Here is a 144,179-nt window from a genome sequence, read left to right on the forward strand (position 1 = left end):
GGACTGAGAGAGACAGGCTTAACCCAGGACACATGAAAAACGGGATGAATGCGCATGGACGGAGGAAGCTTAAGACTCACCGCCGTGGGACTGAGCACCTTCTGGATCTCGAAAGGACAGACGAACCGGGGGTTAAGCTTCTTGGCCGTGGATCGAAGCGGAAGATCCTTGGAGGACAACCATACCCTCTGCCCAGGTGCGTCTATATTAATCCCAGCCAAAGAGTGCAAGATCGCTTCCGCATTCTTCGCCATACGCCAGTACGGTAATGCGCATTTCCTTTTCCTTCACCCAGGTGCTCGCCGCACATGCGCATGAGGTCGCCGCTTGGTTCGACGCGAGACCCCCATTCAACACTAATCACAGATGCCAGAACGTGCCATATTAAACGCTGGTCAATCACATTAATACTATATGCTATTGCTATTGCTATATATTGCTATTGCTATATGCTATTAATACTAATACGGTATATATATACACGCGACGCGTTAAACGCTGGTCAATCACATTAATACTATATGCTATTGCTATTGCTATATATTGCTATTGCTATATACTATTAATACTAATACGGTATACACACCCTCAAGACCCCTACGCTCTGCATCTTCTGGCCGCCTCAGACCTACTCCTATCCAAGCTCCGGGAGGGTCATCAAAGAGAAGTCGCCTATTCTCAGTCCTTGCCCCACAATGGTGGAATGAACTACCCACCCCAGTTAGGACAGCCGAAACACGTCCAATCTTTCGCCGTCGACTAAAGACGCACTTCTTCAACCATTATCTGAATAAAAAAAAAAGAAAAAAAAAAAAAAAAAAAAATCTAACCCTAACTAACCATACTGTCATGCACTTGTCCTAATAAACTAACCTACACTGTAGCACTCAACACTTTGATGAACATTGTTACTCAGCTGATAGAGTTGTGCCCTTCCTGATGGCTTGTCGTACAGAACTTGTAAGTCGCTTTGGATAAAAGCGTCAGCTAAATGACTAAATGTAAATGTAAATGTATATATATACACGCGATGGACGCAGCAGGCGATCACTGCTACTGTTATTCAGCCACGCCAGCCGCCGCGCCGCAGCCGTGCAAGAGGTACATGATTGATTGATTGATTGTGTAGTGACTGTACATAATTCACACAGAACTGTTGTTGGGAATAGTAGTTCCCCCCGGACGATATTGTGTGTAGCACTTCCTGCCTCGAGCATTCATTCTACCTATCGATTCGACTACGTTGACATTGTTGTTATGCTGCTGTTGAATAAAGGAATTAGGTTCAACTTCGATACATCATTCTACCTATCGATTCGACTACGTTGACATTGTTGTTATGCTGCTGTTGAATAAAGGAATTAGGTTCAACTTCGATACACCACCTCCGACTCCTTTATCCCAACTACTGAGCTAACATGAAGCTAACTACTGAGCTAACATGAAGCTAACTGCTGAGCTAACATGGAGCTAACTACTGAGCTAACATGAGCTAACTGCTGAGCTAACATGGAGCTAACATGAAGCTAACTACTGAGCTAACATGAGCTAACTGCTGAGCTAACATGAGCTAACTGCTGAGCTAACATGGAGCTAACATGCAGCTAACTGAGCTAACTAAGAGGTACGCGATTGATTGATTGACATGTATTCCATAATATGTAAAGTACATGTGGTCCTCGTTTGGATAATATGTAAAGTACAGTTGACAGCTGCGTTGTGTTAACGTTGCAATGTACAGGGAAAACGTTATGGCGTTGCGAGTGAATCGCGTCGCGTTAATATACATGTATTCCATTTCGGCGTCTGAGCGGGGGAAAAGAAAATGCGCATTTGGAGAGCGTTACCGGGGCCAATCGGGGCAAAATGCGGAAGCGCTCTTGCACTCTTCGGCTGGGATTAATATAGACGCTGCCCAGGTTAGTACGTCGGCGCAGGGATCCGGCGTCGGTTAGCTCCCCGACTGGCGCGCTCCGATGCCCGGAGCAGCGCAGTCCTGGTGATCTCCCAGACTTGACGACACCGGTCGAGATGCTCCTGCACGGAGGGAACTGCCACTTCCGACTCCTGTGCAGGGAAAAGAGGGGGTTGGTAGCCCAGGGATACCTCGAATGGCGAGAGGCCGGTGGCGGAACTGACCAGGGAGTTGATGGCGTACTCGACCCAGGGGAGGAACCGGCTCCAGGAAGCAGGTCTCTTGGCGGCAACACAACGCAGAGCAGACTCCACGCTCTGGTTCATCCTCTCTGTTTGTCCGTTAGTCTGTGGATGGTAACCAGACGAGAGACTAACAGTTGCCCCCAATCCCTTGCAAAAGGCCCGCCATACCTGGGAAGTGAACTGGGGACCCCGGTCCGAGACGACGTCCTGGGGGAAACCATGGAGGCGGAACACGTGGCCTGTCAGGAGGTCCGCTGTCTCGGAAGCTGAGGGGAGCTTGGGAAGGGCCACGAGGTGGACCCCTTGCTGAACCAGTCCACCACAGTCAGAAGGACTGTGTTTCCCTGGGACGGTGGAAGACCCGTGACGAAGTCCAACGCCACATGGGACCAAGGGCGGCTCGGAATGGGAAGTGGCTGTAATAGACCGGGGGGTGCCTGGTGGGAGGCCTTGCTGCGGGCGCAGACCGTGCAGGCTAGAAAAAACTCCTTGACGTCGTTCCTCATGGTGGGCCACCAGAATCGACGAGCCAGGAAGGAGAAAGTGCGGTGAACGCCGGGGTGGCAGGCAAACCGGCTGGTATGGCCCCATTGGAGAACCCGGGACCGGACTGAGTCGGGGACGAAGAGGCGACGAACAGGTACGTTGCTGGGAGCGGGATGGAAACGTAGGGCACGCCTGACCACGGTTTCGATGCCCAAGGTGACCACTCCCACCACCCTGCCCTCTGGGAGGATGGGAGTCGGATCCTCAGTGGTTGGAGCCCCCTTGGAGTGTAACCGGGACAGGGAGTCGGCCTTCATGTTGCGGGACCCAGGGCGAAAAGTCAGCGAGAAGTCGAACCGACTGAGGAAGCTGGCCCACCTTGCCTGCCGGCCGTTGAGGCGCTTGGATGCACGGACGTACGTCAAGTTCTTATGGTCCGTCCAAATGGTGAACGGTTCCTCGGCCCCCTCCAGCCAATGACGCCACTCCTCCAAGACAGCCACTACCGCCAGCAGCTCCCGATTGCCAATGTCATAGTTCCTCTCGGCAGGAAGGAAACGACGAGAGTAGAAAACGCACGGATGGACCTTCTGGTCCGTCGCCGACCGCTGAGACAAGATAGCCCCTAGTCCAGTATCCGAGGCGTCCACCTCCACAATAAACTGCCTCTTGGGGTCTGGGTGGAGCAAGACCGGGGCGGTGGTGAACCTCTTCTTGAGGGAACGAAACGCAGCGCAGGCTGCTGGAGACCAGTCAAACGGCAGGGAGGGAGATGTCAGCCTGGTAAGTGGTTCCGCCACTTGGCTGTAGTTCCGGATGAACCTCCGGTAAAAGTTTGCGAACCCGAGGAAGCTCTGTAGCTCCTTCCGAGAGGTGGGTTCCGGCCACTCCTCCACGGCCCGGATCTTGCGAGGGTCGGCTCGGGTCAGGCCGCTCTCCACGATGAAGCCTAGGTAATCGACGGAGTCGGAGTGGAAACAGCACTTCTCTGCCTTAACGAAGAGCCGGTTGTGGAGGAGGCGCTCCAGTACTCGGTGGACATGCTGAACGTGTTCCTCGAGAGTCTTGGAGAAGATGAGGATGTCGTCCAGGTATACCACCACAAACTCCTCGAGCATGTCACGGAGGACGTCGTTCATGAGCGCCTGGAATACCGCCGGAGCGTTGGTGAGGCCGAACGGCATCACCAGATACTCGTAATGACCCCTGGGAGTCTTGAAGGCGGTCTTCCATTCATCGCCCTCTCGGATACGGACCAGATGGTAGGCACTCCGGAGGTCCAGTTTGGTGAAGACGGTAGCCTGGGTGAGGGGCTCGAAGGTGGAGTTCATGAGAGGAAGAGGATACTTGTTCTTAATGGTGATCTCGTTGAGTTGGCGATAGTCAATGCAGGGCCGAAGGTCTCCATCCTTCTTCCCAACAAAGAAGAAACCGGCCGCCACCGGGGAGGAAGAGGGCCGAATGAGGCCTGCTGCCAAGGACTCAGAGATGTCCATCGCTGCCTTCTCAGGGACGGTCAGACTGTAGAGGCGGCTGTCGGGAAGGGGGGCCCCTGAGCGGAAGTCGATGGCACAGTCGTAAGGCCGGTGAGGCGGAAGGGCCTGAGCCCGGGACTTGCTGAAAACCTCCCAGAGGTCGTGGTACTCGGGGGGAATAGTTGAGGTCCGAGGGCGGCACACAAGGGGAACTCCGGGGCGAAGGACTGGACGCTGCCTGAAGACACTGGGCATGACAGGAGGAGCTCCACCCCATGATGGTGCCGGAGGACCAGGCGATGTGGGGCTCATGCAGTGCGAGCCAGGGCCGACCCAGGACTACTGGGACAAGTGGGGATCTGGTAATAAAGAACTGGAGCCTCTCAACGTGGTTACCAGCAATGGTGAGGAGGACAGGACAGGAGCGTTGAGTGATGTCAGCCAGGCGGTGCTGATCCAGTGCGAAAACCTCCAAGGGCCTCTCGAGGTCCTCAAGTGGAATGTTGGCCTGGGTGGCAAACTCAACGTCCAGGAAACTCTCATCAGCACCAGAGTCAATGAGTGCACCCACCGTTGCCCGCTGGTCCGCCCAGGCTAGGGTGACGCTCGTCAGACGGTTAGGTGGTGCACGGGTGTGGGAACAGGAACGGCTCACCAGGATCTCCCGGGGTCCCGGCGAGCCTGGTCTTTTGGCCGGGTAGGGCAATTGGAGATACGGTGTCCATCCCGGCCGCAGTAGAGACAAAGGCCGGACCTGAGCCTGGACTCCCGTTCGGCCGGGCTAAGGAGGGTTGCATGGGTTTCTCCTTGGTCACAGCTCGGGAGGGAAAATGGCCACCAGTCGCCGAGGGGGCAGGACGGTCAGCAGAACCGTCACGAGTACGGGGGGTCTGGGGAACCTCTGGGGGTCCCAGTCGTGCTCTCTCACGCCTTCTCTTCCGGAGGCGTCCGTCGATGCGAATGGCAAGGCTGATTAGGCCCTCGAGAGAATCGGGCTCCTCTCGGGTCGCGAGCTGGTCCCTTACAGCATCGTTGAGCCCCTTCAGGAAGGTGAGATGAAGCGCCCGATCATTCCAACCGCTCTCGGTTGCGGCTAGTCTGAACTCCAGCGCGTAGTCGGTGACACTGCCACTGCCCTGCCGGAAGGTGCCCAACCAAGCTCCCGGGTCCTGGCCACGAGCTGGGTGGTGGAAAACCCTTCGGAGCTCTGCCACGAAGTCTGGGTATGAGAAACAAAAATCAGCCCTCATAGACCAGGAAGCAGTGACCCACTGTGCTGCTCGGCCTGTGAGCAGGTTAGTCATGCAAGCTACTCGGGCTCCCTCTGACGTAAATCGGCTGGGTTGATGAATGAAAACCAACTCACATTGCATGATGAACTTGGCACACTCCTCGAAGTTACCGTCAAACAAACGTGGGTTGGAGAGACGGGGCTCCCGAGGTGCGAGGTCGGGAGGTGCGGGGTCTGTCGCGGCGGCGGGTGGTGATCTGGCTGGAACTCCTGGCACAGGTGGGGTTAAAAGCAGGGTGTTAAATGCTGCACTGAGAACCTGTAGCTGGTGCAGAATATCAGCCTGCTGATTACCCTGGGTAGTCTGCTGGGTGGCCAGAGTGTCAAGAGAATCCAGAATAGGCTGGACCTGGGCCCGGAGGTCCTGCACAGCAGCCGCAGCACCCAACTGTTGGGTGTGGTCGTTGGTCAACTGGATCTGGACCGCCAACGCTGCCCTAACTCTGTCTGTGTCGGCTGGGGTCGACATGGTCGGGTCGTAATGTTATGGTTTGTAAACAACCCCAACAGCACGGCACAGACAGGTAGTTCAGAGTTAGCCAAAAACCAGGGCGTATTTATTTCCAAAAAAGAGAAGAGCAAAAACAACAAAAAGCACAAGGGGAGAATGTTCTTGGGCTGAGTAGGCTCTGCGGCTCTGCAGCTCGGCTCAGAGCAGAGACGGCACTGTGGCGTTGCGCCTCTGACTCTGCGGCTCTGCAGCAAGGCGCAATTGCGCAAAGCGGTCAACGAGGCACAGATCTAACGGATGGCAGAGAGGAGCAAACAGCGGCGACTTCCAAAGACGTCCTGGAGAACAGACAAGGAACAACACGGGAGCAGCTAGTGGTAAGCCAAAATGACCCGACACAGAACGTTCAGAACCCCAGAGTATATAAGGGCTCCACCGAGCTGATTTGAAACTCACTTCAGGTGCGGGAAGGTAATTGGTACCTGGAAGCGTGCGGTATTGGACCAATCCTCACAACTCTTGTGTTTATAAGTACTCATGCTTAGGCAGTGGCAGACCGTCAGACGCTCTGTTGAATGACAAGTGATTGATGATGATTGACGTTGGTTTACGTGATGACGATTTGACCCAAAATACATTTGGATTCACTTTATTTTTTTTATATATATGTTTTAATGTTAAATGTGAGTGTGAAAATAGCAGCACAAGTTCAACTCATATTATAGGCTACAATGGTTTATTATACACCTAATATGACCACAAACGTCAGTGCATTCAGTGGTGGGGCCCGCCGGGATATCTCGGGGGCGGAGCCTGCTGCCTCGCGACGGGCCCGGGCCCCCCATTTGGTCCCGACCGCCGCGGGCCCGGGGAGCCCCGCCCCTACAGCCCCCCCTGAAGCTCCGCCCCTGCCACCACAGCATAATGAATCGGGGGTCCCGAAAACTATTCAATGCGATCGGGTAGAGCCCTCGGTCCAGGCTACTCGAAAACTCTGCCCGGATGAATTTCATCGACACACAGTCTCAAAGGGAGTGCAACATCGGCCACATACCACCAGGCGGCGGTATTGGACTTTTGCGATCTCAGACTCATTCCATATGGTTACACAGGCTCCCTGGATGGATAACGATTGGAAATAGCGAATAAAAGAAATAACGATCAAATAACGTATACGTGGTTGGCGTTCAACGATTGGCGGACAAACACGTATTAAATCGTTGTTGGCGGCCATTGAGTTAAAGGAACACGCCAACTTTTTTGGAAATTAGCTTATTTGCCATCTAGTTGGACAAGCAGATACATACCCTTTTCTTCTCTGTGCATGCATTAGGCTTAGGAAACAGCCACACGTTAGCCTAGCTTAGCATCATTCACTGGAAGTAGGTGTACCAGTATTAAGAGATATAATTAGGGGCGCTCGAGTGGCACTACGGTGCAACACGGCCGACCCGGGTTCGACTCCTGGACCCGGTGGTCTTTGCTGAATGTCTTCCCCGGTCTATCTCCCATTCCTCCTCTCTCTCTCTCTCTCTCTCTCTCTCTCTACCGGACTGCCTGGTAGCAAAAATCAATAAAAACCTACAAAAACATAACTTGTGCGAAAGGACAAGTAACATTCAAAAAGAGATACAATTTGCATTTTTCCGATAAATTCTTATTTTCGGTAAATCTTAAAAACATTGGTAAAAATGAAAATATACACTTTGACTGCTGTTTTGATAGGGTTAAGGTCTTTACTCTTGGCTACATTTGAAAAAGAAACACAACATAACATCCAAGGGCCCACATGTGGACCCTCTTGAGGACGATTCGCTACGCGCCACTTTGCCGACCTCTATCGGCTCGGGTCTTTTAATACAATATATATAGAATTAAAGCCCTATTTGTTGCCTGTCGATTGCCATTTCAGGTGACAAAATCCGTTCAGCGGTTCTCGAATTACATGGCGATATGTGAGGCGTGCGCCAAATTATACAATGGCATGCAAATTTCTCTATTCTGATTGGCTGAAACAGTCAAGTTAGACGTTGTTTTTTATCATAACACACGCTCGTGATCCCAGAACCCGCCCACAACCGAATTACAATCACTCCGGCGTTCGAGTTTTTAGCAATGAAACCAAGATGGCGGACAATAATCTTTATGAATGGATGTATTGATAGCGTCATAACGACTCATTCAAAAACAATTCTGTCACGTGGAATGTGTTAGTTGCTTACACAATGTTGGATTATGTAATTGGTTGGTCATGAGTCATTGTGAAACAAAATATAAATCGTGCAAAGTGTGTTGTTAGATGCCATTCGTCAAAATGACACTCATTTCCCTTTTTTTTTTTTTTATCTTTTCCCCCCTCCTTTTTCCGATTTTTCTCCCATCCCACTGTTAGTCGTTATGCCAATTCCCAACCCCCTTCCTGGTTGTTGCGCACCCCCCCCTACTGTTGGTCCGGGAGGCCGGAGACTGTCACATGTTTTCCTCCGACACACGTGCAGCCAGCCGGCAGCCAGCCTGGCAGTGCAGATTCTCACCGGGAGAGTGTAACGTGTGGAAGGTCGCACTACCTCTCTCCAGATCCTACCCTCGCTGTGCAGGCGCCCCGACCGAACTGTAGGGGTCGCTGTCCACAACACCCAGGACCCACCCACGGCTTCCCTCCCCCTAACTCAGCCAAACGAGTTAGTATAGCGATCAGCCCAAGCCAAGGCAATGCTGACTCTCCGGGAGTCGAGACCGCAGCCTCTTGCATTGGTGACGAGCACAATCTCCGCTACGCCACCTGACCGCCCTCATTTCACTGTTAATACAATTTTAAATCAATCAATCAATCAAACCAATCACTTCACTGTTAGACGGCATGCTTTGAAGCCTTGTTGTTTCTAACTGGTTATGCTTTGGCCCTTTTTCGAAGTCGGTTATGCTTAGAGTTTATCTTTAGAGCAGGGCGATAGACCACCAGCCCTGATTCCAAACTCTAAGCATAACCGACTTCGAAAGAGGACCAAAGGCATAACCAGTTCGAAACAAGGCGGACATTAATAACATTTTCAATCAATCAATCAATCAATCCAATAACACACACTCACTTCATTCTTAAATGGCATGCTTTGAAACAGCGCACCTTCTATAGAAAGTAGGTTAAAAAAAAAAGGCAACTTCTCTCTTTTTTTTTTTACCTACTTTCTCTAGAAGCAGCTCGGAGGTGCAAAGTCCTTTTTTACCTACTTTTTCTGCGGATGGTTGTGAATAAATCTCCATTATGCTTCAATTAATGTGTGTTTATTGTATAGCAATAAGGTTGGATGAATTCGGCAATTGTATAAAGATGTAAGCACCGTCTATCTCTAATCACATTTTCAATCAATCAATCAATCAATCCAATAACAACCGCTCACTTCATTCTTAAATGGCATGCTTTGAAACAGCGCACCTCGGAGCTGATTCTACACACGGAGGCAACTTCTCTTCTTTTTTTTTGGAACTACTTTTTCTGCAGATGGTTGTCAATAAATCTTCAATTAATGTGTTTATTCTATAGCAGGGCTATTCAACTAAATTGTTCAGGGGGCCACATTGTCAGAAACCCAAGGGGCCAGGGGCCGGCCTGCCACGGCGCCTCCCCGTGCTATGAATATATGTACACTTGACACAACACGCAACCACATTTTCACAACTTTTATTTAACTACATTGCAAAAGTAGTATACTTTTCAAAAAAAGTGCTTCATTTATGTGCCACATCTGCAACATCTCCTGCAAAAAGTGCTTCATTTATGACTGTGCAACAACTGCAACATCTCCTCTTCAACATTTCAATATAAAAATAAAATAAGAAACGAACAAGTGCATGATGTGCATCTGAACATTCTAACATCAACACTTGAACAAAAAAACACATTTATAGTGCAGCTGAGCTTATGAAAAAGTGCTTCATGTCTGTGCAACAACAGCAAATCACAGCATCTTATTAGCACTTATTGTCCACTCTTAACTCTCAAACATCAGGGGGGTGGGGGGCAGACAGGCCTAGCCTACATACACACATCTAATGAGAGCGATTGCACTTCTTTGACTGGGCAATGGCAGAGAAAGAGGGTTCATAGGAAGTGAGGGCTACCCGCAAACAGTGATGCAAATGCTCATTTGTCAAGGAGGCACGGTTGCTTGTTTTAATGGCATTCATGTGAGAGAAACTGGATTCACATGTGTATGTTGAGCCAAACATTGTTAGCACAGATATTGCCAGCGTTTTCTATTTTGGGGAATGTCTTGACATGAATACACTTTATCCAAAATGTTGTGGTGGATTCATTCTCAAGTGCCTGCTTCAGAGCAGATGATGCTTGCATGTCAATTATTTCAAGTTGCAGGAGACCTTCATCAATGTGAAGTGATGCAAGGAACTCTTGTCCTTTTGTGGAAATAGCAGCGACATTGGCAAATGGGTTGCTCACAAAATGCATCAATTCTCTGGACATGTCAAATTCATCAAATCGACTTGCAAAGTTTTCCCTCAATTTATCATTAATTTAGTGACTTTTGGCTCAATTGTGCGTGTTAACGTTGACATGAAAAGAAAAAAGTAAAAAAAAAAAAAAAAAAAAAAATTAAATAAGATTTTTTTTTGTCATGTAATCTTTGGCGGGCCGGTCAGAATCATCCCGCGGGCCGGATCTGGCCCGCGGGCCGCCAGTTGAATAGCCCTGTTCTATAGCAATAAGGTTGGATGAATGCAGCCATTACACCACTTGTAGTCGTGTTTTATGAGAATTAGAGCATGCCTAGGGAGGTCTAACGACCCTTGGCTGCACCTCGGGCCTAACGACCACCCCTAGGCATGCTCTAATTCTCATAACACACTCCTGCGCGTGATGTAATGCTTAAGTACACATTAGCACCCCCGACTCCCGGGGCTCTAGCTCCGTCAATCATTTGGCAATCTCGAAGATCTTTGGACAGGGTTGTAGCCAATGAGTGTGGCTTTCCAATGATACCCCACGTGGGGATCTAATATGGTCTGTATTGATCGATTTATGATAAAAACAGTGGTGCATCAGTCAGCACATTAATTGGGGGACCTTACAGCTTAATTAAGATAATTAATATATATTACAAAAGCACAGTGTGAGTGCCGCCTATAGCCGCTGGTAGAATAGAGCTGGAACACTTGGCTAGTTTACTATGTTTCATACGTCTTACATTCTTCCAAAAACCAGCTCAATAGAAATCTACTTTGTATGTGGATTAGGTTTCAGTGAGCTTCAGTCTGCTTGTACAGACAGGAACTTGATCCCATTGACTTTGCATTAATCTGTGGCTAATTAGCCAGACCTAGTATAAGGAACAGTGGATTGAGCTGAGGAAGGACCAATAGACAATGTCACAGGTAAGTAGGAAATAGGGACAGAGTTCCACTTTGAGAACCACTGCTCGAGGGCAAACCACCTGGTGGACATGTCAAAGTCAACTTTATTGTCATTTCTCATAATGTGCAAGACATACAGAAAAATATAATTGTGTTCCCCCCTTCCCACGGTGTATATAAAAGATCTAATATAAACATAAAGTAACATATAGGACACAATGTACACACACAATATAGAGGACAATATACAATATAAACTTTCTAGTTACATAATGATTTAATCCAGAATTTAATAACTGTATATACTGTAGGCAGACATGAGTTAAGCTAGCTAAGAACAGCTAATGATCAGGAGATGACAGTGAGAGCAGTGAGATAAACGGTATGGATGGTAGTGGTTCTTCCCAAGGTGTCGTGGGCCAAACTCAACGAAACCCCAGTGAAGGGAGGTGCCCACTTGATAACCCTGGTGATATGCTGGCTGTCACTGCCCATCTATCAACGCGTTGGGTTGTGGTGGCCATTAGAGCCATGTGGTAGGGTATGTAGCTTCAGTGTTGTCAATACCTGGAGCCCACACCAAAGGGGCATGGGTCTGCCGTTTGGGGGCCATTATGGGCCACGTAATACATGTTATAGTAGTGTGTGGTTCTATTGTGTAGTATTTATAGGCATGTTAGACTTTCTCTTGCCAATAAGAGCAGGCTTCTTCACTGAGCACTTAACCTTATCATTAGGGCACAAGTATCTTGAGTTTTATTATTAATAGATGGAGAGACGGAGAGTGAAACCTATGGTCAGAATAGTCACCCCTCTTATAGTTTTTCACTGCACTAACTTGTAGTGAAGAAAATATTAGTGACATTAAAATATTCCTCATTTTGCTGAGGACTGTGTGACCCCACCCCCACACACACATGACCCCGCTCTGAGAACCACTAACGCATTGAAACAGTGTCACTGCTGTTGGATAACATGTGGGAAATGTTTTTTTGATTTTGATTTGATTGAAGTTTATTTCAAATATGCAACACACCAAACATCAAGAACAGATATAGCCTTAAGCCGTTCAAATAATAAATGTATATAAAGAAAAAATATAGAACAAAGAACAAACAAAAGTCAAATTGACATATTTGAAAAGCAGTGGGAAGAAGCATACTTATTTAATCCCACCCGTTTTTACTCATCAGACCATATTATATTATATTGACTAATTCACACATTACTAGACTTAAAACGATGACAAATACATCGATCAATGGTGTAAGAATAATGTCCAGGACCTTTTGATTTAACAAACCTGCTTTGTGTTTCTTCATGTCACCTTCAGGCATCAGAACATCCAGCAGTTCATGGCGATCAATCTCTACTCTAGTTCATCATCCTCCTTAGTCCGTTCAAATACTTAAAATATCTCTGCACCAGCTCCAGTCAGTCCATCCTTGATTGACACAATCTGCATTGCAGACAGCATAAACCTTGACATAATTTCTGTCATAGTGGGGTGTTTTTCATAATTTTATTTAAAATCTTTAAGCCATTAGCTATAGGGTAGGCCTACCATACAGATGTTTTTCATGATGAGTGCCAAATAAATGGTTGTATAGGCTACCAAAGAGCATGCAGACACAAATCAACATATTGTTAACAAAGAGAGATGGAAGCATAATGTATAATTCTTGTGTTCTTTATGTTATTTGGCGTGTTTTGTTTCATTATCTGTGTGACAATACGTGTGCGTGCGTGTGTGGGGGGGGGGGGCTGAATATTTTGTGGGTGAAACAGGCTCTCTAAAGTTTTGTCAGATGCTCTCTGGCTCCACCTGGTGGAGTTAATAAATTAATACACACTGTCGTGCTGTTGTCGCACCTCAGTCTTTCGACTGCTGTATTTGATGAGCAAAGCAGACTAGTGCACGACACTAGTGGTCTGCAAGGGCCTTGAAATGAAGCCCGTACCCAGCCCGAGCCCGTGAACTTCAGGCCCTGCCCGAAAATAAGCCCGACTGTAAATAATATTTTAGGCCCTAGCCCGCGTGAAAACCAGATTTTTTTTTATTATTTATTATTTTTTTTTTTAAATATTCGAAACACGGTTTTATATGAACTTAATAAATAAACAAAAACGAAAATGTTCAATAGGTCTACCTAAATAACAGATAGTGAAAACGAAAGAAACATTAATATATATATTATAACATATAGCCAAATTTTTTTTTTCTTTGTTTTAAATATTCTAAACACTGTTTATATATTAACACTTTGGGTGCCGGGAGCAGTCTTTAGACGTCTTTGCTGGCCATGCTAAAGTTGCCGGGGGACGCTGTACGTCGTCTTTATATCAATATTTCAAAAATCTGCGATCGGATTCATAATGTCCCTCCGCTGGCCTGAGATCCACCAGCAGGACCCACTGAGCTCTCTGGCGGTTCAGGAGCGCCATCTGGTGGCCGATCGGCGCAAGTGCTTAACAGGAAGCGCACTAGAGGTTTTGCTAGACGTCCGTATTGCTTCCGGCCACTCGGTACATGTCCCGTGACTCTAGCTCGTCACTCTACATAGCGATCGATTGCCAATAACTCGATAAACAACATGATTTGGACGTATATACCATTATACAAGCTGGAGATGGACCGGGTAATAATATATCCCATAATGATAAAATTTCTACTCGACGATGATCGCCCAACGGCGCGCGGAGACTGGGGTGAGTTTCAGCGTGTAACGTTACCGTCTTCGATAATAACTGATATTATCAACATTTGACCCACATTAGATGATTGGTATAACGCTGCCCACGGAATTATAAACGCCCCCTCGCCCATCCGGTCAACATCAGATGACGTGTAGTAACTTCTAGAAGTACGTCTAGTTGGAATTTTTTATATCGCGCTGATTGCCATCAAACTGTATTTCATCATCAATATAATGCATTTGGGGCTATATATCACGTTCTGGAGAAAGCTGCAGAAAGAGATGAAAACATACTTATACATTAGACCATACTTTACTATGAATATGTGAATGAAAAAGTTTAACGTTGCTACACAATGAACAATACATATAGGACTTTGAATGGGCCCTAATAATGGCAATGTAGCAATAGAATTTAAAAAGTTATAGCCCTGCAAAGAAGGGGACTTTCTCCATAGACAAATAGCGCTGGCAATCTATGGTATATCATTAATTTAACCTTAGGCAACCAAAGTGTTAACTTAATAAATAAACAAAAACGAAAATGTCCAATAGGTCTAACTAAATAACACATTATCATGCTGAAAACTAACAACCATTATATAGCCTTTTTTCGCAAATTCTATTTCCCAGCGCGAGTCAGCCTCGTAAAACTGGTAATTTGAAGGCTATATGGAATCTTCTTTGACACACACACACGACACAATAGCCTACTCAGTCACTGTACAAACAAACAGAAAACATAAATCAGATTTCGAGCAGAGCAACATTTATATAATGAAAGCGCAACAGAACAGGGCAGCAGCGACGTCACCCCAGACACCAGCAAATAATAATAATCAAACTCACCACTTCGCTGTGTTGATGTCAGCAAGGCGTTGAACAACGTTAACAACGTTAACATCCAAGAACAAATTAAAACATTCGCCAACTGGCTATATTCCAACTTCAACCTATGCCGCTTCGGTCTGGTTAATTTGTTCATCATCCACCTGAGCCGCGCGCTCCCCTCGAGTTATCATCCACCTGAGCCGCGCGCTCCCCTCGAGTTATCCCTGCAGGCTGCGGAGGGAGACATCCAAATGTTTCCAAAAATGCAACTTTCCCTTGACTATTTTATCTGTTAACCTATACATCATGACTCCTCAGACACGAGGCTTTCACGCTCTGATGACAGCACTACGTTACACGAAAATGAAACAGAAACTTAAGGTTATCCTATAACCCTAGTTATATGAGTATAGCGAGCGCAAAAAATAAATAAATAAAAAGACGCAATAAAAAAAAAAAAAATTTAAAGAGGGCACTGCCCGGCCCGGCCGAGCCCGGATTATTTATTTAAAAACAAAGCCCTACCCAGCCCGAACCCGTCGGGTCGGGTAGGGCCCCGTCGGGCTTGGGCAAGGTTGCAGTGCACTACACCACACCACACCAGAATAATGAGTACTGCTTACAGTCCATTTATTAAAAGAAAGAAAACTCTCTATTGCCAGCTTAAATTGAACAACCAAATGGTTTCTCTCCATTATGAGTTATCATATGTCTCTTCAGAATTCCCTTCATACTGAACCCTTTTCCACAAACTAAACAACTAAATGGTTTCTCTCCAGTATGAGTTCTCATGTGTGCTGTCAGACTTCCCTTCTCACTGAACCCTTTTCCACAAACTGAACAACTAAATGGTTTCTCTCCAGTATGAGCTCTCATGTGCGTCTTCAGACTTCCCTTCATAGTGAACCCTTTCCCACAAACTGAACAACTAAATGGTTTCTCTCCAGTATGAGTTCTCATGTGTATCTTCAGATTTGTTTTCTCACAGAACCCTTTCCCACAGACTGAACAACTAAATGGTTTCTCTCCAGTATGAGTTATCATGTGTGTTTTCAGACTTTTCTTCATCCTGAACCCTTTCCCGCAAATTGAACAACCAAATGGTTTCTCTCCATTATGAGTTATCATGTGTGTCTTCAGACTTTCTTTCAGACTGAACACTTTTCCACAAACTAAACAACTAAATAGTTTCTCTCCATTATGGGTTCTCATGTGTGTCTTCAGACTTTCTTTCAGAGTGAACACTTTTCCACAAACTAAACAACGAAATAGTTTCTCTCCATTATGAGTTACCATGTGTGTCTTCAGACTTTCTTTCAGATTGAACACTTTCCCACAAACTAAACAATTAAATGGGTTCTCTCCATTATGAGTTATCATGTGTCTCTTCAGATATTCCTTTGCAATGAATCCATTTCCACAAACTGAACAACTAAATGGTTTCTCTCCTGTATGAATTCTCATGTGTGTCTTCAGATCTACATTCCTAATGAATCCATTTCCACAAACTGAACAACCAAATGGTTTCTCCCCTGTATGAGTTCTCATGTGTGTTTTAATACTTTCCTTCGTACTGAACCCTTTTCCACAAACTGAACAACTAAATGGTTTCTCTCCAGTATGAGTTATCATGTGTATCTTCAGATAGTCCTTCGTACTGAACCCTTTTCCACAAACTGAACAACTAAATGGTTTCTCTCCTGTATGAGTTCTCATATGTCTCTTCAAACCACCCCTCTGACAGAAACCTTTCCCACAAACTGAACAGTTATAGGGTTGCTCTCCATTATGAGTCATCATATGTGTCTTCAGATTTGTTTTCTTACAGAACCCTTTCCCACAGACTGAACAACTAAATGGTTTCTCTCCAGTATGAGTTCTCATATGTGGCTTCAGATTTGTTTTCTTACAGAACCCTTTCCCACAGACTGAACAAGTAAATGGTTTCTCTCCTGTATGCGTTCTTGTGCGTGTCTTCAGATCTCCCTTGCTGAACCCAGGCCTGCTGTTAGACAAACTTTGTATTTTCTGTGTCATCTTTGGTCTCAGAGTCATCAAACCTGGTCCTCCACTCTCCTTCCAGTCATCACTATCATCAGTCTCAGTTCCAGAACAGTCATCATCCCTGTCTTCAGTCTCAGTTAGAGAACAGTCTGAAGAAAGGGGCTGGCTATCTCTAGTTGGTTCTAAATCACCAGCTGAATCTAGGTTACTGGCTAGTTCTGATACTCCACAGTCCTCTCCATCAGGCTCTGTTTTCATCTGTTCAGTTGAGGTGCTGGGTAAAGAGTAAGCTTCTCTGTTTCTCCGTCTTAGGGTTTGAAGAGGCTGGAAGGGCTGAGCGTTCTCTTGACCATCTTCACATTTCACTGGGTGTCCTGTGATCTTGGAGCCACCAGCTTCTTCCAGCCCTTGATGTAGTTCATCTTTAATCTGTAGGAGCTCTGGGTCCTGGGTTTGGCTGAGTTTTGAAGACAGAATATTCTCTCCACTGTTTTCATATTTCACAGGGTGTAAGGTCATCTTGGAGCCATCAGCCTCCTCTAGATCTTGAAATAGTTCCTCATTTTCCTCCTTAATCTGTAGGGACTCTGGGTCCTGGGTTTGGTTAAACCATGAGGACTGAGGTTTCTCATCATCATGCTCACATTTCACAGAGACAGGTTTGAATGTGAACTTTATGATATCAGCCTCCTCCAGACCTTGAAGCTCCTCTCCCTCCTGACTGCTCCAGAGTTCCTCCTGTTCCTCTTTAATCTGGAGGGGCTCTGACTCCTCCTGGCTCAGACTGGGGCTCCTCTCCTGCTGCTCAGGGGGAACCTCCTCTTCACAGATAAACACCTGTAAGGCAAGGGAGTCTAGAAAGAAGGGCATAAAATAATTTAAATGTAATTTGTTGTAACCATTGCTTTTGAAAGTAACAAGAGTACCCATTATCACTATCAGGCTGATACTAGCTACATTGAATGAATCTGTATCGACTACAGGTGGTCTGGTCCATTACCAGGTTGTCATAAAACATCCTCCTCCACCAACATCAGAGCAGTACATGGTCTAAAATACAGTGTTCCCAGCTTTCCCCCCAGAATGGATCCGATTCTGCTTGATGAGACTTTGACCAAAGGTTTGGAATTCCTATTACATAAGGCTATGAAGTAACAAGTATACACATGCACCTCCATTACTGTACATGTATGTACACACAACCACAGCTACAAAAAGGCAAGGGGGTCTAGAAAGGAAAAATAGATAAGAGGTAAGGAGACTAGTCCTAATCCACCTCTTTGACTCTGGACTAGGGGTGGAACGGTACGCATTCGAACCGTACACCGTTCAATACGACCTCCACGGTTCGGGGCATGTGTGTATTGTAGTGGGAAGGGGGGGGGGTGTATATTGACGAGGCTTGACAACAGAGGTTCAAAGATAACTTCACATTCATTGGCTGTTTGTTTATACAGTATATCGCTTCATGAATCAGGCTTCTCTAGGTTCCAACGCCATGTTACTGTTGTTGACAATGACTTCCTTGTGTGACGTCACTTCAAATATGGCTACCAAGATGCTCAAAACTCAAACATAATACATCACGGGGGGGGGGGGCGGGCTGTATCTCTCTTTACTACATGCAGTGGAAAACGAATAAAAGCGAGTCGAGTAGGTACCATGTCCATGCAGTGGAAAAGCGGCATAAGAGAATACTACTTAATAATGTTTCATGCAACTAAAAAGTAAATATTTAGTACACATGATGTAGTGGCCGCTTGTCGCTCCCCAATGAATAGACAAGCGTCCACGATGCACCCGCATTTACTTATCCTACTCAGTCCCAAAGTTGTGATGTTGAATGAATTGAATGTCCAAAGTTGCCGCCGGTTCGGTTTACAGGGTTTATTGTTGTCCAAAGGTAAATGATAGTGAATGAAGGGTTTAAACAGAACAGGGCCCCGTTCCCCGTACCTGGCTAACTGAGTTAGCCGGATAATTTTCAGCATAGCTTGACTTAAGCCAGACCTTTCCATTCCCAGACGCTCGATTGTCTAAATCACTATGACAACAGATCAAAAAGTTTGAACCTGGTCGAGGGCAGGGTTAAGTTCAGTTAGCTGGATGAACTATGGCCACGCCCCCGCAAAGAAATCCCAGCTCCCTTCCTGAAATATTTCTCACAGTCTAGATCCCATTATGCCATTCTGAATTATGTTTTTGTGCTTCGTTTGAAATGTAAGATAATAGGTCTGCAGTAACGCTGATAATAAATCATATTCAGCCTATGAATTTACTTTGTCCTATATAATGCACGTCATATTTATACGAATACGGCGCTCGCGAGTCGCGACAGTTATTTTAATAACGGACTAAACGGATCATTGCAAATGTGAATCCCGCTGGGATATTTTTAATGAATGAAACCTATCGGGTGTTTGGCTCTGATTAGTTTAATATTCTTCACGGTGTATTTGCTTAACGGAGCACCCGGATGCGTTTCATTCAAGCTGAAGCGTCTATGCGCGGATTGTGGATATGAATTATGAGGAATCTGAATCTGTGGAGTATTTAATTGTATCACTGTGACAGTGTCACACGTTATTGTGATATTGTAACTGGGATTAAAATATATGAGGAGATGCGCTGTTTGATGGATTTGATGACGTGACGTGACTTGATAAATTGAATGAGCCTTTGACGTTTTTGATGAATGAATTTGAGAAAATGCATTTATCTTTTCAAGCACTGTTATCTGATGATGAACATGAGGTGTCACTGGTATAAACCAAATGGTAATCAATTCAATGCATGTATGGATTAGGTCCGAAACAGATTAAAACATGATTAATAGTGTAACTGCAAGCCTCCCTCCAAGCCTCTCTTTGGAAACCATGTATTTATATAGTACATAATACCTAAGCACATACAGATATCCTCATGATATAATTCGTATCAATTAGATATACTATTTGGGCTTGTTTTTATCGTTATTCTGAAAGAGCTGAACTAATTATTTTCGCAAACAAGATCTCATTTGATTATTCATTCCATAAGCCTATACTTCCAGCAGGCACGCCCATTCTGCAATCTGTTAATAAAGTTTTAAATCAATCAATCAATCAATGCCGTTAGAAGATCAGGATTTCTGCTATCGACACTTGCTGTCTTTTCAGCTGAGGCGGGCGCGCGCAATTATCCTGAGTCTCAAGTCTGGTTCAAATGAACGAGACTGAATCCACCTTCGAGGAACAGGAAAATCCCGGATTCAAACATCGGGTTAATTGAATCTGGATAATGGGACTCTTGATCGACTTAGTTGAACCAGGTACGGGGAATAGGGCCCAGTTGTCAATTGCTCAGATCCAACAGTGAAACAGGTAGAAAATTGTATCCTAACACAGGTGCACAAGATTACAGTGATCACCTTGGCCATTTATAGGAGTGGGCTGTAATGGGTGGTGAGCCCTCTAGTGTCCAAACATAAATAAGACAGTCTAAAAACAGTGCATAGATCTAATATATAATATAATATATAGATAATAATAATACTAATAACAATAATAATCTATAACAAGAACACTCATTGGCCTTTACACCGGCCCCTAATTGTGCCTACACAATTACAAAACAAATAACATGGTCGGGTGAATGTTCATTATAGCCTGCAATCCTCAATAATAATCAATCATCTCAAATCATAGTTCTAAACACGAAGAAGCTTGACTGGGTCTCTGGTTTTCGCTTGTTGTCCCTGTGCATGGGAAGAATAAAATTAATTAGTAATTCGAATAACAGTCAAGGAAACTCAATGATAATATTCAAAGTGTTTTTTGTTTGTTTTTGTTTTAACAAACAGAGCCATATAGCTCTGATAGGCTGCCTATGTCCACTGGTTGTGAGACTCCATCGGGGTCATCAGGACTTTCTGCGGTAAGTGGGTCGGGAGGTTTCAGCCATTCTTCCCTGCAGGTTTCCTTTACGCCGTCGTCTTTTGTAGTTTCTCCTTTTGGAAACTGGCATATCCAAAAGTGTTTGGCCATCACCGGCCCCGGTAACACCATGGGCTTCCATGGGCTTCACTTGATAAGCTTGTTTAGGCAGTTGCTCCTCCACCGGCTCGTCATCTCCTCCAACACTCCCGTCCTCAGCAGGTCCTTGCAGAGCAGAGCCACGTCTCGGGAGATGCACCTCCATTGCTGCCGTCCCTCTCCTCCTCAGGACGGTGCCGCCCGGTCAGCCCTCCTGGACTGGCTGCGACTGTTGCTGTCCTGCTTCTGAGAGCTCTCGTTTTAAACACTGGAGGTTCAGTAGTGGCCCTGTTGTGTGCATCTTCCTTATGTGCATCTTCCTCCTCCTCTGCCTCACTCTCTGAGGAGCTGCAGCCGCACACATCATCTGGTTTCCCAGTACATTCCTCATCTGTGGAGTCATCTGATTCCTCTCTCTCATCATCCTCCTCATCCTCGTCTTCATCAGGTGCACATGTAGCAGAGTCAATGGTTGGTTTAGCTGGTGCCGTTTCAGGTTCTTCCTGCATTTCCTCTGCAGCACTCTCCCTCACAGCTGCCACACTGTACCTCTCCCTCTCAGCGTCTGACAGTGATTTCCTCTGTCACTGCTTCTTCCTCTCTGCCTTCGTCATCGGCGTCCTCCTCTTCATCACTGTCCTCTTCCTCACTGTCCTCCTCCTCATCATGTTGCCTTTGCAGTTTGTTTTCGTCTGCTGCGTCCTCCTCATCATTGACGTCATCGACACCGTCCTCCTCACCACCATCATCATCGACGCCGTCCTCTTCCTCACCATTGTCATCTGGTTCCTTCGGAGGAAGTCTCTGGGTAGGACTCAGCAGGTCACCCTCCACCATCCACTCCTTGGAGGGAACATGAGGCGCGCTCGCTTCGTCGTCCTCTTCTTCCTCATCATTGACGTCGCTCTTTATCATCCACTCCCTGGAGGGGACATAAATGGGGATCGACTCGTCATCGTCGTCCCCATCTTCATCGTCGTCCTCGCCTTTGGACTCCGACCCCAACTTTGGCTTAAAGGGGAGTTTAAGTATTTTGTACCTGCACTCCTTGGAGGTGAAATCATCACAGTGATTAATACACACATTTTCAGCATTATTAATATGATATTCATCTGCCAATTCCTTGCTGCGCCTTTCAGTCAAGATTTGATTATACCGTTGATTTTGTTCCTCTAAACTTGACAATGTTCTTATTTTTGCAGCTATGGCTTCGATGTTAGTTTGCAGCTCAAGCTCCTCTTGTAAGGCCCTTATACAGTAGCTGCTTGCTGCTTCTCGAGCTCTTGCCTTTTCTTTAAATAGGCAAAACGTGTCATCAGGCCTGCCTTTTCAGCTTTAGCCTTTCTAATCATAGAGGCTGTTTTACTACCTCCATGACTGGTTGGCCTCATCTTGGCTTCAGACATGTTATTTATGTAGGGCTATATGGAACTGGGAATTTATTTGCCACACGTCCGCGATGTCCAAGCAAACAATTTCATTTACATACGTCCAGACGGCATTAATTGCGATGGTTCAACCTAAAACGGCATCCAATCCGTTCCATTTAATACGGCTTCCATTCCGTTCCATAATCCACAATTAATTAGTCTGACGTAAGGATCCTCCTCCTGGCGTTCGCACGGAACCGCAACAATGTGACAAACTTTTCCATTTGCAATTACAGCATAGCGTCCAAACAATTCTATCTTCACGGAAGGCGTTTACAGCTCTTCACGCTATCCATTTCAATCTCAGGTAATCCAATAACAGAGGTTTCAAATCTTCTTACCTCTCTTTCATTTGTGAGGAAAGTTGTCCTATACTTTACTCACGTCCTTTTTTCGTGAGGAGTTTTCCAGCCGTGTACTCACTCAGCACACGTCCTTCTTCCATTAGGTAATTTTCTACTTTGTAGTGGCCGCTTGTCGCTCCCCAATGAATAGACAAGCGTCCACGATGCACCCGCATTTACTTATCCTACTCAGTCCCAAAGTTGTGATGTTGAATGAATTGAATGTCCAAAGTTGCCGCCGGTTCGGTTTACAGGGTTTATTGTTGTCCAAAGGTAAATGATAGTGAATGAAGGGTTTAAACAGAACAGTTGTCAATTGCTCAGATCCAACAGTGAAACAGCAGTGAAACAGGTAGATGGGAGGCCGAAGGTCTCTAGAGGCTTCCGTTAATGAAATGATTGATCTGGTTTTACAGAGTATATGTTATTGTAATATGAACTACATAATATACTATAATAACACATTTCCGTTTGTTGGCAACGGTTTTTGGGTCATATCTTTATGAAAATTAATGTGTTGATAAGATAAAAACTACCTACGTTTGTGAAAAGGGGCGTTGCTGCGGAACCAATCAAAACGCGTTACAACGTCAGGTGACTTGATTTCTCCCAATGACATTCCTCAAGCTCCGGAAACTAGGAAGTAAATTTGCGACTCGTCTGTTGACAACACTGGATTTAGCTCTGCATCGGTAAGCTCTCAATACTCATATACATTACTATTGAAATGCATTTTTACTTAACTTTACAGCATTATTCAAACGTGATAGGAAGTTATGAGTCATCAGCTGTTTATATGCAGTCCATTTTGACTTCCGATTACACATTGGAAAATGTTGTAGCCAGCTCACAGACTAACGTTACATTAGCATTTTAACTTTCTCAGATAGCAATCTAACATTACGTTAGTGTAAATCAAACAACTCTAACCCAATACTAATAATAGTAACTTGTTTCACATCTATTTATGACATACCAGATTTGTAAATACAGTACTGTTTGTCACAAGACGTTGTCACAACCGTTACATATGTAAAAAATATACTGTCTCATAAATATACTCTTCCAATATATAAATATACATATAAATATATTGTTTTAGATGCTGTTGTCACTATGAATTACAAATGGGGGGCCCTGATGTAAACAAGACAAACGTCTTTCTCTGGTCTGCATCCCCTTAACAATTGTGTGTATTGAGCTGTACTGTACTGTACCCATTCTGCAATCTGTTAATATGATGAATAACGTTATCTATTGTAGTAACAATGTTCCAAAATGTATTGATTGTTTTTCTGTTTCCCCAGATGCTCAACCCTGGACCACACAACAGATATATTCTAGGCCTAATTAACCCTAGCCTGAGGGATCTATAGTAATCAATCATGCAAGCTCAAAGATTGAGCTCTTGAGGTGACTGGCCCTGCTCTATATCAAGAACCATTATCAGAGTGGCAACTGCAGGACCTGTATTTCCCAAAACAATGAATATCATGATTGAATGAGAGGCCATGGTAAACAGCACAGTGAATAAACAATGTGCAGTCCCCTTATATATTGTTCTGGATAGAAGTGGGGCCAGGCTAATCTGCAAGAGCTCAACTTTTGAACAAGGATGGTCATCCTATCACATAAGCTGTCCGGGGACGACTCACACAGCTCTCTACTCTCTGGGCCCTGGACTGGACACCCCTCCACTGTACTAGTTACACATTACACACATACAAATGACAATAACACTATGTAACAACCATCAAATGCACTCACAGCACACACATCCACATGCACACACTCACTTTAAACAAACAACTGACTGCAGCACCCACTTTAGAACACCTAAACACACTTTATATTTATTGGCAAAGAATTTGCACTACAACCCATACCTCATTACACCTTACTGTAAATTGTACCTCATCCCATTTCTGCATTGTACTGTATAGTATATTGTATTGTAACTCAGTTACTTTTCTACTCTGCATTGTACATTGTATGTATATATTGAACACTTGTCTACGTACTTGACTTCTATTTTATACTTATCTATTTTTATCTAGCACAATCTCTGGAGCAAAACAGAAAGAAGCATTTTATATAAAAGTATTCTGTACTTCTGTATGACAACTAGGGATGTCCCAATCGCCTTTTTTTGCTGCCGATCCGATCCCGATCATGTGATTTTAAATATCTATCGATCCGATCGTTTCCGATCCGATCTTTCACATTAGTAATCAATTTTGACACATTTTTGTCAGGCTGAATGTAATAACAAAAGCCTCCACGCGCGCCCCTCTGTTGCCTATAGTCCGGGGCGCGAGCGCGCCAGCGCGGAGGCTTTTGTTATTACATTCAGCCTGAGAAATGTGCTTCTGCTTCATTATGAGAAATATTAAAAGTTTCAATATATGTTTGCACATTAGTATACATTCAGTGTTCGACTTACGTAATGGTCCATTCTGGTCTGAAACGCAGACGATAATCCTCAGTCACGGCAAATAATTGACGTTATCCTCCAGGTGAAAAGTTAGTCTGAAAACTTTGCCTCCAGCCTGTCCTCCTTGCAAACATTGCAACTGGCTTGACTTTCTATTTTAAAATGCTTAGTTCCAAACCTCTGACATTAAGTCTAGCTGCTCAAGTCAGTGGATATTAACCGTGTTTCGGGAGCGACGTGCTGTTGTTGTGGCAGAACACCGGTCTAAATTAAAGGGAATGTGTTTGTTGCAACGGTGTAAATTAAAGGGAAAGTGTTTGTTGTGGACAATTATTCTGCTCTGTGTGACAATAAATACATTAATGATGATATATTATATGTAATTTAAAACCAAAACTAAGGCCTCCGTATGAGTTTAAGACGTGGACATGGTCATGTTTGTTGAATAAAAATCTTTTTTTTTTGACTGCCGATTTTTATTATTATTTTTTCCCGATCCCCGATCCTCTGAAAAGCACGTGATCGACGCCGATCCCGATCACGTGATCGGATCGGGACATCCCTAATGACAACTAATAAAGAAACTTGAACATCAAAAAATCAACATTCTGTTCTCTATGCCAGGCTAGATCTGACCTTGACTCATGTTACAGGATTAATACACACTTTATACACAAATTGCATATAGCATTCTCTTTGGTAGCATTCATTCTGTGTTTATTGTGTCATACTGGGGAATAATATTAATATTATTATGTCCCATTGGGGACATAATTTTAAATTCTGAGCAATTCAATCGTTTTTTTATAGAGAGGACGTCTGACATTGATTGAAAACGGTTAACAGATTGCAGAATGGGTACAATACAGTACAGCTCAATACACACAATTGTTAAGGGGATGCAGACCAGAGAAAGACTTTCGTGAGAGACCAACAAAGTGAGGTATGTAATACATTTCGAATCAAATTGTGGTCGGTTAGATCTAACGTTAATATCACGTTATCCATCTAATGGATAGCAAGCTCACCTGACGTCAGTATGGCTTGCGAAATACAATCTTATAGTAAGAAACAAAACACAAGTTGAACATAGTTTTGAACGTTTTATTTAGAGCTGGGCATAGATTAATTTTTTTAATCTAGATTAATCTACCTGCAATCCTGGAATTGATCTAGATTAATCTAGATTAAAATGGCTAAAAAAAAAAAAAAAGTCTGCCAAATGCATTCAAAATGTGTGTACTACCCAAATAATGACCAGAGGAGGAGATTTATCCTCTCCTCTTCATCTGAGGAGTCACTAGCTGTTCTATCTCCTTGTTCAACAGCATGAACATGTCTCTTCTTTTTGTAATTTCCAGTGTTTCTTTTAAAACCAGATTTATCGTAATTTTCTGTGCCCTTCCTTTGATGCCATTAACATTGTTACACTGATATTGACAGCTCTGTCCAGTGTCAAATCACTCTCTGTCAGTAGTTTCTTCTGTGTACCTTCATTTCTTAATCCACACACAAACCTGTCTCTCAATGTGTCTTTTAGTGAATCTCTGAATTCACAATGCTGCTGACTGGTTGCTCACACACAGACTGCTGCAGAAGCAGGTTTCTCAACAAATGCAGTGCAAGCTCAGTGTAACGGTTCCATGAATGAAGAGAACACTGAACAGCTACTACAGTCTCAGGTCCACATCCAAGAGAACACTGAACAGCTACTACGACTACAGTCTCAGGTCCACCTCCAAGAGAACACTGAACAGCTACTACAGTCTCAGGTCCACATCCAAGAGAACACTGAGCTACTACAGTCTCAGGTCCACATCCAAGAGAACACTGAGCAGCTACTACAGTCTCAGGTCCACATCCAAGAGAACACTGAACAGCTACTGTCTCAGGTCCACATCCAAGAGAACACTAAACAGCTACTGTCTCAGGTCCACATCCAAGAGAACACTGAGCAGCTACTACAGTCTCAGGTCCACATCCAAGAGAACACTTAACAGCTACTGTCTCAGGTCCACATCCAAGAGAACACTGAACAGCTACTACAGTCTCAGGTCCACATCCAAGAGAACACTAAACAGCTACTGTCTCAGGTCCACATCCAAGAGAACACTGAGCAGCTACTACAGTCTCAGGTCCACATCCAAGAGAACACTTAACAGCTACTGTCTCAGGTCCACATCCAAGAGAACACTGAACAGCTACTACAGTCTCAGGTCCACATCCAAGAGAACACTGAACAGCTACAGTCTCAGGTCCACATCCAAGAGAACATTGAACAGCTACAGTCTCAGGTCCACATCCAAGAGAACACTGAACAGCTACTACAGTCTCAGGTCCACCTCCAAGAGAACACTGAACAGCTACTACAGTCGGAGTACAGCTCAATACACACAATTGTTAAGGAGATGCAGACCGGAGAAAGACGTTTGTCTTGTTTACATCAGGGTCTCCCATTTTCATTTGATATGGCTCCACATTGTCATCAAACGGTCCAATATTTCCAATAACCCAAGCCATTTCTGTTGTAAACACTCACGATAGTCCAGTCGATCCTTCCTTTAGTGTGTAAAGTGGATTTCCTCCTCTTGTAGATGTTTTCAAGTGCCGCCCGAGTAACGTGAGCTAACATGCTAACATCAGGGTCTCCCATTTTCATTACATATGGCTCCACATTGTCATCAAACGGTCCAATATTTCCAATAACCCAAGCCATTTCTGTTGTAAACACTCACGATAGTCCAGTCGATCCTTCCTTTAGTGTGTAAAGTGGATTTCCTCCTCTTGTAGATGTTTTCAAGTGCCGCCCGAGTAACGTGAGCTAACATGCTAACTCGCTAAGCTAACGTTAATAATGTAAACAAAGCTCTCAACGGACTTCTTCTTTCTTGCATTGTGGAGATTCAGACGTCCTCATCGCCGAATTGTGTTATATCCTGAGGACTTCTTAACCTCACCTGTATAACAATGATTACCGGACCACTAAAGTTACTTTAGTTTAACACATTATTCTGACTACAGCTCCGGTACATACGTGCAATCACTTCCGGGCACCACAGCTGTGAACTACGGCAAGTATTTAAGGACAATACAGACCCAACGTTGAGAAAAAGATTAACGGCGTCAATTATATTATCGCGCGATACTAGTCTCGCGTTAACGCAGCACGTTAACGCCGTTAATGGCCCAGCTCTAGTTTTATTACAATAGTATTTAGGTCGGACCGTCGGATAGATCGAACGTTAATATCACGTTAACCATCTAAAGCTCATCTGTGACGTCGTTACGTTTGAACGTTTTATTACAATAGTATTTACTGTCTCATGTTGTGTATAATCCAGCTAGCGTTCCAGTCAGATCCATTCTCCGTTGTTCTTGTTGACAATTTTGGGGTCCCGCAATCCCGTTTCTGTATCCTGATTGGTTTATCAGCTAGATGTCAAGAAGTCAAGTCAAGAGTTTTAATTGTCACGGCATACAGGTATACAATGAAATGCGGGTGGTCTTGCCCGCAACGATGTGCAATACAGTGGTACAACATATAATAGAATCAAAAAATGTAAAAAAAACAACATTGTGCAGTAAACAGGTAACAGGTAACATGGAGTGACATCTCGGTATCTGTACATAGTTATTTACAGAGCATATGGGACATGCTAGTTAGCTTTGGTAGTGCAATACACTGTTCCTGTTATTCTAATTTAAAGTGTCCTTTCCTTTGGTCATAAGTGTGCGTGTGTGCGACATGAGTGTGTGCCCGCTCATATTAAAGTGTTAAGTGGCTGCTCGTGTGTGAGTGTGCACAGCGTGCGTGTCGTGTGTGTGTTCATGTGTGCTTGTGTGTGGATAGTTCAATGTTCTGAGCACTCAATGTTCATTGTTCATGGCTCTGATGGCCTGGGGGAAGAAGCTGAGCCTAAGCCGCTCTGTCCTAGTAGCTGGGGTTCGCAGGCGTCTGCCTGACCTCAGCAGCTGAAACAGGCTGTTATTGGGGTGGTGAGGGTCTTTCATTATCCTGCAGGCTCTGGATTTGCACCTCTTGTTGTATAGAACCTGCAGGGGGGGTAGTGCAATACCCGTGGTACGCTCGGCTGAGCGCACCACTCTCTGTAGGGCCTTCTTGTCCTGTGCCGTGCTGTTTCCATACCAGGCAGTGATGTTTCCGGTCAGGATGCTCTCTACAGCTCCTGAGTAGAAGGACTGGAGTATCTTCCCCGATACTCTGAACTTCCTTAACTGTCTCAGGTGGTAGAGGCGCTGTTTCGCCTTCTTTACTACTGTGTCTATGTGTGTTGACCATGTCAGGTCCTCTGAGATGTGGACCCCCAGGTACTTAAAGCTGCTCACCCTGTCCACGGTAGCCCCGTTAATCATCAGTGGTGTGTGCGTCTCCTGCTGTCCTCTCCTATAATCCACGATCAGCTCCTTGGTTTTACCAATGTTCAGGAGCAGGCTGTTGTCCTGGCACCAGCGTTCCAGTACCTCAACCTCCTCCCGGTAGGCCTTCTCGTCGTTGTCCAAGATCAGCCCCACCACCACCGTGTCGTCTGCGAACTTCACTATGGAGTTGGAGCTGAACTTGGCCACACAGTCGTGTGTGTAGAGTGAGTACAGCAGGGGGCTTAGAACACAGCCCTGGGGGGACCCGATGCTCAGGGTGATGGTGTTGGAGGTCTGACCCCCCACCCTGACCGCCTGGGGTCTTTCACTCAGAAAGTCCAGTACCCAGGCGCTCAGGGCGGAGCTCAGACCCAGCTCGATCAGCTTGTCCACCAGTCTGGTGGGGACTATGGTGTTGAACGCTGAGCTGTAATCAATGAACAACAGTCTCACATAGCCCCCCTTCTGACGGTCAAGGTGGGAGAGGGTGCTGTGCAGTACCTGGGAGACCGCGTCGTCAGTGGACCTGTTTGTCCTGTATGCAAATTGCATAGGGTCCATATCACTGGGGAGGGAGGCACAAATGTGGTCCTTGACCAGCCTCTCAAAACATTTCATGACCACAGATGTGTCCAAAGATATGCATGAGCAAACATTTAATTTAAATGTAAGATTACGAACACCGATGACCAACAGACGGCTGGCCAACAAACGTATTTTGACTCAACATAATAACTAGATATCACACACAAATAATTGTGTAGTCTGCCAACATGGATCAATCAAGTTCACTTTAGACAGACTCGGCCTCCCATCTAAGGTAGAAAATTGTATCCTAACACAGGTGCACAAGATTACAGTGATCACCGTGGCCATTTATAGGAGTGGGCTGTAATGGGTGGTGAGCCCTCTAGTGTCCAAACATAAATAAGACAGTCTAAAAACAGTGCATAGATCTAATATATAATATAATATATAGATAATAATAATACTAATAATAACAATAATAATCTATGGCCTTTACACATGATTTATTTATTTATTTTAAACAGTGACACTTGACTTTTCCTTTTTGATAAGAAATCCAGCCATATTCCTTTGTATTCATTCATTCATTGTATTTCAAATACTGCACTTTAATTGCACTTTAATTTCAAGAGGAAAACGAATCTTTCCATTAAGAACTGACGATCAGGGAATTTAATCAACCATTGTTGACATTGTTTTTTTGTGTTTATTTTAAAGAAAGGAAAGTCTTATAATGTGGCCACAAAAATAGAAAGGTTTAATAATTTTGTTTGTTTGCACTAAGTTAATATTTTGACAAATGTAGCCTATATTTTTCAGTCAGTTCGGTCTTTGTGTGCCAAACATTATTTAAGGCAAACCGCTGTAAACATTATTTTTTTTTCTCAAATAAATGAGAAGCATGTTTAAAAAGAATTTACAACGTATATCGAACCAAACCGAAAACAGTGACCACAAAACCGTTATACGAACCGAACCGTGGGTTTTGTGAACCGTTCCACCCCTACAATTAGGGGTGCACCGATATATCGGCCGGGTATCGGTATCGGCCGATAAGTGCCTTGTTGACTGCTATCGGCCTATCGGCCGATAAGCTCAAGTGTGCCGATAGCAGTCGCTGATAAATAACCATCAATTTGTGTAGCGTCAAAAGGCAAAAGAAAAAAAGTTCACTCGCAACCTACCTGCACAACGCCCGCCGTCCCCCACACACACACACAAGCTACTGCATCAAAGTTACTACTTATGATTAACAAGGCATTCGTTTTGTGGCATTAACGTTATATAGTTAGTGTTACACGGACAATAACATCAGCATATTATTATTACCCATAGCAGCAAGGCATTACTCCGAGTCCGTTCATAGCTCAGTTCCATTCCGTTGCTCATTCCGTACCCAACTACCCCCACACACACACACACAAGCTACTGCATCAAAGTTACTACTAAATATTCAACATTCTCTTTTGAGACTCCGCTTCAGACTCTTATCATTTGGCACTAAAAGCTAAACATTGTCACCGATATGGCTGTCCGCAACATGTCATTAATTGTGTACGCGAGGTGGTCGCTCAGTGACAACGCTAGCATGAGCTACCGGGAGGCAGAAGACTAACGTTACTGGTGAAAATGTGATTTACGTTGGAATACTCCTTTGCCAACTTGCTGTACTTTGCTTGCAGGTCTGCAGCCATTATTGCTGGATTATGAATAGCCCCAACTTTAGCCAACGTAACGTTATGGCTAAACCTTTAACATTAGTTAACGCTAGCTTTCGGTTAGCTGTTCAATGCTAATAACACAACCAAGCGAACCCATCAGAGCTCCCCATCAACACCGCTCTGTCGGGAGGATGGCATTTAAGAAAGTATCTGCTGTTAAAATGACACAAACATTCGTTTTGTGGCATTAACGTTATATAGTTAGTTACACGTTCAATTACATCAGCATAGTATTATTTACCCGAAGATAGCAAGCAAGCCGTTCATAGCTCGGTTCCATTCCGTTGCTCATTCCGTACCAAACTACCCATTCTGCAATCTGTTAATAAAGTTTTCAACCAGACAAATGTATAGAAAGGCTTTGTTTTATTATAACATTTGTTGCAGTAAAATCATTGTGTCTCGTTTGGCCATCCTGTGGAGCGCGCTGGTCGGCGGGCACTGCCGGGCAGCTAACGTATTAGCTTGTTGTGGTTCTGAGTTTGACTCGCATTCTCGCAAACAGATCAATGGCGGCATGCCCCGAAGTAGAAAATGAATAAAGGTTTGCCGATTGGTGGTAAGAACAGCAGGAGGTGGGTGCTAGCGGTGTGGCGTAATTGGCCGAATCGACTGTCAATCAAAATGGTTCCATTGCATTGGTTGAAAGCTCTGGTTGAGAGAATAGTATCCCGCTGCAGGCCGCCAGAATGGTTCCATTGCATTGGTTGAAAGCTCTGGTTGAGAAAATAGTATCCCTCTGCAGGCCGCCAGACGATACTGGGAGAGGGATAGTGATACCATAAACATATTTCTTGATGTTTCCTTTTTTTAAGTAAGTAAAGAGGCCTACAAATTAGGGGTGGGAATCACCAGTTTAATCACGATACGATACGATATCGATTCTTTGGACAACGATACGATATTATCCGATATCACACAGTCTGCCACGATACGATACGATTCGATTCAGGTGCCTGCGATCGATATGAGACGATATTATGTGCCCATTTAATACAATCAGTAACATTTAAATCAACAACAAAAAAAGGCAATGGAAATATCATGACATTTTTATTTTTGAGCTCTTCCAGACATTTAAATGAAAAACAATATATTGTTTTTAATACAAATAGACCTCCTGTTCACTGTTTTTGGTTCATTTTTCTTTTTTTTCTCGATATTAATATCCTATTCACTGTCACAGAGCTGTATTTTGGCTGGAAAAGCATATTGGGAGTCCCAAGGTGCAGTACCGGCCAGATCCTGTTAGTGGGGCTATCCCCGAGAATGCACCCTCCCAGTCCCCACTTCTCTCTGCCTATGGCTCTGGGTTAGCTTGTTAGCTCACGCTAAAGTAACGTTATCTTCGATCTTTAACGCGACGTGGGCATAATGGAGTGACGAGGATTGCAAAGCAGGTTAGATGCATTGGACCCGTTGTGGAATAAAACAGCAGGGACATGTTTTGGGTCACAGAATAGGCACACTAGTCTTGCTCTAGAGACGCTACTGCTGTGTTGATGTTAAACAGAGTTTGAGTTTCACAACACTGGGCGCGGGGCGATGACGTCGCCGTCGCCGGATTTTCAAAATAAGAGTATCGCAATATGAATCGATCTTTTTATGTGGCATCGATCCTATTTGATTATTGATAATAGATCGATATATCGATCTGGATCGATGTATCGTCCCACCCCTACTACAAATACAAACATACACATACAAATATACAGTAGTTTCATAATAAAAAAAATAATAAAAGAAATTACAAATACTTATTTTTCAGTATCGGTATCGGCCGATTGTGTTAGTTGAACAATCGGTATCGGTATCGGTGGCCAATTTTCATATCGGTGCACCCCTACCTACAATACAAGCTTCTTTAAAAAAAATTACAGTTTGAGTGTTGAAGAACATATTTACTATAAAAGCGAACAGTTATAGTATCTCTAATAGTAACAATTATTTATTTGTTTAAAAAAGGCTGTTTATGAGACGAGTTTGTCCTCCTAGGTGAGGGGGCGGAGTTATTTTGCATGTGAAAGAAGGACAGCGAGTCAGAGTTTCCAGGGCCCGTACATACACATATGGCCTTTGTTGATAAACTTTCCATTGTATTTTAATGAACGAGGTATTGGACTTTGTTAATCGTGTCAATTTGACTGCCTCGACTCGGATGGTCTGTCACGTCTTTATGGGTATGTTTTTGACTAGTTGTTTATTTAGAATGTGTGTGGTACAGCCCTGTTGAACAGTGAAACGTGGACTTCCGGTTTGGCGAGGAGCAGGTGAGCTGCAGAACAGAGCTCCTGGTCCAAAATTCAAGAAAGGTAATAAAAAGTTATAAAATACGATAAAAAGTAACAACTCGAAGATAAAAGAACGATGACAAGACCCAGTGCACAAAACTCAAGGAGAAGTGAGAGAAGAATGACCCCTGACAAAGAAAATACAACGAAGGGAAAGGTACAACACGAGGGGATGACGCAGCATGTAAAACAAGCTAACATAACGTTAGACCACAGCGAGGCCTGGCTGGAGACGGAGCTACAAGCTAACATGGAAGCTAGTACGATGAATATGCAAGCAAGCATTCGGATCAGGCTAGAAGCAATGCAGAACACTAACGATGCTAACATGCAAACCAACACGCAGACTGGACTCGATGCAATACAGAATATTCAGAGGAGCATGTAGGCTAATTCAAAAGAAATAAAAACATTAGACAACAGCGAGGCTGGAGACGAAGCTACAAGCTAACACGATGAATATGCAAGCTAGCATTCGGATCAGGCTAGAAGCAATACAGAGTGCTAACGATGCTAACATGCAAACCAACACGCAGACTAGACTCGATGCAATACAGAATATTCAGAGGAGCATGGAGGCTAATTCAAAAGAAATAAAACAAATGGTCCCCAAAAGAGGGACAAAGAGACGCTGGATACAACCGGACCAACCAGGACTCGGGCACCAAGGTCAACCGGACCATCTGAGATGCAAGCACGGAGATCGCCCAGACCGGCCAAGATGCGAGCATTGAGGCCACACACACCAACCGGGATTCGAGCACCGAGATCAACCAGACCAGCCGGGATTCAAATAACGAGATCTCACACACCAAACAGGACTCGAGCACTAAGGTCACACACACCGATCAAGATTCAATACCATATTGAAATATTATTAGATAGTGAATGGATGTTATGATTCGAGACACACTGCAGATAACACACAGACCACTGGGAATACAGACAAGTAGATGGGAGGCCGAGTCTGTCTAAAGTGAACTTGATTGATCCATGTTGGCAGACTACACAATTCTTTGTGTGTGATATCTAGTTATTATGTTGAGTCAAAATACGTTTGTTGGCCAGCCGTCTGTTGGTCATCGGTGTTCGTAATCTTACATTTAAATTAAATGTTTGCTCATGCATATCTTTGGACACCTCTAGCTGATAAACCAATCAGGATACAGAAACGGGATTTCGGGGCCCCAAAATTGTCAACAAGAACAACGGAGAATGGATCTGACTGGAACGCTAGCTAACATGACAGTAAATACTATTGTAATAAAACGTTCAAAACTATGTTCAATTTGTGTATCGTTTTGTTACTATATAAGATTGTATTTCGCACTGGATTAACCATAACGACGTCACAGATGAGCTTTAGATGGTTAACGTGATATTAACGTTAGATCTATCCGAAGGTCCGACCTAAATACTAGTAATAAAACGTTCAAAACTATGTTCAACTTGTGTTTTGTTTCTTACTATAAGATTGTATTTCGCAAGCCATACCGACGTCAGGTGAGCTTGCTATCCATTAGATGGATAACGTGATATTAACGTTAGATCTAACCGACCACAATTTGATTCGAAATGTATTACATACCTCACTTTGTTGGTCTCTCACGAAAGTCTTTCTCTGGTCTGCATCCCCTTAACAATTGTGTGTATTGAGCTGTACTGTATTGTACCCATTCTGCAATCTGTTAATCGTTTTCAATCAATGTCAGACGTCCTCTCTATCAAAAAAACGATTGAATTGCTCAGAATTTAAAATTATGTCCCCAATAGGACATAATAATATTAATATTATTCCCCAGTATGACACAATAAACACAGAATAAATGCTACCAAAGAGAATGCTATATGCAATTTGTGTATAAAGTGTGTATTAATCCTGTAACATGAGTCAAGGTCAGATCTAGCCTGGCATAGAGAACAGAATGTTGATTTTTTTGATGTTCAAGTTTCTTTATTAGTTGTCATACAGAAGTACAGAATACTTTTATATAAAATGCTTCTTTCTGTTTTGCTCCAGAGATTGTGCTAGATAAAAATAGATAAGTATAAAATAGAAGTCAAGTACGTAGACAAGTGTTCAATATATACATACAATGTACAATGCAGAGTAGAAAAGTAACTGAGTTACAATACAATATACTATACAGTACAATGCAGAAATGGGATGAGGTACAATTTACAGTAAGGTGTAATGAGGTATGGGTTGTAGTGCAAATTCTTTGCCAATAAATATAAAGTGTGTTTAGGTGTTCTAAAGTGGGTGCTGCAGTCAGTTGTTTGTTTAAAGTGAGTGTGTGCGTGTGGATGTGTGTGCTGTGAGTGCATTTGATGGTTGTTACATAGTGTTATTGTCATTTGTATGTGTGTAATGTGTAACTAGTACAGTGGAGGGGTGTCCAGTCCAGGGCCCAGAGAGTAGAGAGCTGTGTGAGTCGTCCCCGGACAGCTTATGTGAGAGGATGACCATCCTTGTTCAAAAGTTGAGCTCTTGCAGATTAGCCTGGCCCCACTTCTATCCAGAACAATATATAAGGGGACTGCACATTGTTTATTCACTGTGCTGTTTACCATGGCCTCTCATTCAATCATGATATTCATTGTTTTGGGAAATACAGGTCCTGCAGTTGCCACTCTGATAATGGTTCTTGATATAGAGCAGGGCCAGTCACCTCAAGAGCTCAATCTTTGAGCTTGCATGATTGATTACTATAGAACCCTCAGGCTAGGGTTAATTAGGCCTAGAATATATATGTCGTGTGGTCCAGGGTTGAGCATCTGGGGAAACAGAAAAACAATCAATACATTTTGGAACATTGTTACTACAATAGATAACGTTATTCATCATATTAACACTTTGGGTGCCGGGAAACGCTTAAACACGTCATTCCCGGCCATGCTCAAATTGCCGAAGACGCTTTACAGCGTCTTTGATATCAATATTTCAAAAATCTGGGATCGGATTCATATGTCCCCTCCGCTGGCCTGAGATCCACCAGGAGGACCCACTGAGCTCTCTGGCGGTTCAGGAGCGCCATCTGGTGGCCGATCGGCACAATCACTTAACAGGAAGTGCCGTAGAGGTTGTGCTGGACGGCCGTATTACTTCCGGGCACTCGGTACATGTCCCGGGACTCTGGCTCGTCACACTACATAGCGATCGATTGCCAATAACTCGATAAACAACATGATTTGGACGTATATACCATTATACAAGCTGGAGATGGACCGGGTAAATCTACATCCCATAATGATACAATTTCTACTCTACGATGATCGCCCAACGGCGCGCGGAGACTGGGTGAGTTTTAGCGTGTAAAGTTACCGTCTTCGATACTAACTGCTATTATCAACATTTGACCCACATTAGATGATTGGTATAACGCTGCCCACAGAATTATAAACGCCCCCTAGCCCATCCGGTCAACATCAGATGACTTGTAGTAACTTCTAGAAGTACGTCTAGTTGGAATTTTTTATATCGCGCTGATTGCCATAAAACTGTATTGCATCATCAATATAATGTATTTGGGGCTATAGATCACGTTCTGGAGAAAGCTGCAGAAAGAGATGAAAACATACTTATACATTAGAACATACTTTACCATGAATATGTGAATGAAAAAGTTTAACGTTGCTACACAATGAACAATACATATAGGACTTTGAATGGGCCCTAATAATGGCAATGTAGCAATAGAATTTAAAAAGTTATAGCCCTGCAAAGAAGGGGACTTTCTCTATAGACAAATAGAGCCGGCAACCTACGGTTGATAATGAATTTAACCCATGGCAGCCAAAGTGTTAACAGATTGCAGAATGGGTACAGTACAGTACAGCTCAATACACACAATTGTTAAGGGGATGCAGACCAGAGAAAGACGTTTGTCTTGTTTACATCAGGGCCCCCCATTTGTAATTCATAGTGACAACAGCATCTAAAACAATATATTTATATGTATATTTATATATTGGAAGAGTATATTTATGAGACAGTATATTTTGTACATATGTAACAGTTGTGACAACGTCTTGTGACAAACAGTACTGTATTTACAAATCTGGTATGTCATAAATAGATGTAGCAGTACAACGTCACAGGCAACAACACAGACCGCTATACCAGTAACACACAGCAAAAATGTGAAACAAGTTACTATTATTAGTATTGGGTTAGAGTTGTTTGATTTACACTAACGTAATGTTAGATTGCTATCTGAGAAAGTTAAAATGCTAATGTAACGTTAGTCTGTGAGCTGGCTACAACATTTTCCAATGTGTAATCGGAAGTCAAAACGGACTGCATATAAACAGCTGATGACTCATAACTTCCTATCACGTTTGAATAATGCTTGAGGAATGTCATTGGGAGAAATCAAGTCACCTGACGTTGTAACGCGTTTTGATTGGTTCCGCAGCAACGCCCCTTTTCACAAACGTAGGTAGTTTTTATCTTATCAACACATTAATTTTCATAAAGATATGACCCAAAAACCGTTGCCAACAAACGGAAATGTGTTATTATAGTATATTATGTAGTTCATATTACAATAACATATACTCTGTAAAACCAGATCAATCATTTCATTAACGGAAGCCTCTAGAGACCTTCGGCCCACCGTCAAAAGGTAAATACATTAGTTGGGAAAATTGGGTCTTGATTCGGGACATATAATATAAATAACACATACTAGACTAAACTGACTAACACACATGACGCACAACTAAGACGACGGGGAACATGGGGAAACACATTCGGAGACCTGACCGGGAGCTCTGGAACTGTACTATCATATGAAAGATAAAAATTTAAATGAAATGTTGGACAATAATAGGGGCATTTGGAGAATCCCCATTGGGACCCCGTCGTTATAGGAGGGGCCCTCTCCAGGAGAGCCTTACCCCTCCAGCCCGCCAACGGGGGTAAAAAACCTGTGCCAATTGTCTGTCTTTTTTTTTCTGAGTTATGTTAGAATAGCAGTTGCTTTAAATGTGCACATGGACAATTGTGAAGGACAAGAATTCAAAAAGTTGGACATGAAGAGAGACTTGGAGAATCTCCATTGGGGGGTATCTCCGTCACTAGGGGGGGGGCTTCTCCAATAGGAGAGCTGATTCCCCTCCAAACCGCCAACGGGGACAAAAAGTGCTAATCAGCTTATTTAATTAAAAAATGTTAAGTCATGTTAGAATAGCTGTTGCTATAAATGTACATAGTGATATCAGTGACATGGGAGGTACAGGAGTGGGCGGGCTTTGTTCAGTGGGGGGGAATGTCGGGGGGAGAGACCATCGCTCCGGCGGTTCGACCCGGGAGAGTGGGGCCTTGCGTGTTGTGGGGTCGGTACGTGTGGGGTGGGGTCCCGTGGGCGTGGGGCCCTCGGCCGCCGTGGCCTGGGCGGTCTGGTCGCCGGGCCGGGGGGACACCGGGCTTGGGGTTGCGGGGGGTCTGGGGGCCACTGAGGCGTGGTGCTCTGGTCTACTGCAGGCCTGGGCTTGGGGTTCTCGTGGGCCGGGGGCCTGGCGTTCGGGGCGGGTGGGGGCTATGGGTGCTCGGCTCTGCGCATGGTGGACCTGGGATATGGGGGTGTTCTGTTTCTAGGGGAGGATGGCGGGAGGGAGGGGTTTCTCTTAAGGGGGTCAGAGCGGCTGGGCTTAGCCCAGTGGGGTCTTGTGTGTTCGGTATGCGTGGGGTGGGGTTCTTGGCGACATGGGAGGTAGCAGGCTTGGCTCGGTGGGGGGAGTCCCCTTTCCTCTCCTCTACTGGGCCTGGCCCAATTTAATTCAAGGGACCAGTGTCGCTGGGTGCTCATCCTCGCGAGTAGCGGACCTGGGATATAGGGGAGTCCTACAGGCTTAGATCAGTGGGGGGGGCCATCGTTTCGGCGGTTCGGCCCGGGAGAGTGGGGTCTTGTATGTAATGGGGTCGATGTGCGTGGGGTGGGGTTCTTGGTGACATGCGAGGTAGCGGGCTTGGCTCGGTGGGGAGGGAGTCGCTCCTTCCCCTCAACTGAGCCTAGCCCAATTTAATTCAAGGGTCCTGTGTCGCTGGGTGCTCAGCCCCGGGTATAGTGGACCTGGGATATGGGGGAGTCCTATTTCTCGGGGTGGATGGCGGGAGGGGGGGTCCCTCTTAAGGGGGATTGGGCTGCTGAACACAGTCATTACATAGGAATCCAAGAGACCCATGTCAATGTTTTGTTATGTATTGTCTAAGTGTTGTATGTCCATAAATGTAAATAAAAATTTAAGTACATTTTTTTTTTAATTTTAAAAAGAACAGTGAAATGTAGCATTCAAATAACGTTACTGTCACCGCATTTAAACAGCATTTAAACAAGCCCTGTGAAATAAGCTAAACAATAGACTTGGACCGGAAACCGGGCGAATTAGATGTGAGAAGAAGAAATCATAGTCCTAAAACAGAGGAGACCCAGGGCTTTCGATTTGCGTCTAGATTTTATAAAACTACACCGACAGTGGAAGTCCAACCATATCACATTTTTCTGACGTTTTTCATGTTTATATCTCACAGGTCGAACAAACCTAAACGTTATTGCCATAAAATACAACATATATTGTTTCTTTACCTTTCTGTGAACATAGACAGAAGAACTAGAAAATTCTCATTCTCAGAGACCTAGGGCTGTCTTAAATACTTCGAAGCTTCGTTCGATGGCACAAGCTTCGAACATAAAAAAATAAATCGAAGTTTAAAAAAATATATATATATATATTAATTGTTTTTAAACATTTTTTTTATTTTTTATTTTTTGCCTCCAAAATGTTGCGCCTCCATTCCAATGAAACGAAAGTAAGCGGCGCCTTCCCGCCTCCATTCCAATGAAACGAAAGTAAGCAGTGCCTCGACTCCACTTCTCTACAACAAGCACGTGGAGATTATCTGTGTTGAAAACAACAAGGACATGTGCAGCAGACATGTCGACAAAGAAGCGAAGCAATGCAGTTTGTTATTTAAGACTGTCGGACAGATGTGTTCATTGTGCTGCTTTTTTAAAGTGTCCCGACCCATATAAAAATATGTCTTAATAAAACGTGCTTAATTAAGTCTAATTCTGCCTTTGTCTCTATCAACTACATATAAATATTTATATAATTGTTTGCTTGATAGACGAAGGTTGCAACATAATTATGTAATGTCATGTCGTTGGCTGTGAGAGCAGCCCCACTGCACCCAGGCAGCGCAGCCGAGTGAAACCTTGTTGGAAGGGGCTACTTAATTAATTAATCCAATCCACTTTATTTATAGAGCACATTTAAAAACAACAAAGTTTACCAAAGTGCTGTACAAGTCCCACAACATAAGATAAAAATTTTAAATCAAATAAAATAATAATAATTTAAAAAAAGATAAAAAAAGAAATTTGAAGCTTCGAATTAAAATCGAAGCTCGGCCCCGAAGCTTCGATTGCCAAAAAAAGCTTTGAAGGTCAGCCCTACAGAGACCACAGTCTTAAACACACGCACACAAGATACATGCACATGGACTATTGTTATTGGACACAAGCCACACACATGGACCCTGCACTGCACCTTAAGATGCATGTACTGTTGAACAGGACAGAGTAGGTCAGTCAGACAGCATGTATAGTACTGCCTTCAGTTAGGTACTGTTGAACAGGACACTGAGGACAGAGTAGGTCAGTCAGACAGCATGTATAGTACTGCCTTCAGTTAGGTACTGTTGTACAGGACAGAGTAGGTCAGTCAGACAGCATGTATAGTACTGCCTTCAGTTAGTTACTGTTGAACAGGACAGAGTAGGTCAGTCAGACAGCATGTATAGTACTGCCTTCAGTTAGGTACTGTTGTACAGGACAGAGTAGGTCAGTCAGACAGCATGTATAGTACTGTATATATTAATATAATATTCAAATTTTATTTTCCCATTTGAATCCCATGCCCATCGAACGAAGCTTCAAAGTATTTAAGACAGCCCAAGTAACTTGTAATTTGTTTCACAACAGAGTGGTTTCAAAACAGTCAAGCAAGCCCCCACCAATGGGTACAGTAAGACCTGCTTTATCAAAGCTATTTAATCTATTTAATCAGCTTGAATTGCCAGGTCCTAAAACCAACGCTTTAAGGAGTTATATTTCGTTATAGCTTACGCTTTGCTCTATTGGAACTGTCCCTTTAATCATATCCTAAATGAAAGCTTTCACCACCGAAGATCGTGTCATAGCACTGCTTAAGTTTAGTGTTAAAGTAGTTAGTTTAGTTATAGGAGCCGTGTTGGCATTTTCTTTTGTTTCTCCCTCTCACTAGTTTACGGGAGAAAGAAAGGATAATGTCGTCACCACCGGAGAGTCTAGAAGATGATGATCATTCTGACCTCCACTGGCGCTTCGCATTGGGGCGCACGTCGCTGAGCAGTCTCCCACCGGCGTTGTCTCCGGCTCTGCAGCTGGATACTATGCCTCGAGAGGCGGTCGGCTGAGAGAGCCGACGGTCTCTCTAGGGTGGGTGGTGTTTTTGCGACGCAAGCCTCAGGTGTGCAGTTGTGAGGGGGCAACTGCGCAGCTTGCGTAAGGTCGGCTCCAAGCAAGAACCCCTTCGTTGCCTCTTCATAGCGGTGGAGGCGGTTCTAGTTTGATGCCCCACGATAAAACAGTGCTCCTCCTCAGAGAGTTTGTAGCTTTGTTTTCCTGGGGCCGTGATTCAGAGTCTGCGGTTCAAGTCCCCGGGTCTCTGAAAACGGATACCCTCTGCCAACGCGCTGGTCGCGCCTTCAAGACGAAAGCGAGCTCGGTGTTTCATTATGAGAATATCTCTGTGATCAGGACGGCTGCAGCCCGCATACAACGGGGGCTTACTGCTGATGCCGCTGTGTCTGGTAACACCGTTCTGTGAGAGGGACGTGTGTTGCCTTCCCGTTTTTCTTTTGGATAAAAAGGAGACAGTCGGCTGTCTGAAGTGTTGGCCTGTATCGCTATTCCTCACCTTATACAGCTTCAGTAGTAGCCGCTTTAGCTTGCTACTGCGTTAGCTGGTGGCTATCGATAGCCGGTAAAAGCTAACTGTTAGCCAGTTAACTGTTAGGCTAAGCCGTTAGCTTGCTGCTGCGTTAAGGCTGGAAAACGTTAGCTCGATGCTAAACCGTCAGCCTGGAGTTAGCTGTTAGCTTGTGCTAAGACCGTTGGCGCTCGCTGTGAGGAAGTAGCGGGCCCTGAGCACTCTGACTACGGCGTCATCTCTGGCAGAAGATGTCGTCGGCCTGTACCATGACCGGCCGCAGGATGGGGGCGTCGCACCGGAGCGAGGCTCAAGCCGTCGCCGCTTCTGGCCCCGCCAGCAAGACGCCTCATCAACGTGGTGGACCAGCCTGTTGTTGCGGCCATTTCATCCTGCGTTCCGGTGGTCAGGTAGGAGTCCGTAGGACATTACACTATGCCCCACTCTTCCTTCCTCCCCTCCCGAATGTTTTGGTTAATAACGGTGTCTGTGTTTAACAAAACATGTGTTTCAAGTCAAGTCAAGTCAAGAGTTATATTTGTCACGGCATACAATGAAATGCGGGGGGTCTTGCCCGCAACGATGTGCATAATCCAATAGTAATATATAATAAGAATCCAATAGAACGACATTGTGCAATAAAACAAGTAAACAAAGTAGGGCATATCGGTATATGTACATGAGTTATTTACAGAGCATGGTAGGACATGCTAGGTCCTGTGGTAGTGCAATACACTGTTAGCTATGGATGAGGCACTGGGTCTTTATGTACACTGTTATACAATGCTATATTATACAATCTCAAGTTATACTATACTATTCTGTTGAACAGGACAGAGTAGGTCAGTCAGACAGCATGTATAGTACTGCCTTCAGTTAGGTACTGTTGTACAGGACAGAGTAGGTCAGTCAGACAGCATGTATAGTACTGTATATAATATTCAAATTTTAATATTTTGATAAGATGTACATCCGGTGTGAGAGGACGCAGGCGCTGTTTTTTTCGCCGCTTCTCGATCTGAAACTTAGTTTTATAGTCTATCTGTTTAGTTTATCTACTTTCTACCTGCAAAGTTTGCTTGTCTCTACAAACAATCTCTACTTTTCAGTCAATTCATTATTTAAACATTCTCCTGTTTTCTGTTTGGATTTCCACCGAACTGTTTGGACTCACCTGTCGCACTGTTAGCCTGCAGCTTCCTACCGGTACCTCCAACGGTAGCCAGCTCCCTGCTGTTTTCAAGGATTCGTTTTTCGTCACTGTTCCGCTGCTCCATACTGTGACTACGAGGTTTATTTCCTGGACAACCTGACAACTGGCACAGTGTGGTTAGTCTTCGTTGACTGGGATTGCTGCCTCCTCAGGCTAGCTGTCAGCTAGTCACCCTCCAGTTAGCTGTTGGAAGCTAACATCTCCAGCTAACTCCACTGTCTCCTCTCTGTTGAGTAGCAGCGACAAACGTCTCTACCACTATCACGGATCTTCTATCATGCTGTGGACCATCTCGTTTTGTCTGGCATGTCTTCTCTGGTCATCAAGTCATTGGCGACCGACTGACAACGGATTCAACATTACATCCTTCCCAGCTGGCATGTCTCTGAAATACTCCGTTTCACAACTACTCCAACTCAATAATGTCAGCGCTCCTCCGTGCCTCTCAGTCATCAAAACACTTGGACTCCTGCATCGCCCTCGCTACATCCACCGATCCTCCCGGAGAAAGTTTGTTTACTCCCGGTCTGACTCCAATCACATCCCCGCGCTCTGGTCTCCCCAGCGCATTTCCTCAACAACATTACGTCATCAAAACAACCCACATGTGCGTTCTGTCTGCCTCCGCCCCCTTCCCAAAGCACACCAGTCTGACCAAATCCAACCACATCTCAAATTTGCTCTGTTTAACACCCGATCACTAAATAAAGATAAAGCCCCTCTACTCAATGAATTCATTATTGACAATAACCTGGACTTTCTTTGCTTAACGGAAACATGGCAAAAACCCCTGGATTATTATTTTCTTAATCAGACCACCCCTGACGGCTACTCCTACATGGTCAAACCACGCCTCCACAGGCGTGGAGGTGGAATAGCCACATTCCACAAAAGAAGCATTGACACAAGCAATATTACCATCCCGGCTGCCTCCTCATTTGAACACCTTGCTTTTAAACTGTCTGGTCCCAAACCCCTAGTCACTGCAGTCATTTACCGGCCCCCCAAACCAAACCCAACCTTCCCCTCTGACCTGTCTAAATTCCTGACACAACTCTGTGCTATCTCTCCATCCACCCTTTTAATCTGTGATTTCAACATTCATGTTGATACTTCGGACTCCAAAACCTCCACAGAATTCCTGGACATTTTAAACTTTTTTTATCTCACCCAGCATGTTGATTTTCCCACTCATAAGAAAGGTCACACACTGGATCTGGTCTGCACATCTGGCATCTCCATCAGTAATCTCACCTGCTCCGACCTCACCATCTCTGATCATCTGGCTATCACCATGGACATTCTCATCCCTACTCCCCCAATCAAGCAGATGCGTTCCATAACATTCCGTAATCTCAAATCCATCCACCCCTCCTCTCTCTCCTCCCTACTGACTGACACCATCCCTGATGCCTCCCTCTTACAGCATGGCTCCCCTACAGACCTGGTCAACATCTACAACAACACTCTCTCCTCCTGTCTCAATCAGCTCACCCCAATCAAAACCAAGTCTGTCTCCTTCTCACTCACTCCGCCCCCTGGTACACCGATCACCTACACCACCTTAAATCCAAGGGCCGCCAGCTCGAACGGCTATCCAATAAAACCGGTCTCACTGTCCATAAAGAGGCCTACAGACAACATCAACAGCTCTACAAAGACGCCCTCAACTCTGCACGCTCCTCCCACTACTCCGCTATCATACAGTCTGGCAGCAACAACCCCAGGACTCTGTTTTCCACCATCAACACACTTCTTAAACCCTCTGACACAATCTCCTGTTCCTTCACTGTCAGTAAATGTGTCTCCTATCTGTCGCATCTCAAAATTGCTTCTGTCACCCCCTTACTAAAAAAACCCGGTCCCAACCCTGAAACCCTTGATAATTTCCGCCCCATTTCCAACCTCCCCTTCCTCTCAAAAATAATTGAGCGAGCCATTGCCTCCCAATTAAAATCCTACCTCGACAACAATAACCTTTATGATACATTTCAATCCGGATTCCGCACCAAACACAGCACCGAAACTGCTCTTCTAAAGGTCACCAACGACATACTCCTCTCTGCCGACTCTGGTTCCCTCTCCATCCTCATTCTCCTAGACCTCAGCGCTGCTTTTGACACCATCAGTCACCCCATCCTCATCACTCGTCTCCAGTCCTCCGTTGGCATCTCCGGAATCCCCCTCACCTTGCTCAAATCATACCTCTCACACAGGCACCAATTCATCTCTATCAACAACTGCAAATCCCCCACTGCCCCCATCACTCATGGTGTCCCCCAAGGCTCAGTACTTGGTCCCCTGCTCTTCATCCTCTACATCCTTCCACTTGGTCTGATTCTCCGCCAACATGGCCTGCGTTTTCACTGTTATGCAGACGACACTCAGCTCTACCTCTCCACCAAGACTATCACTCCAGCCACTCTCTCCACCGTCAGCACCTGCCTCACAGACATCAAAACATGGATGCAAAATAACTTTCTCAAATTAAACTGCAATAAATCAGAAATCATCATTATCGGTCCAAAATCCCTCACCAGCCACACCCAGGATTTCACCCTAAATATTGATGGTACCATTGTCACCCCCTCCACTCACGTCCGTAACCTTGGCATCATCCTGGACTCCACCCTTTCTTTCCTCCCCCATGTGAACCACATAACCAAATCGGCCTTCTATCACCTCCGGAACATTGCTCGTCTTCGCCCCTCCCTATCACTCTCCGCTGCTGAAACACTGGTTCATGCATTCATATCATCAAGACTAGATTACTGCAACAGCATCCTCTACGGCTCACCAAACACTATTCTCAATAAACTCCAATATGTCCAAAACTCTGCTGCCCAGTGCCCGCATGCTCACCTCCACCCGTCGCTCTGATCACATCACCCCTGTCCTCCACGACCTCCACTAGCTTCCAATCAAATACAGGATACATTTTAAAATACTAATCATCACATTTAAAGCCCTCAACAACCTTGCCCCTCCCTACCTGTCCGACCTCCTCCACCGTCACACGCCCACCCGTCGCCTTAGGTCTGCAGATGCCAACCTCCTAACACCTCCCACGACCAAGCTCCGGACCTGGGGCGACAGGGCCTTTGCTGCTGCTGCCCCCTCCCTCTGGAATGCCCTCCCCAGCCATATCCGTGATGCAAACACCCTGACATCTTTTAAATCAGCCCTCAAAACTCACCTTTTCAATCTTGCTTTTGACCTCTAATTCTGTCGGTTTTATTTTATTTTATTTTGTCATGTATTATTTTGTTCGGTTTTGTTCTGTTTTTTGTTTTGCCATAGTTTGTCTCTCCTGCCCATGTAAAGCGTCTTTAAGCACCTGGAAAAGCGCTAACCTGGAAAAGCGCTATATAAAATAGATGTATTATTATTATTATTATTATTATTCTTAAAGTGACCTTTCCTTTTGTAAAGTGACCATAAGTGTGAGTGTGTGCAGCATGAGTGTGTGTGTACTCATGTTAAAGTGGCTGCTAGTGTGTGAGCGTGTACAGTGTGTGTGTTGTGTGTAGTGTTGTCAAAAATATCGAAGTATCGATACATATCGATACTGAATATTTAAAACTGCTTCGATACTCATTTCCCGAAATACCTATACTTTCTGCAGTATCGGTACCAGCTGGCGAGTGTTCTACAGCAAGTTGATGATGCGCTGTTCAGAGCGTGCTTGCCCCTCCGGCTGCTCCGAGTCCAGCCCTCCCCCTCACAGAGCCGTCTTCAGTTAGTAAACAAACATTTTAGCAGTGCCAGCGCGGATCTCCATAAATAAATGAAAGAGGTTCGTGACAGCTGCTCTTTCAACGTCACTGTGACTGAAGCATTAAACCATTAACTCTAGTTTAATACATGATACGTTGTCTACTGATGGCGCATAATATCAACAGCTGATTCGTTGTAACATTACAGCTACCAGCTAACGTTAGCTACTGCTAGCAGTTAGCTCCGTTAGCTTAGCTGGCCACCGTTATAAATACTGCATGGAAACGGAGTAACGTTAACGTTTAAACGTTATGTCGAGGTCATACAATACTACAGTCGACATAAGGTTAACGTTACGCCGTTTCCATCAAGTGTTTAAATAGCAGCAATTTTGTTGAAAATGTAACGTTACTAAAATGCTCCGAGCATAGTCTCTCTCTCTATCTCTCTCTATCTACCGCTACCTCTCTCTCTCTCCCTCTCTCTCTATCTACCGCTACCTCTCTCTCTCTCTGTCTCTCTCTCTATCTACCGCTACCTCTCTCTCTCTCCCTCTCTCTACCGCTACCTCTCTCTCTCTCTATCTATCGCTACCTCTCTCTCTCTCTCTCTCTCCCTCTCTCTCTCTGTCTCTCTCTCTATCTACCGCTACCTCTCTTGCTCGCTCTCGTTATCTTTAAATAAAAATCGAAACCGTTACTAACTGTAATATAAACAGTTCAGTTTGTCAGGTACATGCAACACAGATTACAGTGTTTACATCTGTCTGCTTGAGAAAATACCATGTTCTGCATTTGCAATAAAAATGATTGAAGTGAGATGAACAGTTATTTTTAATTGTGTGATCTAAAGATAAACAAAGGGTTTTAAAAGTGTTATATTTATCTTCTCTTATAGTACCAGAGAGAAGCTGAGGAGAATCAACCAGCAACAAAAGCTAAATTTGTTTAAAAAAAAAAAAAAAAAAAAAAAAAATATATATATATATATATATATATATATATATATATATATATATATATATATATATATATATATATATATATATATATATATATATATATATATATATAAATTCCAGTATCGTGACAACACTAGTTGTGTGTGTGCTCATGTGTGCTTGTGTGTGGAGAGTTCAGTGTTCAAGGCTCTGATGGCCTGGGGGAAGAAGCTGAGCCGAAGTCTCTCTGTCCTAGTTGCTGGTGTTCGCAGGCGTTTGCCTGACCGCAGCAGCATGAACAGGCTGTTGTTGGGGTGGTGAGGGTCTTTCATTATTCTGCAGGCTCTGGATTTGCACCTCTTGTTGTATAGGACCTGCAGGGGTGGTAGTGCAATACCCGTGGTACGCTCGGCTGAGCGCACCACTCTCTGGAGGGCCTTCTTGTCCTGTGCCATGCTGTTCACATACCAGGCAGTGATGTTTCCAGTCAAGATGCTCTCTACAGCTCCGGAGTAGAAGGACTGGAGTATCTTCCCAGATACTCTGAACTTCCTTAACTGTCTCACGTGGTAGAGGCGCTGCTTCGCCTTTTTTACGACTGAGTCTATGTGTGTTGTCCATGTCAGATCCTCTGAGATGTGGACCCCCAGGTACTTGAAGCTGCTCACCCTGTCCATGGTAGCCCCGTTTATCCTCAGTGGTGTGTGTGTCTCCTGCTGTCTAGGGATGGGAATCGAAAACCGGTTCCGGTTGGGAACCGGTTCCTAATTGGCCGATGCCTGGAACCGTGTGGCTCCCGTGACTTTCGATTCCCTTATCGCTGCCAGGTTTTTCCTAGTTGCGCAATAATGTTAGCGTCAGCATGTAGCCATGGCAGACTCTATTTGATTCATTAAGGGCTCGAAATTGCCTGGGTTTTGGTAATATGCTCTCGAAATGCTCCCGCTGTTTGGCTACTTCTATGTGCAGTGATAACTACTTGAATGCTTTAGAACCTAGTCATTGATTTAGTTTAGGGTGAGCTAAAATTAGCCGCGGAGCTATCGCTAGCTAACGTGAGCTAACGCTATTTAATCAAGCTCACAAAGAGAGATAAACAGCTGACAGCGGATAGTACAGGTACAAATACAATAAAACAGCGGGTGGGGACTGTTGTGTAAACCTTGTACTCTTTAGTTCACATATAATAAGAGCCGGAATGTTTGTTTACTAAGTCTCTACTCTGAGTCTGTCAGACAGGAAGTACCATGGTGCAACATACAAATGTGTCAGTGTAGCAACACAAGCCAATACCTTACAGTACAGGGGCCCGGGGAGGGAGCTCTGTGTGTGTGTGTGTGTGTGTGTGTGTGTGTGTGTGTGTGTGTGTGTGTGTGTGTGTGTGTGTGTGTGTGTGTGTGTGTGTGTGTGTGTGTGTGTGTGTGTGTGTGTGTGTGTGTGTGTGTGTGTGTGTGTGTGTGTGTGTGTGTGTGTGTGTGTGTGTGTGTGTGTGTGTGTGTGTGTGTGTGTGTGTGTGTGTGTGTGTGTGTGTGTGTGTGTGTGTGTGTGTGTGTGTGTGTGTGTGTGTGTGTGTGTGTGTGTGTGTGTGTGTGTGTGTGTGTGTGTGTGTGTGTGTGTGTGTGTGTGTGTGTGTGTGTGTGTGTGTGTGTGTGTGTGTGTGTGTGTGTGTGTGTGCGTGCGTGCGTGCGTGCGTGCGTGCGTGCGTGCGTGCGTGCGTGCGTGCGTGCGTGCGTGCGTGCGTGCGTGCGTGCGTGCGTGCGTGCGTGCGTGCGTGCGTGCGTGCGTGCGTGCGTGCGTGCGTGCGTGCGTGCGTGCGTGCGTGCGTGCGTGCGTGTGTGTGTGTGTGTGTGAGACAGAAGTCAGAGGAATAATGACCTGTTATTCAATAGATTAAATTAGTTTAAGAATAAAAAAATAAATACATTTTAAGAGAATCTCAAATACATTATTTTATTTAAGTGTAGGCTATAGTTAATGTTTTATTTTTTATTTTTCTGACATGGTAAATTGCTGCTTTTTTATATAGCGCTTTTATCCAAAGCGCTTTACAATTTGTTCCTTACATTTTACCCAATCACTCACACATTCACACAACGACGGCGGAGGCAACCATGCAAGGTGCCAACCTGCTCATCGGGAGCAGTTAGGGGTTAAGTGTCTTGCTCAAGGACACATCGACACGCTGCCCGGGAGGAGCGGGAATCGAACCGGGAACCTCCGGATTGCCAGACGACTGCTCTACCTCCCGAGCCACTGTCGCCCCTGACATGGGGGCTCAACAATAAATGACAATCAGAAATGTCAAGTTGCATGTTGTTATTCTAACCAGCTTAGTTCTGTTGCATTTCCAATTTATTTATTTAAATTATAAATTGATCAGGTATCGATAAGAGAATCGATAAAGAATCGAATCGATAAGCAGAATCGATAATGGAATCGTATCGATAAAATCCTATCAATTCCCATCCCTACTGCTGTCTCCTCCTAAAATCCACGATCAGCTCCTTGGTTTTACCAATGTTCAGGAGCAGGCTGTTGTCCTGGCACCAGCGTTCCAGTACCTCAACCTCCTCCGGGTAGGCCTTCTCGTTGTTGTCCGAGATCAGCCCCACCACCACTGTGTCGTCCGCAAACTTCACTATGGAGTTGGAGCTGAACTTGGCCACACAGTTATGTGTATATAGTGAGTACAGCAGGGGGCTCAGAACACAGCCCTGGGGGGACCCGATGCTCAGGGTGATGGTGTTGGAGGTCTGACTCCCCACCCTGACCGCCTTGGGCCTTTCACTCAGAAAGTCCAGTATCCAGGCGCTCAGAGCGGAGCTCAGACCCAGCTCGATCAGCTTGTCCACCAGTCTGGTGGGGACTATGGTGTTGAACGCTGAGCTGTAGTCAAGTTACTTCACTGCATTTGGGAGATACGACGTGTGCTATGTGAACTCGCAGCTACAAATGCTGGGGTTGTGTTTTTCTTGCTTGAAGTGTTGTACAGTTTTCTTTGAAAATTGTGTTGGTCGCTATTTTGTATAGCTTAGCAAGGTTGTAAGTTCTAGCACTTGGCCAAGACTTATGTCTTTCTTTCTACTTAAAAACAGCGTTCTTCTTACGTGAGTAAAAGTGAACTGGGTTTTTTATTGTATGATGAGAAGTTGTGTGTGTGTTTCATGTAACGTTTAGGAACGTAGCTTGAGTCCACAACTGGCTGGGTGTTAGCCTACAGAGTTGTACATAGTGGCATATGACCAAGGGCCTTGAGTCCCTCTCTTTAGCTTGATATTTTTTCTTTGCTTAAGGGTAATGATAAAAATAACGGGTGGCAAGTTTTTCACACATAAGCCAGAGCCGTGGATAAAGCAGTTTTTTTTACACAAACGAGGTTATCGGCTGTGGCTGGCGTGCATGATGTAAAGCTTTTTACTCTACAGGTAAGTATGTGCTTCATCTGGCGCGCCATGCAACTGGTGTCACGGCTCTGCTTTCTTTTGGCGTCATATCAGGGGTGAGGTCGTGAGGGGGTGGGTAAAATAAACCTCTCCCCTCCCGGATATAGTTATATCCTTACGAAACTGATTGGCCGAGAGGTTGTGTCTTTCTACCCATCAGTCTCCCTGTTGAGGGCGTTCTCTCACGTCACAGGGGGGGGGGGGATTTTCCTGTCTCCCACACCAAATCAGGATAGGTGGAACACGGGTTTTCCCCGGCCATTTGAAAACGTCACAGGCGCTTTTTCTTGCTGGCCAAGAGACATGTCCGTGAGTTACAGGGCCTGTGCTACAGACCGCTGTCATTGTAAAGGATAGGTGATGCAATGCAGTAGAGACAATTTATCTTCCACTCTGCTCCCTACCAGTAGTGTATATTGGGTCAGAGTCTCCTCCTCAGGGAGTTTCAGAGTCTCCTCCTCAGGGAGTTCAGAGCCTCCTCTGAGTTTCAGAACCTCCCTCTCAGTGTGAGAGCCTCCTCAGAGTTTTCAGAGCCTCCTCCTCAGAGAGTCTTGGTCAAATTGTTACATGAACCTTTTTCAATTGTTTTTACTCACGTTGTGGTCTCTCTGGGAGAATCGCTGTCTTCTCCTCTTACATGATGAGCAGAATTGACGCGTTTTTTATTTCCAGCCTTGCGAGGCCATTGAAGCACAAGCGCGTTTTCTTATTGGCCAAGAGACATGTCCGTGAGTTACAGGGCCTGTGCTACAGACCACTGTCATTGTAAAGGATAGGTGGTGCAATGTAGTAGGGACAATTGTCTTCTACTCTGCTCCCTACCAGTAGTGTATATTGGGTCAGAGCCTCCTCCTCAGGGAGTTCAGAGCCTCCTCCTCAGGGAGTTTCAGAGCCTCCCTCTCAGTGAGGGAGCCTCCTCAGAGTCTCTGAGGAGAGTCGTGGTCCAATGTGTTACATGAACCTTTTTCAATTATTTACTCACGTTGAGGTCTCTCTGGGTAGACCGCTGTCTTCCCCTCTTACATAAGGAGCAGAATTGATGCGGTTGTTATTCCCAGGCTCATCATGTGAGGACCCGTGTCTTGTAGACCGGCTCCCTGCTGCTCGTCCCAGACAGCAAGGGGAAACGTTGTGAGGCTCTTTCTTGTTAGAAATTCGAAATTCGCCCTCTGTGATGTTTTGGATCGACACGCGTACCTACCCCCCTCTTAGGACTGGGGGCGGCGGTGTGACTAGGGCACGGGACAGGTTCTGGTTCCCCGAGGGACTCTGTGCTTTTCCGGGGGGAAAATGCCAGGTCGGGCCGGACGTCACAGGGCTTGATGTCATGAATGTGTGTGTCATATACATGTCACCTTGAGTTGCCCTTAACAGTGGCATGCATTGGTCCATACTGTGTTGTACCTTTTTGCACGATGTTAGGGGGTTGGTCCTTCTCCATTTGTTTCACCCCTCCCTCCCTGTTAAACCGGGGATGGGAGGGGGCTGTCGGGGAGGCTGCTTCCGTTAACTCCTCTATGCATCCCTGTGTAGGTCCCAGTCCACCAGGCCTAGGTTGGGTCTTGCCCTAAATAACCTGTTGGCCTGGGTTAACCCTTTTTAAACCTGAAACGCTTAAACTGCATTGTATAGCCTGTGTATACACGCATTTGTGTTTCTGGGGTTTCTTAGTGGGTTATGGGAGCACCCACCTCCTGTTATAATAAACATAGGGGGGTGGTTGTCTCCCCGGTGTGTTGGTAGCAGAGTCGACTCTCAGGTTGAGCCCGGCTCTGACCCCGGCTGCCAGAGTATGCCCCCGCATCTTTCATGACGTCTGCCAATTGTGTCAAACTTTTTCTCTGAACCTCGACCCCGCGGAATTAATAAATTGGCGGGGTCAGGGTTCGTGGAGATTGTGACATGGTGCACAGCATACCGGAACACGCTTTCCGCCGGGATGCTGTTCTTACAGTAAGCCCCTTAGGCGCCTGTCTAGTCCGCAGTGCTCCGGGCGCAGGTCGAGTTCTACTCTTGGGACCTGTCGGCCTGGATTGAGGGATCAACCTCCTTGGAGGGTTGTCTCCCCGGCACGCCAGCTGGCCCCACGTTATTGTGGGGGGGAAGCCTCCTTGGGAGCGCTTCGGAGCAGTGTGCCAAGGGGAGAAGGGCCTTCACCTGGTTTAGGCCCTGTACGATACGCTGGCGATGTGACCGTCTGGTGGGGTCTCGATGCCACGGCCTCATAGACCTCACCAGGCCCAATTTTTCAGGGGGTCCTAGCCCCGGGGTGGCCTGAGGCTGGGACCTCCTCCGGGCTCCGCTGCTACGGCCTTGCCGCAGGGTTGGGGTTTTGACTCTGACCCCGCGATGTTGGGGGCTGTGACAGGGGTTTTGCTCACGTCCGCTCCCTGGTGGCGTGTGGGATGCACGTCTGAGTAGTCGCGGGCCCTTCTAAACAAAGGTAAGTCCCACGGTCTGCTCACACTGTGCGTTTGAGGTGCTAAACCCTCTTTGCACAGTCAGGGTCTGATCTCCCTCCCGAATCCTCGCCGGTTCTGATGGTTGTAGGGGACCTCAGCGGGTGCATCTGTCGGGCTTACACTCTGCTCAGCTCTCGTGTTCCAATAGAGCAAAGCGTAAGCTATAACAAAATATAACGAAGGTGCGGTCAGGTGGCGTAGCGGAGATTGTGCTTGTCACCAATGCAAGAGGCTGCGGTCTCGACTCCGGGAGAGTCAGCATTGCCTTGGCTCGGGCTGATCGCTATACTAACTCGTTTGGCTGAGTTAGGGGGAGGGGAGCCGTGGGTGGGTCCTGGGCGTTGTGGACAGCGACCCCTACAGTTCGGTCGGGGTGCCTGCTCAGCAAGGGTAGGATCTGGAGAGAGGTAGTGCGACCTTCCACACGTTACACTTTCCCGGTGAGAATCTGCACATGCGTCGGAGGAAAGCATGTGACAGTCTCCGGCCTCTCGGACCAACAGTATGGGAAAGTGCGCAACAACCAGGAAGGGGGTTGGGAATTGGCATAACGACTAACAGTGGGATGGGAGAAAATCGGAAAAAGGAGGGGGAAAAATATAATAAAAAAATAAATATATATATATATTAGGGCTGTCTTAAATGCTTCGAAGCTTCGAACATTCGATTCGATGGCACAAGCTTCGAACATAAAAAAAAAAAAAAATCTAAAAAAAATGTCAATTTTTTTTTTTTTACTTCGATTTGTGTGTGTGTGTAGGTGTGTGTGTGTGTGTGTGTGTGTGTGTGTGTGTGTGTGTGTGTGTGTGTGTGTGTGTGTGTGTGTGTGTGTGTGTGTGTGTGTGTGTGTGTGTGTGTGTGTGTGTGAACTACCCATCCCAGTTAGGACAGCCGAATCCCGTCCAATCTTTCGCCGTCGACTAAAGACTCACTTCTTCAACCATTATCTGAAATGATAAAAAAAAAAAAAAATAAAATCTAACCGTGACTAACCTTACTGTCATGCACTTGTCCTAATAAACTAACCTACACTGTAACACGCAACACTTTGATGAACATTGTTACTCAGCTGATAGAGTTGTACCCTTCTTGCTGTCTTGTCGTACAGAACTTGTAAGTCGCTTTGGATAAAAGCGTCAGCTAAATGACTAAATGTAAGTGTGTGTGTGTGTGTGTGTGTGTGTGTGTGTGTGTGTGTGTGTGTGTGTGTGTAGGTGTGTGTGTAGGTGTGTGTGTGTGTGTGTGTGTGTGTGCGCGCACCTTGTAGAATTCCACACATAAGAAAGAAAGATACTGGGATGAATAAACAAAATAGGAAATAAAATGTAGAAATGCATGCAATACATAAATAAATATGAATCTCCATATATGAAATATAACATTTAGATAAGGTGCTACTGAGATGTTTTGGTGAGTTCTTTGTTTTTTTGTGGAAGTTGCCCTTCTTAAAAATGCATGAACATTCACTGATAATTGGTCTGTAGTGGAGTCTACAAGGTCTACATTGCCGGACCATGTAGAATCCGGACCTTGTAGACTGACATAATTCTGTGCATAGTTTAGTCTACACAGGCCATATTTCAAATAATCAAAATCTTACTTCATTCATCTTAAACATTCTTGATTTGGGGGATTGGTAGTTCCCAAGAAATCTGAAGTTGTTCAAACGACAACAGCGATCCACCTTGAATTAAATCACACAGCCGAGTGAAACCTTGTTGGATGAGTCAGTCACGAAAGGGGCTACTTAATTAATTAATCCAACCCACTTTATTTATAGAGCACATTTAAAAACAACAACGTTTACGAAAGTGCTGTACAAGTACCACAACATATTAAAAAAAAAAAAAAAAAATTAAAAAAAACATAAAAAAAAAAATTTATTTTGTTTAAATTTTTTTTCGAAGCTTCGAATTAAAATCGAAGCTCGGCCCCGAAGCTTCGATTGCCAAAAAAAGCTTCGAAGGTCAGCCCTAATATATATATATATATATATATAACGAAGGTAATTCTATAACCCTAGTTATACGAGTAATAGCGAAATATTTGTCATATTTGAATGAATTTTTTTTTTTTAGTAGTCTACTCTTTATACTGTAGCATATAGCCTGCCTCTAGTCTAATGGCGCTTTTCCACTGCATAGTACCTACTCGACTCGACCCGCTTTAGGTACCTGGTACTTCGTTCCTTTTCCACTGCAGCCAGGTACTACTCCGTTTGTCTCCGTGTGGGGATGCAGGCGGGGCCGCTTGTGTACACTGAAAGCTCCGTGGGCATAGCCATGTCCGAGGGCTTGCAGCAAGCCAGAGTTTAACACAGTTTCAATCAATCAATCAATAACAACATTAACCAGACTCTCGTTGTGTCTATTGTGCTAAAGCTAACGTTACCTCATTGTGTCTATTCTACCAAGCAACCCGGGTTTAACGTTACCTCTCGTGTATATCTGCTGACGTTAGTATTAGGCTAATAACAACAACAAACATAACACATCAGCGATCTTGTTGTGACACTAAACTCTCCGCTCTGTGGTAAATTGGGTTGATGTCGGTTTTGCTTCATCAATAAATGAGGCAGAATACACAGTGAATCCATCCTTTTCTGTTTATTACACTTGGTGCTGTCGCAAACAAATCCTGAATGAAATACATCCTTAGCGAGGCAGTAAAGATGGCGGCTTTCTGTTTTTGTTCAGAGACTCCAACGTGTGACGCGTCTCTCTTCTGACCAATCAGTGGTCTGCAATGTTTCACATGACTTTTCTGGTACCACTTCTACCCAATAGGGTCGCTTGGAACCGAGTAGGGTATATCTGCAGAGCCGCAAGTCCAACGTCTGGGCGCTACTTTATTATTATTAAATAAAACAGCTGTGATGCGGTATTCAGCCCAACTCTGCGGTGGGCGTGATGCAACAGCGATACCGCGGTAATGCGGTTATCGCGGCAGCTCTAATCTTAATTGTTAGTTTCATTATGCATTGTGTTTACTGGCTTTTAATAATTTTGTTTTTGCAATAATAATTGTTTTTGTATGTGGACCCCAGGAAGACTAGCTGGTTGCTATGGCACCAGCTAATGGGGATCCTTAATTAAATCAAATCTTCCAGTCGGGAACATTTGTCACATAGTGAGAGGTTCCACAGCTCAAGCAAACCCCCATCAATTGGTACAGGGCTTGTATTTTGGTTTTGCTCTTCTCGTTCTTTGTTATGCTATTGTTATGCAAAGACAAGTAGTAGCCAGGTACTTGGCGCACGGTGAGTCGAGTGAACGTTGTGGAACGCATTTTTGTGTGCACGCGCGTGCATGTGCGTGCTTCTGTTCAGAAAGGAGGTGGAACAGTGTGCTACCGCGTCCCATGAGCACTGCACCACTGAGTCAGACAGCATGTCTTACTGCCTTCAGTTAGTTACTGTTGTACAGGACAGAGTAGGTCATACAGCATGTCTAGTACTAGTGTTGTCAAAAATATCGAAGTATCGATACATATCGATACTGAATATTTAAAATGGTTTCGATACTCATTTCCCGAAATACCGATACTTTCTGCAGTATCGGTACCAGCTGGCGAGTGTTCTACCGCAAGTTGTTGACACGCTGTTCAGAGCACGCTTGCCCCTCCGGCTCCTCCAGCCCTCCCCCTCACAGAGCCGACAAACATTTTAGCTGAAGATGGCAAATGCAGAGCATCCGCAACTTGTGCTTGTGGATAAAGAAAACAGCAGAAGTGCTGTTTGGAGGTACTTCGGGTTTAAAGTAAACAACGAAGGACAAGCTAAAGAAGATGCCCCAATGCTATTTGCAACGCGGATCTCCATAAAGAAATGAGGTTCGTGACAGCTGCTCTTTCAACGTCACTGTGACTGAAGCATTAAACCATTAACTCTAGTTTAATACATGATACGTTGTCTACTGATGGCGCATAATATCAACAGCTGATAAGTTGTTAGTAACGTTACAGGCAGCTATCAGCTAACGTTAGCTACTGCTGGCCGTTAGCTCCCTTAGCTTAGCTGGGCACTTTTATAATTACTGCATGGAAACGGAGTAACGTTAACGTTTAAACGTTATGTCGAGGTCATACAATACTACAGTCGACATAAGGTTAACGTTACCCCGTTTCCATGAAGTGTTTAAATAGCAGCAATCTTGTTGAAAATGTAACGTTACTAAAATGCTCCGAGCATAGCCTCTCTCTCTCTCTCTCTCTCTCTCTCTCTCTCTCTCTCTCTCTCTCTCTAAATAAAAATCGAAACTGTTACTAACTGTAATACAAACAGTTCAGTTTGTCAGGTACATGCAACACAGATTACAGTGTTTACATCTGTCTGCTTGAGAAAATACCATGTTCTGCATCTGCAATAAAAATTATTGAAGTGAGATGAACAGTTATTTTTAAATGTGTGATCTAAAGATAAACAAAGGGTTTTAAGTGTTATATTTATCTTCTCTTATAGTACCAGAGAGAAGCTGAGGAAAATCAACCAGCAACAAAAGCTAAATTTGTTTATAAAAATATATATATATATATATTTTTGTATCGAAATGGTATCGAAGTATCGATACTTTTCAAGGTATCGTATCGAAGTCGAAATTCCAGTATCGTGACAACACTATCTAGTACTGCCAGTTAGGTACTGTTGTACACATATGTAAGTCTAAATATGAAAGACAAGCCATTGAGCTACAGTATGCGATTGTTTTAGGGCAAGGGCTTATGAAGATAACACTTTAATCAACAGCATGTCCAGAGAGGTGGATAGGACTAGTCTCTTTACCTCAAAATCCTGCCCCCTAGTGATCAATAGACTGTATTGTCTAATAAATGTTCTCCTATCTCTCTATTAAGCACATAGCAAGGAACATTGGGCCTCATTCACGAAGCGATATAAGAACAGATTTCGTTCTTAACTAGCATTTCTTCTTATTTTATTCTTACCTGGGATTCAGCAATGTTTTCTTATTTTAGCTTTTCTCTTAGGCAAGACCAGAGTGGTCGAGAGCACTCTTACCCAGATAAGAAACTCTTACCCAGATGGGAAAACATTTTTATAAAAATGCCCCCAAATACGACTTTAAAAATCCAGGGCCCTCATTTATCAATAAAGCGTAGAAAGTGTTCTATTTTTGTTCCTACGCACGGAATTTAGAATGTCTCTACACACAGAAAAATTGGGATTTATCAACTGTGCGTGCACAGGTCGTACGCACACTCCGTGTTGATAAATACCAATGGGCCTCATGCATGAAGCGATATAAGAACAGATTTTGTTCTTAACTAGCATTTCCTCTTACTTTGTTCTTACCTGGGATTCAGCAACGTTTTCTTATTGTTGCTTTTTTCTCAGGCAAGAACAAATTATAAGAGTGGTCGAGAGCACTCTTACCGAAATAAGAAATTCTTACCCAGATGAGAAACATTTAAAAAAGCCTACCATTCGAGGCGGTTAGGTGGTCGAGCGGAGATTGCGTTCGTCACCAGCCCCGGAGCTGGGAGCTTGGTTCGCCTGTTCGAATCCAGCTCACAGCTCCGGGGTTGTCACCAGCTTGGCTGGCCGTCTGCACTGATACAATTGGCTGTATCAGAGGGTGGGAGAAGCTGGCGGGGTGGGTCCGGGTCGTTGTAAACAGCGACTCCTACAGTTCGGTCGGGGCGCCTGCTAAGCGCGGATTGGACGTGAGGGGGATAGTGTGGTCCTCCCGCACGCTACGCCCTCTCAATGAGAATCCGCGCTGCCAGGTGAAAAGAAGCGGTGATTGGCTGGACGTGTGTCGGAGGAAGCACGTGGTAGCCTCCACTCTCCCAAATGATCTGACTGTGGGGGGTAAAGCGCAGCGACCAGGAAGGGACTGGGAATTGGCATACGACTAACATTGGGATGGGAGAAAATCGGAGGAAAATGGAGGGGGAAAAAGACCAATAAAAAAAAAAAAAAAAAAAAGCCTACCATTCATAATAATAATAATAATAATACATAAGATTTATATAGCGCTTTTCCTAATTCTCAAAGACACTTTACAAAACAAACAATATAATACAATACAGTTTTAGTAGATAAAATAAAAATATATATATAAAATGGTGAGAGAGGAAGAAGTTCATGGGTTGAAAGCAGGGCACGAAATTAACTTTTTGACTCACCGGTCAGTGGCAGGTAGATGAGAAAAATCTACCCGCCAAGCATATTTCTTACCAGCCAAATCTTTTTTATTTCTTTTTTTAATAAAATATATATATTATATAATCATACTTGTAGTTGTATTATCTGCGAGACATCGCCACCACGCAACAAGTCAAAATGCTCGCTATCTGCAAACAGCTCCACTGTCTGTATGTATACTCGAGTAGCCTCCAGCTCCAGCAAGGATTCTCTGGCGCTGCAGCTGGGCCCTATACTCTACATTCAGCATGCAAGGATTCTCCGGCGCTGCAGCTGGACCCTATTCAGCATGCCCTCATGCGATGGAAGCCAGGGGCTCGAATACGCATGTTATAAGACATTGATATCAGGAGCTATCTGTAGCTACTGCTAGATAACGTTAAGACAACGCCTCAGTGAACTATTTAGTTTACTGGGACATTTCGTAGTGACTAGTGAGCTAACGTGAGCTACCTAGCCAACGGAGGTATTATGCACTAGAGAGACTATTGCTGGAGCATTTGTTGATATCAGGAGCTATCAGTAGCTAGCCGGCTGGATAACGTTACACAATGCCTCATGTATTAAACTAAAAGTGAATAGTTGACTGGGTCATTTTGTAACGGTAGCTAACGTTAGCTCACGGAGGTCCCACTGACTAACGTCACGGTGACTGCCCGAGGCAATAGCCTCTGTGTTTACAGTACACGGGTGCGGGAGGAGCAGGAGGAGCAGTGCGCTGCATGTCTGTGCTGAGACAGCGAGTGAGAACTCCGCTAAGAATTGGATCATGATTTTCGATCGGTTTTCACATGACTATTTGATTGCCCGCCACATGGCGGACAGACCTCTCAGTCTCACTCACCAAACGTAAAATCTGCCCGCCAATGGCGCTTGGCGGGCTCTAGTTTCGTGCCCTGGTTGAAAGAAAACCATTGGTCAATTGCCCCCAAATACAGTACCCCCAAATCAGCGTTTCCGTTAGCCGGTAATTACCGGTATTTGACCGGCAAAATCTGTTGAAGTCCGACATATTTAATCTCTCCGGTCTTAATGTCCGGTGAAAATAATTCCCTGAGTCTAAGCACAATTTGATTATTTGAATTGTATTAAAATAGGCTAAAATTAAATAGTCTATGCGATGAACGAAACAATCATTACATGATTTGTTTCATCGTTGCTTCTAATAATGACAACGACGTTGTCAGCGAGAGCTTAGTGCTGGGTGTGCGAACTTTTGTGAAGCTGCAGAGCCGGAGCAACAGCAGCACAATGCAGTACTCCAGCAGTACTCCAATTCAGCCATTTTCAATTCAATGTTGGGTGGGGGGCGCTGTTGTGCCAATAACAGCTGAATCTGCTGCTCTGCAGCGCCATACTCTCGCAAATAAGTCATTGGGAGGTGGAGAGAGAGAGACGTCACGCAGACCCATGTAATGTTGCCGTCTCTCTCTGCCAAATTTCTCAGTTCTTCGCTTGATATAATTAATACAAATGTCCAATATAACGGAATTCGTTAGCTCATAAAAATGTGATTATAACAGACTGTTGTTTATTAATGTCGGGCGACTGCCCACAGACACCCATTTGATTTAAAGTCGGCAGCAGCACGAGTCTCGGGACTTATTTTATTTGGAATATAATTACTTTATACGCAAAAGTAGCCTAGTTTTAAGTAAAAATATATGCCTTGATGATGTCATTCTTTTGTTTTGTTGTCATTCTTTTGCCTATCAATTGTTTTTAAACTCAATAAACTCTGACCGGAATGTCTCTCATTTGACCGGTAGATTGAAATCTACCGGACACTGAGGCCGGCAACAATTTTTTCTAACGGAAACCCTGCCCCAAATACGACTTTATAAACCCATGCAGAACTTTTCAATAATTATTATTAATATTATAACTTATTGCCTGCGTTCTGCTTCTGAAATGGATTATATATTGCTGTTAGAACAGTTAGATGCTGGCTGCCCAGGCCGTACGCATATAACGCATATTTACAACCTCTCCTCTCCTCTCCTCCCTTCTCTTCTCTGTATAGATGAAGATGTAGCAGTACTGTCTATCTGTATGTCATGTATGTCATATATGTTATGATGAATTGAAAATGGGGGACCCTGATGCAAACAAGACGAAAGTATTTCTCTGGTCTGCATCCCCTTAACAATTGTGTGTATTGAGCTGTACTGTATTGTACCAATTCTGCAATCCGTTAATAAAATTTTCAATCAATCAATCAAAACTCTGCTCCACAAGTTCTGAGTGCACTCTGAGTTTTAGCCACGGACATTTCAGAGAGAGATGACATCTCTCCACGGACATTTCAGAGAGAGATGACATCTCTCTCTGAAAGGAGAGAGCATATGGATCATTCAGTGGCATATATATATCAGTATACTGCGCGCCGCGATTGGTTCTTGACAAGCGTGCAGCCAGTCGTTCATTATTGACAAAGCCTACTTCAAGTTCTGACCGATTTATTTCGCACTATACAGTACGTATACGTATAAGTACAAGTATAAGTCTTTATTTGTCATCAGATTAACACACACACACACACACATGCGATGAGCGACCCACAGGAACACACACACTGAGTCACAAGTCGTGAGACGTGTGTGTGTGTGTCATTTTGAGATCGCAAAGCGCTTCCTGTTGAATATATCAGACAGGGATCAGATGGCGAAACTCGGCTGTTTTACACCCGCCTCATAAGGAGATGGTGGGCGTGTCTGTATACAGTTGAATTTAGCTCGAACATGCTTTTGAGTTTAAGAATGAGTGGGATTCATCATGCAAATCTCCTGGGTACGCACAGATTTCGACGTTAAGAACGGCTTGATGAATGTGGCGGTGGGAATTGGGAATGCCCTCCTGTTAAGATATTCTGGGGCGGCTTTGGCTCAGGGGTAGAGCGGGTCGTCCAATGATCGAAGGGTTGGTGGTTCGAATCAAGTTCAAGTTCAAGTTCTTTAATAGTTGTCATACAGAAGTACAGAATACTTTCATACAAAATGCTTCTTACTGTTACGCTCCAGAGACTGTGCTAGACAAGATAGTATCAAATAACATAATAACATAATATAGCATGAATTTAGAAGAAGAAAAATGAGGTCACAGTGTTCGGTATAGACATATGTACAATGTTCTGAGTTACCATATAATATACAATACACAATACTATGCAGTGTACTAATGTACAGTACTATCTAGTGCAAAGCAGAAATGGGATGAGGTACAATTTTAGGTACAATTTACAGTAAGGTGTACGAGTTGTAGTGCAATCCTTCATCCATAAATATAAAGTGTGGGGAGTGGGTGCTACAGTGTGTTTGTTTAAAGTGGGTGTGTGCTATAAAGTGTGTGGAGTGGGTGCTACAGTGTGTTTGTTTAAAGTGAGTGTGTGCGTGTGGATGTGTGTGCTATGTGCGTTTGGTGGTTGTTGTTGTGTAGTGTTCATTCATTGTTCGTTTAGCAGCCTGATGGCCTGGGGATAGAAGCTTCTTCTGAGTCTTTCTGTGCTCGCCTTGAGACTCCGGTATCGCTTGCCTGACCGCAGCAGTTCAAAGAGGCAGTTGTTCGGGTGACTGGAGTCTTTAATGATTCTCTTAGCCTTGCCCTTGCAACACTTGTTGTAAATGTTCTGGAGGGTGGGGAGCCCCCCTCCAATTGTGCGTTCGGCTGAACGTGTCACTCTTTGTAGTCTGCTTCGGTCTTGTGCAGTGCTATTCCCAAACCAGGAGGTGATGTTGCCGGTCAAGATGCTCTCTATTGTACATGAGTAGAAGTTCTTAAGGATCTTCTGGCTGACTTGGAACTTCCTTAGGCGCCTGAGGAAGTAGAGGCGTTGTCGTGCCTTCTTCACAACACTGTCAATGTGTGTGGTCCATGTCAAGTCCTCGGATATGTAGGCTCCGAGGTACTTAAAGCTGTTGACTCTCTCAACCGGTGCCCCGTCGATGCTGAGGGGGCTGTAGTCCTTGACCCCCGACCTCCTGAAGTCCACAATCATCTCCTTTGTTTTGCTGACGTTCAGGGAGAGGCTGTTTTCCTGGCACCATCCCGCCAGGACCTTGACCTCTTCCAGGTAGGCCCTCTCGTCGTTGGCAGAGATCAGGCCCACCACCACTGTGTCGTCAGCAAATTTGATGATTGTATTGCTACTCCGCTGAGCCACACAGTCGTGTGTGTACAGGGAGTAGAGGAGGGGACTCAGAACACAGCCCTGGGGGGCCCCTATGTTGAGGGTGATGGATGAGGAGGTGCAGTTGCCTGCTCTCACCACCTGGGGTCTGCCAGTCAGGAAGTCCAAGACCCACTGGCAGAGGTCATAGCCCAAGCCCAGGTCCCTGAGCTTGGCTATGAGTATGGAGGGGACTATGGTATTGAATGCCGAGCTGTAGTCGATGAATAGCATTCTCACATAGTTCCCCTGCCTCTTGTCCAGGTGTGATGCTGCTGTGTGCAGCACATGGGATATGGCGTCCTCCGTGGACCTGTTGGGGCGGTATGCGAATTGCAGGGGGTCCATGTTGATGGGGAGGGAGGAGCAGATGTAGCCCTTTACTAGCTTCTCAAAGCACTTCATGGCTATGGAGGTGAGAGCTACAGGGCGGTAGTCGTTGAGGCAAGCAGGCTTGGATTTTTTGGGTACAGGGATAATAGTGGACTTCTTCAGGCAGGTGGGGATGACAGCCTGTTCTAAGGACAGGTTAAATATGTCAGTGAATACTGGGGCCAGTTGGTCGGCACAGACTTTTAGGACGCGGCCGGGGATGCCGTCCGGACCTGCTGCCTTCCTGATATTCACTTTTTTAAAGGTCCGCCTCACCTCATGCTCTGTTACCCTGAACACTGCGCCTCCATCAGCAGCCGACCCCCCCCCCCCCCCATTGCCGTGGCTTGTGAGCTGGTGTTGTTATTACCAGCATCAAACCTCGCATAGAAGGTATTGAGGTCATTTGCTAAGGAGATGTCACTGTTCAGTTTGAGGGAGGCGCCTTTGTAGTCTGTCATCGTTTTGAGCCCCTGCCACATAGCTCTAGAGTCAGCTTGTTCAAACTGGAGTTCAATTTTATCCCTGTAGCGCCGTTTGGCCTCTGACACTGTCCTCCTTACGTTGTATCGCGCCACCTTGTGGTCATTCATGTTGCCTGCCACTAGGCCGTCGTTGTATGCTTTGGTGCGCTCTCTCAGAGCTTCACGGACGGATTTGTCTACCCAGGGTTTTTGATTTGGGTAAACTTTCATTTTGGTAGTGGGGATTGTTTCTTTCACCCTAGTACAAACATAGTCCAGCACTGTTTCCGTGTAGACATTAATGTTATCTGTGTCGCGGAACACATTCCAGTCTGTGTAGTGAAACACTGACCGGAGCGTCTCCTCTGACGTCAAATCCCATTTCTGCACCTCTCGCGAGACTACAGGAGTACTTTTAATTCTCTGTTTGTACTTTGGTGAAAGAAAGATGGACGCGTGATCTGATTTACCAAAGCCACTATCAGAATGAGCCTTGTAGCCACCTTTAAATTGCGTGTAACAGTGATCTAGGATGTTACCGCCTCTGGTGTTGCAAGTCACATGCTGATAGAAGTCAGGCAATACCTTCCTCAGATTGGCGCTATTGAAATCTCCCAGCACTAAAATGGCGGCGTTAACATTCGCCACTTGTATTCTATTTACCTCGTCGTGGAGTCTGGAGAGCGCAACCTTGTTGCTGGCTTGCGGTGGAATATACACTCCGATCAGGACGATCGCCGTTAACTCCCTCGGGAGGAAGAAAGGACGACACTTGATGGTTATATATTCCAGTTCTGGGGAGCAGTGGTTGGATAATTCCTTCACGTTAGTTGGATCGCTCCAATTTTTTTTAAGCATGAAGGCAATACCTCCTCCACGTTGTTTACCGGACTCTGCTGATGTCCGATCCTTGCGATGGATAAAGAAGTGATCTGCCGGTTGAATTGCGTGGTCTGGAACCTCCGGTGTGAGCCATGTTTCGGTGAAGCAGAGGACGTTGCAGTCCCTAACGTCTCTTTGATATTGAATCCTTGCTCGGATGTCATCCAGTTTATTGTCAATTGATTGTACATTGGCTAGCAATATACTGGGCAGTGGTGTACGGTGGCGTCTGGATCTCAGCCTGTTACGGATCCCAGCCCTCTTTCCTCGTCGTCTGGGTCCTCTTTTCCTGGGATCTAGGAACAAAGGATCTGGTCCTAATCTCCGGAGAATTTCTTCAGGCCATTGTTGCGGTTCAGAAAGCTGGTCCAGTGAGTAATCCAGTTGGTAAGTTTCCCGTAATCCAATGTCTATGAGTGACTGACGGTCATATACATTAAATGCACCAACAGTTGGTACAAACAAAACTCTAAAAACTATAAATATTAACAAAAGTAAACACAGTCTCGACGGAGCGCACAGACAGGCAGCCGTTCGGTGCGGCGCCATCCCGCTCAAGCCCATGTCCATCCCATCGCCGTTGTGTCCTTGGGCAAGACACTTAACCTACTTGCCTCGTATGATTGTGTATGCATGTGAATGAATGTTGGTGGTGGTCGGAGGGGCCGTAGGCGATGATTATTCGCCACGCTTCCGTGAGTCTGCCTCAGGGCAGCTCTGGCTGCAATTGTAGCTTACCACCACCGGTATGACTGTGTATGAACGAATAATGGACTCTGTGAAGCGCTCTGGGTCAGTGAAGAGCGCTATATAAATCCAAGTCATTATTATCATTATTATTATTCTGGGAAGAAGTAACCACTCAATTATCAGAATTTTTATCTCCGACCATACCTGTACTGCCTTCTGTATTGTTGTTGAATGATGTTTCTCAGTTATCAACCTCTGTACATGTAAAGAGACTAATTTTGTCCGGTCTTACTGCTGCCAAAAAGTTGATAGCGTCACGCTGGATTCAACCGGATAAAATGTGCCAAAAGGTATGGGTTCTTACCTATCTCGATGTGATTTATCTAGAGATATCTACCGCACGAATTTTAGGTGTTAATGAAGCCAGCATAGCAATCTGGTTACATGTGGTGGAGAAGATAACGGGTAGCATATGAACTTGTAATCCCTGATGTTAAACGGAATAGTGGATGTATAGTCCAAAAGGGGGTCCTTAGGGGGGGGTGGAGGGGGAGGGAAGGGGAAGGAAAGAGTGAGGAAGAGCGAGCAAGAGCATTATGTATTGTATTGTATTTATAATTTTTATGTATTTTAATCTACATTTATTTTGATTTAATTACTGGACTGTCATTATTGCTATTATTATGTCGATCATTGTCCTGTGATTTATCATAGATTTCTACTATTAATGTATTGTTTGTCTAGTTTTATGTTAAAAAAGGGAAAATAAAAAACATTTGTTAAAAAAAATATATGTGGCGTGGCTTTTCTTATTGTTCTCTTAACAGACAGGTAAGCAAGAATATAAGAAAAATAATAAGAGAGTATTGTGGCCCATTGTTCTTACCGTCTATGCTCGTGCATGATTATCCATATGTAACGGAGGTACCGCGAGTCTATCCACAGTCATGATGGACTTCAAGTCAAGTAATTTATTTATAAAGCTTGTTTAAAAACTCAAGAGCCAACCAAAGTGCTGTACAATCAAAGCATAAAATCAATGTCCTAATATAAAATACACAAATACAAAAATACAAAAAGGCACAACAGGACAAGACAGTACATTCAAAGAATAGGACAACAGTAGGCCAACAAGCGGATAGGGGAGCACAAAGCACAGTATAGCACTCAGGGGACAGAGGAGCACAAGAAGAGATACAAGAGGGAGGGGGCAGGATAAAATTGCATGGGAGTGTGTGAGTTAGGGTGTGTGAAACAGGGTTAATTGAAGGCTAGGGAATAAAAGCGAGGGGGCAGATCGGATCTCCAGGGGTAGCTGGTTCCACAGTTTGGGGGCCACGGCCTTCAAAGTGTTGTGAAGTGACTGTGGATGTTAGTAGGGAAGGATCATGTTTTTTGCCACCGATACCGATCACCGATCGTCTTGAGCCATATCGGCCGATACCGATCCGATACCGTTTTTGGTTTTATATTAAAAAAAATAAATAAAATATATATACGTTTTTTTATTTATATATATAAAAAATATATATATTATATAATTATACTTGTAGTTGTATTATCTGCGAGACATCGCCACCAGGCAACAAGTCAAAATGCTCACTATCTCCACTGTCTGTGTGTATACTCTGCTTTGGTCAAATTACATTCAGCATGCCCTCAGCAGGGTATATCTGCGGCTCTGCAGATATACCCTACTCCCTCAGCTAGCCTGCGATGCAAGCCGGGGCTCGAATACGCATCGAATCAATGTTATAAGACATTGATATCAGGAGCTATCTGTAGCTACTGCTAGCCGGCTAGATAACGTTAAGACAACGTCTCAGTGAACTATTTAGTTTAATGGGACATTTCGTTTTGAACAGTGAGCTAACGTGAGCTAACGTGAGCTAACGGAGGTATCAGAGCCTTACTCCGCAAATAAGATGTTAGGAAGGCCGCAGGGCCAGACAATGTGTCTACTTTTACCCTGAAAAATGGTGCTGCTGACCAACTTGCTACTGTTTTTACAGATCTTTTTAATTGGTCTCTCAGCACACTTAAAGTCCCGGCATGCTATAAATCTGCCATAGTCATACCTGTGCCCAAGAAATCTAGCACTGCTTGTCTGAATGATTACAGGCCCGTCGCTCTGACCTCTGTCATTATGAAGGTGTTCGAGCGGCTTGTCTGTGATCATTTATCTAGTATTGTTACATTAGACATGTATCAGTTTGCTTATCAGCCCAACAGGTCTGTAGGGGATGCTGTATCTATGTGTTTACACACCATCCTGCAGCACCTGGAGGCCTCTGCCACTTTGCCACACATTTTTTTTATTGATTTTAGTTCGGCGTTTAACACGATTGTGCCTTTTAAACTATTTGAAAAACTTAAATTGCTCGGAATTGATGAGTCTCTGTGCTATTTTATTCTAGATTTTCTCTCAGACAGAGAACAAGTGGTTAAAATAGGTAATTTGTTCTCTAGATCCAGGACCTTGAACACCGGGGCCCCACAGGGCTGTGTTCTCTCTCCTCTGCTGTACTGTCTATACACTAATGACTGTGCCTCCCACTCTGATTCGGTCCGATTTCTTAAATACGCGGATGACACAACAGTAGTGGGACTAATTAAGAACGGGGATGAATCGGCCTATAGAGCTGAAGTCGATAGCTTTGCTGTATGGTGCAAGGAGAACGACCTGCTTTTAAACATCTCTAAGACAAAGGAAATTATAGTTGACTTCCAGCGCGGGGAGGCAGTCCACCCTCCTCTGTACATAAACGGCCAGCAGGTGGAGAGGGTGGACAGTTTTAAATTCCTCTGCATCACCATATGTGATCATTTAAAATGGGAAGTTAACACCAGCCTCATAATTAGCAAAGCCCACCAGAGGCTCCACTCCCTGCGCCAGCTTAAAAAGTTTGGTGTGTCCAGGGAGGCGATGCTCAGCTTTTACAGAGCCACTGTGGAGAGTGTCCTTACCTTCTCAATGACTGTGTGGTACGGAAACACCACCGTCCATGATAGGGGACATTTAGAAAGAACTGTACGCACAGCGTCAAAAATCATCGGCTGTGAGCTCCCCTCTGTGGCCTCCATTTACGCCACACAAATCAGGCGGAAAGGGGAGAAGGTGATCAGGGACCCTCCTCACCCTGCTTACAACCTCTTTAACCCCCTTCCCTCTGGCAGAAGACTCCAAAGTCTCAGGTGCAGGACATCCCGTTTTAAAAACAGTACATATCCCGAGGCTGTCCGTCACCTGAACTCAAGTACAAATGTACAGGCACTTTGCACAACAAGGGCTAGCACCAGCCAACAGGCACTTTAAGGCAATATGCACTTTAAACTGGAACACTGAGCAATTTATTTTAGGTACTGTAGCATTTTTTCTTTTTAATTGTTTGTGTAAAACTTTTATTGTGGGGATTGTATTGCATGTATTCTTGTGTTTTTTATTGTATGTTTTTATAATGTCTGTACTGTATGTGGCACCAAGACAAATCCCAATCAACCATGGTTGAAATGGCAATAAAGTTTTCTATTCTATTCTATTCTATCAACATGCACTACTAGACTATTGCTGGAGCATTTGTTGATATCAGGAGCCATCAGTAGCTAGCCGGCTAGATACCGTTAGACAATGCCTCATGTATTAAACTAAAAGTGAATAGTTGACTGGGTCATTTTGTTTAAACAGTAACGATAGCAGGGTTTCCGTTAGAAAAAATTGTTGCCGGTCTCCGTGACCTGCAAGATTTCAATCTACCGGACAAATGAGATTAATTCCGGTCATAGTTTATTGAGCTTTAAAACAATTGATAGGCAGGGCAGGCTATATAAAGAATGTCATCCTCAAGGCATGAGATTTATTTATTTACTAGGCTACTTTTGCGTATACAGTCATTAATATATTCCAAATAAAATAAGTCCCTCGATACTCCGTGCTGCTGCTGACTTGAAATAAAATAGACCGCGTATGTGGGCAGTCGGTCTGACACTAAACAGCAGTCTGTTATAATCACATTTTTATGAGCTAACAAATTCCGTTATATTGGACATTTGTATTAATTATATCAAGCGAAGAACTGAGAAAGCAGAGAGACGGCAACATTATCGTGGTTTGCGTGACGACTCTCTCCACCTCGCAACGACTTGGTGCTGGTCATAATGTCCGGTGAAAACAACTCCCTCCAAGCACAACTTGACCACCCGAACCGTACCAAAACAGGCCAAAATTAAATAGCCCATGCGACGAACGATTCATTACATTCGTTTCATCGTTGCTCCACCAAGCAGCCGGTCCAACAATGAAAGCTGTTATCAGCGCGAGCCGGCCGCAGTTAGTTTGCAAGAAGCATCCAGCTGCAGACCCGCAGAGCAGCTTTCCAGGTCTGGGGACCGCACTGTGCCAGCAAAGCTGGTGGGTTCTGTGGGTCTGCAGCTGCATGCCTTCCGCAAATCCAGCAGCAAGCTCTCGCTGAGCGAAGCAACGACAACAAACGCAATGATTGTTTCGTTCATCGCATAGGCCACCCAACTCCAGCCCATCCAAATACAATTCAAATAATCAAACTGTGCCCAGAGGGAACTATTTTCACCGGACACTATGACCGGAGAGATTAAATATGTCGGACTTCAACAGATTTTGCCGGTCAAAAACCGGTAATTACCGGCTAACGGAAACGCTGAACGATAGCTAGGTAGCTAACGTTAGCTCACGGTCCCATGCACTAGAGCAGGGGTGGCCAACCAGTCAGAGACTAAGAGCCACAAAAATGACTGTGGTACCACAAAGAGCCACACCACCAGCGTTTCTCAACCTTTTTTTTCAGTCACAGCACCCTTCATGTGTTTATATGTCCCACCCTCTGGCCTCTGAAGTTGCTAATGTCTTTTTAATTTGGGCATCACAGGGTTAACCTCTTAAGCCCGAGATATACAGTAAAAGTGCATATTTTCAGCATTACGTTTGTTTACCAATTATTTTAACTGTTATTAGTGAAATATAAGATTATAGAAATCTCAGGGCATTGAGTCGGAAACCGGCGCATATTGACAGGAGGAAGTGGCACAGCCAAAAGTGAGTACTTTTTTATTTCTCTTATTTTTTGGGATTATCTCCCACAAACCTGAACGTTATTGCCATAAAACAGAACGCAGTTAGTTTATCTACCTTTCTGTGAACGTCTTGCAAAAAACGGTGTTGCAATACGATGAAAAATTGTGGAGAAATTTACATTATAAAAAAGATGGCAGAATTCAGTACTGTATCTACAAAACCTTCTGTTTAATCATCTTCCCTTTATTCATTTGCTTAAATTTGTCAGGTCTGGTAAATTTTAGCATGGTGTTATTCACAGTCAAAGATAAAAAAAAATTAAATAGAATTGATATTCTCCTTTGGTTCATTACAATTTACTCAAGCCTAGTAACATACATACTATTTCTGACACTGATCCATATATGTCCCTAGATTCAGATACCAAGAACATGCAATTTTTTTTTTTTTTTTACCTTTTTTTCTTTTCATGTCAACATTCACACGCACAATATATGCTTACCTAGGATTTGACTTGATTCAACAACAAAGCAGTTGGAGCAATGGCAAGCTTAAAACTGTCGAAATTGTAGTTATTTGAAGTTAGGATTTTTTTTTTACGACTGAGGTAGGTAAATAATTTCTTTTAGACTAAAGTACCGAAAAAAGGTACCGTTGGGTACCGGTATCGATTCACAGGTACCGGTACCGTATCGGTTCAAATGTGAAAGGTACCCATCCCTAATCATGCGCGGATGAACGGGGAGGGGGGGTCGTTTATAATTCCGTGATCGTCAGTAAAAGCTTTATGTAGTATGGGTGATATATTGATCAGGGCAGTTTGCATGAATAATAATAAACAAACGCGCTGAAAATGACGGCAGCGTCCTCTTACCGTTAGCCGATGAGACTGGAGTAAAAAGATCCCACTTATTTGACGGCGATCGACTCTGATCACTATGCAGGGCTCTACGCTAACCTTTTTCCCAAGGAGCACATGTGCTCCTAAATGAAAAAATTTAGGAGCACACAAAGAAATTTAGGAGCACCCAAAAATATTTAGGAGCACAGTGAAAATATTTCAAGTAACAGAGTTTATTTATTTTTTTAAATAAATGTATATTTGTACTGTGCGTGCATGTGTGTAAATTAGCTCTTGCTACAACCCTGCATGTTTACATTTTGTATTTTGTACTTGATGTTCATTAACATGTGCTGTCCCTATCAAATAAACTCAAATCAAATCAAACTACTGCTACAAAAGGTTCAGTCACTTAACTTTAGCCCCTTTTATGCATACAATGCTTATGTTTTGGCTGTGTTGCTCTTCTAGAAAAATAATCCTTTCAGGGTTGCCTATTGAAATACTGTACACCTCCAGTACAGAAACATTGTTTGAGTTTGCGTGTCAGGTGGTAGACCATTGAATGACAGTCGAGTCTGCCAATTACATCACATCGCTTGCACTCCGGCGCTGCAGCTGGACCCATTGCCCACCTCTGCTGTTGATAACGCTAGCCAAGTTATTATACACACAGATACACAGTGGGCCAGTGACTTTGGTGTAGGGGTGTAACAATGCATCGATCCTAAGGGGGAAATTCAACTGCATCGATTTGAAAATGTTAGAATAGATTATCGCAATTTTAATGTGTACACGTTATGTTATTGTCATGTCCGTTACAGCCAACACACCGACATACGCTACTGCATCAACGTTATGATTAACAAAGCAAGGCATTCGTTTTGTTGCATTAACATTATATTACTATTGCTATCGATAAATCTAGGTGTTCTAAAATCTATTGCTATTGGTAAGAGAGAGACTATAATAAGTTAGTGTCTCGGAAAACGAGAGCCCTGATCGCAATGGCGGAGTTTCAGGAAGTAAACAAGCAAAATGAGAGCTTCCGATTGGTCATTTGCTTTATTTCCCATGAAACCAGTCACTTCACTCTACTGTGATTGGACCGTTGGCTTGAGTGCAATGTGGGACTTGTAGTTTTTTAATGATTCTCAATGGAAAAATTAAAAGTACGACTTAGGCTGTCATCAGCAGTTCGCACACCGTGCGCGTAATTGGTTTTTGAGGTTCGCACACAATTATTTTTAGGGGCATATGCGAGCAATATGGTCGCACTGTAGAGCCCTGACTATGCCGTAATGTTCACCTCCTCTCTCTCTCTCCCCCCAGCCAAATCCCCCTCCCCTGGGCGTCCCTCCCGCAGCATTAACCCCTTAACAACCAGTAAGTTTTCCTCCGCCTTCCTAGCTGCCCCTAACATCTGTACTATTGAAGCCTCTCCCTCCCACCTTAACATAGATGAACTCACATCCCTGTTTAATTCCACCTGCCTCTCTATTCTGGACTCAGTAGCCCCCCTTAGACTAAAAAAACAAACAAAGTCTAAAGGCCAGCCGTGGCTAAATGACACCACCAGAGCCCAGAAGAGAGAGTACAGGAGAGCAGAGCGTAAGTGGAAAAATGATAGACTCCATGCTTAGAGACACTTGTATCAGATATCAGTTAGCAGTTAAAGCAGCGAGAGCCGCATACTTCTCAGACCTCATCTGTAACTCTCAAAACCCCAGGACCCTCTTTGCCACCATTAACTCTTTCATTAGCCCCCCCCCCCCTAGAACTAGCCTGGATGTGTCTCCAACCAAATGTGAGGAATTCTTAAAATTCTTCATAAACAAAGTTGAGGTAATCAGAAACAACATCACACCACCTACACGTAGCTTAGATGTCTCGCCGCCCTGTTCATCCACCCTGGCCTGTTTTCAACCCATCACCCTCTCTCTACTCTCACAGATATAGTCTCAGCCATGAAACCAACCACCTCCCCCCTTGACATAGTTCCCTCTGTTCTTCTCAAAGAAGTATTTCCCACAACTGGCCCCAGCATCCTCTCTATCATAAACACCTCCCTAGTCACTGGTACCGTTCCAACCTGCTTCAAACATGCAGTGGTCCAGCCCCTTCTGAAAAAACCCAACCTAGACTCCACCCAGCTCAATAATTACAGACCAATCTCCAAGCTTCCATTCCTATCAAAGGTCCTTGAAAAGGCTATTCTCTCTCAGCTGTCTCCCTACCTGCACTTGAATAACATCCTGGACACATTTCAGTCAGGTTTCAGAGCCAACCACAGCACAGAATCTGCCCTGCTTAAGGTCACCAATGACCTGCTCCTCACTACCGACAACCGGGACTGTGCTGTCCTTATGCTCTTAGACCTCAGTGCAGCTTTCAATACAATAGACCATGTTATCCTCATTGACCGTCTTCACCAGGCAGTTGGTGTCAGTGGCACAGCCCTATCATGGTTCACCTCCTACCTCAGTGATAGAAGCTTCTCCGTTAACATCGGAAACTGCTCCTCCCCCTCTGCCTCTCTCTCTTGCGGGGTTCCACAAGGCTCCATCCTTGGCCCTATCCTATTCTCCCTATACATGCTGCCCCTTGGTCTGATCATTAAAAAACACAACATCTCCTTCCATTTTTATGCTGACGACACTCAGGTCCATCTCCCCATGAAACCCAACAATAGGCTTGGGCGGTATGACGGTATTAAGGTATACCAGGGTATTTAGAAATACCTACGGTATTGATTTTCAATACCGTCCGTCACCGTCAAAATCACAGATGCGCTTCAGTTTCTATAACAGTGAAACGGAGTTTTGAGTGTAGTGCACACACTGAGTGTAGTGCACACACGCGCCAGCAGAGGGCGAGACCGCTCTAGTGGAGCGAGTGGGTCACAACGGTGTTCACGTTTTACGGTAATGTTGCGACAGTGCTGTGAAAATACCGTAAAGCCTTGTGACGAGAGCAGTGTTGTTGTGGAGCAATCCGTCTCTTATTATATGTGAACTAAAGAGTACAAGGTTTACACAACAGCCCCCACCCGCCTTTTTATTGTATTTGTACCGTCCTGTACTATCCGCTGTCAGCTGTTTATCTCTCTCTGTGAGCTACTGAGCTTGAATAACTAGCGTTAGCTCACGTTAAGTAGCGTTAGCTCTGCGGCTAATCTTTCTACAGCTCAATCAGTCAAAATGTGAAATCCTCCTTTTCGGCCCTCCGAACCAAACCAGTGTCATTGCCAGCAGCCTGGGTAACCTGTCTCCCCTAGTCAAGTCCTTTGTTAAAAACCTGGGCGTGCTCTTTGACCCCGAGTTTTCCTTCAATAGGCAGGTAAACTCGGTGGTGAAGGGGTGCTTTTTCCAGCTCCGGTCCATAGCCAAGATCAAGGCCATTCTCTCCCCCTCAGACCTGGAAAGAGTAATTCACGCCTTCATATCCTCACGCTTAGACTACTGTAACTCCCTGTACCTGGGGCTAAATAAATCCACCATAGCCCGTCTACAACTCCCCCAAAACGCTGCCGCTAGACTGCTCACAGGTACCCGGAAGAGAGCTCACATCACCCCTGTACTTGCCTCCCTCCACTGGCTCCCGGTGCGCTTTAGAATAGACTTCAAGGTCCTTTTATTGGTTTATAAAGCCCTAAATGGTAAGGCCCCTGCTTACCTAGCAGACCTCCTCACCCCCTATACCAACGCCAGAGCCCTCAGATCGGCTGATAAGGATCTCCTAACCACCCGTAGGTCTAACTTCAAGTCTAGGGGGGGACGTGCTTTTGCGGTCGCAGCCCCTAACCTCTGGAACAGCATCCCCCTTTCCATTAAATCTGCCCCCTCCATCGAGTCTTTTAAATCAAAACTCAAAACCCACCTATATCGCCTGGCCTTCCCTGACTCACTTTGACTCTTGCCGTACTTGTTGACGTGTTGTTCTGTTTTTCCTTTGTCTATCCGTTGATTTTATAAAAATGTTCTGTTTATTTTATACTTTTCTTTGTACTTAGCTTAGCTATGTGAAGCACTTTGGTTGACAAGCGTCATGTTTAAACGTGCTATACAAATAAATTTGATTGATTGATTGATTGATTGATTGATTGATTGATTGATTGATTGATTGATTGATTGATTGATTGATTGATTGATTGATTGATTGATTGATTGACACCACCAGAGAGAGCTCTACAAATCATGTTAAACCCAGATTCGGCTCAAACAAGGGACTAAACACGTTTCGCATTTATGCCACATCAATGTGGAACGCCCTACCCAAAGCTGTAGAGGAATGTGAATCACTACCCACTTTCAAAAACACTCAAAAAACACCTACGGGAGACTGCAATTCGAAACTGGCCCCTGCAATTCGAAACTGGCCCCTGTAAATGTCCTAACAGTAAATGACCAAGTATGGTCTTGTCAATATTCCAATGTACAGTTTTGCTTGTACAGTTGTACAGTGTCCCACACCCACCCCTCCTACCCAACCCCCCCCACCCACCCAACCACCTCCAATGTACAGTCCCCCCCACCCCCCCCCCCCCCCCCCACCTACCCAACCTCCTCCAATGTACAGTTTCTACGTCAAATGTATATACTCTCTTTTCTGTTCCGATACCATTTTTTCCTTTCCGATCCGATTCCGATACCTAAGCTTTGGGTATCGGGCGATACCGATACTTATCCGATACCAGTGCATACATTAAAAAAACTAAAATAAAAAAAAAATTATATAAATTATAAAAAAATAAATAAAAAAATTAATACAGCTACTGTTTATATACTGTTTTTTAGTAATAACTATAAAGTTTTATTCAACAACAGGTGATTGTATAGATTAGTATTAGTATCAGTAATTGAAAACTATCTCAATGAGTTCACCCACGGAAAGGTTGTTGGCACATTAGTTCCACACGGACATTATTCGTTGCTGCACTTGCTTCCACAAGAAGGCTCCGTTTAGTAGCAGAGGCTCTGTTGTTGTGATTTTTGCACAATAAATATTCAACATTCTCTTTTGAGACTCCGCCTCAGACTCTTATCATTTGGCACTAAAAGCTAAACATTGTCGCCGATATGGCTGTCCGCAACATGTCATTAATTGTGTACGCGACGTGCAATTGTGCAATGACGACGTTACCGTGAGCTAGGTTAGCTAGCATCAGAGCTACCGGTATATGGAACAACTAACGTTACTGGTGACATTGTGATTTAACTTGGAATACTCCTTTGCCAACCTGCTGTACTTTGCTTGCAGGTCTGCAGCCATTATTGCTGGATTATGAATAGCCCCAACTTTAGCCAAGGTAACGTTATGGCTAAACCTTTAACGTTAGTTAATGCTAGCTTTCGGTTAGCTGTTCAGCTAATGCTAATAACATCAGAGCTCCCCGTCAACAGCGCTCTGCCGGGACGATGGCATTTTAAGAAAGTATCTGCTCTGCTGTTAAAATGGCAATTGACACTTTAATTCACGGTCGATTAAGCACACGTTTGTTTTATAATGCTCACTCAGCGAGTAGGGTATATCTACAGAACCCAACGTCCGCAGTGTTGTTGATAAATTACGTCATATGGTATCGGAGCGCAACATTAGAGGGTACTCGCCGATACCGATACCAGCATTTTAGGCAGTATCGGCGGCATTTCCGATACCGGTATCGGTATCGGAACTCTAATCACAAACAGTACTGTATTTGCAAATCTGGTATGTCATAAATGTGTAGATGTAGCAGTACTGCCTATCTGTATGTCATGTATGTCATATATGTTATGATGAATTGAAAATGGGGGACCCTGATGTAAACAAGACGAAAGTCTTTCTCTGGTCTGCATCCCCTTAACAATTGGGGATCATCCCTATGTTCCCCGGGTCCTATGTTCCCCGGGTCCTATGTTCCCCGCTTGATTGATTAATAGATTGAAAATTTTATTAATTTGTATTATTTTATTAATTATAAATGTCCGCCTTGTTTCGAACTGGTTAAGCTTAGGCCCTCTTTAGAACTGGTTAAGGTTAGAGTTTGGAATCAGGGCTGGTGGTCTAAAATTTTCAATCAATCAATCAAAGCGGGGACCTTAGAACCCGGGGAACATAGGACCCTGGGAACATAGACATGCTCCCAACAATTGTATGTATTGAGCTGTACTGTACCCATTCTGCAATCTGTTAATAAAGTTTTCAATCAATCAATCAATCAATCAATCAATCAAACCCTGATGTAAACGGGATCATCCCTATGTTCCCCGGGTTCTATGTTCCCCGCTTTGATTGATTAATAGATTGAACATTTTATTCATTTTTATTATTTTATTAATTATTAATGTCCGCCTTGTTTCGAACGGTTAAGCTTAGGCCCTCTTTTCAAACTGGTTAAGGTTAGAGTTTGGAATCAGGGCTGGTGGTCTAACATTTTCAATCAATCAATCAATCAAAGCGGGGAACATAGAACCCGGGGAACATAGAACCCGGGGAACATAGGACCCGGGGAACATAGTCTTCAAGGCCTTCAGTAGGTTTTGTGATCTGCACGGCCTCAGCCAGCTAATCACCCAACCCACAAGGGTATGTGAATCAACTCAGACTACCATTGACCTCATCCTGACCTCTGACAAGTCCAAGATCTCCAATAAAGGGGTTATAGCATGCGGGTTAAGTGATCATTATATGATATTCTGTACCCGCAAAAAGCTAAAGCAAAAGGCTGGCTGTCACAAAACAGTCACATCTAGAGACCTCAAAACCTACTCTAGCGAGGCCTTTAACCTTGAACTGGAGAGCCTGGACTGGTCAGATGAGCTCAATGGTACACAGGTTGAAGAAACCTGGCTTGGCTTCAAAACCAAATTCTCAACAATACTAAACAACATGGCCCCCCTAAGAACCACCAGGGTAAAAAATCACGCTGAGCCATGGATGCACACTTAAATACTGACCGCTATGAAAGCCAGAGACAAAAAATGCTCTGAGTTTCGTAAAAGTCAGTCAAAGCTTACCAAAAGCACGAGCAGTGAACTCCAAGCCCACGTGACTGAACTCAAACTAGAAAGAAACAGACTAACTGCCTCTCTCTCTTGCGGGGTTCCACAAGGCTCCATCCTTGGCCCTATCCTATTCTCCCTATACATGCTGCCCCTTGGTCTGATCATTAAAAAACACAACATCTCCTTCCATTTTTATGCTGACGACACTCAGGTCCATCTCCCCATGAAACCCAACAATATAAACAATCTTGACAGTCTTCGTTCCTGCCTAGACGACATCAAATGCTGGATGGCACACAATTTTCTACAGCTCAATCAGTCAAAATGTGAAATCCTCCTTTTCGGCCCTCCGAACCAAACCAGTGTCATTGCCAGCAGCCTGGGTAACCTGTCTCCCCTAGTCAAGCCCTTTGTTAAAAACCTGGGCGTGCTCTTTGACCCCGAGTTTTCCTTCAATAGGCAGGTAAACTCGGTGGTGAAGGGGTGCTTTTTCCAGCTCCGGTCCATAGCCAAGATCAAGGCCATTCTCTCCCCCTCAGACCTGGAAAGAGTAATTCACGCCTTCATATCCTCACGCTTAGACTACTGTAACTCCCTGTACCTGGGGCTAAATAAATCCACCATAGCCCGTCTACAACTCCCCCAAAACGCTGCCGCTAGACTGCTCACAGGTACCCAGAAGAGAGCTCACATCACCCCTGTACTTGCCTCCCTCCACTGGCTCCCGGTGCGCTTTAGAATAGACTTCAAGGTCCTTTTATTGGTTTATAAAGCACTAAATGGTAAGGCCCCTGCTTACCTAGCAGACCTCCTCACCCCCTATACCAACGCCAGGGCCCTCAGATCGGCTGATAAGGGTCTCCTAACCACCCGTAGGTCTAACTTCAAGTCTAGGGGGGGACGTGCTTTTGCGGTCGCAGCCCCTGACCTCTGGAACAGCATCCCCATGTCCATTAAATCTGCCCCCTCCATCGAGTCTTTTAAATCAAAACCCACCTATATCGCCTGGCCTTCCCTGACTCACTTTGACTCTTGCCGTACTTGTTGACGTGTTGTTCTGTTTTTCCTTTGTCGATCCGTTGATTTTATTAAATGTTTCTGTTTATTTTATACTTTTCTTTGTACTTAGCTTAGCTATGTGAAGCACTTTGGTTGACAAGCGTCATGTTTAAACGTGCTATACAAATAAATTTGATTGATTGATTGATTGATTGATTGATTAACAACACCAGAGGGAGCTCCACAAATCATGTTAAACCCAGATTCGGCTCAAACAACGGACTAAACACGTTTCGCAATTATGCCACATCAATGTGGAACGCCCTACCCAAAGCTGTAAAGGAATGTGAATCACTACCCACTTTCAAAAACACTCAAAAAACACCTACGGGAGACTGCAATTCGAAACTGGCCCCTGTAAATGTCCTAACAGTAAATGACCAAGTATGGTCTTGTCAATATTCCAATGTACATTTTGCTTACAGTTGTACAGTGTTCCACACCCACCCCTCCTACCCAACCTCCCCCCCCCCCCCACCCACCCAACCACCTCCAATGTACAGTCCCCCCCCCCACCTACCCAACCTCCTCCAATGTACAGTTTCTACGTCAAATGTATATACTCTCTTTTCTGGACTCTTTTCGTATCACAAACAGTACTGTATTTGCAAATCTGGTATGTCATAAATGTGTAGATGTAGCAGTACTGCCTATCTGTATGTCATGTATGTCATATATGTTATGATGAATTGAAAATGGGGGACCCTGATGTAAACAAGATGAAAGTCTTTCTCTGGTCTGCATCCCCTTAACAATTGGGGATCATCCCTATGTTCCCCGGGTCCTATGTTCTGATTGTTCTCCACTTGATTGATTAATAGATTGAACATTTTATTAATTTGTATTATTTTATTAATTATAAATGTCCGCCTTGTTTCGAACTGGTTAAGCTTAGGCCCTCTTTAGAACTGGTTAAGGTTAGAGTTTGGAATCAGGGCTGGTGGTCTAAAATGTTCAATCAATCAATCAATCAAAGCGGGGACCTTAGAACCCGGGGAACATAGGACCCTGGGAACATAGACATGCTCCCAACAATTGTATGTATTGAGCTGTACTGTACTGTACCCATTCTGCAATCTGTTAATAAAGTTTTCAATCAATCAATCAATCAATCAATCAATCAATCAATCAATCAAACCCTGATGTAAACGGGATCATCCCTATGTTCCCCGGGTCCTATGTTCCCCGGGTTCTATGTTCCCCGCTTTGATTGATTAATAGATTAAACATTTTATTAATTTTTATTATTTTATTAATTATTAATGTCCGCCTTGTTTCGAACGGTTAAGCTTAGGCCCTCTTTTCAAACTGGTTAAGGTTAGAGTTTGGAATCAGGGCTGGTGGTATAAAATTTAAAAAACATTGATTGAAAAATTTTCAATCAATCAATCAATCAAAGCGGGGAACATAGAACCCGGGGAACATAGGACCCGGGGAATATAGTCTTCAAGGCCTTCAGTAGGTTTTGTGATCTGCACGGCCTCAGCCAGCTAATCACCCAACCCACAAGGGTATGTGAATCAACTCAGACTACCATTGACCTCATCCTGACCTCTGACAAGTCCAAGATCTCCAATAAAGGGGTTATAGCATGCAGGTTAAGTGATCATTATATGATATTCTGTACCCGCAAAAAGCTAAAGCAAAAGGCTGGCTGTCACAAAACAGTCACATCTAGAGACCTCAAAACCTACTCTAGCGAGGCCTTTAACCTTGAACTGGAGAGCCTAGACTGGTCAGATGAGCTCAATGGTACACAGGTTGAAGAAACCTGGCTTGGCTTCAAAACCAAATTCTCAACAATACTAAACAACATGGCCCCCCTAAGAACCACCAGGGTAAAAAATCACGCTGAGCCATGGATGCACACTTAAATACTGACCGCTATGAAAGCCAGAGACAAAAAATGCTCTGAGTTTCGTAAAAGTCAGTCAAAGCTTACCAAAAGCACGAGCAGTGAACTCCAAGCCCACGTGACTGAACTCAAACTAGAAAGAAACAGACTAAGAAATGATGTAAACTGATGATAAAATGATAAAAACTGCTAAAAAAAATGTCATCAATGACAAAACTGAGGAAAACTAAAATAAACCATGCAAACTTTGGAAATTACTCAATAATCAACTAGGCTTCAGTAAAAAACTTAAAACCAGGTTCTCAAACATAAACATAAAGACGGACAACACGCTCATCACAGACAAACTGGATGTAGCCAATTACTTAAACACTTTCTTCACAAACATAGCCACAACACTGGTAAACAAACTACCCTCCCACTCAGGGCAGTATGGGGTAGAACACATAGTAGCATACTACAAGAACCTAGTAGGCGTCCACAAAGACGACTTCAAACTGGAAATGGTAACTACAGATGAGGTACTCAAAAAACTGAGCGCCCTCCAACCGAACAAGGCCACTGGCCATGACAACATCCTCTCCAAATTCCTCAGAGACTCATCACCCCAGTCATCACACACATAATAAATAGGGATGCACGATAATTATCCCGATATCAGCAATTATGACGTCATCCCGATAAACCCGATAACGTTATTAATAGCTCCGATAATATAATATATTTTTTGGTAAAAAAAAAATGCGGTGTGGGTGAATTGGAATGAAGTGCGTTTGTTTTGACTGTAGGCTCCTCCCGTTTTTGTCAGTACTGTGCCACGACTGACAGTGTGTGGTTTAGGAACAGGGCGTTTTACACAAATCCAGCGCTCCCTTTCTTGGCTGTGACGTAGCCACGCAAGTTAACGTTAACAACAAAGATGGCCGCGTCGGTACTCAGAGTTTCAGAGGAAAAGGATTGCTTGCTATTTGTAATAAATGCAATGCATTAGTTCCACAAGGAGGGAAAAGGGCAACAACTTGCAATACATCCAGCCCGACGGGTCATCTGCGGCATCACCACCGCCACGACGGTGTGTTATTGTGTTAACTTAGAAGCCCACGACGATGCGAGGAGCTAAGCAAAGCTAGCCCCTTTCGTGGCTGTGATGCAACCCTTGGTTGAATACGCAGTCACTTATTGCTCCGTAGTAGCCAGGTTAATTTGCACCACCAAGGACTGCTTAAAAGCTAGCGGCTTGAGCCCTTGGGTCATTTCTGTCAAACTTCTTTAATTTAGCAAACGACTCGTCAATAGGTACAAGCGTGCTCACGCCGTCGTCGCGGGCCCCCAACACCGTGGCGGTGGTGATGCCGCAGGTGACCCGTTGTTGTGGTGGTGATGTGAGGTGGTGATGTGTCCACTCAAAGCCTCTTTTTCAAGACTCCGCTTTGAAAAAAGAACAAAAAGCTTCGAGCATCTTAGGTTGGATGCACCACAAGCTGTTGACGGATTGTGAATTTTCATTTGGAAAAATAAATATGGTCACTTTATCAGTCAAAACTGTTGTCTTGGCTTTTGTTTCTGTTGTCTGGCTAGGTCACATTTAAGTTGGTGTTAAGTTATTGTCCTGCGAAGTCTTTTTATGTATTATTATTGTATTGTGATATGTTTTGTTTGATGTTGATAAAAAAATATATACATTAAAAAAAAAATTATAATACAATAAATATCAGTTATCGATATCGGTTATCGGCTTGAGGAGCATAAAGTTATCGGTATCGGTGTCAAAAAAGCAATATCGTGCATCCCTGCAAAAAAAGGGCAGCAAATTAGACCCAGGCAACTACCGCCCTGTTTCTATCCTTACATCCATCTCGAAAGTCATGGAAAAAATAGTATACCAACAGGTCGAAAAGTACCTTGCGGGAAAAAAATCTAATCTACGAATTCCAATCTGGCTTCAGAACATCCCACTCCACTGACACATGCCTTCTCTATTTGAACGACCACATCAAGCAAGAGGTGGACGCGGGCAAATACTGCGGCATGGTCATGCTGGACCTACAAAAGGCCTTGGACACTGTCAATCACACCATTCTGATTGACAAGCTAAAAGCAATTGGTTTTGATAGTTTATCAGTGAGCTGGATACAATCCTACCTGGAGGGGAGAGAACAGATGGTGGAGGTAAACGGTACCCTATCTCCCCCCCCTCACAGTGAACTGTGGTGTTCCACAAGGAAGCATACTAGGACCGCTACTGTTCCTAATTTATGCAAATTACATGTCGTCAGCTTGTGACTGCAACTTGTTCCTGTTTGCGGACGACTCAGCCCTACTGGTCTCTGACAAGAACAAGTTACAGGTTGAAAAAACCCTCAGCTCGGAACTAGGCAAAATCTGCATATGGCTCGCCGACAACAAACTATCATTACACATGGGCAAAACAGAGTCCATTCTCTTTGGTTCAAATAACAAACTCAGCAAGACCAACGGCTTCTCAGTTACAGTGAGTGACAATATTGTCACAAGGAAAGATGAAATTACCTACCTGGGTTCCATCCTAGAGGCTAATCTTTACTGTGACAAAATGGCATCCAATGTAATAAAAAAAAGTCAACCAACGAACTCGATTCTTGTACCGGATCTCCTCTCTGGTAAACAAGAATACCCTGAAGACTCTGGCAGGAGCACTCATTCAAGGGTACTACGACTATGCTTGCACCTCATGGTACCAAAGCACCTCAAAGGCACTAAAAACCAAATTACAAACATCTCAAAACAATCTAGTCAGACTACTGCTTGACCTGACTCCTAGAACCCACCTCACCCCTGCCCACTTTGCCAACCTAGGATGGCTTAAAGTAGACGACAGCGTACAGCAACTTGCAATGGGCCTGGTCTACAAGATACACTACACGACCAAGGTACCCATGTACATGTCAAAATACTTCCCAAAGGTCAGTGAATACCACGATCACAACACCAGAGGGAGCTCCACAAATCATGTTATACCCAGATTCGGCTCAAACAAGGGACTAAACACGTTTCGCAATTATGCCACATCAATGTGGAACGCCCTACCCAAAGCTGTAAAGGAATGTGAATCACTACCCACTTTCAAAAACACTCTCGAAGAACACCTACGGGAGACTGCAATTCGAAACTGGCCCCTACAAATGTCCTAACCCAGTTGTACAGTAAAGACCAAGTATGGCTTTGTCAGTATTCCAATGAACAGTGTACAGTGTGTGTGTCCCCCTACCCAACCCCCCCCCCCCCCCACCTCCAATGTACAGCGTAACATAAATGTATAGATGTAGCAGTACTGTCTATCTGTATGTCGTGTGTGTCATATGATGAATTGAAAATGGGGGACCCTGATGTAAACAAGACGATAAGTCTTTCTCTGGTCTGCATCCCATTAACAATTGTATGTATTGAGCTGTACTGTACTGTACCCATTCTGCAATCTGTTAATAAACGTTTCAATCAATCAATCAAACCCATGTAAACAAGACGAAAGTCTTTCTCTGGTCTGCATCCCCTTAACAATTGTGTGTATTGAGCTGTCTGTACTGTACCCATTCTGCAATCTGTTAATAGTTTTCAATCAACCAATTGTTCTTATTACGTGTAGCTGTTGGATAAATTATTTAACGCTAGGAAATTGTGAAATACTGTAATCTCAAACGGGAGCATATGCCTATTGATCAATGGTGTAACAAGAATAAGGTCCAAATGACATTCTGGTTTAACAAACCTGCTTTGTGTTTCTTCATCTCACGTTCAGCAGATTACGGTGGCGATCAATCTCTAGAGAATCTCAAATACTTCAAATAACTCTTCAACAGCTGCAGTTACTCCGTTCTTTACACGATATCTGAATTCTATGTATTATTTTCAGAGATCTTTTAGCATTAGCCCATTCGCCCAACGAGGTGAAGTGACACAAAGAGGTGGGCTTTGACGTCATTTCCACTGGGTCGGGAGGTCGGGACGCGTGTAGCTTTATGCCAAGCAAGCAGTGCAAAAATTTACCGTAGTGGCATGCAGTAATGCGCCTTTCATTTTCCGCCGCCCAGCGCCCAGGTCGCGCGGAAATAGGCTGTCTATTGCCATTCTCTTTGACAAACTCTAACCTTAACCAGCTCCTTAACAACGCCTAAACTTAACCGTTCTAACCTTAACCAACTCCGAAACAATGCCTAACCTTAACCTTAACCTTAACCATGCCTAACCTTAACCATAGAAATTATATTGCCATTCTCTTTGACAAACTCTAACCTTAACCAGCTCCTTAACAGCGCCTAAACTTAACCGTTCTAACCTTAACCAACTCCGAAACAATGCCTAACCTTAACCTTAACCTTAACCATGCCTAACCTTAACCATAGAAATTATATTGCCATTCTCTTTGACAAACTCTAACCTTAACCAGCTCCTTAACAGCGCCTAAACTTAACCGTTCTAACCTTAACCAACTCCGAAACAATGCCTAACCTTAACCTTAACCTTAACCGAAAGAATACACGTTAAAAAAAAATCACGTTAAAAAATATTTTCGATGGGATTTGAACTCGCCAGCAAACAAGCCATAGGATCCACAGCCATGTGTCCTTGCCAATTGAGCTATTGCTAGATACTGAATAAGGGGCGGTGACTTATGTATATTGAGCTCCGCTCGTGTCGGATCTCATGCGCATGCGCGGGCACCTCGCGCGAGCACGCCGGCGCACGCACGCACCTGAGCGAGCACGCCGCCGCCGGTGCACGCACGGTAGCATTTGTCTGAAAAGAAGGGCGCTTTACCGCACTAGCGTGCGGTGACGAATGCGGAAGCATTTTTGCACTGCTTGCTTGGCATTAACGTACAGGCGGTCGGCACTGCGCCAGAGCCAGAGCCATATGTTACCAGAGTTTGGCTAAATTGGAGTCTGGACACCATGTTGTGGCCACCTTCTGAAACCTCGCTGTCCAAACTCTGGTAATAATATGGCTCTGGACTGCGTCATGTGCTCTATAAAGAAATGTTTACCAATTCTAGCCAGCAGAGGGCACTCGAAGCGCAGTAAGTGTAAAATGAATAGACGCCTTTCTTCAAGGATGGCTGCCTGTAACTGTTACATGAGTGAGTGAATGAATGAATGAATGAAAACTTTATTTAACAGATTGCAGAATGGGTACAATACAGTACGGCTCAATACATACAATTGTTAAGGGGATGCAGACCTGAGAAAGACGTTTGTCTTGTTTCCATCAGGGTCCCCCATTTTCAATTCATATAGACATTTATGACATACACAACATACATGACATTTATGGCATAGGGACATATAGGTATTTGGTACTGATACATTTGTGACATAAGCGGTATTCAAATATACAGTACTGTTACCCCTAGATCCTGACAGAGTATATACATATGATGGGGAGGGTGGGAGGGTACATTAGGAGGGGGTGGGAGGGAAATATACATACGGCGGGGAGGGAATATATACATGCGGTGGGGAGGAGACTGTCTATTAGGAGGTGGTGGGGGTTTTGGGCATTTACGGTGGCCAGTTTCGAATTGCAGCCTCCCGTAGGTGCTCTTTAAGAGCGGTTTTGAATGTGGGCAGGGATTCACATTCCTTTACAGCTTTGGGTAGGGCGTTCCACATTGTTGTGGCATAATTGCGAAACGTGTTTAGTCCCTTGTTTGAGCCAAATCTGGGTTTAACATGATTTGTTGAGCTTCCTCTGGTGTAGTGGTTGTGGTATTCACTGACCTTTGGGAAGTATTTTGACATGTACATGGGCACCCCGGTCGTATAGTGTATCTTGTAGACCAGGCCCATTGCAAGTTGCTGTACTCTGTCGTCTACTCTAAGCCATCCTAGGTTGTCAAAGTGGGCAGGGGTGAGGTGGGTTCTGGGGTTCAGGTCAAGTAGTAGTCTGACCAGTTTGTTTTGTGATGTTTGTAATTTTGTTTTAAGCGCCTTTGAGGTGCTTTGGTACCATGAGGTGCACGCATAGTCATAGTACCCTTGAATGAGTGCTCCTGCCAGAGTCTTCAGGGTATTCTTGTTTACCAGAGAGGAGATCCGGTACAAGAATCTAGTTCGTTGGTTGACTTTTTTTATTACATTGGATGCCATTTTGTCACAGGAAAGATTTGCCTCTAGGATGGAACCCAGGTAGGTAATTTCGTCTTTCCTTGTGACAATATTGTCACCCACTGTAACTGAGAAGCCGTCGGTCTTGCTGAGTTTGTATTTGAACCGAAGAGAATGGACTCTGTTTTGCCCATGTGTAATGATAGTTTGTTATCAGCGAGCCATATGCAGATTTTGCCTAGTTCCGTGCTGAGGGTTTTTTCAACCTGCAACTTGTTCTTGTCAGAGACCAGCAGGGCTGAGTCGTCCGCAAACAGGAACAAGTTGCAGTCACAGGCAGTGGCGGCCGCTGCCGCTGGTGCCTTGTGGGTCGCAGTTCACGTTAATAGGTCGAGTTGAAAATGTAATGCTCTGAGATGCTCTGGAGCAATCTCTCTCTGTCTCTCGGATCAATCAAATCAAATAATTAACACATGTATGTTGTCATTTTAAACAACTCACCATTCATTCATTATGCATCAGCAGCAGCTAAATTAATGTTATAGTTCACAACACAGCAGCGCGTTTTGAATCGCTAGCCTATTAATTATCGTCTCAGCAAGCACAGTCAATACTTTTTTCCGTAGCCGCATTTCGCGGAGACAGCTGTGTATAGCGAGAGAGAGAGCGAGAGAGAGAGAGAGAGAGAGAGAGAGAGAGAGAGAGAGAGAGAGAGAGACTCACTGTTTAGTTGAAACGTCCAGGGCAGGAGAGCTTGATAAACGTGCATAATCCACTGTTGATGTATTCCAGACCACTGTCCACTGTCTCCAGACTGCATCCGCCATATAGCTTGTTAGCCAAGTGTTAGCTTGTTAGCACAACACAAGTACATTCCTTTGTCCATTTCCGCTCAAACAGACTGCAAACTACCTGGCGTTCTATCGCCATGCTCTAAGACAAACTCTAACCTTAACCAACTTTGAAAGAGTGCCTAAGCTTAACAGTCTAAAGAACTTGCAGTCACGGCACGCTCTAAGACAAACAGCTGCCTGCATCATTCTCACAACAACACAATTATCTCCACCAACGGACCAACCTAGGAATAACCTAGAATTGGAACATTAGAAATTGGATTCGGCCAATCAGAGATCGTCTCTGTGAAATTCTGCTACGGAAAAAAATACTGGCGTCGGCCAATCAGAGAGCGTCTCCGTGAAATGCGGCTACAGAAATTCTTGACGCTACTGGCTAGACCGCTTCAAATCGCGCCCGGATTCCAACATAATAGTCATATTTCAACGCACAACGCGTTATGCACTGATTGGCTGTGACGGATACAGCGATCAAACTGTGACGCGCACTCAGAGCGCTATCGCGTCTAGCCCGAGCCGAGAAATACGAAAAAATAAAAAAAAATAAAAAAACGTGATGTCACTTCCTGCTCAGGAAAACGAGTGTTTTTTATTTGAGATAATAACGTTATATTGTGCATTGGAAATACAAACACTTAAAATGAGTAAATATTATTCATTTTAAACATGTTTATATTATTTATAGGGCTATAAAACAAAAAACTAAAAAGTTTTATTTTCTTCTTCTCTGATTTAACAGCAGGTGGGTCGGCGCCCGTGCGCCCCTAGTGGCAGAGCCGCCACTGGTCACAGGCTGACGACATGTAATTTGCATAAATTAGGAAGAGTAGCGGTCCTAGTATGCTTCCTTGTGGAACACCACAGCTCACTGTGAGGGGGGGGATAGAGTACCGTTTACCTCTACCATCTGTTCTCTCCCCTCCAGGTAGAATTGCATCCAGCTCACTGATAAGCTATCAAAACCAATTACTTTTAGCTTGTCCATTAGAATGGAGTGATTGACAGTGTCGAAGGCCTTTTGTAGGTCCAGCATGACCATGCCGCAGTATTTGCCCGCGTCCACCTCTTGTTTGATGTGGTCGTTCAAATAGAGGAGGCATGTGTCAGTGGAGTGGGACGTTCTGAAGCCAGATTGGAATTCGTAGATTAGATTTTTTTCCGCCAGGTACTTTTCGACCTGTTCGTAGACTATTTTCTCCATGACTTTCGAGATGGAGGTAAGAATAGAAACAGGGCGGTAGTTGCCTGGGTCTAATTTGCTGCCCTTTTTGTGCAGAGGGGTCACTCTCGCAATTTTGAAGTCCTTGGGGACGTGCCCCTGTTTTATAGAGAGGTTTATTATGTGTGTGATGACTGGGGTGATGGCGGCTGCTGCGTCTCTGAGGAATTTGGAGGGGATGTTGTCATGGCCAGTGGCCTTGTTAGGTTGGAGGGCGCTCAATTTTTTGAGTACCTCATCGGTTGTTACCATTTCAAGTTTGAAGTCGTCTTTGTGGACCCCTAGGTTTTTGTAGTATGCTACTATGTGTTCTACCCCATAATGCCCTGAGTGGGAGGGTAGTTTGTTTACCAGTGTTGTGGCTATGTTTGTGAAAAAGATGTTTAAGTAATTGGCTACATCCAGCTTGTCTGTGATGAGCGTGTTGTCCGTCTTTATGTTTATGTTTGAGAATCTGGTTTTAAGTTTTTTACTGCAGCCTAGTTGATTATTGAGTAATTTCCAAAGTTCGCTGGGTTTGTTTTTGTTTTCCTCAGTTTTGTCGTTGATGAAATTTCTTTTTGCGGTTCTGATCATGGTGTTTACGTCATTTCTTAGTCTGTTTCTTTGAATTTTTTGTTCAACCACGTGGGCTTGGAGTTCACTGTTTGAGCTTTTGGAGCAAAACAAGGGTTGCTGTGTTGATTTATGAGTACTACTAAGAGAGCTTGTATTGATCATATGTTTTTGTTTTATCATCGGTGGTGAGAGCCAGATTGGATGAGGGCAAGAATACATTTGTTTGTTTCGTTGACTTTAAAAAAGCCTTAGACTGGATTATAGAGAGTTTTTGGATTATAAATTAATCTGTTCTGGTATTGATGGTCTATTTTATAAGGCTATCAAAAGCCTGTCTAAGGCCCCATCTGCCTGTCTGCAGCTGAATGATGTTAAGGCGATCAGGACAGACACTGTCTAAACTAAACTATCAGAGTTCAAAAGGTAGGCGATACTGCCACCTGGTGAGATGCGATCGTCATTGCAATTCCAACGTAGGCAGATATGCCAGGGAGACCTAGGGAGCTCCGGCTGAGTGTCTAGAACGGGGATCAAAGTGTAGCAGGGTAGGGGTGCCTCCATAGAGGGGATAGCTTTAACTTAAGCCCAACTCGGCTATGCCGCCTTTGTTCTAGGATAACTCGTTTTATATCACTAGGGATATTCAGGGGGGAAACATGCAAGGCTCCACTACGATTACGTTCATAGGATAACCCGTCACATGCTCCGGTTCAGTTCGTCCGCCCGTGTTTCACAACGGGGCTCCCCGATCCACGTCTGTTCACAACAATCGTCCGGACTCGAAGAGGTCCGTCTCCCCTCTTCCGCCTCCATATATTTCCTTCCATCTCTCTCCGACACTCTCTGCCTGCCACCGCCCCCTGCTGGTACCGCCAACTAGTCACTCAGGGAAAAGACTGATAGAGTATGGTCCAGTAACCCTGTTCATAATCCATATTCCAGCGATAGAAGAAGGAGGAGCTCGCGTCATTGTTCATGAGAATATCAGTGGAAACTAATTAGAATGTCTTGGTGCACCAGGGGAGATAAAAAGGCAAGTCAGCACTTCTGAATAATAGTCATATTTTCAGGATGCTACATTTCCCCCCACTTTGAACTAGCTAAGTCCTCTGCAAGTTAACTCAATAAAACCCCAACCAACGCATGCATGAAAACGGTCCTGAGACCAACAGTTTCACGCATAGATCGACAATCACACACTATGCTAACAGTTTCACACACTCCTTCATGAGTTGGACACACTGTTCAACAAACACACTCTTGAGCACGTAGCCCTGGCGATACCGAGCGGGTAGCCGACCTCTAGTGCTCCTCGGGTCCCGGATGGATCCGACTCCCCCCTCTTGGATCCCGTGTCCGTCTTCTTGCCCTCCCGGGTAGCAACACGAGAAGATGTAAGAGGGGTGGAGTCACCAAGGGGGGGACCATCAGACTCAGAGGAGCTCTGTGCAGGTTCGTGCATCCTCCGGGGGATCCGCGCGTGCTGCCGCCCGCCTCGGGCAGTCTCGTAGGTGCATGTTCCGGGGCCCAAGCCTTCGGGACCACGTCTCGAGCCGGGGCACACCGTATACACTGTTGCCTCCAGCCCTTCACCTCGGCCGCCATCCCTGGCCAGTAATAGCCACGCCCCATTAACCCTAGTGTCCCGCGTTCGCCCAAATGTCCCCCCAGGACATGTTGAATCTCGTATACGTGCCGCCGCAGCACCCCCGGCACCACCAACTGTAGTCTCTCCTCCCCATCTTGAGGGTCACTAACTCGCCTGAATAGCACCTTATTCTTCAGACGGAACCGTTCCCACTGCCCGTAGAGCTTACGCATGAGTGGGCTCACCTCTTGCAGTTGCACCCCGGTGGGGTGGATCCCCTTCATCACTGCCTCCTGTACGGGCCCCACCTCCGGGTCTTCCACTTGGAATTGCCGTATCTCGTCCCAGCTATATCCGCAGTCTCCCTTCTGGACCGCTATCTGCTTTGCGCCGATCACTGGGACCCCCGGCGGATCGGTCCGCTTCTCGGGGCTCCGGCGAGCATGGACGGGGGCCGGCCGACCCCGCGCAGCCCGGAGCAAGCAAGCCCGAACTTCTTCCGCCGAGATCGTTACATAACCTTCGCTGTTGACTTCCGGCGGCTCCCGTGGGCTCACCTCTTCGGTTGGCCTTGCGACCAAGGCGGGGGCCTGTGACGGCCCGGCTTGCGCTTCGGGCCGCCGGCGGGCATGAACGCCTTCCGCTGGGATCGCTAGAACGTCCCTTGCTGTGTCCACTACCTCCGGTCCTGGTCTCATTGGAATGGGCGCCCGGGCACCAGCGCATCTGTCGGGCCGGCCGCCTTAGTGGCGTATCATCCGGCACGTCACCACACTTCTCTCTCGAGCGACCCGCCGGCTGTTGTGTGGGTGGCGCCCTGTACTGGCGGGAGAGGAACCTCACCGCCCGGTGCTTACTTCGGGCGCGGTTCTCCCATCGCGCGGGGGCACTTGCGGCCGATATGGCCGGGCTGTTGACAGGTGTAGCAGATCAGCCTCCCATCCTCGCTCCGGCGGGGTAGTCTGTGCGGGGTAGAGGGCACGTCTCCCCTCCGTCGGCTTCCGGCGAATCCTCTCTGGGGCATATCTCGCTCCTGTTGAAGCGCCTGGAATAGCTGCTCCATGCGCGCGCGCCCAACTGCTCCTGGCCGGCGAAGAGCTGTCGGATGGACTCCTGGAGTGCGGCTAGGTCCAGAGGTGGCTCGCATCTCTCCACGGCGAATCTGGTTACGACGGCGTCGACTGCCCTTCGTGGTCCGGGTTGGTACCCTGACGGGCCCGGAGCTTCGGGGGTGGGAGCAGAGGCTGGGCGTGGCGCGCTGGCCGAGCGGGGGCAATCCCTGCTGATGTGGCCCGGCTGATTGCAGGCATAGCAGATCAGCCTGCCGTCTTCGTCTCGGCGGGGTGGTTCCCGTGGGGCGGCGGTCGCGTTGTCTCGGCGTTGCCGTCCGGTGGCGCCTCTCCGGGGCGCATCGTGTTCCTGTTGGAAGGCCTGGACTAGTTGCTCTTGGCGCGCACCTAGCCGCTCCATTCCTGCCTGGAGCTGCCTAATAGTCTCCTGCAGCGTGTGTACAACGCTCCGCGGGGTCTCCCGTCCCTCCCCGGCCGCTGCGTGGACCAAACCCCGGGGGGGACCCTTGTCGGAGGGGAGGACCAGCTCGTCCTCCGTCCAATCGATCGCCGCCTTCAGTACCTGGGGAAACGGCCGCATCCCGTCCTCCCTCATGTACTTCCGCATTTTTCTCCTCAGGGCCTCGTCTCTGAGGCCCACCACAAACCGCTCCTGCAGCAGGGCGGCGGCGTCGGCGACCTGTGTAGGCGCCCGACGTCGTAGGCGACGGATCCTCTCCTGCAGGTCATAGGCGAACTGGCGCACGGTCTCGCCGGCGGCCTGTCTTCGGTCAAAGAACTCCCCCAGGCGAACGCTGACCGGGACCATGTCCCCATAGGTTTCTTCGAGGAGCGAGAACAAGGCTTCAGTGTCTGGGACAGTTCCCTCCGTCCGGAAGCGTACCGTCTGCTTCGCCTCGCCTTTGAGGTGAAGCTGTACGACCTCCGCTTGTTCCTCCGCGGGCACTCGACTGGCACGGAGATGGGTCCTCATTGCCTGGATCCAGTCTTCCACAGGCAGTTCCCCCCTCTCGTTTTCACCTCCAAATTCGCTGCACTTCCGCTCTCGTTGGACGTACACCACCGGGAGGGGCGCTGGAGGGAGCTGTTGGAACATGGCCTGTGCCACGGCAAGCGACTCTCGGCGCCTGGCCTGTTCCAGTGGTTCGTGCTGGTGTTCCAGGACGCCCTCCTGGTCCTGGATTTGACCCTTTAGGAACTCCACTTCTGCGGCCAAGCTCTGCACCGTCTCGGCTTTCCCTCCTTCCTCTTTGAGAGGGGCCGGCGGGTCATCTCGTCGCTCCGCCCGGGACGGCCCGGCTTTGACCTCCGGCTTCGGGGTGTCGCCCTCCAACATCTTAGGTCTCTTGGTCGTCACGTACGAGGGAGTCGAGTAGGATGTGTATCCTGTTCGTGACGCCAAATGTAGCAGGGTGGATTATCCCTGCTTCGTGGGAACGGGTGTGCACAGTCACTGGGTAGCGAGACACAGTAGATCTCTGGCTAGCTGCACCTCCGTCTTTGGGTCTGGAGCGTCAACTGGAGGCTGGCAGTGGGAGTGGATGGGGCCCGGGATTTACAAACCTGGTCCGGTACTCTGGTCTTCCTCTCCCTTCCAGGGCGGTCAGCAGTACTCCCCAACACGCTCTCACTTTCCCCAATTACTCCTCTAACCCTCCCACACCTAGTGACTGAATTGTAAATAAATAACTTGGTTCCCCCCCGCAAGCAGTACCCTCCCTCGTTGACACTAGAAACCTTACAGTAGGAAAGGGAAGGTTGAATAGGAAGGGGTTAATAGTATATATGTTACCCACACCAAAAGAGTTAACACTAGGCACAGGAATGGACACGCACACAGAACCCCATTTAAGCCTTTATGTTATTTGGTACTGTTACAAGGATTTAAGAAGAATGGTCTTCTAGAATGAGATCTTACCATGGCTCTGGTTGTAACTCAATATCTTATAGACACGTATATTATACACCCACCTCTGGGTTAGTACCAAGACTAATATACGTCAATGTGTTGGACTCCTCACCCACGTCTGGGTCAGTACCCGGTATAATACCTCCTCTTAGGCTTTAATTATATGGCAAGCATAATACCTCCCTAAGGCTTTGCTTATGATGCGCCAGGTCTGTAACCTCCCCACAGGGAAAGGGTTAATTAAATGGGAAAATATTATTAAAGTACAAACACGTTATCACACTCAAAGAAAATGAAAAGAAATCAAAAGGTGGGCCCACAAATACCAAACACAAGTCCTATATTAATGCCGGCATATATTGTTTGGGGTACCCCTTAGGAACTGTAGTTAGCAACGTTAACTACGCCCGCAGGCTGCACCACACTGTGTACTGTGTAATAGCTCCGGAGCATAGATGCTCTATTGTACTCAACCAAAATGGCGGCCTCGCCGCGCCACCGTTGTCCGGAAGGCAAGATGGCGTCGAACGCTCTCGACGAGGGGGCTAGCAAGCGGGGCTGGAGCAGAGGGCAGTGCTGGGCTGAGAGCGTGTGCTGGGTGGTGGCGACCTCTGTTGGTCGGGACGAACTCCTGTGCTCTGAAGGCAGCCTGGTGCAGATTTGGTTGTAGACAGCCGGAGCAGACCGGTTATAGACGGTTGGTGTTGGGTCGACGCGCATTTATAAGCTTGCCCTCACTAACACTGCAGCTACACTCTGGGTCCCAAACAGCCCTCCTGCTAGACGGGGTATATAATAACGCAGGGTGTCCCTAAACACCGGTCCTCTTCACGCCACGCTGGCGGGGCGCCTCCATAGAGGGGATAGCTTTAACTTAAGCCCAACTCGGCTATGCCGCCTTTGTTCTAGGATAACTCGTTTTATATCACTAGGGATATTCAGGGGGGAAACATGCAAGGCTCCACTACGATTACGTTCATAGGATAACCAGTCACATGCTCCGGTTCAGTTCGTCCGCCCGTGTTTCACAACGGGGCTCCCCGATCCACGTCTGTTCACAACAATCGTCCGGACTCGAAGAGGTCCGTCTCCCCTCTTCCGCCTCCATATATTTCCTTCCATCTCTCTCCGACACTCTCTGCCTGCCACCGCCCCCTGCTGGTACCGCCAACTAGTCACTCAGGGAAAAGACTGATAGAGTATGGTCCAGTAACCCTGTTCATAATCCATATTCCAGCGATAGAAGAAGGAGGAGCTCGCATCATTGTTCGTGAGAATATCAGTGGAAACTAATTAGAATGTCTTGGTGCACCAGGGGAGATAAAAAGGCAAGTCAGCCCTTCTGAATAATAGTCATATTTTCAGGATGCTACAAAAGGAAAAAGATCAAAGGATCAAAACCCGAGAATTCTCAGGTATGGCGCTCAACGCATGGCGGCGAAACCCGACTTTTCTCCGGTATGGCGCAGAAAGATGTTGTTGAATGTGATTGTTTTTAACTAATTATTCTAATGATGGTGGATGTTTGTGTTTGATTTATTTTATTGCGTTGATCTTTTGTTAGCTTGTTGTTTTTTTTATAATCATGTTTTTGTCTAATGTGATGCATCATTGAAAAACGAAGGCCCAGTCCTCAATGTAGCCTTGTGTACTCTGCATGTAACCCTGTGTACTCTGCATGTAACCTTGTGTACTCTGCATGTAACGAAGGTTATCCTATAACCCTAGTTATATGAATACTGGCTGAGCGTCTCGCTCTGCCATTATGAGATGTCGTCTCCATGCACCTATTGTGCGCGTGAAAAAGTTGCACATGCACGTCATTTGCACGTGACCACGCCTACTCCCATGTGTGCCTACAAGACACAGGAAGTGGTCACGTCCACGCCCTTCCAAGTCTGAATTCCATGCGTGAAAAACATCCAAGGGTCCTCAGGGCGCTGAAGAGCGAGACGCTCAGCCAGTATTCATATAACTAGCAGTGATGGGCAGTAGCTAGCTACAAGTAGCGACACTACATAGCTTAACTACAATTCTCAGTAGCGTGATGGTAGCGTCTCTACTTTTGAACCAAGTAATGGTCTCTGTAGCGCAGCTATTTTTAGAACGAAGTAGTGACGTAGCGACGAGGAAACGCTACATCGCTACTATCGGGAGAAACAGTCTAGACTATAAAGATTTGTGAGGAGAAAAAAAAACTCCCCGTAGAAAACCCACTATGATTGGTTGGTTGGTTTAGATATGAGTATGACGACTCACGATTGGGTATGGTTAGGCCAAAACATTACGGGTAGGCCAATCAGAGGCAGGATAGGGCGGGACATGCCACTCCAGCTCGCAAATCAGGAAGTGAAAATCAAAACAGACCACTGAATGAATGAACCAGTCCGCGCGAAATGGCAGAGGGATTCGATGTTTCCAGGGCTTGTGATGGCATTGATGAAGATGATGTCAATAACAACAATGCCTCTCCATGGAATGAATGAATGAATGGAAAATATGAAGTTGTGGGATGCATGCGCAGGCACGGCGTATCTAAGGTAAGCGACAATAATAATGTTGTTGTTTAAACTGTTGCCGTGCACTCGTGCAGCATTGGGCTGTGTTGGCACTTTCTTCGTCTGTTAACTTACCATGGTGATTGATCTGATCTGTGGTCTGGGGTCCCCACATGATTTTGGGGCCATGGAATGTTTTGTGAGTTACATATTTAAATACATTTGGTCATTTAGCTGACGCTTTCATTCAAAGCAACTTACAAATTGTGTACAACAAGTCAGCAGGAGTGGTACATATCTAGCAGACAAGGATAAATAGTATTGTTTGTCTAGCAGTGTCAAGCTTGAGTGTTATACTCTGAGTACATACTATAGTGTAGTAGTATAGACATATTAGCATAGTTGGTGGTAGTATAGACATGGTAGCATAATAGTAAAATGCAGTAAGACAGTTATTATTAGTTAAAATTTAGATATTGAAGAAGTGTGTTTTTGGTTGATAAAGTGGGCAAGTTTCAGCTAGGAGAGGGTATCAGGCAGCCAGAAGATGCAGAGTTTAGGGATAAATAATACATAAAGATAGAATAGAAAATAAAAATACCATTACTGCATCAAAAGTAATCAACAAACTATACTATAAAAACTGATCAAACATTAACCAAATGGTCTCTTTCTTTTCTTTTGTAGAGGCTGCACCCAGCTAAACTTGCCTTCCTGGATTTTGTACATAATACAAGTTCATGTTAAAAGGATGACACAAAAAGCCAGACCGAGGGCTTGTTTCAGTTTTATAATAAACAATCAAACTGAGAATTTTTTTTGCCTGCCTATTTGTTTGGTGGAAACTTGATCATGAAGTAAAAAATAAATAAAAAGTAGTGCCGATGTAGCTAGCTATTTTTGCCATGTTCTTGTAGTGTAGCTTGCTACATTTTTCTGGGGATAGCTTCCATTGTAGTTGAGCTATATTTAATCGAGAGTAACTTGTAGTGTAGCTTACTACATTTTCCAAGTAGCTTGCCCATCACTGATAACTAGGGTTATAGGCAGTGATGCCAGTAACGCGTTACTAAGTAACGCGTTGTTGTAATCTGATTACTTTTCCCCGAAAATAGTAATCTAACGCGTTAATCTTTAAAAGCCAGTAATCTGATTGCAGTTACTTGTCCAAGTGGCTGTGCGTTACTATTTCGTTACTATCTCATCATAAATTCATAATGCAGGCGGAATGCAGTATTTTATTTCGTTTTCGACAGTCAAAAATACATTTGAGCTGTTTTTCTTATTTGGGAGTGACAATAATAATAATAATAATAATGGATTGGATTTATATAGCGCTCTTCTCTGACTCAGAGCGCTTCACAGAGTCCATTATTCGTTCATACACAGTCATCCCGGTGGTGGTAAGCTACAATTGCAGCCAGAGCTGCCCTGAGGCAGACTCACGGAAGCGTGGCGAATAATCAACGCCTACGGCCCCTCCGACCACCACCAACATTCATTCACATGCATACACACTCATACGAGGCAAGTAGGTTAAGTGTCTTGCCCAAGGACACAACGGCAGTGGGATGGACATGGGCTTGAGCGGGATTCGAACCACCAACCCTTCGATCATTGGATGCCCCGCTCTACCCCTGAGCCACGCCGCCCCACAACGTCGTGTGGCAGTGAAATGGTTAAATACAAGAATGTGTCCCGCGGCGTGACTGACTGTCTGTGAGTGACTCTGCTTTGGTCCAATCACATTCCCCATCCACAGTCTGCGAATCAGAGGCAGAGTAGGGCGGGTCTTCACAGCACGTCATGTGACATATGCGCCAATCGTGTGACAGCAGGGCTCCGTCGTTACAGCCTCGTCTTCACGGAGAATTCCACCCCAAAACGCTTGGCAAAATTAAAAGTGAAACCGCAAGACGACTTTTGCGGTTTCTGTTCAGACTTCCATCCCAAAACGCTCGTCTAAACGTAGCCTGTCACTACTTCACGTTTGTGTCAGCTAAGCCGGGTGAAAAAAACATTCATATGCGGAGGAGACAAAATACTGTCTACCGCTAAAAACAGCACATCCAATTGCATTGAAAGCATCTGGAATCACAACACTAGCCGACGCTTCGACTAGGTACAGGAGGGTTGATGGTGGCAGAGCAAAAGCTCTTATTTGCCAGATTTACAGTTAATTTACATGTTAAAGAGAGACTGATTGTATGTTTATAGAGAGACATTTATAAAAACAATGTAATAGTTACAGTTGATATAATTGAATAGTTCAGCCTGCATTTGTTAGATGTGGTTTTGTAAAACCACTGGCTGGCTGCTCTAATGCTGTAAGATTCTGATCAAACTGGCCAGTATCACGTCTTCGTCTGTTTGGCTCTCCATCCAATTCCTCTGCGTTGTGTACTTTTAATGGTCCTGACGTCTCCGATACTGGTAGATAAGATCCTTATCTTCCCCCATTAGTGCAATCCATAAACCATAATACTCCTCCACTTCCGTAAGAATTCGACACTTCGACAACGTGAGATACCTTGTGAGGAAAAGCGTTGTTTTATTTCTCTAAACAGAAACCTCATAATCTCTCTGTGTCAAACTAGAAATGTTTACGTTTACGGATTCACTATCTGTTCGTTTTTATTTGGCTTAAAATCAAAACAACCGTGTGCACAGTGAACTCACATTTTTGATCGGAGCGCTGTTTCCCCTACAGCGCTGGTTCGCCTCCTGACCGCTCGACTCGCCGCTCTCTCCCAGGGCTGACCGGCCTTGCTTCGATCATGATTCTCCCACACATTGATGACTGTTGTCCACTGTCGCCCCATTATTGACAAAGTCTTTATCCGTTGTTCTTATCTCTTGCTTTCTGGCTGTTGTAGTTGCTGTGCATAGACTGTTGCTTTACCATACTTTTTTTTTTTTTTAACTTTCTTTTATTTTGTGTCATAATGAACATCACATTGCAATAATCATACAGTATAATATACTTGATTCACATATTCAATGACATTTGTTACTCAGGCTCTTCCCTCTTATTCAATTTGTTTTCAAAGTATTCAGCGTAATCAAAATAAACTGTATAATCCGAGTATGCCTCTTAAACAACCCAGTGGGGAGGGATTTTTACAAATTTTTTTTTTGATTTTTTGTAGGATAAGAAACGAAAAAATGAATAGAAAAATAAATTTAGCAAAAGGAAAAAAAAAGAAAAAACTAAAAAAGAAAAAAAGAGAGAGAGGGCGTCAGACTCATGCTAGTGTATCTCCAGGTACAAGGTTACAAGTGACCATCTCTGCATAAACATATCTTTTTTCAGTTGCAATTGTGCAGTCATTTCTTCCATTGTATACATCTGTCTCAGTCTCTTGGTCCATTGTTTGATTGTCGGTGGTTGATTTTGTAGCCATGCCATAGTTATCATTTTCCTTGCTATTAACAGTATCACTCTCAAGATGTATAACGTATCTCCATAGTATGTGCCTTTCGGTATACATCCCAAGATATAGTACGATGGATTCAGAGGTAAGTCAAGATCTAGAATGGTTTTAATCTCATTTTTGATATTCACCCAAAATGTCTGCACCCTTGGACAGTCCCAGAAAATATGTGTATGATCTCCGATCAATCCACATCCTCTCCAACATAGTGGTGAGGACCCACCAGCAAATCCGGAGAGAACTTGAGGTCCTAAAGTACCTGACCTTGACCTTCCAGTCAAACTCCTTCCACATTGGACTATTTGTGATTTTATGATTGCTTGAATGGCTGTCCTCCCATTCTTCATTTTCTATGATCACATTAGCTTCCAACTCCCATTTTTCTTTAATATAGGTGGTGTCTCCTGGATCGTCTAGTTGTAACATGTTGTAAATATTGGATATCTGCTTTCTTTCCAACAAGTTTTTTTCTATTGTGTTAATAAAGTACCGCTCCACATTTGTTGGTGGTCTCTTAATTGCTTCCCACTCACTGTGAGTCATTACATAGTGTCTTATTTGAAAGTATCTAAACATGTCTTTCGAAGGTAGATCAAAACATTGCTGTAGCTGTGCAAACGATTTAAAACAGTCTCCTTCCATTAATTGATTGATAGTAACCAGGCCCAAATCCGCCCATTTTTTAAAACCCCCATCCTCCATAGCTGGCCGGAATTCTGTATTGTCTGCTATTGGCATGGCCCTAGATATTGATCGTGGACCTCCCCCCTTTTTCCTTACACTTTCCCATACCTTTAATGTATTTGTAATCCATTTGTTACCAATCTTAATTTTTTTCCAGTATGCTTTCCCCAGGAATATTATGGATCTGAGAGGGGTCTTTGGAATTGAGTTTTGCTCAATCTGTACCCATCCTGAATCTAGGTCCTTTTGTATCCAATGCACAAGTATGCGTAATTGAGCTGCCCAGTAGTAGTTTCTTAGGTTTGGTAGACCAAGACCACCCTTGTTCTTTGGCAAACATAGTGTTTTAAGCCTTACTCTAGGTTTTTTCCTCTGCCAGATAAATTTGGATAGGAGTTTATCTAACCTTTTAAAGGTAGTGGCAGGTATTGGTATAGGTAGAGACTGGAAGAGAAAAATAAGTCTAGGTAGCACATTCATTCGAATTGATTCTATTCTTCCCACTAGGGAGAGAGGTAAAATGTCCCATCTGGCCATGTCTGATTTGATTTGTACAATCAACTTTTCGTAGTTTGCTTGATATAACTGATTGCTGCTGGGAGTCAAAATGATTCCTAAATACCTGAATCCGTCTCTAGCCCAATGGAAGGGTGCTATACTATTCAGATGTGTTGGCCATGTTCCCACTATCATCATGGCTTCTGATTTGGTCTCATTTATCTTATAACCCGACAGTTCGCCGTAATTTCTTAAATCCATCATTATGTTTGGAATGGATTCTAAAGGGTTTTTGATATAAAGTAAAATGTCATCAGCAAATAGCGAGATCTTGTGTGTAATGCCTTTTTGGTCATCTATTCCCTGTATCTGAGGGTTTGATCTAATCATCTCCGCTAGTGGCTCTATGCCAATCGCGAATAGTAACGGAGACAAAACGACTCCTTGGTGTGTCCCTCTCTGTATCTCAAAGAAGTGAGAGCAGTGACCATTCACCCTTACTCTAGACTTAGGATTTTTATATAAACATTTTATCCAATCTATAAATGTGTTATTGAATCCCATACCTTTCAATGTTAGTTCAAGGTACAGCCAATCAACTCTATCAAATGCCTTCTCGGCATCTAAGCCGAGAAGCATTGATGGTTCTTTTCGAGATCCAGCCACTGTTTGCAGATTTAAAGTTCTTCTGATGTTGTTAGCACCCTGTCGACCAGTGATGAAGCCAGTCTGGTCTGGGTGTATCAGTTTTATTATATGTTTCTGTATTCTTTTTTTAAGTATAGATGTCAATATCTTGAAATCGTTGCAAAGGAGACTTATGGGCCTATAGGAACTACATCTTGTGGGGTCTTTACCTTCTTTATGTATTACCGAGACAATAGCTTCTGACCAGCTTCCTGGTGGATCTCTCTCAGATAGGGCATAGTTATAAACTACACTTAATACTGGTGTTAATTGTTCAGTGAAATGTTTATAAAATTCATTTGAAAACCCATCTGTACCTGGTGATTTATTGTTCTTAAGCATCTGAATAGTTTCCCCTATCTCCTTCTCCGTAATAGGGGAGGTTAGCTCATCCGCCTCATCTGGGGATAGTTTAGAAAGTTTAAGGTTATCTAAGAAGTTGTTGATTTTTTCTTTCTTGTTTTCCAATTGCTGTGCTTTGTAGAGGTCGGTATAGTAATCTGCAAATGCATTAGCAATTTCTTGCGTTTGCATTACTTCCATGTGTGTGCTGGGGTGTTTAATCTTTGGAACTATCCGACTTGACTGTATTTTGTGGAGCTGGAATGACAGTAGCTTGCTTGCCCTATTTCCCATCTCATAGTAATTCCTACCAGCAAATCTAAGGGCTCCTTCCGCTTTGTATGTCAACAGGTCATCTAGTTTTTGTTTGCAGGTTAGTAGAGCTTTTAAATCTTCCTCATCTCTGTTCAGTTTATGTTTCCTTTCTAGTATTTTTAACTCATTTTCTAGGTTCTGCTGTTTTTCATTTCGCTGTTTCTTTAGTGCACTTGAAATTGAGATAATTTTACCTCTCATTACAGCCTTTGCCGCGTCCCATAAAATTGATGGTGAGACATCCCCCTTATTGTTGAGATCAAAATAACTCTTCAGTTCTTCACTTATCCTCTCCCGTGTGTGAGAGTCAGACAGCATGGATACATTGAGCCTCCAATATTTAAAGATTTTATTGGTACTGAGGTTAAGTTGAAGAGTTAGAGGTCCATGATCTGAGATGGTCGCTGGTTCAATGATACATGATTCAACTTTGTCAATATCTTGCTTGGAAATACAGAAGTAATCTATCCGAGAGTAGCTACCATGGACCCCAGACCTAAAGGTGAAGTCTTTCTGCCTAGGATGGTGGAAACGCCATGCATCTATAAGTCCAAATTCTTTTATCATTGCATTCAGTGATCTAGATTTTTTTGAAATGGGTCCACAATCTACAGGCAGTTTGTCTACTTTTGGATTTAGTACACAGTTGAAATCACCGGCCATAAGGATAATTCCTTTGGCGTTACCAGCCAAAAGTGAGGCTATACCTTTAAAGAAATTGGGGCAGTCTTCATTTGGTGCATATATATTTAGAAAGGTTATGATTGATCCTCCTATTGATCCCAGGACCATAACATATCTGCCCTGGTCATCTGCAATTTCCTTTTCTTTGGTGAAGTATACTGATTTGTTAAATAGAATAGCCACTCCTCTCTTTTTCCCTGTTTGACAGGACGCACTATACACCTGGCCCACCCATTCTCTCTTCAGTTTCTGGTGTTCGTTCATTGATAAGTGCGTTTCTTGAATGAATGCTATAGAGTACTGCATTTTCTTAAGTTGTCCAAAAAGTTTTTTTCCTCTTTATTGGGTTGTTAAGACCATTTATATTGTAACTAATACATTTAAGGCTTGTCATAATGTCATTGTATTTCGTATGTACAACATAGATCTATCTTCCATAGTATATGAGCTTGAGGCATTTGTCAAAGAGTATACAACATAAAAAACAAAACAAAATGGTCCCCTATTCACTTGTAAGGGAAAACCTAGGGCTTCCAATTTTCCAGTAAGCTGTCTTACATAAATCACAAATGAAATAATCTCCCGATGTTCTAGAGAGGTGTAGCTTTCTCTCTCAGGGAGCATATTGCACTAAGTGCAGAGAAGTTAACCACGAACGTATAGGGTTAACCTTTGCCTGATAACACAGGCTAAGTGTGATCCGTCTATGGCTCAGTCTCTGGCCTCAGAACCACATATAAATTAAAGTAGATTTGATATATTAAAATTTTCCCAACAGGTAATTAATACTCAGGGTAAATGATAATCATATTAGTCAGCAGCATGTCCATTATTTCTTGTGTTTTACACTTATTGTAAACATTTCGTTAGTCTACTATTACTATATCTAACTGGTTTACTCATCTTTATCGTCCATGAATGATCTTAGGTCTGCGGCAGATAGTGACGTCATGGCTCCTTTCGTTCGCTGCTCTCGCCCTCTTCTTTGTGTTCGCCACCTGTCCCTTGTCAGTTCTCTTTGTAGTTTCTCTCTTTCGTCGATTTGGACATGAATTCCCAGTTCTTTTAGTGTGGGAATTGCATCCACCAGAGAGTCAAACACCTTCGTTCCCGATTCTGTTGTCATCCTGAGTCGTGCCGGGTATGGGCAATTAGCGCGTATCCCTTTTTCCTTCAGCTGTTTGATGACGTGACGCACCTGACCCCTCTTCTTTTGCAGGTCTGGGGAGTAATCGTGATCAAAATAGATCCTTTTCCCTTGAAGTGTGACGGATTGTCCCCATGCGAGCTGTAACACCTGTTCTTTGATATTGAAATCTAGAAAGCGCACAATGATAGAGCGGGGGGGGGGGGGGGGCGCTAGAATCTCTCGGTTTGGCCATCAGTGATCTGTGCGCTCTTTCTATCTTAATCTCAGACTCAAGTTCAGGTGTTATTTTCAGGGATGTTGTCAATAGCTGCTTCACAAACTCTTTAGTATCCTTGTCCTCGCTACCTTCAGGGACTTGGTAGATCCGGATATTGTTGCGTCTGAGTCTATTTTGCAAGTCTTCACAGGTTGCAGTAATTTCTGCATCTCTTTTTACAAGGTATTTGAGCGCCCTCTGGTGTCTCATTCCACTATCATCCAGTTTCGTGATTTCTTTTTCAATTACCGTAATTCTACCTTCTGTTTTGTCAATCCATTCAGTTACTTGCGACATAGATGTTTCAAGTTTGCTCACTGAAGACTGAGTGGCATTGTGTGCTTCTTTATTCTCTCTCCTTAGATCTTTTAATTCTTTTAGAATCGCGGATTCCTCTCTCTCTGTTTCCTCGTCAAATGTCGGAGGAGCTGGTTTGACGAGCCTGTTCATCTGTGACATCTTTCTCATTTCCAGAGTCGGTTTTGGTATTTCTTTTAGCCTTTCGTTTCTTCGGGCTCATCTTTAGACTTCTTACCGTCTCACTCGTTAAATGTTGCTGACAATATCTGTTTGTTGGGTCGTTTATCTCTGGGGTTCTGAGGAACTCGAGATTCAAGCTGCTACCCGGACATCACACAACCGGAAGTTTGTGCCATACTTGATGGTACAGAAGCTGAAGCACTAGTTTAACAATTTACGTTATGTGCAGAGAAACAAGTTAAAAACAATTTATGCACTTTCAATAAACCCACTAGCGTGAGGAGGAGGGTGAAACGCCTGAAGCACAATATCCCTGGAGCGATAAGAGCTCCGGATATTCTTTGGCACCAAGGCCGGATTAGGCCTCAGAGTCGCACTGCTATCGGCCCGAATAGACAGGCACTGAGAGAGCACACAGCTCACCCACGCGTTTAGTGGAGGTGATGGCCAAAAGGAACGTGGTCTTAAAAGACAGACGATCCAATGGCGCCTGCTCAAGAGGCTCAAATGGGGCCCCCAACAGCCTTTCCAGGATCAGTTGGAGGTCCCAACTCGGAGACAGAGCATGTTCCACAGGCTTGAGACGCCGTGCACCAAGCGGGAAACGTCTCACGAGAGGGTGGCTGAACAGTGTTCTGCCCTCAAAGCCCACATGACAAGAAGATATAGCTGCGGCGTATACCTTCACTGTCGAGGCCGACAGCCTATCCAGGATAGACTGGAGGAAGGACAGAACCGAGTCCAGGGGGCATGACACCGGGTCCAGGCCCCCAACCTCACACCACTCTTGAAACATACGCCACTTCCCTGCGTAAACCGCGGTAGTGGACAGAGCGCGCACGTTCTGGATGGTGTTAACCACAGTAGGGTTAAGACGCATCCCCTCCAGATTCACCCTTTCAGCAACCAAACCATTAGAGGCTTCCCCAGAACAGGAGGCAGAAACAGTGTTCCGCGTGCCTGAGAGAGGGCCCGCGGTGATGACGCAACAGGCCACGGCGGGGGCACCAAGAGCTGAATCAGGGCTGGGAACCACACAGCTGTGCTGCAGCCTCCCCGAATCGGTCCCAGACCTGTCTGACTATGTCTGGACGTAGTCCCAACCTCGTCCGGGTGAGGACCGCCCCGCGCATCACATCTGCACCCACATTCTCCCTGCCGGAGATGTAGAGAGCCCTCAGGCTGCACAGATTGAGAGACGCCCATAGCCAGAGTTCGACCGCCGCCCGCTCTAGACGGGGGGAGCCTACTCCTCCCTGTCTGTTGACATACGATGCTGACGTCGTGCTGTCCGTCCTGATCAAAACATGCTCGCCTACTACACCGTGAGGGAGGCTTCGGTGAAGACCGTGACGTGTGATAGCCTGCTGCCCATGGGGACCCCGCTGGTGAGGACCCCAGGCCCCCCCCAGTGGTTGAGGTCCCCCAGTACTGACACAGGAACCTTCAGCTGCTTCCACTTGCCTCTCACAGGGTCTATTTTCATACTGAAAAACCACCTCTGTATCCTCCTCATGAAGAGGAGGCCAAGAGGGACCACAGTTTGAGCAGATGCCATCATACCGAGCAGGCGCATCACGGACAGCGCCGTAACCGTCCTGCCAGGACGGAACCTCCCGAGCGCGCCGAGAATATCCTCTCGCCGCCGCTCTGAGAGGGTTGACTTTGAGCTTAGAATTAAGCCCAAGTACTCCACCTGTTGACTGGGAGGAGGAGTACTCTTCTTCCAGTTCACAGCAAAACCCAGGCTGGTGAGGAATTCCACCACCTGCCTGGTATGAGACCTGGCGATCTCCTCTGACCGGGTGAGGACCAGAATGTCGTCGAGGTAGAATAAAATTCGTATCCCCTGACGACGCAGAGGTCCCAGCGCGGTCTCCACACACTTGGTGAAGGTGCGAGGAGCCAGAGAGTAGCCGAACGGCAGCCTCTGGTACTCGTACGCTATACTGAATCCCGTAGTGTAGCGGGGGGGAGTGAACGGAGAGCGTGCTAGACACAGCTAGATCGCAACGTTTTTTTAGGGCGTGCCCATCTAATACAGCCGATCCCTTGGCCACCGAGGTTGTCGGCACCGTGATAACCTGTTCTCTTTGTGTCCAGGTTATCCCAGGCGGGGGACACATGGCCGCCGGTCGGTGCTCTCACCTCTGGCTGCGCGGTGTGGTGCGGCGTGGGGCCCCGGTCAAATACCGCCCGTACCTCCGTGGACAGACCAAAAACTCCATTCACGGAGAGGGGAGCCCTGAGGAGGAGAACTCTCCTCTCCTCCAGGAGAGATTGCTCCAACCAAAGATGTCTGTGAACAAGAGTCGACAGCATCCTAGCCCTCCCTGCGGTTATAGCTTGCGGCTGGGTGAAAAGCTTAATAACCTCAAAACCTTGCACGATGGTTTTGATGTCGGCTGGCCCTAAGGCCCCACCACCCGACACCATTTTCGACAGAAAAGCAGCCAATTGAGCAATGTTATTAGTTGCTGCTAAATTCTGTACTGCGGCGGTATAAGCTTCATCAGCCCACTCAGGCACCTCCCGGGCCAACTCGCCCCTTGGCGTTGGCTTCCGGGCGGGATACCGCTCTACCATGTCAGGACAAAGGACCGATACCACCTGCTTCTCTAAGCACGGCACACCTGTCCTGAGCCCCGTCGTCAGACCATCCACCCGTGTAAAGGGTAAATAAGCCTCAGCCAAACCCCCAACATTAGACACCGATTGACCTTTAGTAATGAAGTGGTTAAGCGGGGGGAAAACTGGACACAGTCCCGGCGGGACACATGGGAACGGCGCCCCAAAAGCATTAGCATTAGCAGTAGCTGCGCGCGCCAAGATAATTGGAAAAACATTTAACAACGAGTCATGTTGACCACATTCATCCAAATACCCAGCCCCCCGCGCCATCACACCGCCCAGTCGTCTCACGGGACAACGAGTAGTAGTGAACATGCTAGTACCAAAGCCTGCCGGTGTCGGCCCTACCTGAGCGCGACGTGGCTCGACCGCCGACCGTGGCGCGTAGTCCGTCGGTCCACTGCCAAGAATCGAGGACAGACCAGAATAGGGCCGACGTTCCGTCCGGATGCGCCGAGGAGGGTCCGGGGGCTGGCGAACCTCCGGCGAAAGTCCAACATTGTTTAATTTCTACTTTCGCTTCATAATCGTTTCTACTGGTTGAAATGCATTATGAACAATCTCACGCTGGAAAAAGACAAGGGAAGGGCGTGGACGTGACCACTTCCTGTGTCTTGTAGGCACACATGGGAGTAGGCGTGGTCACGTGCAAGTGACGTGCATGTGCAACTTTTTCACACGCACAATAGGTGCGTGAGACGACATCTCATAATGGCAAGACGCGATTGGCCAGTATGACCTATAACTTTGTGTACTCTGCATGTAACCTTGTGTACTCTGCATGTATACTTGTGTATTCTGCATCTAGCCTTGTGTACTCTGCATGTAGCCTTGCGTACTCTGCATGTAACCTTGTGTACTCTGCATGTAGCCTTGTGTACTCTGTATGTAACCTTGTGTACTCTGCATGTAACCTTGTGTACTCTGCATGTAAGCTTGTGTACTCTGCATGTAGCCTTGTGTACTCTGCATGTAACCTTGTGTACTCTGCATGTAGCCTTGTGTACTCTGCATGTAGCCTTGTGTACTCTGCATGTAGCCTCCTGTACTCTGCATGTAGCCTGTCACGTTCCTAGGCCCGGTCCTGGCTGGACTGGGCAGGATGGTAACATTGGGCAGTGCCCTCCACCTAACATTGGGCAGTGCCCTCCACCTAACATTGGCTCTGTACCTAACATTGGCTCTCTGCCTAACATTGGTCTCCTACCCTCTAGTGGTCGTCCGCAGACGGTGCAGGCCAGCACAGTAAACATGTTGACGAATGTATTAACTATAATTAATAGTGTTACAAAGGATCAGATTAAACCGAATATATATATTTATTGATTGATATATATTGCATAATATTTGTATATCGTTTGATATCCCTTGTATATTCCTTGTACATATACACGGAATATCCCTTTAGCCTAGTACAGACCATAATATTTCATTCTCCTATTGGACAGCGGTCCACAGGCGCCAAGGCCATGCCTCCAGAGTCAGGTTCAAAGCCACCGTCAAGACATGTCTGTACATGCCCGGCCTTGCCCAAGAATACGAGACAGAAATGAGGTTGGCACTAGATTGTTCGCTGTGCATATAAATATGGCGCAGGTGAATACAGAAGTATGTTACCCAATAAGTTGAAGCCTCACCCACGATACTCCGTGCGGTGAAGTATGGCCTGTTTGGCCCCAGATAGGAGCATTGAGACCGCGTGCGAATTAATAACTGAATTGTCAGAGTTTGGCGCTATACCGTCGAGTGCGACATATTTCTATTAAGTCAGTAATAGTCTATTTGTGTATAGTGTATCGTGCGGCTAAAGTTCTACAGTGACCAGCATCACCAACGCTTCCTCGTATCAGCTAGAGAGCTTATCCAGGCTGGGCTGCTTTCATGGCGCTTTCACCCGAGGAGCCCTAGACGAGAACCGTGTGGACATGTACACTGGATTAATCTACCCGACGACTACATAGCCCTTTGCGGCTGGATTATATTTGATTTTGGTCCTGTGATTAATGGAGCGGAGAATCGCCGACGCCTACACGTGTGTGGGATTTACCCTGTGAGGAGCCACGTCAAGTCTGCGCCTCAGAGAGCCTGAGGCAGGCTAGCTTTCTTCCCTGTGTATCTACAGGCTATGGAGAACAGCTGTATTCGTCTGTGGATCAAGATCTTATTGCACCGTCTCCCGTACTCGGAGTCTCCTTATCATCGTTGACCCAGACTCTACTACCGACAGATCCTCTACCCCTGCTGGCTTACAACCGGGGGGACCCTTCCAGTATCTCCCGCTATATATTACTAGTGTACCATAGATATAATTCCCTAAGATTCAGGTTGTATAATTACCTCCTGCGTAACCAGAGAATGGACATTCATTATTGATTTGCCTACGCACATTCCTTTGCCTTATAAGCGCATCCAAAGTAAAATAGAGAAGTATATTATGTACCTTTTGCTGCAATAAATACTTAATTACAACTTTGTGTGGAACCGATTCATTGTGGGAAGTGTTCATCATATTTATATATCATGTACTGTATGGCCAGTAATTAAAGTACATAAGACGGTAGTGGTTTAATGATACCATACTTATCAATACAGTCAGGGAATTGTACCCCTCAGTTAAAATTGGTCCTTCGAGCCGGAGGGTAACTAGTGTAATATTAATATAGTGGTATTAATATTGACATGGCCAATGATGAACACTCCACAGAACGGTTCTCCTAAAGTAGATCGCCCGCAGCGTAGACGGCAGACACCTCAGTACTTAGAGGATTACGTTGCCAATATACTACCTAGCTTTCTACAGACGGTAAACGCGGAAAAAGTAGATAGTAAAATTATGTCCGACCCTATCGACCAGGCTACCCCGCCAATAGAGGCCCTAGTGGGTTCTAACGTAACTGACCAAGCTCACGGTAGGGACCAGGAGGGACCCGACATGACTTTACCCCCCGCCAAGACCGAAGAAGTAGTCCCCGGAGAGCTCCAGGATAAAGACAGCCCTCCAGGGATGGAACTCGACCCGCTACAAGAAGAGGCGAGCACCCCGGAGATGGATCTCCAGGACTCGCCACAGGAGAACAGATCTCCAACGAGTACTGCCAGGAGCGGATCACCTCAACCAGCGTCTTCCCCCAGCGAGGTGGACAAGATGCTGGCACAGGCATTCCTCGCCAGCCTGGCAGCCTCAACAGAGCGCGATCGACTCCAAGCACAGACGCTTAGTGAGCGCGAACATTCTTCCATGGAAAGAGAACGCCTTCAAGCGCAGCAACGGAGCGACGAAGATCGTATACGTCTAGAGATTAGACGCCTTCAGACGGAAGAGAATATGGTAAAGAGTATGGAAGCCCAGCGCGCCGCTGCCGGTGCCCAAAGAGAAGCAGAGCGCGACCTCGCTCTCACCAAGCGTGAAGCCGAGCGCGACCGATTACAAGCGCAGATAATGGAGCAGCTGATCACCAGGGCAACACCCCCTCCCTCCGCACGGGGTTCCAGGGCCTCGTCAAGACAAGGGTCAAGGGCACCCTCCCCTACCCGATCAAGCGACCCTGAGCCCGACCACCAGAGAGAGCCTATACCCCCCTCCGAACCCCTTCCCCGACCGGTCCAAGTGAGACCCAGCTACAAGGAAGAAACGGTCTACACCGCGGAGAGGCTAAATAGACGACTACAGGATCTAGAGGACCTGCCAGAGGAAGAAGAAGAGGGAGAGGAGGAGAGTCAAGCCCGACAGCAGCACAGTACTCCACAGGACCAGGAGGTCCAGTACAGCCCAGGCTCTACCCCCGCGGCTCTGCGCTACAGACCCCCGACTCAATTCACGGGTGAGCTTGACGCACAACCAGCCCCGAGGAACAGCACCTGGATACGCGGGCCATGGTACCCAGCAGGTACCAGCCCACCAAGAGGCGTAAGAGGAGACTCGCCTAGGAGGCCTCTTTTCCAACGCTCACCGATGTGCCAGCCATCCATGGCATCATACATTGGCACACCAACGTTTCCGGACTTCACCCACGAGAACAGAGCACAGTACACGGAGCTACGAATGTGCTTAGAGACAATGATGTCCGATGTAGCTGATGAACCGCACAAGTATGCTATCCTACTGAAGCACCTCAAGGTGCCCCGAGCGCACAATATAGCGCTGGCCTATGCCACCTCTACTACCCCATACACAGCGGCTCTAGCAGCACTCGACCAAAGATATGGACGCATATGGGACTACGTAATACAAGAGATAAGGCATATTGACCGCCTACCCCCAGCCACAGACAATCGCTCACTAGATGACCTGTCTATCAAGGTACAATCCCTGGTAGGGATGCTGGGGGCGCAAAGAGAAAAGGGTATGCACGAACTGTACGCAAACTCTAATGTCGAGAGGATTTTAGAGAAGCTTCCGCCCCCCCGACAAGAGCGCTTCAGGCGGCAAAGAGACCACCGTGATCCTAACGGTCCCGAGCCATCCCTCCTAGACCTAGCCGACTTCCTGGCGAGAGAAGTCAACAGCCTACGGTTGGATACGTTCATGCGGAGCACACCAAGCTCCAGAGAGGGACCTAGGAGAGCAAACGATGGCCGCAGATTGGTGACCGTCATGCACCAATCAGAATCAGTACCGAGCAGCAAGAACCACAGTACCCCCTCGATGAAAGAGAAGTGGAAGATGGTGTGCCCGTACTGCGAAAAGGAACACTGGTTGTCACAATGTGACATGTTCAAGAAGATGACCGCCGACGAGGTGAGTCAATGGATAAAGTCCAACCGACGCTGTTACCGATGTGCGCGCAGTCACATGGCAGCCGATTGCCGCTTAAAGAAGAGGTGTAGTCGGTGTGATGGAGCCCACCTAGATGTCCTACACGACAGTAACAGAAGAAAGCCTGCACCCTCAAGCAGCACAAAGGCAAGTGTTATGTACATTGACCCCGCCAGCAGCGGGGGCGCCCGGGTGCTCTTAAAGGTGGTCCGCGTAACACTGAGTTACCAAGATAAGGTCATGGACACTTACGCCGTCCTTGACGACGGGTCAGAGAAGACCCTTCTCCTCGCGTCCGCTGCGGCCCAGCTGGGGCTGCGGGGGAGCGAAAACCAGATGACGATTCGGACAATAAGAAGAGATCTAAAGACGATAAAGGGCGAGAATGTCTCCTTCACTATCGCAGCAAGCGGGCAGCCAGAGAGACGGTATAGGATTACTAACGCTTTCACCAGCCAAGAAATAGGCCTGTCGCAGTACACCTACCCCATCGCCAAGCTGATGGATAAATATGTGCACCTGCGTCAACTACCTATACCGCTCATAGACGGTGCCACCCCGACCCTGCTGATAGGCTCCGACCATGCAGACCTCATCGTCCCGATAGACCGGGTCCACACAGGGCCCAGAGGCTGTCCTGCAGCAGTCGAGACCCGCCTAGGATGGACATTACAAGGCCCCCTCGCTAAGTCTCTTAACCGAACAGCAGCCACTAACTGCCTCCACTCCAGAGTGACAGAAGAAGACACCACCCTCCTACAGCATGTCGAGAGGCTATGGACACTAGAGACAATGCCCTTTAAGAACGAAAAGGAAGACATTCGTTCCAAGGAAGACATTTACGCTATAGCCCTCCTCGAGCAGGGGACAAAGAGAGTCAAAGTCAACGGAGTGATGAGATACTCAACTCCACTCCTGAGGCGAGAGGGTATGCCTACCTTCCACGCCCCAAAAGAAGCGACGGAGCGGTATCTATTGAACACAGAGCGGCGCCTAGCCAGAGACCCCGCTCAAGAGACTGTGTACCGCGCTGAGATTAACAAGCTAATCACAGCGGGACACATAAAGAAAATTGACATTAAAGAGGCCGATCAGACGACCGAATCATGGTACGTGCCGCACCACAAAGTCCACCACAACGGCAAGGATCGTATTGTGTTCAACTGCAGCTACCAGATCGGATCACAAAATCTGAATAAAGAGCTCTTGCCCGGCCCAACACTCGGCCCCTCTCTACTAGGCGTGTTACTACGTTTCCGCCAAGACAAGGTGGCCATCAGCGGCGACATCAAAGGGATGTTCCTGCAGGTGAGACTAGTGGAGGAGGACAAGCCCCTGCTGCGGTTCCTATGGAGAGAGAGGATCGGGGATGAGCAACCAGCCATCTATCAATGGGAAGTCCTCCCTTTCGGAACCACATGCAGCCCATGCTGTGCTACGTTTGCACTGCAAAAGCACGTCGCAGAGGATCCAGCAGCTGATGAAGAGGTCCGACAAAGTGTAGGAAATAGTTTCTACGTGGACAACTGTCTGCAAAGCGTCTTGACGCCAGAAGAAGCCGAGGCCCTTCTACTCAAGCTCCGCGCCTCCCTGATCAAAGGCGGCTTTGATCTCAGGCAGTGGGCCAGCAGCGACCGGCAAGTATTGCGCAGCCTCTCCCCCGAGGACAAGGCAGCAAGCAGCGAGACCTGGATGGCGACCATCCCAGGAGAAGCCCAAGAAATGACATTAGGACTAGTCTGGCGCTTCAAAACAGACTCGCTCCATTATAAACACACACCCCTGACCAAGGAGCAGGGAAGGTCGACTGCACTACCGACCACCAGACGGAGTGTATACAGAACACTCGCCAGACAATATGACCCGTTGGGATGTATTCTACCTTACACCACCAGGGCAAAGATGATGGTAAGAGCGCTATGGGACAAGGACCAGGGCTGGGACGACCCCATACCCGAGCACCTTGCGTCCACATGGAGAGAGTGGGAGACGGAACTCAGCTCACTCCCAGGTGTCAACATACGCCGCAGCTACTTCCCACCCACAGTGAGGCCGGAGACGTGCCAGATGGACCTGCACGTCTTCAGCGACGCCTCCGAAGTAGCCTACGGTTCAGTGGCCTACTTGCGTGCCCGAGAGGAGGGAGGAGAAATACATACTGCTTTCATCCTGGCTCGCTCAGGAATAGCCCCACGCAAGCAACAGTCTATCCCGCGTCTAGAGCTCTGCGCAGCCCTAGCAGGAGCGCAACTCGCCACGTTAATCCAACGTGAACTCACCATTCCGGTGCAAAGAACAATCTTGTGGTCAGACTCCACGACAGTACTCACATGGATCCGGTCTGATTCGTGCAGATACAAGGTCTTCGTGGGAGTCAGAGTCACAGAGATTCAAGATTTAACAGAAGTAGCAAGCTGGAGGTATGTGGACACAAAACACAACCCAGCTGACGTCATCACCTGGGGAATGTCCCTGGATGACCTCACCCGTCACAACCTATACAGTGACGGGCCAGAGTTCCTCAAGCTCCCGGAAGAAGAGTGGCCTACACCCACCCCACGGGAAGCGAGTAAAGAGGAGGCCGAAAACAAGAAATCTATGTTCTGTGGATTGAACACACTCGTCTCCACAGACCCCGACATAGACGATTGCCTCACCCTAGAGAGTGCGCAGCTAAAGACATTCCTGTGGCACCACCCAAAGGTTCAGCTCACTACTGACATTACAGCAGCTGACTACGAAGAAGCAGAACTTCTTCTACTACAACGAGCCCAGAGAGACTCGTTTCCCGATGAGCTAGACTGTCTACAGGGAGCAAAGCCCGTCCCATCAGACAGCAGACTGCTCCACCTAGCCCCCGAGAGCGACGCCCATGGTCTCATCAGAGTGGGTGGTCGTCTGCGGAGAGCTCCAGACTTACCGGATGACGTCAAGTACCCGATAGTCTTAAACAGCCGACACAAGGTCACAGAGCTGATCATAAAGAAATACGACGAGGATGTGCATCACGCCGGGGCAGAGAGAGTCTTCGCGGAGATCAGACGTCGTTATTGGATACTGCAAGGGAGAGAAGCAGTGCGGCGCTTCCAGCGAACCTGTCTAGACTGTCGTAAGTGGCGAGCGCAGCCCAGTATACCCCGGATGGCTGACCTACCTCCCTGTCGCCTCCGACTCGGCGACAAGCCTTTTCACTCCACCGGTATGGACTGTTTCGGCCCGCTGTATATAAAGAAAGGAAGAGGAACCGAGAAGCGGTGGGGTATTGTATTCAAATGCATGACCACCCGAGCGATGCATATAGAACTCCTTCCAACCATGAGCACAGACTCATTCCTTATGGCCTTCCGAAGATTCACATCGCGGAAAGGCAAACCGTCTATACTATTGTCTGATCACGGGACAAACTTCAAAGGCGGAGAAAGAGAGCTGAGAGAGAGCTTCCAAGCTATGGGCCCAGAACTTAAGACCCACCTCGCTCCATCCCAGATTGACTTTCAGTTTAATCCCCCGAACGCACCTCACTTCGGTGGAACTTGGGAACGAGAAGTACGTTCAATAAAGACAGCCCTGTACGCCGTGCTTGGGGCCCAGACCGTGGCGGAAGAAGTCCTAATGACAGTCCTCACGGAGATCGAGGGAGTATTGAACTCAAAGCCCCTCGGTTACGTCTCAAGTGATGTAGCAGATATCGACCCAGTCACCCCCAACACACTCTTGATGGGGCGGCTGGACCCCGCGCTACCACAGACGATGTACAGGCCTGAAGAAGCGAACGGCCGAAGAATGTGGAGGTACAGTCAAGTATTGGCTGACAAGTTTTGGAACAGCTTCCTACTCCACTATCTACCGTCTCTACAGACCCGCCAGAAATGGGTGAAAGAGAGAGACAATTTGACAGAAGGAACAGTCGTCATGATTATCGACCAGTCACTACCCCGAGCTATGTGGCCGGCTGGCCGCATAAGCAAAGTGATCACCGGTGCCGACGGAAAGGTCCGAGCAGCCGAAGTGCTCGTCCAAGGACGGATCTACACCCGACCCGTGGCGAGGCTAATAGAACTGCCAAGGCTCCCCGATACTATCGATGACGACCATGACCCCATGACTTTGTGAACTGCCCGACCCCCTCACAACAGACATTGAGTAGTGGACAGTGCGGTTAATCTGTCTCTGTTTAGCTAATTAGGTGGGACTAATTAGGAGGCGGCTGTTACAAAGGATCAGATTAAACCGAATATATATATTTATTGATTGATATATATTGCATAATATTTATATATCGTTTGATATCCCTTGTATATTCCTTGTACATATACACGGAATATCCCTTTAGCCTAGTACAGACCATAATATTTCATTCTCCTATTGGACAGCGGTCCACAGGCGCCAAGGCCATGCCTCCAGAGTCAGGTTCAAAGCCACCGTCAAGACATGTCTGTACATGCCCGGCCTTGCCCAAGAATACGAGACAGAAATGAGGTTGGCACTAGATTGTTCGCTGTGCATATAAATATGGCGCAGGTGAATACAGAAGTATGTTACCCAATAAGTTGAAGCCTCACCCACGATACTCCGTGCGGTGAAGTATGGCCTGTTTGGCCCCAGATAGGAGCATTGAGACCGCGTGCGAATTAATAACTGAATTGTCCGAGTTTGGCGCTATACCGTCGAGTGCGACATATTTCTATTAAGTCAGTAATAGTCTATTTGTGTATAGTGTATCGTGCGGCTAAAGTTCTACAGTGACCAGCATCACCAACGCTTCCTCGTATCAGCTAGAGAGCTTATCCAGGCTGGGCTGCTTTCATGGCGCTTTCACCCGAGGAGCCCTAGACAAGAACCGTGTGGACATGTACACTGGATTAATCTACCCGACGACTACATAGCCCTTTGCGGCTGGATTATATTTGATTTTGGTCCTGTGATTAATGGAGCGGAGAATCGCCGACGCCTACACGTGTGTGGGATTTACCCTGTGAGGAGCCACGTCGAGTCTGCGCCTCAGAGAGCCTGAGGCAGGCTAGCTTTCTTCCCTGTGGATCTACAGGCTACGGAGAACAGCTGTATTCGTCTGTGGATCAAGATCTTATTGCACCGTCTCCCGTACTCGGAGTCTCCTTATCATCGTTGACCCAGACTCTACTACCGACAGATCCTCTACCCCTGCTGGCTTACAACCGGGGGGACCCTTCCAGTATCTCCCGCTATATATTACTAGTGTACCATAGATATAATTCCCTAAGATTCAGGTTGTATAATTACCTCCTGCGTAACCAGAGAATGGACATTCATTATTGATTTGCCTACGAACATTCCTTTGCCTTATAAGCGCATCCAAAGTAAAATAGAGAAGTATATTATGTACCTTTTGCTGCAATAAATACTTAATTACAACTTTGTGTGGAACCGATTCATTGTGGGAAGTGTTCATCATATTTATATATCATGTACTGTATGACCAGTAATTAAAGTACATAAGACGGTAGTGGTTTAATGATACCATACTTATCAATACAGTCAGGGAATTGTACCCCTCAGTTACAAATAGTGTGATTAATGTGGTGTCATGGTGTGTACTGTTGTTGACTTTCCCTTCCCTTGTGTGATGTGGTGTACTGTTTTGGGTTGTTATGAGTTGCTTTTGTGTTTGTCATTGACTGGTGTCTAGGTTGTTGTGTTTCTGTTTTGGCCAGGTGTTTCTAATTGTTAATTAGTTGGGGTATTTAGGTGTCTGTCTGTCCTCCCTTCCTTGTGGCGACATTCCTCCTGTCTCCCTCCCCGTTTCCTGTCCACGCCGTATTGCGCTGTCTTCCTATAGTAACTGTTAGTGTTTGTTGTTTTGAGTAGTGTAACTGAGGGGTACAATTCCCTGACTGTATTGATAAGTATGGTATCATTAAACCACTACCGCTTTATGTACTGTACTGGCCATACAGTACATGATATATAAATATGATGAACACTTCCCACAATAAATCGGTTCCACACAAAGTTATAATTAAGTATTTATTGCAGCAAAAGGTACATAATATACTTCTCTTCCGTCCCCAATTAGCACAGCTCCGCCTGTTAGCTCCGCCACTATAGATGGCCAGACGTCTCCAGTTGGCACAGCTCCACACGCTAGCTCCGCTCATACAGCTAACCAGACGTCCACAGCTAACGTAGCTCCGCCCGTTAGCTCCGTCCCTATAGCTAACCGGCCGTCCCCAGTTAGCACAGCTCCATCTGTTAGCCCCGCTACAGTAGCTAACCAGACGCCCACTGCTAACCTAGGCTCCAGGTTCACGGTGAATCTGGTACCTGAGACGGACCAGATGTCCCCAGCTAGCACAGTCTCCACTGCTAAACTAGGCTCCAGGTTCAGGGTGAGCCTAGTAACTGAGACGGACCAGATGTCCCAAGCTAGCTTTGTCCCTGAAGCTAGTCAGGTCTCTGCAGCTAGCAGGCCTAGGAGGGCTATCACGACAGGAGCTGCTAGGCTCTCCCCGACTGTTAGCTTAGCCTTGGCAGCTAGCCAGGCATTCCCAGCTAGCACAGTTCCCACAGTGAGTCCAGGGCCCACAGTTAGCCTAGCCCCCGAGGCTAGTATGGCTAACAAGGCCTCCACAGCTGGTCCAGCTTCCACGCCCAGTCCAGCCTCTACTCCTCATCCCCGGATCCTACACCACGCCTCGCCGCCGAGACCGGTCCGGTCTCCGCACCCTGCCCGGCCTCTACACCTGGTCCGGCTGCGGTGCCGCCTCCCGGCTCCTCGACTGATCCTGGCTCCCCGTCTGGTCCAGCTCTGTGCCGTGATCGGCGTCCTGGTCCTCGCCGTTGTCTTCGCCGTGGTCTTTGCCGTGGTCTGCGTGGGATCCTGCTCCGGGGGTCGTCAGCGCCGCACCTCCGTTCCGGCTCTCCTGAACCGGTCCCTGGTCCGGCGGCTGGAGGGTCTCTCGTCCGGGATCCTGCTCCGGGGTCCAGCTCCCCTTCCCGGGCTTCTACACCTGTTCCCAGGTCCAGTCCCCCTCGTCTGGCCTCTGTTCCCAGGTCCAGTCCCCCTCCCCGGGTCTCGGTGCCCATCCCCACCCCCCCTCGTCGGGCCTCTGTTCCCAGGTCCAGTCCCCCTCCCCGGGTCTCGGTGCCCATCCCCACCCCCCCTCGTCAGGCCTCTGTTCCCGTCCCCACCCCCCCCCCCCCCCCCCTCCGGGCATCTGCGCCCGTTTTCAACCCCCCTGGCTGCTATGCCCCTCCTGGGTTTTTCGCTCAGCCTCCTGGTCCCTGTTCTTCGGGTCCTTTCCCTGGGTCCTCTCCAGGGTTCCGGCTTCCTCCCTCACCTGCTTATGGACGTTGTTTTCGGGGGTCTGGAAGCCCCCCGTTGAGGGGGGGGTACTGTCACGTTCCTAGGCCCGGTCCTGGCTGGACTGGGCAGGATGGTAACATTGGGCAGTGCCCTCCACCTAACATTGGGCAGTGCCCTCCACCTAACATTGGCTCTGTACCTAACATTGGCTCTCTGCTCAACATTGGTCTCCTACCCTCTAGTGGTCGTCCGCAGACGGTGCAGGCCAGCACAGTAAACATGTTGATGAATGTATTAACTATAATTAATAGTGTGATTAATGTGGTGTCATGGTGTGTACTGTTGTTGACTTTCCCTTCCCTTGTGTGATGTGGTGTACTGTTTTGGGTTGTTATGAGTTGCTTTTGTGTTTGTCATTGACTGGTGTCTACGTTGTTGTGTTTCTGTGTTGGCCAGGTGTTTCTAATTGTTAATTGGTTGGGGTATTTAGGTGTCTGTCTGTCCTCCCTTCCTTGTGGTGACATTCCTCCTGTCTCCCTCCCCGTTTCCTGTCCACGCCGTATTGCGCTGTCTTCCTATAGTAAGTGTTAGTGTTTGTTGTTTTGAGTAGTGTAACTGAGGGGTACAATTCCCTGACTGTATTGATAAGTATGGTATCATTAAACCACTACCGCTTTATGTACTTTAATTACTGGCCATACAGTACATGATATATAAATATGATGAACACTTCCCACAATAAATCGGTTCCACACAAAGTTATAATTAAGTATTTATTGCAGCAAAAGGTACATAATATACTTCTCTATTATACTTTGAATGCACTTGTAAGGCAAAGGAATGTGCGTAGGCAAATCAATAATGAATGTCCATTCTCTGGTTACGCAGGAGGTAATTATACGACCTGAATCTTAGGGAATTATATCTATGGTGCACTGGTAATATATATAGCGGGAGATACTGAAGGGTCCCCCCGGTTGTAAGCCAGCAGGGGTAGAGGATCTGTCGGTAGTAGAGAGTCTGGTCAACGATGACTAAGGAGACTCCAAGTACAGGAGATGGTGCAATAGTCTCTTGATCCACAGATGAATACAGCTGTTCTCCGTAGACTGTAGCTCCACAGTGAAGAAAGCTAGCCTGCCTCAGGCTCTCTGAGGCGCAGACTCGACGTGGCTCCTCACAGGGTAAATCCCACACACGTGTAGGCGTCGGCGATTCTCCGCTCCATAAATCACAGGACCAAAACAAATATAATCCAGCCGTAAATGGCTATGCAGTCGTCGGGTAGATTAATCCAGTGTACATGTCCACACGATCCTCGTCTAGGTCTCCTCGGGTGAAAGCGCTATGAAAGCAGCCCAGCCTGGATAAGCACTCTAGCTGGTACGAGGAAGCGTTGGTGATGCTGGTCACTGTAGAACTTTAGCCGCACGATACACTATACACAAATAGACTATTACTGACTTAATAGAAATATGTCGCACTCGACGGTATAGCGCCAAACTCTGACAATTCAGTTATTAATTCGCACGCGGTCTCAATGCTCTATTTGGGGCCAAACAGGCCATACTTCACCGCACGTTGTATCGTGGGTGAGGCTTCAACTTATTGGTAACTCTACTTCTGTATTCACCTGCGCCATATTTATATGCACGGCGAACAATCTAGTGCCAACCTCATTTCTGTCTCGTATTCTTGGGCAAGGCCGGGCATGTACAGACATGTCTTGACGGTGGCTTTGAACCTGACTCTGGAGGCATGGCCCTGGCGCCTGTGGACCGTTGTCCAATAGGAGAATGAAATATTATGGTCTGTACTAGGCTAAAGGGATATTCCGTGTATATGTACAAGGAATATACAAGGGATATCAAACGATATACAAATACTATGCAATATATATCAATCAATAAATATATATATTCGGTTTAATCTGATCCTTTGTAACAGCCGCCTCCTAATTAGTCCCACCTAATTAGCTAAGCAGAGACAGATTAACCGCACTGTCCACTACTCAATGTCTGTTGTGAGGGGTCGGGCAGTTCACAAAGTCATAGGGTCATGGTCGTCATCGATAGTATCGGGGAGCCTTGGCAGTTCTATTAGCCTCGCCACGGGTCGGGTGTAGATCCGTCCTTGGACGAGCACTTCGGCTGCTCGGACCTTTCCGTCGGCACCGGTGATCACTTTGCTTGACGCGGCCAGCCGGCCACATAGCTCGGGGTAGTGATTGGTCGATAATCATGACGACTGTTCCTTCTGTCAAATTGTCTCTCTCTTTCACCCATTTCTGGCGGGTCTGTAGAGACGGTAGATAGTGGAGTATTTTGTATTTGTATTTATTGGTTTAAAATACAGAGACAGTGCATATTAAGGAACATTTGACTGTAAATATGCCAGTTTAGCCAAGTTGGCTAATTTTCAACTGTAGTCTCTGGGGCAGGTGACATGAGCACAACAATAATTAAAACATAGTACAATAATTAAAACACAGTAGGAATCAATATAGGTTACAATACACTAAAATACATACAAATAAATACATTAAAATACAACCCCTCAGTTAAAAAACATAGTACAATAATTACTATTATTCCTATTATTAGTAGGAAGCTGTTCCAAAACTTGTCAGCCAATACTTGACTGTACCTCCACATTCTTCGGCCGTTCGCTTCTTCAGGCCTGTACATTGTCTGTGGTAGCGCGGGGTCCAGCCGCCCCATCAAGAGTGTGTTGGGGGTGACTGGGTCGACATCTGCTACATCACTTGAGACGTAACCGAGGGGCTTTGAGTTCAATACTCCCTCGATCTCCGTGAGGACTGTCATTAAGACTTCTTCCGCCACGGTCTGGGCCCCAAGCACGGCGTACAGGGCTGTCTTTATTGAACGTACTTCTCGTTCCCAAGTTCCACCGAAGTGAGGTGCGTTCGGGGGGTTAAACTGGAAGTCAATCTGGGATGGAGCGAGGTGGGTCTTAAGTTCTGGGCCCATAGCTTGGAAGCTCTCTCTCAGCTCTCTTTCTCCGCCTTTGAAGTTTGTCCCGTGATCAGACAATAATATAGACGGTTCCTCTTCCTTTCTTTATATACAGCGGGCCGAAACAGTCCATACCGGTGGAGTGAAAAGGCTTGTCGCCGATTCGGAGGCGACAGGGAGGTAGGTCAGCCATCCGGGGTATACTGGGCTGCGCTCGCCATTTACGACAGTCTAGACAGGTTCGCTGGAAGCGCCGCACTGCTTCTCTCCCTTGCAGTATCCAATAACGACGTCTGATCTCCGCGAAGACTCTCTCTGCCCCGGCGTGATGCACATCCTCGTCGTATTTCTTTATGATCAGCTCTGTGACCTTGTGTCGGCTGTTTAAGACTATCGGGTACTTGACGTCATCCGGTAAGTCTGGAGCTCTCCGCAGACGACCACCCACTCTGATGAGACCATGGGCGTCGCTCTCGGGGGCTAGGTGGAGCAATCTGCTGTCTGATGGGACGGGCTTTGCTCCCTGTAGACAGTCTAGCTCATCGGGAAACGAGTCTCTCTGGGCTCGTTGTAGGAGAAGAAGTTCTGCTTCTTCGTAGTCAGCTGCAGTAATGTCAGTAGTGAGCTGAACCTCTGGGTGGTGCCACAGGAATGTCTTTAGCTGCGCACTCTCTAGGGTGAGGCAATCGTCTATGTCGGGGTCTGTGGAGACGAGTGTGTTCAATCCACAGAACATAGATTTCTTGTTTTCGGCCTCCTCTTTACTCGCTTCCCGTGGGGTGGGTGTAGGCCACTCTTCTTCCGGGAGCTTGAGGAACTCTGGCCCGTCACTGTATAGGTTGTGACGGGTGAGGTCATCCAGGGACATTCCCCGGGTGATGACGTCAGCTGGGTTGTGTTTTGTGTCCACATACCTCCAGCTTGCTACTTCTGTTAAATCTTGAATCTCTGTGACTCTGACTCCCACGAAGACCTTGTATCTGCACGAATCAGACCGGATCCATGTGAGTATTGTCGTGGAGTCTGACCACAAGATTGTTCTTTGCACCGGAATGGTGAGTTCACGTTGGATTAACGTGGCGAGTTGCGCTCCTGCTAGGGCTGCGCAGAGCTCTAGACGCGGGATAGATTGTTGCTTTCGTGGGGCTATTCTTGAGCGAGCCAGGATGAAAGCAGTATGTATTCCTCCTCCCTCCTCTCGGGCACGCAAGTAGGCCACCGAACCGTAGGCTACTTCGGAGGCGTCGCTGAAGACGTGCAGGTCCATCTGGCGCGTCTCCGGCCTCACTGTGGGTGGGAAGTAGCTGCGGCGTATGTTGACACCTGGGAGTGAGCTGAGTTCCGTCTCCCACTCTCTCCATGTGGATGCAAGGTGTTCGGGTATGGGTTCGTCCCAGCCCTGGTCCTTGTCCCATAACGTTCTTACAATCATCTTTGCCCTGGTGGTGTAAGGTAGAATACATCCCAACAGGTCATATTGTCTGGCGAGTGTTCTGTATACACTCCGTCTGGTGGTCGGTAGTGCAGTCGACCTTCCCTGCTCCTTGGTCAGGGGTGTGTGTTTATAATGGAGCGAGTCTGTTTTGAAGCGCCAGACTAGTCCTAATGTCATTTCTTGGGCTTCTCCTGGGATGGTCGCCATCCAGGTCTCGCTGCTTGCTGCCTTGTCCTCGGGGGAGAGGCTGCGCAATACTTGCGGGTCGCTGCTGGCCCACTGCCTGAGATCAAAGCCGCCTTTGATCAGGGAGGCGCGGAGCTTGAGTAGAAGGGCCTCAGCTTCTTCTGGCGTCGAGACGCTTTGCAGACAGTTGTCCACGTAGAAACTATTTCCTACACTTTGTCGGACCTCTTCATCAGCTGCTGGGTCCTCTGCGACGTGTTTTTGCAGTGCAAACGTAGCACAGCATGGGCTGCATGTGGTTCCGAAAGGGAGGACTTCCCATTGATAGATGGCTGGTTGCTCATCCCCGATCCTCTCTCTCCATAGGAACCGCAGCAGGGGCTTGTCCTCCTCCACTAGTCTCACCTGCAGGAACATCCCTTTGATGTCGCCGCTGATGGCCACCCTGTCCTGGCGGAAACATAGCAACACGCCTAGTAGAGAGGGGCCGAGTGTTGGGCCGGGCAAGAGCTCTTTATTCAGATTTTGTGATCCGATCTGGTAGCTGCAGTTGAACACAATACGATCCTTGCCGTTGTGGTGGACTTTGTGGTGCGGCACGTACCATGATTCGGTCGTCTGATCGGCCTCTTTAATGTCAATTTTCTTTATGTGTCCCGCTGTGATTAGCTTGTTAATCTCAGCGCGGTACACCGTCTCTTGAGCGGGGGCTCTGGCTAGGCGCCGCTCTGTGTTCAATAGATACCGCTCCGTCGCTTCTTTTGGGGCGTGGAAGGTAGGCATACCCTCTCGCCTCAGGAGTGGAGTTGCGTATCTCATCACTCCGTTGACTTTGACTCTCTTTGTCCCCTGCTCGAGGAGGGCTATAGCGTAAATGTCTTCCTTGGAACGAATGTTTTTCTTTTCGTTCTTAAAGGGCATTGTCTCTAGTGTCCATAGCCTCTCGACATGCTGTAGGAGGGTGGTGTCTTCTTCTGTCACTCTGGAGTGGAGGCAGCTAGTGGCTGCTGTTCGGTTAAGAGACTTAGCGAGGGGGCCTTGTAGTGTCCATCCTAGGCGGGTCTCGACTGCTGCAGGACAGCCTCTGGGCCCTGTGTGGACCCGGTCAATCGGGACGATGAGGTCTGCATGGTCGGAGCCTATCAGCAGGGTCGGGGTGGCACCGTCTATGGGCGGTATAGGTAGTTGACGCAGGTGCACATATTTATCCATCAGCTTGGCGATGGGGTAGGTGTACTGTGACAGGCCTATTTCTTGGCTGGTGAAAGCGTTAGTAATCCTATACCGTCTCTCTGGCTGCCCGCTTGCTGCGATAGTGAAGGAGACATTCTCGCCCTTTATCGTCTTTAGATCTCTTCTTATTGTCCGAATCGTCATCTGGTTTTCGCTCCCCCGCAGCCCCAGCTGGGCCGCAGCGGACGCGAGGAGAAGGGTCTTCTCTGACCCGTCGTCAAGGACGGCGTAAGTGTCCATGACCTTGTCTTGGTAACTCAGTGTTACGCGGACCACCTTTAAGAGCACCCGGGCGCCCCCGCTGCTGGCGGGGTCAATGTACATAACACTTGCCTTTGTGCTGCTTGAGGGTGCAGGCTTTCTTCTGTTACTGTCGTGTAGGACATCTAGGTGGGCTCCGTCACACCGACTACACCTCTTCTTTAAGCGGCAATCGGCTGCCATGTGACTGCGCGCACATCGGTAACAGCGTCGGTTGGACTTTATCCATTGACTCACCTCGTCGGCGGTCATCTTCTTGAACGTGTCACATTGTGACAACCAGTGTTCCTTTTCGCAGTACGGGCACACCATCTTCCACTTCTCTTTCATCGAGGGGGTACTGTGGTTCTTGCTGCTCGGTACTGATTCTGATTGGTGCATGACGGTCACCAATCTTCGGCCATCGTTTGCTCTCCTAGGTCCCTCTCTGGAGCTTGGGGTGCTCCGCATTAACGTATCCAACTGTAGGCTGTTGACTTCTCTCGCCAGGAAGTCGGCTAGGTCTAGGAGGGATGGCTCGGGACCGTTAGGATCACGGTGGTCTCTTTGCCGCCTGAAGCGCTCTTGTCGGGCGGGCGGAAGCTTCTCTAAAATCCTCTCGACATTAGAGTTTGCGTACAGTTCGTGCATACCCTTTTCTCTTTGCGCCCCCAGCATCCCTACCAGGGATTGTACCTTGATAGACAGGTCATCTAGTGAGCGATTGTCTGTGGCTGGGGGTAGGCGGTCAATATGCCTTATCTCTTGTATTACGTAGTCCCATATGCGTCCATATCTTTGGTCGAGTGCTGCTAGAGCCGCGGTGTATGGGGTAGTAGAGGTGGCATAGGCCAGCGCTATATTGTGCGCTCGGGGCACCTTGAGGTGCTTCAATAGGATAGCATATTTGTACGGTTCATCAGCTACATCGGACATCATTGTCTCTAAGCACATTCGTAGCTCCGTGTACTGTGCTCTGTTCTCGTGGGTGAAGTCCGGAAACGTCGGTGTGCCAATGTATGATGCCATGGATGGCTGGCACATCGGTGAGCGTTGGAAGAGAGGCCTCCTAGGCGAGTCTCCTCTTACGCCTCTTGGTGGGCTGGTACCTGCTGGGTACCATGGCCCGCGTATCCAGGTGCTGTTCCTCGGGGCTGGTCGTGCGTCAAGCTCACCCGTGAATTGAGTCGGGGGTCTGTAGCGCAGAGCCGCGGGGGTAGAGCCTGGGCTCTACTGGACCTCCTGGTCCTGTGGAGTACTGTGCTGCTGTCGGGCTTGACTCTCCTCCTCTCCCTCTTCTTCTTCCTCTGGCAGGTCCTCTAGATCCTGTAGTCGTCCATCTAGCCCCTCCGCGGTGTAGACCGTTTCTTCCTTGTAGCTGGGTCTCGCTTGGACCGGTCGGGGAAGGAGTTCGGAGGGGGGTATAGGCTCTCTCTGGTGGTCGGGCTCAGGGTCGCTTGATCGGGTAGGGGAGGGTGCCCTTGACCCCTGTCTTGACGAGGCCCTGGAACCCCGTGCGGAGGGAGGGGGTGTTGCCCTGGTGATCAGCTGCTCCATTATCTGCGCTTGTAATCGGTCGCGCTCGGCTTCGCGCTTGGTGAGAGCGAGGTCGCGCTCTGCTTCTCTTTGGGCACCGGCAGCGGCGCGCTGGGCTTTGGCGGCGGCGCGCTGGGCTTCGGCCCGGTCCCTTACCATATTCTCTTCCGTCTGAAGGCGTCTAATCTCTAGACGTATACGATCTTCGTCGCTCCGTTGCTGCGCTTGAAGGCGTTCTCTTTCCATGGAAGAATGTTCGTGCTCACTAAGCGTCTGTGCTTGGAGTCGATCGCGCTCTGTTGAGGCTGCTAGGCTGGCGAGGAATGCCTGTGCCAGCATCTTGTCCGCCTCGCTGGGGGAAGACGCTGGTTGAGGTGATCCGCTCCTGGCAGTACTCGTTGGAGATCTGTTCTCCTGTGGCGAGTCCTGGAGATCCATCTCCGGGGTGCTCTCCTCTTCTTGTAGCGGGTAGAGTTCCATCCCTGGAGGGCTGTCTTTATCCTGGAGCTCTCCGGGGACTACTTCTTCGGTCTTGGCGGGGGGTAAAGTCATGTCAGGTCCCTCCTGGTCTCCACCGTGAGCTTGGTCAGTTACGTTAGAACCCACTAGGGCCTCTATTGGCGGGGTAGCCTGGTCGATAGGGTCGGACATAATTTTACTATCTACTTTTTCCGCGTTTACCGTCTGTAGAAAGCTAGGTAGTATATTGGCAACGTAATCCTCTAAGTACTGAGGTGTCTGCCATCTACGCTGCGGGCGATCTACTTTAGGAGAACCGTTTTGTGGAGTGTTCATCATAGGCCATGTCAATATTAATACCACTATATTAATATTACGCTAGTTACCCTCCGGCTCGAAGGACCAATTGTAACTGAGGGGTACAATTCCCTGACTGTATTGATAAGTATGGTATCATTAAACCACTACCACTTTATGTACTTTAATTACTGGCCATACAGTACATGATATATAAATATGATGAACACTTCCCACAATAAATCGGTTCCACACAAAGTTATAATTAAGTATTTATTGCAGCAAAAGGTACATAATATACTTCTCTATTATACTTTGAATGCACTTGTAAGGCAAAGGAATGTGCGTAGGCAAATCAATAATGAACGTCCATTCTCTGGTTACGCAGGAGGTAATTATACGACCTGAATCTTAGGGAATTATATCTATGGTGCACTGGTAATATATATAGCGGGAGATACTGAAGGGTCCCCCCGGTTGTAAGCCAGCAGGGGTAGAGGATCTGTCGGTAGTAGAGAGTCTGGTCAACGATGACTAAGGAGACTCCAAGTACAGGAGACGGTGCAATAGTCTCTTGATCCACAGACGAATACAGCTGTCCTCCGTAGACTGTAGCTCCACAGTGAAGAAAGCTAGCCTGCCTCAGGCTCTCTGAGGCGCAGACTCGACGTGGCTCCTCACAGGGTAAATCCCACACACGTGTAGGCGTCGGCGATTCTCCGCTCCATAAATCACAGGACCAAAACAAATATAATCCAGCCGTAAATGGCTATGCAGTCGTCGGGTAGATTAATCCAGTGTACATGTCCACACGATCCTCGTCTAGGTCTCCTCGGGTGAAAGCGCTATGAAAGCAGCCCAGCCTGGATAAGCACTCTAGCTGGTACGAGGAAGCGTTGGTGATGCTGGTCACTGTAGAACTTTAGCCGCACGATACACTATACACAAATAGACTATTACTGACTTAATAGAAATATGTCGCACTCGACGGTATAGCGCCAAACTCTGACAATTCAGTTATTAATTCGCACGCGGTCTCAATGCTCTATTTGGGGCCAAACAGGCCATACTTCACCGCACGTTGTATCGTGGGTGAGGCTTCAACTTATTGGTAACTCTACTTCTGTATTCACCTGCGCCATATTTATATGCACGGCGAACAATCTAGTGCCAACCTCATTTCTGTCTCGTATTCTTGGGCAAGGCCGGGCATGTACAGACATGTCTTGACGGTGGCTTTGAACCTGACTCTGGAGGCATGGCCCTGGCGCCTGTGGACCGCTGTCCAATAGGAGAATGAAATAGTATGGTCTGTACTAGGCTAAAGGGATATTCCGTGTATATGTACAAGGAATATACAAGGGATATCAAACGATATACAAATACTATGCAATATATATCAATCAATAAATATATATATTCGGTTTAATCTGATCCTTTGTAACAAGTAGTATGTTAAGTAGTTTCTGTATGTTCTTTGTATTGCACTGGATTCTACAGTAAACTCCCTTCTCCAAGCTTCAATCCTCGTCTCTGCCTCCTCCATTCCTTTCCCTTTCTGCAAACTGTATTCTACCTACCCCATCGTAACAGAATGTTGCCACCAGTAATGAATACAGCAAAAAGGGCAAGCGATACCATTCGGGTCATCCAGAGCCTGATGGCCGGTGACATGAAGCGTTACTCACCGGCCAAGTGGGTGTTCCTGCTCCAGAAGATCGACCAGGTCGCCATGGAGAATCCGACACTGGAGCCAGCGATGTGGGAGATGGCTGAACGTATTACTGCCCTCATGGAGGAGTATATTTTTATTATTTATTTTATTATTATTATTATTATTATTATTATAAGCCGGAGGCTAGGGTAGCTAGCCTGCCGACTAGTCTCAGACTCACGACCAGCCTAGAGCCCCCCACAGCCGTTGAGGCTGTTCAGATGTCCATCGCTGATCAGACGTCCACAGCTAACACAGACCCGCCAGTTAGCTCCGTGCCTACCTGCCTGAAGAAGTCCACTATTATCCCTGTACCCAAAAAATCCAAGCCTGCTTGCCTCAACGACTACCGCCCTGTAGCTCTCACCTCCATAGCCATGAAGTGCTTTGAGAAGCTAGTAAAGGGCTACATCTGCTCCTCCCTCCCCATCAACATGGACCCCCTGCAATTTGCATACCGCCCCAACAGGTCCACGGAGGACGCCATAGCCCATGTGCTGCACACAGCAGCATCACACCTGGACAAGAGGCAGGGGAACTATGTGAGAATGCTATTCATCGACTACAGCTCGGCATTCAATACCATAGTCCCCTCCATACTCATAGCCAAGCTCAGGGACCTGGGCTTGAACTATGACCTCTGCCAGTGGGTCTTGGACTTCCTGACTGGCAGACCCCAGGTGGTGAGAGCAGGCAACTGCACCTCCTCATCCATCACCCTCAACATAGGGGCCCCCCAGGGCTGTGTTCTGAGTCCCCTCCTCTACTCCCTGTACACACACGACTGTGTGGCTCAGCGGAGTAGCAATACAATCATCAAATTTGCTGACGACACAGTGGTGGTGGGCCTGATCTCTGCCAACGACGAGAGGGCCTACCTGGAAGAGGTCAAGGTCCTGGCGGGATGGTGCCAGGAAAACAGCCTCTCCCTGAACGTCAGCAAAACAAAGGAGATGATTGTGGACTTCAGGAGGTCGGGGGTCAAGGACTACAGCCCCCTCAGCATCGACGGGGCACCGGTTGAGAGAGTCAACAGCTTTAAGTACCTCGGAGCCTACATATCCGAGGACTTGACATGGACCACACACATTGACAGTGTTGTGAAGAAGGCACGACAACGCCTCTACTTCCTCAGGCGCCTAAGGAAGTTCCAAGTCAGTCAGAAGATCCTTAAGAACTTCTACTCATGTACAATAGAGAGCATCTTGACCGGCAACATCACCTCCTGGTTTGGGAATAGCACTGCACAAGACCGAAGCAGACTACAAAGAGTGACACGTTCAGCCGAACGCACAATTGGAGGGGGGCTCCCCACCCTCCAGAACATTTACAACAAGCGTTGCAAGGGCAAGGCTAAGAGAATCATTAAAGACTCCAGTCACCTGAACAACTGCCTCTTTGAACTGCTGCGGTCAGGCAAGCGATACCGGAGTCTCAAGGCGAGCACAGAAAGACTCAGAAGAAGCTTCTATCCCCAGGCCATCAGGCTGCTAAACGAACAATGAACACTACACGACAACAACCACCAAACGCACATAGCACACACATCCACACGCACACACTCACTTTAAACAAACACACTGTAGCACCCACTCCACACACTTTATAGCACACACCCACTTTAAACAAACACACTGTAGCACCCACTCCCCACACTTTATATTTATTGATGAAGGATTGCACTACAACTCGTACACCTTACTGTAAATTGTACCTAAATTGTACCTCATCCCATTTCTGCTTTGCACTATATAGTACTGTACATTAGTACACTGCATAGTATTGTATATTATATGGTAACTCAGAACATTGTACATATGTCTATACCGAACACTGTGACCTCATTTTCTTCTTCTAAATTACATGCTATACTATGTTATTTGATACTATCTTGTCTAGCACAGTCTCTGGAGCGTAACAGTAAGAAGCATTTTGTATGAAAGTATTCTGTACTTCTGTATGACAACTATTAAAGAAACTTGAAACTATAGCTAACCGGCCGTCCCCAGTTAACACAGCTCCGCCCGTTAGCTTCGTGCCTATAGCTAACCGGCTGTCCCCAGTTAGCACAACTCCACCCGTTAGCTCCGTCCCTATAGCTAACCGGCTGTCCTCAGTTAACACAGCTCCGCCCGTTAGCTCCGTCCCTATAACTAACCGGCCGTACTCAGTTAGCACAGCTCCACCTGTTAGCTCCGCCACTATAGATGGCCAGACGTCTCCAGTTGGCACAGCTCCACCCGTTAGCTCCGCTCATACAGCTAACCAGACGTCTACAGCTAACACAGCTCCGCCCGTTAGCTCCATCCCTATAGCTAACCGGCCGTCCCCAATTAGCACAGCTCCGCCTGTTAGCTCCGCCACTATAGATGGCCAGACGTCTCCAGTTGGCACAGCTCCACCCGTTAGCTCCGCTCATACAGCTAACCAGACGTCCACAGCTAACGTAGCTCCGCCCGTTAGCTCCGTCCCTATAGCTAACCGGCCGTCCCCAGTTAGCACAGCTCCACCTGTTAGCCCCGCTACAGTAGCTAACCAGACGCCCACTGCTAACCTAGGCTCCAGGTTCACGGTGAATCTGGTACCTGAGACGGACCAGATGTCCCCAGCTAGCACAGTCTCCACTGCTAAACTAGGCTCCAGGTTCAGGGTGAGCCTAGTAACTGAGACGGACCAGATGTCCCAAGCTAGCTTTGTCCCTGAAGCTAGTCAGGTCTCTGCAGCTAGCAGGCCTAGGAGGGCTATCACGACAGGAGCTGCTAGGTTCTCCCCGACTGTTAGCTTAGCCTTGGCAGCTAGCCAGGCATTCCCAGCTAGCACAGTTCCCACAGTGAGTCCAGGGCCCACAGTTAGCCTAGCCCCCGAGGCTAGTATGGCTAACAAGGCCTCCACAGCTGGTCCAGCTTCCACGCCCAGTCCAGCCTCTACTCTGGGTCCTGACTCCTCATCCCCGGATCCTACACCACGCCTCGCCGCCGAGACCGGTCCGGTCTCCGCACCCTGCCCGGCCTCTACACCTGGTCCGGCTGCGGTGCCGCCTCCCGGCTCCTCGACTGATCCTGGCTCCCCGTCTGGTCCAGCTCTGTGCTGTGATCGGCGTCCTGGTCCTCGCCGTTGTCTTCGCTGTGGTCTTTGCCGTGGTCTGCGTGGGATCCTGCTCCGGGGGTCGTCAGCGCCGCACCTCCGTTCCGGCTCTCCTGAACCGGTCCCTGGTCCGGCGGCTGGAGGGTCTCTCGTCCGGGATCCTGCTCCGGGGTCCAGCTCCCCTTCCCGGGCTTCTACACCTGTTCCCAGGTCCAGTCCCCCTCGTCTGGCCTCTGTTCCCAGGTCCAGTCCCCCTCCCCGGGTCTCGGTGCCCATCCCCACCCCCCCTCGTCGGGCCTCTGTTCCCAGGTCCAGTCCCCCTCCCCGGGTCTCGGTGCCCATCCCCACCCCCCCTCGTCAGGCCTCTGTTCTCGTCCCCACCCCCCCCCCCCCCCCCCCCCTCCGGGCATCTGCGCCCGTTTTTAACCCCCCTGGCTGCTATGCCCCTCCTGCGTTTTTCGCTCAGCCTCCTGGTCCCTGTTCTTCGGGTCCTTTCCCTGGGTCCTCTCCGGGGTTCCGGCTTCCTCCCTCACCTGCTTATGGACGTTGTTTTCGGGGGTCTGGAAGCCCCCCGTTGAGGGGGGGGTACTGTCACGTTCCTAGGCCCGGTCCTGGCTGGACTGGGCAGGATGGTAACATTGGGCAGTGCCCTCCACCTAACATTGGGCAGTGCCCTCCACCTAACATTGGCTCTGTACCTAACATTGGCTCTCTGCCCAACATTGGTCTCCTACCCTCTAGTGGTCGTCCGCAGACGGTGCAGGCCAGCACAGTAAACATGTTGACGAATGTATTAACTATAATTAATAGTGTGATTAATGTGGTGTCATGGTGTGTACTGTTGTTGACTTTCCCTTCCCTTGTGTGATGTGGTGTACTGTTTTGGGTTGTTATGAGTTGCTTTTGTGTTTGTCATTGACTGGTGTCTACGTTGTTGTGTTTCTGTGTTGGCCAGGTGTTTCTAATTGTTAATTAGTTGGGGTATTTAGGTTTCTGTCTGTCCTCCCTTCCTTGTGGCGACATTCCTCCTGTCTCCCTCCCCGTTTCCTGTCCACGCCGTATTGCGCTGTCTTCCTATAGTAAGTGTTAGTGTTTGTTGTTTTGAGTAGTATGTTAAGTAGTTTCTGTATGTTCTTTGTATTGCACTGGATTCTACAGTAAACTCCCTTCTCCAAGCTTCAATCCTCGTCTCTGCCTCCTCCATTCCTTTCCCTTTCTGCAAACTGTATTCTACCTACCCCATCGTAACAGTAGCCTCCTGTACTCTGCATGTAGCCTTGTGTACTCTGCATGGAGCCTTGTGTACTCTGCATGTAGCCTTGTGTACTCTGCATGTAGCCTCCTGTACTCTGCATGTAGCCTTGTGTACTCTGCATGTAGCCTTGTGTATTCTGCATGTAGCCTTGTGTACTCTGCATGTAACCTTGTGTACTCTGCATGTAACCTTGTGTACTCTGCATGTAACCTTGTGTACTCTGCATGTAGCCTTGTGTACTCTGCATGTAGCCTTGTGTACCCTGCATGTAGCCTTGTATACTCTGCATGTAACCTCGTGTACTCTGCATGTAGCCTTGTGTACTCTGCATGTAGCCTTGTGTACTCTGCATGTAGCCTCCTGTACTCTGCATGTAGCCTGTCACGTTCCTAGGCCCGGTCCTGGCTGGACTGGGCAGGATGGTAACATTGGGCAGTGCCCTCCACCTAACATTGGGCAGTGCCCTCCACCTAACATTGGCTCTGTACCTAACATTGGCTCTCTGCCTAACATTGGTCTCCTACCCTCTAGTGGTCGTCCGCAGACGGTGCAGGCCAGCACAGTAAACATGTTGACGAATGTATTAACTATAATTAATAGTGTGATTAATGTGGTGTCATGGTGTGTACTGTTGTTGACTTTCCCTTCCCTTGTGTGATGTGGTGTACTGTTTTGGGTTGTTATGAGTTGCTTTTGTGTTTGTCATTGACTGGTGTCTAGGTTGTTGTGTTTCTGTTTTGGCCAGGTGTTTCTAATTGTTAATTAGTTGGGGTATTTAGGTGTCTGTCTGTCCTCCCTTCCTTGTGGCGACATTCCTCCTGTCTCCCTCCCCGTTTCCTGTCCACGCCGTATTGCGCTGTCTTCCTATAGTAACTGTTAGTGTTTGTTGTTTTGAGTAGTGTAACTGAGGGGTACAATTCCCTGACTGTATTGATAAGTATGGTATCATTAAACCACTACCGCTTTATGTACTTTAATTACTGGCCATACAGTACATGATATATAAATATGATGAACACTTCCCACAATAAATCGGTTCCACACAAAGTTATAATTAAGTATTTATTGCAGCAAAAGGTACATAATATACTTCTCTATTATACTTTGAATGCACTTGTAAGGCAAAGGAATGTGCGTAGGCAAATCAATAATGAATGTCCATTCTCTGGTTACGCAGGAGGTAATTATACGACCTGAATCTTAGGGAATTATATCTATGGTGCACTGGTAATATATATAGCGGGAGATACTGAAGGGTCCCCCCGGTTGTAAGCCAGCAGGGGTAGAGGATCTGTCGGTAGTAGAGAGTCTGGTCAACGATGACTAAGGAGACTCCAAGTACAGGAGACGGTGCAATAGTCTCTTGATCCACAGACGAATACAGCTGTTCTCCGTAGACTGTAGCTCCACAGTGAAGAAAGCTAGCCTGCCTCAGGCTCTCTGAGGCGCAGACTCGACGTGGCTCCTCACAGGGTAAATCCCACACACGTGTAGGCGTCGGCGATTCTCCGCTCCATAAATCACAGGACCAAAACAAATATAATCCAGTCGTAAATGGCTATGCAGTCGTCGGGTAGATTAATCCAGTGTACATGTCCACACGATCCTCGTCTAGGTCTCCTCGGGTGAAAGCGCTATGAAAGCAGCCCAGCCTGGATAAGCACTCTAGCTGGTACGAGGAAGCGTTGGTGATGCTGGTCACTGTAGAACTTTAGCCGCACGATACACTATACACAAATAGACTATTACTGACTTAATAGAAATATGTCGCACTCGACGGTATAGCGCCAAACTCTGACAATTCAGTTATTAATTCGCACGCGGTCTCAATGCTCTATTTGGGGCCAAACAGGCCATACTTCACCGCACGTTGTATCGTGGGTGAGGCTTCAACTTATTGGTAACTCTACTTCTGTATTCACCTGCGCCATATTTATATGCACGGCGAACAATCTAGTGCCAACCTCATTTCTGTCTCGTATTCTTGGGCAAGGCCGGGCATGTACAGACATGTCTTGACGGTGGCTTTGAACCTGACTCTGGAGGCATGGCCCTGGCGCCTGTGGACCGCTGTCCAATAGGAGAATGAAATATTATGGTCTGTACTAGTCTAAAGGGATATTCCGTGTATATGTACAAGGAATATACAAGGGATATCAAACGATATACAAATACTATGCAATATATATCAATCAATAAATATATATATTCGGTTTAATCTGATCCTTTGTAACAAGTAGTATGTTAAGTAGTTTCTGTATGTTCTTTGTATTGCACTGGATTCTACAGTAAACTCCCTTCTCCAAGCTTCAATCCTCGTCTCTGCCTCCTCCATTCCTTTCCCTTTCTGCAAACTGTATTCTACCTACCCCATCGTAACAGAATGTTGCCACCAGTAATGAATACAGCAAAAAGGGCAAGCGATACCATTCGGGTCATCCAGAGCCTGATGGCCGGTGACATGAAGCGTTACTCACCGGCCAAGTGGGTGTTCCTGCTCCAGAAGATCGACCAGGTCGCCACGGAGAATCCGACACTGGAGCCAGCGATGTGGGAGATGGCTGAACGTATTACTGCCCTCATGGAGGAGTATAAGCCGGAGGCTAGGGTAGCTAGCCTGCCGACTAGTCTCAGACTCACGACCAGCCTAGAGCCCCCCACAGCCGTTGAGGCTGTTCAGATGTCCATCGCTGATCAGACGTCCACAGCTAACACAGACCCGCCAGTTAGCTCCGTGCCTATAGCTAACCGGCCGTCCCCAGTTAACACAGCTCCGCCCGTTAGCTTCGTGTCTATAGCTAACCGGCTGTCCCCAGTTAGCACAACTCCACCCGTTAGCTCCGTCCCTATAGCTAACCGGCTGTCCTCAGTTAACACAGCTCCGCCCGTTAGCTCCGTCCCTATAACTAACCGGCCGTACTCAGTTAGCACAGCTCCACCTGTTAGCTCCGCCACTATAGATGGCCAGACGTCTCCAGTTGGCACAGCTCCACCCGTTAGCTCCGCTCATACAGCTAACCAGACGTCTACAGCTAACACAGCTCCGCCCGTTAGCTCCATCCCTATAGCTAACCGGCCGTCCCCAATTAGCACAGCTCCGCCTGTTAGCTCCGCCACTATAGATGGCCAGACGTCTCCAGTTGGCACAGCTCCACCCGTTAGCTCCGCTCATACAGCTAACCAGACGTCCACAGCTAACGTAGCTCTGCCCGTTAGCTCCGTCCCTATAGCTAACCGGCCGTCCCCAGTTAGCACAGCTCCACCTGTTAGCCCCGCTACAGTAGCTAACCAGACGCCCACTGCTAACCTAGGCTCCAGATTCACGGTGAATCTGGTACCTGAGACGGACCAGATGTCCCCAGCTAGCACAGTCTCCACTGCTAAACTAGGCTCCAGGTTCAGGGTGAGCCTAGTAACTGAGACGGACCAGATGTCCCAAGCTAGCTTTGTCCCTGAAGCTAGTCAGGTCTCTGCAGCTAGCAGGCCTAGGAGGGCTATCACGACAGGAGCTGCTAGGTTCTCCCCGACTGTTAGCTTAGCCTTGGCAGCTAGCCAGGCATTCCCAGCTAGCACAGTTCCCACAGTGAGTCCAGGGCCCACAGTTAGCCTAGCCCCCGAGGCTAGTATGGCTAACAAGGCCTCCACAGCTGGTCCAGCTTCCACGCCCAGTCCAGCCTCTACTCTGGGTCCTGACTCCTCATCCCCGGATCCTACACCACGCCTCGCCGCCGAGACCGCTCCGGTCTCCGCACCCTGCCCGGCCTCTACACCTGGTCCGGCTGCGGTGCCGCCTCCCGGCTCCTCGACTGATCCTGGCTCCCCGTCTGGTCCAGCTCTGTGCTGTGATCGGCGTCCTGGTCCTCGCCGTTGTCTTCGCCGTGGTCTTTGCCGTGGTCTGCGTGGGATCCTGCTCCGGGGGTCGTCAGCGCCGCACCTCCGTTCCGGCTCTCCTGAACCGGTCCCTGGTCCGGCGGCTGGAGGGTCTCTCGTCCGGGATCCTGCTCCGGGGTCCAGCTCCCCTTCCCGGGCTTCTACACCTGTTCCCAGGTCCAGTCCCCCTCGTCTGGCCTCTGTTCCCAGGTCCAGTCCCCCTCCCCGGGTCTCAGTGCCCATCCCCACCCCCCCTCGTCGGGCCTCTGTTCCCAGGTCCAGTCCCCCTCCCCGGGTCTCGGTGCCCATCCCCACCCCCCCTCGTCAGGCCTCTGTTCTCGTCGGCGATTCTCCGCTCCATAAATCACAGGACCAAAACAAATATAATCCAGCCGTAAATGGCTATGCAGTCGTCGGGTAGATTAATCCAGTGTACATGTCCACACGATCCTCGTCTAGGTCTCCTCGGGTGAAAGCGCTATGAAAGCAGCCCAGCCTGGATAAGCACTCTAGCTGGTACGAGGAAGCGTTGGTGATGCTGGTCACTGTAGAACTTTAGCCGCACGATACACTATACACAAATAGACTATTACTGACTTAATAGAAATATGTCGCACTCGACGGTATAGCGCCAAACTCTGACAATTCAGTTATTAATTCGCACGCGGTCTCAATGCTCTATTTGGGGCCAAACAGGCCATACTTCACCGCACGTTGTATCGTGGGTGAGGCTTCAACTTATTGGTAACTCTACTTCTGTATTCACCTGCGCCATATTTATATGCACGGCGAACAATCTAGTGCCAACCTCATTTCTGTCTCGTATTCTTGGGCAAGGCCGGGCATGTACAGACATGTCTTGACGGTGGCTTTGAACCTGACTCTGGAGGCATGGCCCTGGCGCCTGTGGACCGCTGTCCAATAGGAGAATGAAATATTATGGTCTGTACTAGGCTAAAGGGATATTCCGTGTATATGTACAAGGAATATACAAGGGATATCAAACGATATACAAATACTATGCAATATATATCAATCAATAAATATATATATTCGGTTTAATCTGATCCTTTGTAACAGCCGCCTCCTAATTAGTCCCACCTAATTAGCTAAGCAGAGACAGATTAACCGCACTGTCCACTACTCAATGTCTGTTGTGAGGGGTCGGGCAGTTCACAAAGTCATAGGGTCATGGTCGTCATCGATAGTATCGGGGAGCCTTGGCAGTTCTATTAGCCTCGCCACGGGTCGGGTGTAGATCCGTCCTTGGACGAGCACTTCGGCTGCTCGGACCTTTCCGTCGGCACCGGTGATCACTTTGCTTACGCGGCCAACCGGCCACATAGCTCGGGGTAGTGATTGGTCGATAATCATGACGACTGTTCCTTCTGTCAAATTGTCTCTCTCTTTCACCCATTTCTGGCGGGTCTGTAGAGACGGTAGATAGTGGAGTAGGAAGCTGTTCCAAAACTTGTCAGCCAATACTTGACTGTACCTCCACATTCTTCGGCCGTTCGCTTCTTCAGGCCTGTACATTGTCTGTGGTAGCGCGGGGTCCAGCCGCCCCATCAAGAGTGTGTTGGGGGTGACTGGGTCGACATCTGCTACATCACTTGAGACGTAACCGAGGGGCTTTGAGTTCAATACTCCCTCGATCTCCGTGAGGACTGTCATTAAGACTTCTTCCGCCACGGTCTGGGCCCCAAGCACGGCGTACAGGGCTGTCTTTATTGAACGTACTTCTCGTTCCCAAGTTCCACCGAAGTGAGGTGCGTTCGGGGGGTTAAACTGGAAGTCAATCTGGGATGGAGCGAGGTGGGTCTTAAGTTCTGGGCCCATAGCTTGGAAGCTCTCTCTCAGCTCTCTTTCTCCGCCTTTGAAGTTTGTCCCGTGATCAGACAATAATATAGACTGTTTGCCTTTCCGCGATGTGAATCTTCGGAAGGCCATAAGGAATGAGTCTGTGCTCATGGTTGGAAGGAGTTCTATATGCATCGCTCGGGTGGTCATGCATTTGAATACAATACCCCACCGCTTCTCGGTTCCTCTTCCTTTCTTTATATACAGCGGGCCGAAACAGTCCATACCGGTGGAGTGAAAAGGCTTGTCGCCGATTCGGAGGCGACAGGGAGGTAGGTCAGCCATCCGGGGTATACTGGGCTGCGCTCGCCATTTACGACAGTCTAGACAGGTTCGCTGGAAGCGCCGCACTGCTTCTCTCCCTTGCAGTATCCAATAACGACGTCTGATCTCCGCGAAGACTCTCTCTGCCCCGGCGTGATGCACATCCTCGTCGTATTTCTTTATGATCAGCTCTGTGACCTTGTGTCGGCTGTTTAAGACTATCGGGTACTTGACGTCATCCGTTAAGTCTGGAGCTCTCCGCAGACGACCACCCACTCTGATGAGACCATGGGCGTCGCTCTCGGGGGCTAGGTGGAGCAATCTGCTGTCTGATGGGACGGGCTTTGCTCCCTGTAGACAGTCTAGCTCATCGGGAAACGAGTCTCTCTGGGCTCGTTGTAGGAGAAGAAGTTCTGCTTCTTCGTAGTCAGCTGCAGTAATGTCAGTAGTGAGCTGAACCTCTGGGTGGTGCCACAGGAATGTCTTTAGCTGCGCACTCTCTAGGGTGAGGCAATCGTCTATGTCGGGGTCTGTGGAGACGAGTGTGTTCAATCCACAGAACATAGATTTCTTGTTTTCGGCCTCCTCTTTACTCGCTTCCCGTGGGGTGGGTGTAGGCCACTCTTCTACCGGGAGCTTGAGGAACTCTGGCCCGTCACTGTATAGGTTGTGACGGGTGAGGTCATCCAGGGACATTCCCCGGGTGATGACGTCAGCTGGGTTGTGTTTTGTGTCCACATACCTCCAGCTTGCTACTTCTGTTAAATCTTGAATCTCTGTGACTCTGACTCCCACGAAGACCTTGTATCTGCACGAATCAGACCGGATCCATGTGAGTACTGTCGTGGAGTCTGACCACAAGATTGTTCTTTGCACCGGAATGGTGAGTTCACGTTGGATTAACGTAGCGAGTTGCGCTCCTGCTAGGGCTGCGCAGAGCTCTAGACGCGGGATAGATTGTTGCTTTCGTGGGGCTATTCTTGAGCGAGCCAGGATGAAAGCAGTATGTATTTCTCCTCCCTCCTCTCGGGCACGCAAGTAGGCCACCGAACCGTAGGCTACTTCGGAGGCGTCGCTGAAGACGTGCAGGTCCATCTGGCGCGTCTCCGGCCTCACTGTGGGTGGGAAGTAGCTGCGGCGTATGTTGACACCTGGGAGTGAGCTGAGTTCCGTCTCCCACTCTCTCCATGTGGATGCAAGGTGTTCGGGTATGGGTTCGTCCCAGCCCTGGTCCTTGTCCCATAACGCTCTTACAATCATCTTTGCCCTGGTGGTGTAAGGTAGAATACATCCCAACGGGTCATATTGTCTGGCGAGTGTTCTGTATACACTCCGTCTGGTGGTCGGTAGTGCAGTCGACCTTCCCTGCTCCTTGGTCAGGGGTGTGTGTTTATAATGGAGCGAGTCTGTTTTGAAGCGCCAGACTAGTCCTAATGTCATTTCTTGGGCTTCTCCTGGGATGGTCGCCATCCAGGTCTCGCTGCTTGCTGCCTTGTCCTCGGGGGAGAGGCTGCGCAATACTTGCGGGTCGCTGCTGGCCCACTGCCTGAGATCAAAGCCGCCTTTGATCAGGGAGGCGCGGAGCTTGAGTAGAAGGGCCTCGGCTTCTTCTGGCG

Source organism: Notolepis coatsorum (assembly GCF_963971535.1).
Source record: "Notolepis coatsorum genome assembly, chromosome: 4".
In the NCBI taxonomy this organism is placed as follows: domain Eukaryota; kingdom Metazoa; phylum Chordata; class Actinopteri; order Aulopiformes; family Paralepididae; genus Notolepis; species Notolepis coatsorum.